Consider the following 144179-nt stretch of genomic DNA (forward strand, 5'->3'; position numbering starts at 1 on the left):
GGATTAGCTAGCTAGGGTTTTAGGGTTAGGGTTAGGGTTAAGGTTAATTAATTAGGGTTTAGGGTCTAGGGTTTAGGGTTTAGGGTTTGGGGTTTGGGGTTTAGTGTTTAATTAGGGTTTAGGGTCTAGGGTTAGGGTTTAGGGTTTAGGGTGTAGTGTTTAGGGTTTAGGGTCTAGGGTTTAGGGTTTAGTGTTTAGGGTGTTTAGGGTGTACGTTTAGGGTATAATTAGGGATTAGGGTTTTAGGGTTTAAGGTTTAGGTATCATCGATCGAGTGCACACACACATTATTACAGGCACATGCGCCTTTGCGCATAAAGTGCATGCGTATATATAAGTGTGTTTTTTGGCCACCAACGATATATATATAGATCGAGAGAGAAAGATTGAAATATATATATTTATCCCCAAGAATATGTTCAGATATATATTGAAATATATGCACAAATGATATGTGCAAGGTATGCCATGCGCGCATGCACACTAATTGTATATATATTATGAGGCAACTTAATCAAATGTGTTTTCATTCGAGAGAACTTGTCAAGATTCAAGTTAATTAATTTAGCAGCACTAATTAGTTGGTCGCCTGCTTGATGCGCAATTTAGTGTCGTTGGCCTATATATATGTACGGTTTAATTAGGGTTTAGGATTTAGGATTAGCTAGCTAGGGTTTTAGGGGTAGGGTTAGGGTTAATTAATTAGGGTTTAGGGTTCAGGGTTTAGGGTTTGGGGTTTGGGGTTTGGGGTTTAGGGTTTAGGGTCTAGGGTTTAGGGTTTAGTGTTTAGGGTGTACGTTTAAGGTATAATTAGGGATCATGGATTAGGGTTTTAGGGTTTAAGGTTTAGGGATCATCGATCGAGCTAGTGCACAGACACATTATTAGAGGCACCCGCGCCTTTGCGCATAAAGTGCATGTGTATATATATAATAAGTGTGTTTCTTGGCCACCAACGATATATATAGATCGAGAGAGAGATTGAAATATATATATATATATATCCCCAAGAATATGTTCAGATATATATTGAGATATATATATGCACGAATGATATGTCCATGGTATGCCATGCGCGCATGCACACTAATTGTATATATATTATGAGGCAACTTAATCAAATGTGTTTTCATTCGAGAGAACTTGTCAAGATTCAAGTTAATTAATTTAGCAGCGCTAATTAGTTGGTCGCCTGCTTGATGCGCAATTTAGTGTCGTTGGCCTATATATATGTAGGGTTTAATTAGGGTTTAGGATTTAGGATTAGCTAGCTAGGGTTTTAGGGGTAGGGTTAGGGTTAAGGTTAATTAATTAGGGTTTAGGGTTTAGGGTTTAGGGTTTAGGGTTTGGGGTTTGGGGTTTGGGGTTTAGGGTTTAGGGTCTAGGGTTTAGGGTTTAGTGTTTAGGGTGTTTAGGGTGTACGTTGAAGGTATAATTAGGGATCATGGATTAGGGTTTTAGGGTTTAAGGTTTAGGGATCATCGATCGAGCTAGTGCACAGACACATTATTAGAGGCACCCGCGCCTTTGCGCATAAAGTGCATGCGTATATATATAATAAGTGTGTTTCTTGGCCACCAACGATATATATAGATCGAGAGAGAGATTGAAATATATATATATCCCCAAGAATATGTTCAGATATATATTCAGATATATATATGCACGAATGATATGTCCATGGTATGCCATGCGCGCATGCGCACTAATTGTATATATATTATGAGGCAACTTAATCAAATGTGTTTTCATTCGAGAGAACTTGTCAAGATTCAAGTTAATTAATTTATCAGCGCTAATTATTTGGTCGCCTGCTTGATGCGCAATTAAGTGTCGTTGGCCTATATATATATGTAGTGTTTAATTAGGGTTTAGGTTTTAGGGTTTAGTGTTTAGGGTTTAGGGTTTAAGGTCTAGGGTTTAGGGTTTAGTGTTTAGGGTGTTTAGGGTGTACGGTTAGGGTATAATTAGGGATTAGGGTTTAAGGTTTAGGGATCATCGATCGAGTGCACACACACATTAATTATTAGAGGCACCCACGCCTTTGCGCATAAAGTGCATGCATATATATATATATAAGTAAGTTTCTTGGCCACCAAAGATATATAGATCTAGAGAGAGATTGAAATATATTTAGGGTTTATGGTTTAGGGTTTAGGGTTCAGGGTCGGTCAAGGGTTGGGGTTTTGGGTTTAGGGTCTAGTGTTTAGGGTTTAGGGTATATGGAGTTTAGGGTTTAGGGTTTAGGGTCTAGGGTTTAGTGTTTAGGGTGTTTAGGGTGTACGTTTAAGGTATAATTAGGGATCATGGATTAGGGTTTTAGGGTTTAAGGTTTAGGGATCATCGATCGAGCTAGTGCACAGACACATTATTAGAGGCACCCGCGCCTTTGCGCATAAAGTGCATGCGTATATATATAATAAGTGTGTTTCTTGGCCACCAACGATATATATAGATCGAGAGAGAGATTGAAATATATATATATATATCCCCAAGAATATGTTCAGATATATATTGAGATATATATATGCACGAATGATATGTCCATGGTATGCCATGCGCGCATGCACACTAATTGTATATATATTATGAGGCAACTTAATCAAATGTGTTTTCATTCGAGAGAACTTGTCAAGATTCAAGTTAATTAATTTATCAGCGCTAATTATTTGGTCGCCTGCTTGATACGCAATTAAGTGTCGTTGGCCTATATATATATGTAGTGTTTAATTAGGGTTTAGGTTTTAGGGTTAGCTAGCTAGGGTTTTAGGGGTAGGGTTAGGGTTAATTAGGGTTTAGGGTTTAGGGTTTAGGGTTTAGTACGTGTTTAGGGTTTAGGGTCTAGGGTTAGGGTTTAGGGTTTAGTGTTTAGGGTTTAGGGTTTAAGGTCTAGGGTTTAGGGTTTAGTGTTTAGGGTGTTTAGGGTGAACGGTTAGGGTATAATTAGGGATTAGGGTTTTAGGGTTTAAGGTTTAGGGATCATCGATCGAGTGCACACACACATTAATTATTAGAGGCACCCACGCGTTTGCGCATAAAGTGCATGCGTATATATATATATAAGTAAGTTTCTTGGCCACCAAAGATATATAGATCTAGAGAGAGATTGAAATATATTTAGGGTTTATGGTTTAGGGTTTAGGGTTCAGGGTCAAGGGTTGGGGTTTAGTGTTTAGGGTCTAGTGTTTAGGGTTTAGGGTATATGGAGTAGTGTTTAGGGTTTAGGGTCTAGGGTTTAGTGTTTAGGGTGTTTAGGGTGTATGTTTAGGGTATAATTAGGGATTAGGGTTTTAGGGTTTAAGGTTTAGGGATCATCGATCGAGTGCACACACACATTATTAGAGGCACCCGCGCCTTTGCGCATAAAGTGCATGCGTATATATATAAGTGTGTTTCTTGTCCACCAACGATATATAGATCGAGAGATAGAGATTGAAATCCCCAAGAATATGTTCAAATATACGCACACACATGAATTATTAGAGGCACCCGCGCCTTTGCGCATAAAGTGCATGCATATGTGTGTTGTTACAGCCACCAACGATAGATCGAGAGAGATAGATAGATTGAAATCCCCAAGAATTAGAGGACCCCTTGCACAAGTGTTGGCCATCTATATATAATATGAATCCCAATAATGTTCATACATGATAGGGCATATGTGTGAAGCAATTTTTTTCGAGAACTTGTAAAGATTCAAATTTATCAGTGCTAATGGAAACTAGTGCACATTAGAGGACCCCCTCTTACACGTGTTGGCCATCTATGTATAGTTTGAATCCAAATAATGTTCATACATGATAGGCTATATGTGAATCAATTTTTTCTTCCAAGAACTTGTCAAGATTCAAATTTATCGGTGCTAATGGAAACTAGTGCGCACTAGACGAGCCCCTTGCGCAAGTGCTGGCCATTACATATAGTTTAAAACTCAAGAATGTTCATACATGATAGGCCATATGTGCAAAGGAATTTTTTTCCCGTGAACTTGTCAAAATTCAATTTTATCGGTGCAAATGGAAACTAGTCCAAAAAATTACATAGAGGTCCAAGAGAACTAGACAATAACTAATAGGACCTGCAACTTTACAAAAAGGACCCCAAAACATATAGAAGAAAATCAATCGAGTCCTTCTGGACCGCACATCAGATCTCTGCTCCGCATCCTTTCCAGCAACTCCATCGCCAGGGACGCACCACTTGGGACGGTGTCGCCGGTAGTCGCCAGGACGAAGGAGAAGAAGGGCCTCAGCAACGACACATTGGCTCTGAGAAGGGCCACTGAAAGGCCAAGATGTTCACGGGCAAGACGGATGACGCCGTCGTATGCCCCGAGCTTGTGAACGTTAGCAGCTTGACTTCCCCATTGACCAGATCTGAAGCACTGACCAAAGCAAGCCTCACCGTTAGCGCCATCACCTTGATGGCACCAGATCGGGGTTTGGCCGGCAAGATCCGCCAGATTCACCGTAGGCCAGATCTGAAGCCGATGACGAGATCCCCGACTCCATTGCGCCATTCTGCTCATCGGAAACACTGGATCTAAGCTTACAACAACATGAACTCCCTCGGATCCAAATTAACTGACTCAACTTTGCTTATCTAAATATGGATGTATCCACACATGTTTTTACTCGAGATACATACACGTCTAAGGAAAGTTGAATCAATTAATTTAGTTCGGAGGGTGTACGATATACAGAGAGAAGTCGGCCTTGTCTCCGGCCGGCGAGGCTGCCGGAGAGAAGGGGGAGAGGGGCCAGGGGAGTGGGAGAGACTCGAGAGAGAAAGAGAAGAGGAAGAAATGAGAGCTCCCTGGGGAAGAACATTATTTTTGTCGTTCTGCTCGTAGCTTGAAACTGAAAATTTCGGCCGCGCGCCAAATCATCCCGCCGCATCCATTCGAAAATCCCGTGACCAGTTTTACCCTTTTAACCCTGGTCCGGAAGCTACAACCCACCGACCATGGAGGGCTCATTCGGTAACAATGAAATATCTTGCCTAGATCCCGAACCCTCCCCACAGGCCCACACCCACCCACCAACCATTCGCCCCATTAGCTCAAAAATACTCTCACACGCCAAAGCTACGACTCTCTACAAGACTAGATCTCGCTTCGCCGCTGGCATACTCCTCCACAGCGTAGCCTTGATCGTGTTGGCTGTCCACCCACCTGATCCGCTCCCCCGCCGCCCTCGCCACCGACGGATCTGCTTCACCGCCGACCTCGCCACCGACGGATCTGCTTCACCGCCGACCTCGCCACTGACGGATCTGCTTCACCGCCGACCTCATCCACAGCGTAGCAATCAACGCCTTTGCTGTCGACGCACCGGATCCTCTCCAACGGAACCGTGTCTACTTCACCGCCCCCCCTCCACAGAAGCCGATCTATACCACCGACTACCTCGGTGCAGCGGCTGTATCAACTTCACCGAATCCCTTGCTAGCCAACCAGATCTGCTTCACTAACGCCCGCTTCTACTGAAACAGGGTCGACTCATCGTCTCCCGCGTTCGCCGCCGCTGGAATGCAAGTTGCCGCCCCCGTCCACCCCGCCGCAGCTTGGTTAGTACGCTGGCCCGTTAGATCGTGGTGTTTCTTTAGCCATGTTTTGTGTAATTATTTGCAGATCTCATATGCCATTAAATTTCTTGATGTGTTACTTCGCATGAAGTTCGTTTAAATATTGTACAGTTCCAAAGCATTATCCGGTCGCCACCATCCTGTTCATTCTACTGACACCTGTGTGCATCCACATATTTATAGGGGACCCATTCATTTGCTGCCAACTGTTTTTGTACTGCATGCTATTCCTTTTATAGTCATGCTATGGGCATTTCCAATCTGGTTGTTCTTATACCACGTCATTAGCTCACCGCTAGCCGCTAGCTGTTTTCTCGTGTCTGCTATTCTTTTACTGCTTTTATAATCATGCTATGTGCATTTCCAATCTGCTTGCTCTTATAGCTCGTCTTTAGCTTATAGCTATTTTTTTCCATGAATGCTCCTGTCGCACAGCTTGTATAGTTATTGATGCGTGCATGTCTGGTCTTTGTATTATCGTAGACTAACTTGTCAATGTTATTTTTCCTAGGGATTGATCATGCGAACCACTTATTAGAATATCCAACATTAACAGCGGGGACGCTAGGGAAGGTTGGAATCTGAGTTCTTGGTTGGTAACTTTGGCAGTTTACTTCCGTTATTATCTATAACCTATATGCATTGTTCCTTATGCAAGAGATAAACACTTGGAACCCTGCCATAGCAATGCCATCCATGCTTTACTATGTTTCTGCCTATTTGATATGCTTGTCTTGGAGCAACTGCGAAGGTGATTTGAACACGACATTTGGTCATTCTTAATGCCAGTTTACTTTATGTGGAAAACCTTGGCATTACCCTACTCTAAATCTGAATGTCTGAAATTCGTATCTCATGCAAAGCAACATCTAGTTGGTTTTAATCTGATATCTGGTAAATATTGGCTTATTCATTTGGCAGCTCAATTTTTTATTATTTGAAACCAGCTGACTTGGTCTTAAATGTGATATCTAAACATAGATTAAGGACAATGGAGCAGGAGGATTAGCATTTCACTTGATGGCTGAACCTAAAATGACAGGCATGTCGACCACGACTAGTGCACGCAAGAGAAGGACCTGCAGCGAGCCAGTATGTTCTGCTACATGCTGTTATCTGATCTCTACATTGCGTAATACATGTTTGAATAGTTAATTGTTGTAACTATTTTTGCAATATTACCGTAATGCGCTTTTAGTGAAGCAGTCATCATTAGAAGATAGTCGCCAAAGCGACCCTGTGCAACATTATGATGTAAGTCTGCTTAGTACAAGTTCCATACATTGTCTTATTTATGCAACTTGTTATTATCTTATATCTACATTGCATAATAAATGTTTGAATAGTTCACTGTTGTAACTATGTTTGCAATATTACTAGAATGCAGTTGTTATGAAGAAGTCCTTAGTAGAAGATAGAGCGCAAAAAAGGTTTCGGCGTGAGCCTATGCAACGATATAATGTAAGTCTGCGCTTAGTACTTGTGACTATCTCATATCGACAATGCTTAATACATGTTTGCATAGTTCATCGTTTAACTCTTTTTGCATTATTATCAGAATGCAGTTCTGATGAAGCAATCTTCATTGGAAGAGAGGCCCACAAAAAGTTCTGATCTTTGTTCTGATGCATCCTCTCATAGCCGTCAACCTAGACCATTCTTTTCATCAAACAGTGAACATCTCAAGGCTGTACTTTATAAAAGACATGGTATTGTTTGCTTTAAGGTCTGTGGGTCGATATGTTGACCAAGAGTACACAAGATTCAATCAAGGCGATTGCCAAATGTCAACATGTTATTGATGATGCTAATAGAAGTCCTCAATGATTCTATGTAATTTTTTTTATTTGGGCACATTAATTGCCTTGTAATTTTTCTAGTTATTTTATTTGTGTATGTAATTGTGTGTATCGTGGCTATCAGATTTTAGGCTCATGTAATTTAATGCAAGTTGACTAGTCAAACAACCAGGGCCCTATAACTGATTGGGCCGGCCCATTAACAGTAGTGTGGGACCCACTTTCATTTTGGGCCGGCTCACTTACTTACTGGGTCGGCCCGTTAACACGAAAGTGGGACCCACCTGTGCTTTTGGCCCGGCCCACTGTCTTGTTGGGCCGACCCACTTGCTACATGACGGACCCCACATACTAAATGGGCCGGCCCTTTAAGAGGAAAGTGGGACCCACCTGCGTTTTTGGCCCGGCCCACCAGCGTGTTGGGCCGGCCCACTTGCTATATGGTGGACCCCACATACTAAATGGGCTGGCCCTTTAACTGGAAAGTGGGACCCACCTGTGCTTTTGGCCCGGCACACTAGCTTGTTGGGCCGGCCCACTTGCTATATGGTGGACCCCACATACTAAATGGGCCAGCCCTTTAACTGGAAAGTGGGACCCACCTATGTTTTTGGCCCGGCCCAATATCTTGTTGGGCCGGCCCACTTGCTATATGGTGGACCCCACATACTAAATGGGCTGGCCCATTAACAGGAAAGTGGGATCCACCTGTGCTTTTGGCCCGGCCCACTGGCTTGGTGGGCCGGCCCATTTGATCTAATGTAGACCCCACGCACTAAATGGGCCGGCCCGATTAGCAGGAAAGTGGGACCCACGTGCTAATTGGGCCGGCCCAATAACTTCTTGGGCCGGCCCACTTGCTTTAAGGTGGACCCCACTTGGTAAATGGGCCGGCCCGATAACATGAAAGTGGGTCCCACATGTTTTGTGGGCCGGCCCTTTTGCCTGTTGACCGGTCAAACGAGTGCATTCGGCCCGGCCCACATGCTTAGTGGGCCGGCCCATTAATCTTTTGACCAGTCAACCTTAGAGGTTAGGCCCGGCCCACGTAACTAATGGACCAGCCAGACTATATAGTTGACCGGTCAAACTAAGTCAGTGGCCCGGCCCGCAAACTTAATGGGCCGGCCCGCTTAAGATGTGGCAGGCCTCGTGTGGGCCTACCATCTACCACGGGGTTTCACGGTTAACGCCGTTAATCGCGCGGTCTACGCCACGTGGCAGTTTGCATGACGTCAGCAGTCAACGGACTCCCGGAAACACTTCTGCAACGGTCCGATTTTCCGTGGCGGAAGGGCACCCAAGCGCGACGGACCGAAAAATACGTGGTAGGACTTTGCCTCACGCAGTTTCGACAACAGAACCCATATCGTCGGGTTAGGCCCATAGGCGACGAAAAATACCCCTTAGCGGACGATTTTGAGACGTTGTCTATCAGAACTTTTCTTGTAGTGAAGGCTGATAGGGCCACCACACAGTAGGGCGGCGCGCCTGGCTCCTTGGCCGCGCCGCCCACACCTGTGGGCCCCCGTGGCCCTCCTCTGGTCCCTCTCGGGTGTTCTGGAAGCTTCGTGGAATTATAAGATGCTGGGCGTTGATTTCGTCCAATTCCGAGAATATTTCCTTACTAGGATTTCTGAAACCAAAAACAGTAGAAAACAGGAACTGACACTTCGGCATCTCGTCAATAGGTTAGTTCCGGAAAACGCATACATATGACATAAAGTGTGAACAAAACATGTAGGTATTGTCATAAAACAAGCATGAAACATCAGAAATTATAGATACGTTGGAGACGTATCAGCATCCCCTGTTATCACCAGAATTTGACCGAGTCAGAGGTGGGCCGCGATCAAGATGGGCTTGAAGATTATACACGGAAGAAATACGTGGATCGGCCTTATATGCAAAGTTGGGCTAGATTGCCCATATATCTGTAATATAGTAGATCGTATCTTAGATAGAGTTTTACCCGTGCACGCCTAAATTAGAAAGTCCCCTGGACTATAAATATATATCTAGGGTTTATGAAATAAACAACAACCAACGTTCAACCAACCAAATCAATCTCGGCGCATCGCCAACTCCTTCGTCTCGAGGGTTTCTCTGGTAGCACCATGCCTAGATCGCATCTTGCGATCTAGGCAGCAGGCTTTATGTTGTTCATGCGTTGCTCAAATGCGAAGCCTTTTTGATGGCGAGCAACGTAGTTATCATAGATGTGTTAGGGTTAGCATAGTTCTTCGCGTAATATGCTATCGTAGTGCAACCCTTGCATATCTAGCCGCCCTTACACCTATCTTAGGTGTAGGGGCGGCACCCCGCTTGATCATTATTTAGTAGATCTGATCCGTTACGGTTGCTCCTTGTTCATCAAGGATTAGTTTAATATCTGCAATAGTTAGGCCTTACAAAGGGTTGGAGGATCCAGCGGCACGTAGGGTGTCGTTTGCTAGTCCTAGACAGGATGTTCCGGGGATCAACCTCGTGTTGGTTTTTAGGCCCTACCTAGGATCGGCTTACGATCACCGTGCGTGGCCGCGAGGCCCAATCGTGAGTAGGATGATCCGATTATGCGGTGAAAACCCTAAATCGTCGTAGATTGAATTAGCTTTATCTTGATTAAGCAGGACCACCATATATTCGTGCACCTCGTACGAATCATGGGTGGATCGGCTCCCTGAGCCGATTCACAGGATAACCTGAGAGCCGATCGAGGCTCGTATTTAATGTTTACATGTATGCCATGCAGGAAACTAAGCGAGGCATCTCCATCACCTTCCTGACCAGGTATAGGTCAGTGTGGCACGCCCTTGCATCAGCATCGGACGTGTGTACCAGAAGGCTTTGCGGGCCGTCGCTCGGAGGGACCTCGGCCAGCCGCAGCCCTAGGTTGTTCCCGGCTCTACGGTGTTGCCCGTCGCTGCCCGCCGGTGGGTTTTGACAGCAACACATTCTGGCACGCCCGGTGGGACAAGCTTCTACATCAACCACATCGCCATCTACATCTGAGATGGCGGACGGCACGCCAGTCACGTACGAGGATCTGACCGACGAGCTCAAGAAGAAGTATGACGAGATCAAAGTCATCCTCGAAGCCGACCTCATCGGCTCTTTCCACAGAACCCGTTCACATGGCATCAGGTGGAAGGGGTTCTCGCCTAATGGTGCACTAGATGGGATAGACCTCTCTGCCCCGTCGGAAGAACGCACCAGGTCCCTGCGGCAGGAGATCAACTACTTGGTGGCTCACTCGCTACACCGCCACTCTGAGAACCTGGTCAACACGTTGGAGTGTGTCGCTCTTCGCGTGATCCAGGAGATCATGAGGCACCAGTACTCGCCGTCAGGACCAGCCCTCGGGACGCATCAAGGAGAGTTACCACTCCAGTCCCGTCCACCGCTGCCATTTGCATTGGCGGCACCAGAAGTGCCGAATTCACCGGCATTCGTCGTCTACAAGATCGGTGGTGACCCTAGTGACTACCAGTTCTTGCTTGAGGCGCCTAAGGAGATCCCTCATGGGTACACGTGCACGTATGTGCCAGATTGCGTAATCGGGCGCTCACAAACCAGGCCACAACATCAGGGACTTCTGGGAAAACAGGAGGGACGTCAGCGACAGATCTTGAGAAGCAGACGTGGCTAACTAAGTACGCCACCCCGACGAACCTCCAGAGCTCAACTCCTGCAGTTGGCTCAGAGCTGGAAAAGCAAACATGGCTGGCTAAGTACGCCACCCCGGCGAATCTTCAGAGTTCAACTCCTGCAGCCAAGACAATGGATCGATCGCACCATGCCGAGAGACCAGTTCGGCATGGTGCCGAAAAGGAGGACAATCGGCTATTCCAAGCCGTACACTCGACGACTACGAGATGATCCCGCTACCACCTAAATATCGGCTCCCCGATTTCTCCAAATTCAGTGGATCAGAAGTTTCCAGCTCCATCGAGCATGTATGCCGATATTTTGCACAACTAGGACCGGCCTCAGTGTCGGATCAACTACGCGTGAGGCTATTCTCACAGTCCCTCACGGGATCGGCTTTCGGATGGTACACCTCGTTGCCACCGTACTCCATCCGGACTTGGAAGCAGCTTGGAAGAGCGATTCCATATGCAGTACCATTCGGAGGCTTCGAGTCCGGCATTGCCGATCTAGCACAATTACGTCGTAAGCGTGGAGAAAGCGTGACAGAATACATCCAAGACTTCAGGAATCTTAGGAACCGATGTTATTCGGTTCGTATAACCGAAAAGGAAGCGATCGAGTTGGCGTAGCGGGCCTCGCAACACCGCTCAAGGACATGGCCTCCCAAGCGTACTATCCCTCATCGGCGCACATGGTTCGAAACTGTCGGCATATGAACAGCGCCACCGGACTCCGTACTCAGACAAATTCAAGCGTGCAGTAGTCCTGGTCGATGCAGAGGAAGACGAAGTTTCTGCGGGAGATCAAGAGGTAGCAGTGGCTGAATGGACTCGGGGGGGAACTCCCGTGTCCTGCAAATGGGTAAAGCCACCAGGCCCGCCCAGGGGGTTTGATTTTGATGTGACCAAGACTGAGCAAATCTTCGACCTCCTGCTCAAGGAGAAGCAGTTGACGATTCCTGAAGGTCTCAAATTCCCCACGGTGCAAGAGCTGAACGGAAAGCCATACTGCAAATGGCATAACTCGCTCTCCCATGCCACCAACGACTGCAGGGTGTGGCGTCAGCACATCCAAGCGGCGATAGAAAAAGGGCGTCTAATTTTCAACCAGTACGCCATGAAGGTCGACACCCAGCCCTTCCCCGCCGTTAACATGGTGGAATGCACTTACCCTGAAGGTTGCCAGCCAGGATCCTCGTTCAGCATCAACATGGTAGGACCTGGGCACCACTCTGGCAAAGATGGAGACGAGGGCAGCTGCTCTCGTAGCAAGGATACAGAGGAGGCCGCTCCACGCGATCGGCTCCGTCATGATGGCAAGCGCTACGTCACAGAGGGAGAAGTGAAGAACATAAGATATCAGTGACCCCTCTCTGATCACCTCCTCAACAAGTATGTGAGTCAGTATGACCAACGCCGACGGTCCAGCTATGATGATGAAAGAGATCGTCTGGCTAGAGAAGCCATAAGACATCGTCGGCACGATCACGATGAGGAGGAGTACGAGCGTCATGCCAAAGGAAAATCAAGGGAGCAAGACGACAACGACAGGCACTGGGACTGCCCCTTCTTCAGACACTGCTGGGATTCAGGAATGAGCCGACTGCCCACAATCGGCAATTGCCCAGAATGCAACCAGAAGAAGAAGGAGGCAGCCAACGTGTCTGTGTTCAGGCGCTTAGGGCCTCTCCCGCCACAAAGCAAACGCGCTGAGTCCCCTCGGTGGGCAGATCTCGAGGATTCAGAAGACGAGGGACAAGAAGAAGAAGACAGGTACCACCGGCCAAGGTGGTGCCCTGATGGACTCAGCCGTTCACAAAAGCGCAGGGTTCAGCGTTTGCGCGGCCTGGAGGAAGCCGAAAGGTTATACTTGCATACGTTAAGGAAGGCACGACCTGATCTGGCTGCGAAAGTTCAGCGAACCCTGGACGAAGAGGGTCGTCCACGGAAAATGGAGTGGCGCCCCATGCAAAGGAAAGCCGATGATGAAACATCAGCTGGCACAAACATGGTGTTCATCCTCCCTTCGGAGTTCAGTGCTCCAGGATTAGACGAGGCACCTGTGGCACAACTTGACTGCGGCCCACGGCCGGTTATCTTTGAGAAGCCACGAGAAAGAAGCTACAGACATCTGAAGGCCTTGTACTTGCGAGGTTATATCGATGGGAGGCCTGTAAATAAGATGCTGGTGGACACCGGAGCGGCAGTCAACATCATGCCGTACTCTATGCTACGTCGGGCCGGGACGCTCTAGCTCAGATCTAATCAAGACCAACGTGACATTGAGCGATTTCAACGGCCAAGCGTCCGACGCACAAGGTGTTCTCGAACGTGGATCCGACCGTAGGAAGGAAAACTATCCCTACAACGTTCTTCATCGTCGATAGCACGAGCACTTATGTCGTTTCCGCTAGGAAGAGATTGGATCCACGCCAACTGCTGCATTCCCTCCACGATGCACCAATGCATAATACAGTGGGATGGAGATGAGGTAGAGGTCGTCCAGGCTGATGACTCAGCTGAAATTTCAACGGCTGGCATGAACGCATGGGAAGCAGCAGGCCAAGAACCCCTCTCAGGTATCAATTTGGACGACTGCGAGCGCATCGATGTGGCGAAGGGAAGGGTTAAGCTGGTTTTATCCACCGGCCTGACCATGTAGCTGAAGCAAAGCGATGAGCAAACGTGACGAGGCTGATCCTTGTGATCGGCCCCAAAAATCTATGAAGGGACATTACAGAACCTTCAGTCAGCGTTTCAATCATTATGGTGGCCGATCCCAGTAATCGGCCAAAATTATCCTCACCACATGTTCTGCTTGTGTTCGTCCTTGATCCTATCGGAGCCGACGTGCGAATTACAGAGCCGATATCTGCCATTCCCTGACAGATTCGGCTCGGGGGGCACCTAAACACGATGAACATGGGAACAGGTGCAGGAGAACATGTGTGCAGTGAAATATTGGGGCCGATAGGAGAAAATCGGCCAGTATAAAAAAAATTCTATACAGCCGATGCAAGGGCATCGACTTTAGAACTAAGAAACAAAGCCGATGCGCAGCCATCGACTCTAGTGCAATTATACGAGGTTTACCGGATCTCCACCAAATCCAGTTCAGCTGTGGGGCCCTCTGCTTCTTCGCGGGGGTAAAACAATGAGAACTTCTTCAGCTGCTTTGAGCCGATCCGGGTTCCTGAACCTTCTTGTCGAGGATTCTCAACCTTTGGTACTAGTCCAGCCGTGTTGACAGAAGGGGTATATCGGCTTTCTAAGGAGGAAAGGTGATCGGCTTTGGTGCATCCTCTCTGACATTCTCGCCTCAAGTAAGGCTCGGGGGGCAGCAGGCCTGGTGGATGCTCTGTTTAAGAGCCGATTGGGGTACCATCGGCTGATCTTTCGTCGCAACCTTCTTCACAAAATGATGAGTGTTAAAAAGACCATTAGGTTTGGTTGGAAGAATTCAAAGGCTTCCCTGAAGATTCTACATTATCAACCAGATTTCAAAATCATCAGTGAAGAATGGAAGGGTAAATTTTAAAGGACCGATACATTGCTATCGGCTCATTACGCATTGGCAAAAGGGACAAATCGGCAAGGTCAGTAGGAGAGGAAATCGGCTAAATTAAGCTCAGAGGAAATCGGCAAAATCAAATTGGGAAAAGTTCTTCATTGATAGGCGAGATTTCTTACATAAAGAGCTGATTGCTCTCAAAAGGAAGTACTAGGGGATACATTGCCCCATCTATGCCATCGGTCCTATACTAGAGGTCCTATCTACGGGCCGTCGCTGCCCTCGTCGTCGCCGTCGTCGCCGCTGTCGGCGCTGCTCCCGGCGGGCTCGTCGTCGCTCCAATGGCCGCCGACCGGGCCCTCATTGTCCTCGTCCTCTTCGTTAGCGTCATCGTCGTCGCTGTCGAAGTCACTGAGGTTGCCCGGCCAGGGACATAACCGCTTGGCCGGCGGCTCGTCGGAGGAGGTGTCGTCCTCCTCCTCCTCCTCTTCTTCCTCCTCCTCCTCCTCAGGAGAGGTGAAGTCGCAGGAGAAGCGATCGTCGTCGCTCTCCTCCTCCGTTTCCCCGTCGGCGAGGAAGCAGAGGTCGCTTTCCCCGTCGGTCAGGGACTTGTCGTCCTCCGACCAGATGGAGAAGTCATGGCTAGACTCCTCCCCGGCCTCAATGGCGCAGCGGGTGTTGGCTGCGTGGACCTCCGCCGGGTTTGGCTCTGGCGTCGGCTCACGGGAGGAAGAGGACTGGGTGGAAAGATCCGATGAAGCAGAGGAGGGGGAAGACATGGTGGCGCAGGAGGGCTTTTGGAGTGCTAATGCGAAGAAGATGCGGAAATAAACCGTGCGGAGCGGTTAAATAAAAGGGGATATAGTGGAAATTCAATGCCACAGCAGTTTCCGAGGAAGTGGTGCCTAAAAGAAAAAAAAACTGCCAGGTCACGCGGAGAAGTTGAGAAGGCAAGGCATCATGATGACGGGTACTGCAGCGGTTCTGCCACGACATGACCCAACGAAGGAAAAAGCAGAGTGATTTTGGAATTACCAATTCCAAAACCAGGGGGGCATGTGTTATCACCAGAATTTGACCGAGTCAGAGGTGGGCCACGATCAAGATGGGCTTGAAGATTATACACGGAAGAAATACGTGGATCGGCCTTATATGCAAAGTTGGGCTAGATTGCCCATATATCTGTAATATAGTAGATCGTATCTTAGATAGAGTTTTACCCGTGCACGCCTAAATTAGAAAGTCCCCTGGACTATAAATATGTATCTAGGGTTTATGAAATAAACAACAACCAACGTTCAACCAACCAAATCAATCTCGGCGCATCGCCAACTCCTTCGTCTCGAGGGTTTCTACCGGTAAGCACCATGCTGCCTAGATCGCATCTTGCGATCTAGGCAGCAGAAGCTTTATGTTGTTCATGCGTTGCTCGTACTGAAGCCTTTTTGATGGCGAGCAACGTAGTTATCATAGATGTGTTAGGGTTAGCATAGTTCTTCGCGTAATATGCTATCGTAGTGCAACCCTTGCATATCTAGCCGCCCTTACACCTATCTTAGGTGTAGGGGCGGCACCCCGCTTGATCATTATTTAGTAGATCTGATCCGTTACGGTTGCTCCTTGTTCATCAAGGATTAGTTTAATATCTGCAATAGTTAGGCCTTACAAAGGGTTGGAGGATCCAGCGGCACGTAGGGTGTCGTTTGCTAGTCCTAGACAGGATGTTCCGGGGATCAACCTCGTGTTGGTTTTTAGGCCCTACCTAGGATCGGCTTACGATCACCGTGCGTGGCCGCGAGGCCCAATCGTGAGTAGGATGATCCGATTATGCGGTGAAAACCCTAAATCGTCGTAGATTGAATTAGCTTTATCTTGATCAAGCAGGACCACCATATATTCGTGCACCTCGTACGAATCATGGGTGGATCGGCTCCCTGAGCCGATTCACAGGATAACCTGAGAGCCGATCGAGGCTCGTATTTAATGTTTACGTGTATGCCATGCAGGAAACTAAGCGAGGCATCTCCATCACCTTCCTGACCAGGTATAGGTCAGGTGGCACGCCCTTGCATCAGCATCGGACGTGTGTACCAGAAGGCTTTGCGGGCCGTCGCTCGGAGGGACCTCGGCCAGCCGCAGCCCTAGGTTGTTCCCGGCTCTACGGTGTTGCCCGTCGCTGCCCGCCGGTGGGTTTTGACAGCAACATCCCCAAGCTTAGTTCCTACTCGTCCTCGAGTAGGTAAACGATAACAAAGATAATTTCTGAAGTGACATGCTACCAACATGATCTTAATCATACTATTGTAAAGCATATGAGATGAATGCAGCAATTCAAAGCAATGATAAAGATAATGATTAAACAACTGAATCATATAGCAAAGACTTTTCATGAATAGTACTTTCAAGACAAGCATCAATAAGTCCTGCATAAGAGTTAACTCATAAAGCAATAAATTCATAGTAAAGGCATTGAAGCAACACAAAGGAAGATTAAGTTTCAGCGGTTGCTTTCAACTTGTAACATGTATATCTCATGGATAGTTGTCAATGCAAAGTAATATGATGAATGCAAACATGCAAGTATGTAAGAATCAATGCACAGTTGACACAAGTGTTTGCTTCTAAGATGGAAGGAAGTGGGTAAACTGACTCAACATAAAAGTAGAAGAAAGGCCCTTCGAAGAGGGAAGCATTGATTGCTATATTTGTGCTAGAGCTTTTATTTTGAAAACAAGAAACAATTTTGTCAACGGTAGTAATAAAGCATATGTATTACGTAAATTATATCCTACAAGTTGCAAGCCTCATGCATAGATTACCAATAGTGCCCGCACCTTGTCCTAATTAGCTCGGATTACCTGGATTATCAACGCAATACATATGTTTTAACCAAGTATCACAAAGGGGTACCTCTATGCCTCCTGTACAAAGGTCTAAGGAGAAAGATCGCATTGGATTTCTCGCTTTTGATTATTCTCAACTTAGACATCCATACCGGGACAACATAGACAACAGATAATGGACTCCTCTTTAATGCATAAGCATTCAACAACAAATAATATTCTCATAAGAGATTGAGGATTGTTGTCCAAAACTGAAACTTCCACCATGGATCATGACTTTAGTTAGCGGCCCAATGTTCTTCTCTAACAATATGCATGCTCAAACCATTCAACTCATGGTAAATCGCCCTTACTTCAGACAAGACGAACATGCATAGCAACTCACATGATATTCAACAAAGGGTAGTTGATGGCGTCCCCGGGAACATGGTTATCGCACAACAAGCAACTTAATAAGAAATAAGATACATAAGTACATATTCAATACCACAATAGTTTTTAGGCTATTTGTCCCATGAGCTATATATTGCAAAGACCAAGGATAGAAATTTAAAGGTAGCACTCAAGCAATTTACTTTGGAATGGCAGAGAAATACCATGTAGTAGGTAGGTATGGTGGACACAAATGGCATAGTTATTGGCTCAAGGATTTGGATGCACGAGAAGTAATCCCTCTCAATACAAGGCTTAGGCTAGCAAGGTTATTTGAAGCAAACACAAGTATGAACCGATACAGCAAAACTCACATAACAACATATTGCAAGCATTATAAGACTCTACACTGTCTTCCTTGTTGCTCAAACCCTTACCAGAAAATATCTAGACCTTAGAGAGACCAATTATGCAAACCAAATTTTAGCAAGCTCTATGTATTTCTTCACTAATAGGTGCAAAGTATATGATGCAAGAGCTTAAACATGATCTATATGAGCACAAAAATTGCCAAGTATCAAATTATTCAAGACATCATACCAATCACCACATGTAGCATTTGCCGTTTCCAACCATATAACAATTAACGAAGCAGTTTCAACCTTCGCCATGAACATTAAAAGCTAAGAACACATGTTCATATGAACCAGCGGAGCGTGTATCTCTCCCACACAAGGATGAACTTATTCAAACAAAACAAAAATAAAAACAAACAAACGCTCCAAGTAAAGTACATAAGATGTGACGGAATAAAAATATAGTTTCACTAGAGGAACCTGATAATGTTGTCGATGAAGAAGGGGATGCCTTGGGCATCCCCAAGCTTAGATGCTTGAGTCTTCTTGAAATATGCAGGGATGAACCACCGGGGCATTCCCAAGCTTAGAGCTTTCACTCTCCTTGATCATATTGTATCATCATCCTCTCTTGATCCTTGAAAACTTCCTCCACACCAAACTCAAAACAACTCATTAGAGGGTTAGTGCATAATCAAAATTCACATGTTCAGAGGTGACATAATCATTCTTAACACTTATGGAAATTGCACAAAGCTACTGAAAGTTAATGGAACAAAGAAATCCATCAAGCATAGCAAAACAGGCAATGTGAAATAAAAGGCAGAATCTGTCAAAACAGAACAGTCCGTAAAGATGAATTTTTACAAGGCACCAGACTTCTCAAATGAAAATGCTCAAATTGAATGAAAGTTGCGTATATCTGAGGATCACTCACGTAAATTGGCAGAATTTTCTGAGTTACCTACAGAGAATTCAACCCAGATTCGTGACAGCAAGAAATCTGTTTCTGCGCAGTAATCCAAATCTAGTATGAACCTTACCATCAAAGACTTTACTTAGTACAACAATGCAATAAAATAAAGATAAGGAGAGGTTGCTACAGTAGTAACAACTTCCAAGACTCAAATATAAAACAAAAGTGCCATAGTAAAATAAACACATGGGTTCTCCCAAGAAGTGCTTTCTTTATAGCCATTAAGATGGGCTCAGTAATTTTAATGATGCACTCGCAAGAAATAAGAGTTGAAGCAAAAGAGAGCATCAAAAAGCAAATTCAAAACAAATTTAAGCCTAACCCACTTCCTATGCATAGGAATCTTGTAGATAAACAAATTCATGAAGCATAATGCAACAAGCATAGGAAGATAAAATAAGTGTAACTTCAAAATTTTCAGCATGTAGAGAGGTGTTTTAGTAACATGAAAATTTCTACAACCATATTTTCCTCTCTCATAAAGATTTTCAGTAGCATCATGAACAAACTCAACAATATAACTATCATATAAAGCATTCTTATCATGGGTCTCATGCATAAAATTATTATTACTCCCAACATAAGCATAGTCATTCTTATTAATTGCAGTGGGAGCAAATTCAACAAAGTAGCTATCATTATTATTCTCATCAAGTGTAGGAGGCATGGTATAATCATAATAAACATTATCCTCCATAGTAGGTGGCACCAAAAGACTACTATCATTATAATCATCATAAATAGGAGGCAAAGTATCATCAAAGTAAATTTTCTCCTCAATGCTTGGGGGACTAAAAATATCATACTCATCAAAACCAGCTTCCCCAAGCTTAGAATTTTCCATATCATTAGCAACAATGGTGTTCAAAGCGTTCATACTAATATGTTCCATAGGTTTTTTAATTTTCGCAGCAAACAATCCATGTCTTAACTCAGGAAATAGTTTTAAAAGCTCACTGTTGCTTTCCATTATGACTAACTAGTGACAAACAAGAAACAAAAAGATGCAATTGCAGGATCTAAAGGAAATAGCTTCGAGCACTTACAACGGCACCAGAAAATAACTCAGTTACCTGGGACCAGAGTGTGAGTGCCTTTTACCTTTCCTCCCCGGCAATGGCGCCAGAAAATAGCTTGATGTCTACTCACGCTTCTTTTCCTGTAGACAATGTTTGGCCTCCAAGAGCAGAGGTTTGTAGAACAGCAGCAAGTTTTCCCTTAACTGGATCACCCAAGGTTTATCGAACTCAGGGAGGAAGAGGTCAAAGATATCCCTCTCAAGCAACCCTGCGATCACAATGCAAGAAGTCTCTTGTGTCCCCAACACACCCAATACACTTGTCAGATGTATATGTGCACTAGTTCGGCGAAGAGATAGTGAAATACAGGTGGTATGAATGAATATGAGTGATACGTCTCCGACGTATCGATAATTTCTTGTGTTCCATGCCACATTATTGATGATATCTACATGTTTTATGCACACTTTATGTCATATTCGTGCATTTTCTGGAACTAACCTATTAACAAGATGCCGAAGAGCCGATTCTTTGTTCTGTTTTTGGTTTCAGAAATCCTAGTAACGAAATATTCTCGGAATTGGACGAAATCAACGCCCAGGGTCCTATTTTGCCACGAAGCTTCCAGAAGACCGAAGAGGAGACGAAGTGGGGCCACGAGGTGGCCACACCCTAGGGCGGCGCGGCCTGGCCCTTGGCCGCGCCGGCCTGTGGTGTGGGCCCCTCGTGCCGCCTCTTGACCTGCCCTTCCACCTACTTAAAGCCTCCATCGCGAAACCCCCAGTACCGAGAGCCACGATACGAAAAACCTTCCAGAGACGCCGCCGCCGCCAATCCCATCTCGGGGGATTCAGGAGATCGCCTCCGGCACCCTGCCGGAGAGGGGAATCATCTCCCGGAGGACTCTACGCCGCCATGGTCGCCTCCGGAGTGACGTGTGAGTAGTCTACCCCTGGACTATGGGTCCATAGCAGTAGCTAGATGGTTGTCTTCTCCCCATTGTGCTTAATTGTCGGATCTTGTGAGCTGCCTAACATGATCAAGATCATCTATCTGTAATTCTATATGTTGCGTTTGTTGGGATCCGATGAATAGAGAATACTATATTATGTTGATTATCAAAGTTATGTCTATGTGTTGTTTATGATCTTGCATGCTCTCCGTTATTAGTAGATGCTTTGGCCAAGTTGATGCTAGTAACTCCAAGAGGGAGTATTTATGCTCGATAGTGGGTTCATGTCTCCGTGAATCTGGAGGAGTGACAAGAACCTCTAAGGTTATGGATGTGCTGTTGCCACTAGGGATAAAACATTGGTGCTATGTTCGAGGATGTAGTCACTGATTACATTACGCGCAATACTTAATGCAATTGTCTGTTGTTAGCAACTTAATACTGGAGGGGGTTCGGATGATAACCTGAAGGTGGACTTTTTAGGCATAGATGCATGCTGGATAGCGGTCTATGTACTTTGTCGTAATGCCCAATTAAATCTCACAATACTCATCATAATATGTATGTGCATGGTCATGCCCTCTTTATTTGTCAATTGCCCAACTGTAATTTGTTCACCCAACATGCTGTTTATCTTATGGGAGAGACACCTCTAGTGAACTGTGGACCCCGGTCCAATTCTCTATCTTGAAATACAATCTCTTGCAATCTTGTTCTACTATTTTACGCAAACAATCATCATCCACACTATACATCTAATCCTTTGTTACAAACAAGCGGTGAGATTGACAACCTCACTGTTTCGTTGGGGCAAAGTACTTTGGTTGTGTTGTGCGGGTTCCACGTTGGCGCCAGAATCTCTGGTGTTGCGCTGCACTACATCCCGCCGCCATCAACCTTCAACGTGCTTCTTGACTCCTACTGGTTCGATTAAACCTTGGTTTCTTACTGAGGGAAACTTGCCGCTGTGCGCATCACACCTTCCTCTTGGGGTTCCCAACGGACGTGTCAACTGCACGCATCAAGCAAATTTCTGGCGCCGTTGTCGGGGAGATCAAGACACGCTGCAAGGGGAGTCTCCACATCCCAATCTCTTTACTTTGTTTTTGTCTTGCTTAGTTTTATTTACTACTTTGTTTGCTGCACTAAATCAAAATACAAAAAAATTAGTTGCTAGTTTTACTTTATTTGCTATCTTGTTTGCTATATCAAAAACACAAAAAAAAAATTAGTTACTTGCATTTACTTTACTTGATTCATCATGTTTCCTTTTAATTTTACCATGAAAGACATACCGGTAGGACGTGGGTCTATAGTTGGGAGAAATAATATAGAAGAATTTTTCAATCATGTTAGTACCGTTGAAGATTTTGAAGATAGACACTTGGTAGAACTTGCTCCTACTTATGAAATTGCTGCTGCTGCTTTAGTTCGCATGTTGGAAACTAAATTTGTTAATCTCAGTCCTATAATCCAACACATGTTTCTTACACTCGGTGATATGGAAGAAGGGGAAAAGAAAGATTTTGTTTTAGAAACCCTTCTTAGAGAATTTGGTGGTATAGCAAGAGAGGCTAGAAAGGTCTTTGCTAAATATGATATGCTTGGTTCTTATACCAATTTTGTTAGTCTCCTTGAAAAGATGGATATGGATAGAATAAAGTACACTAACAATATTAATGATGGTGGGGAGATCAAAGCACCAATACCATGTAAGCTCCTAGCGATAAATGATGCACTAGAAAATAATTATGCTTAGCTTGTTCCTGAAAATTTGTTTGATGAGAGTAGCAAGCCCAAGACTAATGAAAAGGGGGACGCTAAAACTTATGTATCTAATATACTATGCCTGGTTGAGAAAACTCCACACCCCACTGTAGATGCACCATCTCTTGATAATACTTGATACACACTTTCTGCGCCTAGCTGAAAGGCGTTAAAGAAAAGCGCTTATGGGAGACAACCCATGGTTTTTACTACAGTACTTTGTTTTTATTTTGTGTCTTGGAAGTTGTTTACTACTGTAGCAACCTCTAATTATCTTAGTTTAGTGTTTTATTGTGCCAAGTAAAGTCGTTGATAGTAAAGTTCATACTAGATTTGGATTACTGCGCAGAAACAGATTTCTTTGCTGTCACGAATCTGGGCTGTTTTCTCTGTAGGTAACTCAGAAAATTATGCCAATTTACGTGAGTGATCCTCAGATATGTACGCAACTTTCATTCAATTTGAGCATTTTCATTTGAGCAAGTCTGGTGCCTCGATAAAATTCGTCAATACGAACTGTTCTGTTTTGACAGATTCTGCCTTTTATTTCGCATTGCCTCTTTTGCTATGTTGGATGAATTTCTTTGATCCATTAATGTCCAGTAGCTTTATGCAATGTCCAGAAGTGTTAAGAATTATTATGTCACCTCTGAACATGTTAATTTTTATTGTCCACTAATGCTCTAATGAGTTGTTCTAAGTTTGGTGTGGAGGAAGTTTTCAAGGATCAAGAGAGGAGTATGATGCAACATGATCAAGGAGAGTGAAAGCTCTAAGCTTGGGGATGCCCCGGTGGTTCACCCCTGCATATATCAAGAAGACTCAAGCGTCTAAGCTTGGGGATGCCCAAGGCATCCCCTTCTTCATCGACAACATTATCAGGTTCCTCCCCTGAAACTATATTTTTATTCCATCACATCTTATGTGCTTTGCTTGGAGCGTCGGTTTGTTTTTGTTTTTGTTTTGTTTGAATAAAATGGATCCTAGCATTCACTTTGTGGGAGAGAGACACGCTCCGCTGTAGCATATGGACAAGTATGTCCTTAGGCTTTACTCATAGTATTCATGGCGAAGTTTCTTCTTCGTTAAATTGTTATATGGTTGGAATTGGAAAATGATACATGTAGTAAATTACTAAAATGTCTTGGATAATGTGATACTTGGCAATTGTTGTGCTCATGTTTAAGCTCTTGCATCATAAACTTTGCACCCATTAATGAAGAAATACATAGAGCATGCTAAAATTTGGTTTGCATATTTGGTTTCTCTAAGGTCTAGATAATTTCTAGTATTGAGTTTGAACAACAAGGAAGACGGTGTAGAGTCTTATAATGTTTACAATATGTCTTTTATGTGAGTTTTGCTGCACCGGTTCATCCTTGTGTTTGTTTCAAATAAGCCTTGCTAGCCTAAACCTTGTATCGAGAGGGAATACCTCTGATGCATCCAAAATACTTGAGCCAACCACTATGCCATTTGTGTCCACCATACCTACCTACTACATGGTATTTCTCCGCCATTCCAAAGTAAATTGCTTGAGTGCTACCTTTAAATTCCATCATTCGCCTTTGCAATATATAGCTCATGGGACAAATAGCTTAAAAACTATTGTGGTAATGAATATGTACTTATGCACTTTATCTCTTATTAAGTTGCTTGTTGTGCGATAACCATGTTCACTGGGGACGCCATCAACTATTCTTTGTTGAATATCATGTGAGTTGCTATGCATGTTCGTCTTGTCTGAAGTAAGGGAGATCTACCACCTTATGGTTAAGCATGCATATTGTTAGAGAAGAACATTGGGCCGCTAACTAAAGCCATGATCCATGGTGGAAGTTTCAGTTTTGGACAAATATCCTCAATCTCATATGAGAATAATAATTGTTGTTACATGCTTATGCATAAAAGAGGAGTCCATTATCTGTTGTCTATGTTGTCCCGGTATGGATGTCTAAGTTGAGAATAATCAATAGCGAGAAATCCGATGCGAGCTTTCTCCTTAGACCTTTGTACAGGCGGCATAGAGGTACCCCATTGTGACACTTGGTTAAAACATGTGTATTGCGATGATCCGGTAGTCCAAGCTAATTAGGACAAGGTGCGGGCACTATTAGTATACTATGCATGAGGCTTGCAACTTGTAAGATATAATTTACATGATACATATGCTTTATTACTACCGTTGACAAAATAGTTTCATGTTTTCAAAATAAAAGCTCTAGCACAAATATAGCAATCGATGCTTTCCTCTATGGAGGACCATTCTTTTACTTTTATGTTGAGTCAGTTCACCTATTTCTCTCCACCTCAAGAAGCAAACACTTGTGTGAACTGTGCATTGATTCCTACATACTTGCATATTGCACTTATTATATTACTCTATGTTGACAATTATCCATGAGATATACATGTTACAAGTTGAAAGCAACCGCTGAAACTTAATCTTCCTTTGTGTTGCTTCAATGCCTTTACTTTGATTTATTGCTTTATGAGTTAACTCTTATGCAAGACTTATTGATGCTTGTCTTAAAGTACTATTCATGAAAAGTCTTTGCTATATGATTCACTTGTTTACTCATGTCATATACATTGTTTTGATCGCTGCATTCACTACATATGCTTTACAAATAGTATGATCAAGGTTATGATGGCATGTCACTCCAGAAATTATCTTTGTTATCGTTTTACCTGCTCGGGACGAGCAGAACTAAGCTTGGGGATGCTGATACGTCTCCGACGTATCGATAATTTCTTGTGTTCCATGCCACATTATTGATGATATCTACATGTTTTATGCACACTTTATGTCATATTCGTGCATTTTCTGGAACTAACCTATTAACAAGATGCCGAAGAGCCGATTCTTGTTTTATTTGTTTTTGGTTTCAGAAATCCTAGTAACGAAATATTCTCGGAATTGGACGAAATCAACGCCCAGGGTCCTATTTTGCCACGAAGCTTCCAGAAGACCGAAGAGGAGACGAAGTGGGGCCACGAGGTGGCCACACCCTAGGGCGGCGCGGCCTGGCCCTTGGCCGCGCCGGCCTGTGGTGTGGGCCCCTCGTGCCGCCTCTTGACCTGCCCTTCCGCCTACTTAAAGCCTCCATCGCGAAACCCCCAGTACCGAGAGCCACGATACGGAAAACCATCCAGAGACGCCGCTGCCGCCAATCCCATCTCGGGGGATTCAGGAGATCGCCTCCGGCACCCTGCCGGAGAGGGGAATCATCTCCAGGAGGACTCTACGCCGCCATGGTCGCCTCCGGAGTGATGTGTGAGTAGTCTACCCCTGGACTATGGGTCCATAGCAGTAGCTAGATGGTTGTCTTCTCCCCATTGTGCTTAATTGTCGGATCTTGTGAGCTGCCTAACATGATCAAGATCATCTATCTGTAATTCTATATGTTGCGTTTGTTGGGATCCGATGAATAGAGAATACTATATTATGTTGATTATCAAAGTTATGTCTATGTGTTGTTTATGATCTTGCATGCTCTCCGTTATTAGTAGATGCTTTGGCCAAGTTGATGCTAGTAACTCCAAGAGGGAGTATTTATGCTCGATAGTGGGTTCATGTCTCCGTGAATCTGGAGGAGTGACAAGAACCTCTAAGGTTATGGATGTGCTGTTGCCACTAGGGATAAAACATTGGTGCTATGTTCGAGGATGTAGTCACTGATTACATTACGCGCAATACTTAATGCAATTGTCTGTTGTTAGCAACTTAATACGGAGGGGTTCGGATGATAACCTGAAGGTGGACTTTTTAGGCATAGATGCATGCTGGATAGCGGTCTATGTACTTTGTCGTAATGCCCAATTAAATCTCACAATACTCATCATAATATGTATGTGCATGGTCATGCCCTCTTTATTTGTCAATTGCCCAACTGTAATTTGTTCACCCAACATGCTGTTTATCTTATGGGAGAGACACCTCTAGTGAACTGTGGACCCCGGTCCAATTCTCTATACTGAAATACAATCTCTTGCAATCTTGTTCTCTTGTTTTCTGCAAACAATCATCATCCACACTATACATCTAATCCTTTGTTACAAGAAGCGGTGAGATTGACAACCTCACTGTTTCGTTGGGGCAAAGTACTTTGGTTGTGTTGTGCAGGTTCCACGTTGGCGCCGGAATCTCTGGTGTTGCGCCGCACTACATCCCGCCGCCATCAACCTTCAACGTGCTTCTTGACTCCTACTGGTTCGATTAAACCTTGGTTTCTTACTGAGGGAAACTTGCCGCTGTGCGCATCACACCTTCCTCTTGGGGTTCCCAACGGACGTGTCAACCGCACGCATCAATGAGCAGTAGTAACGGCACCAGAAAATAGCTTGCTGCTACAACTGGCGTGTGGTTGATGGTGGTAATATTGCAGGAAGTACATATGCAGTAGAACAGTAAACAAGCGATGATTGCAGTATTTGGGAACAAGGCCTAGGGATCATACTTTCACTAGTGGACACTCTCAACATTGATCACATAATAAAACCACTCTACACTCTCTTGTTGGATGATGAACACCACTAATTGTGTAGGGCTACAAGAGCACCTCAATGCCGGAGTTAACAAGCTCCACAACATTCGATATTCATGTTTAAATAACCTTAGAGTGCATGATAGATCAACACAATTATACCAAGTACTAACATATCATGCACACTGTCACCATCATACTATGAAAGGAGGAATAGATCACATCAATACCATCATAGTAATAGTTAACTTCATAATCTACAAGAGATCACAATCATAAACTACGCCAAGTACTACATGATGCACACACTGTCACCATTACATCATGGTGGAGGAATAGAGTACTTTAATAACATCACTAGAGTAGCACATAGATTAATAGTGATACAAAGCTCATATGAATCTCAATCATGTAAGGCAGCTCATGAGATCATTGTATTGAAGTACATAGGAGAGAGATTAACCACATAGCTACCGGTACAGCCCTTAGCCTCGATGGAGAACTACTCCCTCCTCATGGGAGACGGCAGCGGTGATGAAGATGACGGTGGTGTCGATGGAGATGCCTTCCGGGGGAACTTCCCCGTCCCGGCGGCGTGCCGGAACAGAGACTCCTGTCCCCCAGATCTTGGCTTCGCGATGGCGGCGGCTCTGGAAGGTTTCTCGTACCGTGGCTTTTTCGTGTCGAAGATTTAGGTCAGGGACCTTTAAATAGGCGAAGAGGCGGAGTCGGAAGGCTGACGGGGCCACCACACAGTAGGGCGGCGCGCCTGGCTCCTTGGCTGCGCCGCCCACACGTGTGGGCCCCCTGTGGCCCTCCTCTGGTCCCTCTCGGGTGTTCTGGAAGCTTCGTGGAATTATAAGATGCTGGGCGTTGATTTCGTCCAATTCCGAGAATATTTCCTTACTAGGATTTCTGAAACCAAAAACAGCAGAAAACAGGAACTGGCACTTCGGCATCTCGTCAATAGGTTAGTTCCGGAAAACGCATAAATACGACATAAAGTGTGAACAAAACATGTAGGTATTGTCATAAAACAAGCATGGAACATCAGAAATTATAGATACGTTGGAGACGTATCAACCCCAGAACACCGAAGGAGAGTCGGAGGCGGGCCAGGGGGCCACCACACGCCAGGGCCGCGCGGGCTCCACCCTGGCCGCGCCGGCCTATGGGGAGGAGGCCCCAGGCGCCCTCCTGCGCCGCCTCTTCGCCTATATAAGCCCTTTCGACCTAAAAACGCGATACCAATGGACGAAACTCCGGAAAGACTCCAGGGGCGCCGCCGCCATCGCGAAACTCCAATTCGGGGGACAGAAGTCTCTGTTCCGGCACCCTGCCGGGACGGGGAAGTGCCCCCGGAAGCCATCTCCATCGATGCCACCGCCTCCATCATGCTCCGTGAGTAGTTCCCCCATGGACTACGGGTTCTAGCAGTAGCTAGTTGGTACTCTCTCTCCCATGTACTTCAATACAATGATCTCATGAGCTGCCTTACATGATTGAGATCCATCTGATGTAATCGGTGTTGTGTTTGTTGGGATCCGATGGATGATACATTATGATTAGTCTATCTATAAAGTTTGTGAAGTTATTGTTGCTGCAATGTTGTTGTGTTTAATGCTTGTCACTAGGGCCCGAGTGGCATGATCCTAGATTTAAGCTCTATACTTATTGCTTAGATTGTATCTACAAGTTGTATGCACATGTATATGTCCGGAACCAAAGGCCCCAAAGTGACAGAAATTGGGACAACTGGAGGGGAAGGCGTAGGTATGAGGATCACATGTTTTCACCAAGTGTTAATGCTTTGCTCCGGTGCTCTATTAAAAGGAGTACCTTAATAGCCAGTAGATTCCCTTGAGGCCCTGCCATTTGGTAGGACAAAAGATGTTGTACAAGTTTCTCATTGCGAGCACGTATGACTATATATGGAAAACATGCCTACAGAATTAATAATCTTGATGTTCTGTCTTAATGCTATTTCAATCCCATCAATTGCCCAACTATAATTTGTTCACCCAACACTTGTCACTTGTTTTTGGAGAGTTACCACTAGTGTAGATCGCTGGGAACCCCGGTCCATCTCTCATCATCATATACTCGTTCTATATGTCATTGGAAGTAGTATCAACTATTTTCTGGTGCCATTGCTCCTGTGTTACTGATATTGCTGCCGTGTTACTGTTACTATTGCTCTCATATTACTGCTGCTTTCACATCACCCCTGTTACTAGTGCTTTTCCAGGTGCAGCTGAATTGACAACTCAGTTGTTAAGGCTTATAAGTATTCTTTACCTCCCCTTGTGTCGAATCAATAAATTTTGGTTTTACTTCCCTCGAAGACTGTTGCGATCCCCTACACTTGTGGGTTATCAGTGACCTTGTGAATGTCATCATTAAGTCCTTCGCCCTGTTCACGGAATTCACGTCGCATCTCATTACGAAGAGCTTCATACTCCCTCCAAGAAACAATATTAGCTCCATCCTTCTTTTTCTGGTCAACAATTTTAGCATCACTAGAAGACATGGTTAGTAGGTTAGTGCACTAAAACAAATACTTGTGGTGATACTCTCACAACTCACTCAAAACTGATAAGAAAAGGTAAATCTTACCGCTCTAAAGTGAATTAGTATTGCTTACCACTCGGATTAACAACTAGTGCACCAGTGTAGCGAAGCGAATATCAAGGGTATAAGAACAATCACACGACAAAGCAGGATATATGTGGGGCTGTAGGTAGGCTACCTATTTGCACCAATAACAAGCTCTAACGCTGACCGTAGAACAACCAGTGATACTCACATAATGTGATAAATGTGGCAATGCAACTATATGGATGAATAGGTTGCAATGCTCTCGGGAGACACTAGCAAAACTCAACGAAACAGGCATAACATTTCTCAACTACGGGTGCAGAAAAGTAAACTAGGCCTTCACTTGATCTTACTAGCACTTCACTTTTTTTTTTGATTTTCTTTTTATCACACGGCAGCACTTGTAGCTCTTTTTGCTTCTTTTCATTTTTTTTTGATTTTATGACTCTACTCCTTGTAACATGGCCAAACAGAAATTGCAAAGCACCAAACCCTGATGAGCAGCCTGTCGAGCAGTAAAACTAGTCTCTTGTGGGATAGTTCCTAGTCACGTATATCGAAAGGTTGTGTCTATGGTTGGAAACAAGCAAACTGTACGCTATGTGGACTCAGAGCAACAATAACCGACAACTAGATGATAGCGAAAACACAAATCCTAACAATCTACTAGATGGAAGAAAAGATATGCAAAAAAACCACGAAAAGCAACTAAAACTCGAAATTGATGCAATCTAAGGCTATGGCAAACCCTAACCCTAATATTTTTTGCTTTTTCTGGATAGGAAACACTCACAACTCAACTATATGGTGGATTGTGGATAGCTTGCAGAGGAAACGCTAAAATCTGATACCAAGATGATAATGGGTTGCCCAATATTCTCAGTAAGCACGGTGGTGGTGATGAACACACGATGAACACATCGGAGATAACACGATGAGGAGGTGGAGATAACTTGTATGACACCGACGAAGTCTCTCGATTGATTCCTGTCGCCAATGCTACAACTCTCAACCCTGCAAGATATTCGCAACTCCACATACTTGCGCATGTAGCCGCCGACCACGAAACGGTAAATTGCAATCTTCTAATCCCCAATGGAACAACATATCACACAAACTTTTAGTAGCAAACACCAGGTCGATGCGAATTGATGTATAGATTCAATAGAGTTGCAAAGCAAACAACTATGAACTAGGATTTATCTTAAACGTGGTCTAAGGTTGTTTTGGGGGTGTCCTTGGCACTTATATAGGGGTTCAGGATGACCAGAAGTCAAAAAATACGATTACAAACCGACCCAGATCGGGATCTGGTCGAGACTGACTCGGACACGGCCGGTGTGGGGGCCGGTCGACCGGGCCAGGGGCCGAACGGGCCGGCAGGGACCGGGCCTAGCACCGGGCTAGCACCGGGCGAAAGCGCCAGATTCCCTAGAACGGTGCCCGGTGTGCACCGGCATAGGAGCCGGCAGGTGCCGGATCACCCGGCGTGTGGGCCGGTGGCGCCTGGTGTGGCGCCGGGTTGGCCAACGTGGCGGCCGGTGTCGCCGAGCGTGGCGCCGACCTGGACTTCTTCTTCTTCCTCCTTCGCGCATGCCTCCCGCTCCTCCCTCACGCGTCCATGGGATATCTTCATGTCCAGCACCATGTCCAGCTGTTCTCCTCCTCCTCATGCGATGCTTCCTTTATCCTCGTACATGATCATACACAAGTCAAAGAACTTAGGCAGTATAAAATTCCCATCAATCAAAGTACCATTTAAGAACAAGTTCACCTGTTGCTTTAGTAGCTTCACACGAGCTCTTTTCATATGTTCAATCCTGACTTCATTGAACTTGAGCTTCACAGCAATATCATCTTCATCTTGTAATGACGGAGGTAGTGGTTCGGCAGGGATGTCCTCATCATTCGATCTGGATCCCAAGGTTCGATTCATTCTCCTGCAGCTATGTACCTATGCATACATATATAAATGAAGTACAAATGTGTAGTAAATAAAATAGTGAGCAGCACATCCGTAAATACTATTGCCTCTAAAGCTAAAGCCAGATGTGACAAGAGCAGGACATTCAAATTTGTTTTGATTAAAAATTAAATTTTAACTTTCGATGATGCAACATATGGGTATGTTTTCTAGTACAGTATTAAAAAAATATAGGGATTTGGATGTGGGAAGGGATACCCCCAGCGGCAGATTTACACGTACCCCCGTGCGCGTCTGGCTTCCCCGCACTCCACGTTGACCGGGCTGAAGCTTTGCCCTCGGGCGGCTCGAAGCCCAGGCAAAAAGACCCCACCGGCCAGCGTCCCGTGCCGGCCCTATCTCGTCCCAACTTCCACCCCACCACTCTCACCGCTCCGCCGCATCCTCCTCCTCCTCCCCGCGCGCCTCCCCTGCTCTTCCCGGAACCCTAGCCCCCTCGCCCCGCCGGGCGCGCGGAGGCAACGGATTCGTGCGCCCCCATCCCACCTTCTCGGACCCGGCCGTCGGTCGATCGCCATGTTCGAGGGCCACGTATGTTCTCTATCTCCATCCTCCCATTTCGTTCGAGCCTTCGATTAGGACTGCATGATCGAGCGGTGGTTGTTTGTGTTTGGATTCCATCGGGGGGTTAGCGAATCGCTTGTCGCACAGATCGTTTGCTGGCGATCGCGCTGCTGCTTTGCAGCGGCCGCGTTTGGTACAATTAATTGGTGCGTATCTATGGGGACTTTCTTTCGGCGGGTCAGTCTTGATGGGTTGCATGTGGAGTCCTTGGTGAAAACTGAACGGGACAGAGGTGGGGTGCTTATGTTGCGATAATTTTCTACTTTTGGTCGCTTCATAATTCCGATATATAGGGGAGTTTCGTTGTGCTTATGTTGAACAATCGAATGGATTTTTTTTTTTCAGTTTGCCTGGCTCGTTGCATTTCAAGTTACCGGTGGATAGCTCGTAGCACATGTTTTGTTTACTTTGCTAGCGAATGCTAGAGATCTTCGCCATTCTCCTCAGCAGTGAGAAATGTATCATATATACTTGACTGATCCTACAACAGGGTGGCTACTACATAAGTGGAGTTGGTCACTATTGCTTACATATGCTTAGCCTGTAATATGTTGTCCTGGGTGTCGGTAGTATTGGGTTCTTATTATTTTACTAGTATGCCGGTACATGCACAGCACGTCTAAAATTCAATTCGTCGACGAAATGTTTCCGCATGAATTTTGAAGAAAGAAAATACATGATCCCTTGAGAAATCAAATAAACAAACCTTTCTGTTCTCTATTTTTTGTTTTGTTTTCTATGTGAAACTACTGAGATGAAAATTTTCAAAATAGGTCATTTGAATGCAATATAAATTTATGTTCAGCAACAATATATACCACAAAATAATTTTTCTCGTGGTCACATTTTTCTTGTAAGAAAAAGTTTTGTTGGATGCAAACCTTACGGAATATATACACACTAAAGGATCTTATATCAGATTGTCAAATACATGACGGGGAGGGCAAGTCTTTTACTCTAATCACAAGAGATATAATTAATATAGTGTCAATGTTCCCATATCTTGGGCCAACATAAAGTTTGGCCACAGAAGATCTTGGGAAGCATGCCGGACTGACAAATAACAGCAACTCACCACACCGCACGTCATCTTGTAGATTCTTGTTGCTTCTTCACACTTCGTTTACACCTTCTGCAAGTCTGCAGCACCCTCACCTTTGGCACCTAAAGCAAGGTTTGCGGGCATGGGATGGCAGGACTCAGGAAAATTGAATCCGGGCAAGCGATAACCTCAAAAGGCCTCGATTTGTCTAGAACAAGCTGAGATTATTGCTTGGTACTGTAGAAGCGAATCCCTTCATTCTAGACCGCAGGATAGACCCTTATCAATGGTTGAAGTTGCATCTCATGCTTTAGATTCAAAATTTCAAAACTGGTACACTATATAGGAGTATAGATAAAAAAAATCGCTTTAGGGGCTTCCCCTACCGCATTCCTTTCAAAAAAAAAAAACTGTGTTCTCATCAATCATTTTCTAAGCTTGCACCCATTTGCTGTACAGCATCTTCACTTTTGTAACACTGATATTATGTATGATACAAATATAGTACTAACTCCAGCAGTTCTATGAGATTCTACAGTCAATTCATGTCACGATCCTCAGTTCATGCGTGGGTGATTACAAACAAGGGATACTATTCACTAAGGGTATTGAAAAATGACATACGAGCATTTTCAACTACCTTCTAGACATAGAGTTGTCACATTGATGAATGTCAGGATATCCTGCTGATTCTGCACACTTTCCACAGCTATCTGCAGCACACGTTGCATACGGAATGATGAAGTCCTTATATGATCTAACATTAGATAAAATTGTAACATTCCGAGTGTTTTTTCTGCTCTTTTGACGTGGGAAAATATGCAAAGCAGAACATAAGCACCATAGTTTTGTTCACAAAATTTTATTTTGATCACGGATTTCTAAACCGTAACTAGTTCCTTATTCACAGAGTTTCATCCTTTGTAATAGTACTTGTGCTCTGAGGCATGAAGGAGTTCACATGTTTAATTGCAGGTGCTGTATTTACTTCGCAAATATTTGGGTGAATATGTTGAAGGACTTTCTGTTGAGGCGCTTAGAATAAGTGTCTGGAAAGGTATGCTTATTTCTGACCATGTTCTTTTGTCCCCACCATCATCACCTGCTTGCGTTACAAACTGTATGATCCATGGTGCATGGTATCATGTATGAACAAATGCACAGATGCATGTAGCTTCCTGCTATGGACACCTGACATATATGTTAGGCTCCATTTGGGAGCTCCATTTTATTAAAACCATAGTATTCCAAAAACGAAGTATTTAAGTGCCTGGCAAAGCAATACTGCAGTTATAGAAAATACTTCAGTTTAGAAAAAAATAGGTCAGGCTAAAGTTTTCAGTACGGCAAAAAAAAATGCAGTTTTGGAGAATACTTTAGGCCTAGTTTGGCAACAAAGTTTTTCTAAAACTGAAGTATTACAAAACCATAGTATTTGACTGCCTGGCATAGCAATATTAGTCACTGCGTGGATTTCTCTGTGAATAGGTGATGTTGTTCTTAAAGACTTGAAACTGAAGGCTGAAGCACTCAATTCTCTTCGGCTTCCTGTAACAGTGAAAGCTGGGTTTGTTGGCACCATAACGTTGAAGGTATTTTTGTTTGTTTTTGTATTGTGAAACCGGTTTATTTTTGGCTAACACATCTAACACATCTAAAATTTGTAGATACATTTTTTTACATTACATTACACATCTAACACATCTAATATTTCCTTGAGCATTCGTGGCATAGTATTGTTTTTTACATTACTTTTGGACAAACATTTAAAACTATGACTACGGATGTCATTTTAATTATTTAGATTGGAAAATTGAAAATCCTATGTATAGCTTTATCTCTAATTGTGCTTGTAGAATCTTATTCTTGGTTTTTATACATATATTACAACAGAAATTAGTGGTCAAAGTTACATCTTGAAGACCATGTCAAGGTCCAAAACGTCAATGTTTGGTGATACGGAGGGGGTAGTTGCTTACTGTTTAGCTACTGCTGTAGTCAGCCTTTGTACTATATAGTTGAAATGTGTTCAGGAACTTAGTATTTCTTCGGCATCAAGGCAGAGGCCGAACGGTGGCGACATGCTTTGAACTTAATGGGTGTGCAAACCGATGTGAGAGTCTTCATGTTCCATGTGCTGTGTGCATGTGGTCTGATACTCAGATCTTTGATTGCAACAGTTATTGCTCGATTATGGAGCATTTTCTACTGCCCTTGAGTCCTTGACTTTTCTTTTATTATCTCAAATGTGTTAATTGTTGTTCATGCAAAATGTGATTTCTAATAGGTTCCATGGAAGAGCCTGGGTAAAGAACCAGTTATTGTTCTGATCGACCGTCTATTTGTTCTTGCTCATCCTGCTCCCGATGGGCAGACTCTCAAGGTATTAAGATTGTATTGGCCACAACATCTCTACGCATGTAATTTCCACACCGTTCCTTTATCTGAGTACACATTTGTGGTGGTTCTCCTCTCATTAGGAAGAAGACATAGAAAAACTTTTTGAAGCCAAGCTTCAACAGATTGAGGTTTGCTTTACTTTCCTCTTTGCATCAAACTTGCTAGTTCTCTTCTCCCAACACTCAAGACAATGGTCTTATCAATTATTCACTTATACTTATATAAAGTTTAAAGTTAACAAGGTAGTTCAAGATGAGTTCTTACTTTGCTGTCTCTTGTCGTAGAATGTCTGTGCCTTCTTCCTTCTTCAGTTTTATGTTCACTAGCCTTTTGTGTAGGATATACGTTGCTCTTGGTCTCGCAAAAGGAAGTGCTATAATGAGCACTCAGAGCATCTCCAGTTGGGTCCCCCAAAGCTTCCCCAAACGGCGCTGGATAGAGCGTTTGGGGATGCCTCCGCTTCGTGCCACGTTTGGGGCGCGTCGCTCCCCAACCGCGGCCCCTAAACGTGTCCCCCAAACTTGTTTTTACATTAAAATAACTCTTTTTTTTTGCATTTTCATTTCAATAGAGAGAAGGAACATTACAAACTAATACATAGTTTGAAACATGGTTAAAACATTGCAAAATGAGAAAACCTTGGACTCGCAGATTTCGTGTTCGCTGCCAAGAAAGAACACTCTCAGCCACTCTAGAAAATCCAGCTGGCGCCGAGAGTGCCCGGTTGTTGTATAGAAACCTACACCAGGGGCTTCAATTGGCCGACGGCCATCTTCGCTGCGAAGAAAGAACACTCGCCATGTTCAATCATCGTCCTCTTCATCGTCGTTGTGGTAGTGCCAGCGGCAGGACATGTCGTCGAAAACCTTTACGCTCATCTCCTCGCCGCCTTGGTAGCAGAATGTGAGCACGCAGCCGACTTGGATGTCGTGGGAGAGCGCGAACTTGGTGTGGAGGTACATCTTGCTGCGCCCATCGAAGAGCATGTCCACCGGCCACTGGCAAAAGCCGCAGCTAGCCTCCCACAGCGACAGCGCGGCTGCCGGCGACGAACTCGGCGTGTTAGCCTTGCTAGTTCACAAGTAGTGTGTGGGAAGTAGTCTGTTTGTGTGATTCTGCCATAAGCTTGTGCGTCTTGTATTGCATAGTGGTATTTATAGGATAAAAGCTAGATACAAACATGTAGATTTCTAAAGCCTTCTATAGCTTTCTGCTGCTATCCTTTTATAGCTATCTACTACTAGAGAACTACAAGAATACGGTAGAACATACTAGCACCTATAGTACTACTAGAACTTGCTAGTCCTAGAAAGTACTAGCTTAAATCTAAAGCAAGGATTACTTTTTAGTAGGACTAGGGGTAGTGTAGACCATAGTGGGTCGTGCCAGCTACTCCCTCCGTTCTTTTTTAATTGACTCGGATTTAGTACAAGAGTCAATTAAAAAAGAACGGAGGGAGTACATAGCGAAGAATTCTCTTCACAACCATCATGTGCTCCTCTGTGGGTCTTTCCATGAATCGGCTGACGAACCCAACAACTATTGCCAGGTCTGGCCTGGTGTGGACGAGGTAGCGTAGGCTGCCAACGATCTGTCGGTACTTCGTAGCGTTGACCTCTTTTGCTGTACTTTCATGGCTAAGCTTGAGCCGCTCCTCAATTGGGGTGTGTGCTGGATTGCATCCTTCCATTCTGCCCAGCTGCAGGATGCGCGAGGCATAGTGTGCTTGACATAGGCTGATGCCATTGCCATGCTGCTGGACTTCAATTCCGAGATAAAATGACAACAATCCAAGGTCACTCATCTGGAATTTTGTCTTCATCTCAGCCTTGAAACTCTCAATTGCTCCCTTGGACGAACCTGTGATGATTAGATCATCCACATACTCCAATGAGCAAGATTGTGTCACCCGTGATGCGCCGGTAGATTGCGTGCTCGTGCTCGCTCTACTTGAAACCCATTTCTTTGAGCGTGGAGTCGAGCTTCACATTCCATGCCCGCGGAGCCTGCCGCAAGCCATAGAGGGCCTTGCGTAGCCGTAGGACCTTTTCTTCTTCTCCGATGACCACGAAACCCGGTGGCTGCTTCACATAGACCTCCTCCTTCAGTTCTCCATTGAGAAATGCTGATTTTACACATGGACGGGCCACCGCTCATGGGCAGCCAAAGCAAGCAACAACCGGATTGATTCCATGCGGGCGACAGGAGCAAAGACTTCATCAAAGTCTATGCCGGCTTGCTGGACGAAGCCGCGAGCAACCAACCGTGCCTTGTGTTTGATTACTTTGCCGGCTTCATTTTTCTTCAACTTATAGACCCATTTGAGGCCTATTGGTCGATGCCCGTGTGGCAGATCAACAAGCTGCCATGTGTTGTTTCTCTCCATTGCTTCAATTTCCTCACACATGGCTGCCTGCCATGCCTTGTCGCGCTCAGCTTCTGCAAATGAGCATGGCTCCCCCGTGTTGGCCAAGTGTAGCTTAGAGTCAAGATTGCACGGTGCGAGCCCAGGCACTGGTTTGTCTCCAATCAGGTTTTCGACCTTGTGATAGCGAATTGATGTGTCGAATTGATGTGTCGCCATGCGCAGCATCCAGTCGGTCATCATCATCTGCTGGTGGTGTGACGAAAACCGGGGTTGATGCGGTTGCAGCACTTGTTGCTGGAGCTGATGGAGGTGTTGGTGGGGCGTTGGTTGAGGCACCTTGAGCCTCACGTCTCGAAGACACAAATCCACGTCAAAGATAATGTATAATGTCACGAGCGATGCGAACACGCCTTGTGGCTGGGTCCAGCAGTCTGTATGCTGCCTTTACTGCATCCTCATAGCCAATGAAGACAGCGGGAGAGCTGCGGCCATCAAGCTTGCGTAGGTTCCCATGTTCCTTGACATATGCCAAGCACCCAAAGGTGTGAAAGTAGTGGACAGCCGGCCTGCGGCCATGCCACGCCTTGTAAGGCATCTTTCCCGTGAGGGCTTTGGTGGGAGCTCGGTTTAGGAGGAAGAAAGCAGTGTTGACTGCCTCCCCCCAAAATTCAGCTGGCATACTTCTCTGTTTCAGCAAAGAACGTGCCATTGCCACCACCGTTTGGTTCCGCCTCTAGATGACGCCATTCTGCTGTGGGGCGTATGGCGCGGAGAAGTGGCGCTCGATTTCTTCATCAGCAAAGTAGGCTGCAAAATCCGTTGAGGTGAACTCACCGCCGTTGTTCGTGCGGAACACATGCAGTTTGCGTCTGCTTTGAGCTTTCGCTGCTGCCTGAACTCTTTTGATGGCATTTGCTGCATCATTCTTGGCTGCGAGGAGCATCACCCACATGTAGCGAGTGGCGTCATCCACCAACAACAAGAAGTAGTGCCGGCCTCCAGGTGTCGCCGGCGAAATGGGACCGTAGAGGTCGCTGTGGACAAGCTCAAGTAGCTCCTGTGCATGATACCTTGCTTGCCAAGGGAACGGGCTGCGGCGATGCTTCGTGATGACGCATGTGTCGCGGAATTGCTCCACGTGTTCCAGCCGTGGCAGCCCACGTGCCATGGCGAGGCGTCCCATCTTCTCCAAAGCATCAAAGTTGAGATGCCCAAATCGCTCATGCCAGCGCCAAGCAATATCATTGCGGCGGGCGGAGAGACATATTGGCCGCGCAATCTCAAGATGGAGGAGATAGAGGCGATTCCGGCCACGTGTGACACGAACAAGGAGTTGTCCTTGCTGATCCCATATGCGAAGCACAACTCTCCTGATTAGCACGCATGCGTCGCTCTCGTCAAGCTGACCAATGCTGATGATCGAGTTCTTCAGGCGTGGGATGTAGTAGACGCTGCTGAGAGCCTTGTGTTCACCATTTCTTCCCGCAAAGATGATGGTGCCCATGCCCTTGATTTCCACGACCGAGCCGTCACCGAATTTGACATGATTGTTCGGTCGATTTCAGCACAGGCGTCCCCATGTCCCGTCATATGATTTGTAGCGCCGGTGTCGAGGTACCAGCCCTCGATTCGCTCGTCATCACTGCTCGTCCTAAGGTAAGCTTTTGCATTCGGCTTGTGAAGAGGGACATGCTCTGGAGCTGTAATGGTGCTATCTTGCACCACAATGGCCGGGGCTGGAGCAACATTCTGCAGCAGTTGGAGCTTCACTTTCGTCCACCGGCATGGCTGGAGCGCCTTGCTGCACCACCATGGCAGAGTGGTGCGGACCTGCGCCATGAGGAGTGGAGGCTCGTCCTCATCTTCCTCTGCTTCGGCCAGGTATGCCCTATTTCTCCGGGCGTGGCCGCGACGGCCACAGTTGCGGCATGTGTTATCTCGCGGAACGTCCCTAGCCGCTCCACGATCATCACTGCCTTCTCCAACCTTCTTACGTGGTGGCCGTCGTCGTCGTTGTCCGCTGCCGCGTGCAGGCCTGGAGGAGCTGCCTCCTCGGCGCCCCTTCATCCTCTAGCCATTGCTCCTCGGTGAATAGGAGCTTGCCCTGCTCACGCGCCGGCTCAGGCGACTCGAGACGATCCTCAGCTGCCTTCAGTCGGCCGGTGACTTACTCCAATGGCATATCAGAAGTGTCAAGGAGGGTCTCGATCGCAAGGGCTATCTGCGACAACCTTGGCGGCACAACCCGCAAAAACTTCTCGATGACTTGAGTTTCGTCGATAGGTGCTCCGAGCGTGGCGAGGCTTGTGGCGAGGTTCGTAAGGCGTAGCGCTAAATCATCAACAGACTCCTCATCGCGGAATGAGATCATCTGAAATTCCTTCTTTAGCTGCTGCACCTTGCCCATCCGCACGCGATTTGACCGATGCGCATGGCTCGAATCTTCCTGGTAGTCATCGGCGCCGATCTCAATTGCATCCCAGATGCCCCGAGCCTGCAGCTTCACCTTCATGAGGAGGCTCCATTCGGTGTAGTTCGTCCGCGTCAGCATCAGGTAAGTGCCACCGCCGATGTCCTTCACGACTCGCTCGACCACAACCTCGCGCCTTCCTGCATCACGGTGGCGCGGTCGTCTCGGTGGTGGTGAAGGGGAACGGCGCCCAGCAACACCTCCAACTGGATCCTATCTTCACGAAACGCTCTGATACCAACTGTTATAGTGTGTGGGAAGTAGTATGTTTGTGTGATGCAAGCTTGTGCAGCTTGTATTGCATAGTGGTATTTATAGGATACAAGCTAGATACAACATGTAGATTTCTAAAGCCTCTGCCATCCTTTTATAGCTATCTACTACTATAGTTATCCGGAGTGTTCTACTGGCTAAGACATACATATGAACAGTGCTACAAGAGTACGCTAGAATTTACTAGCACCTATAGTACTACTAGAACTTGCTAGTCCTACTAGATAGTACTAGCTTAAATCTAAAGCAAGGATTACTTTAACACGGCGAACTTGTCCGACAGCCTCTTGATGCCGAGTGGGTCGCCATTGAGGACGACGATGAACTTGAACTCCCACTCCCCGTCGGAAGATGACAACGGCGCAGGTGACGGCGACCTTGGCGATGGCGTTGCTGCTCCAGCACGGCCGCCACGGCCTCAACCTCGACCTCGACCTCGACCAGCCATGGAATGGCCCTCGACTCCTAAGATGGTGGCGGCTAGGATTGAGGCGCTAGGGTTTGTGTGAGGGACGATGCACGAGCACCCCTTTTTATACGCCGGAGGGAGGCGAGGGAGCGGTTGCGCGCATTAACACCAACACGGAGAGCTAGGCGCGACGACACGTGTCGCTGCGCCTCTGTGGTAACTGCACCGTCTCTGTGGCCCAATAACTTCCGTCGCGAGGTAGGCAACGGTTGCGCTTCGTTCGTGTTCGTGTGTCAATGGCGCGTCAGGCCCGCCACTCCCCGCCTCGCTTCTCGCTCTGTCCGGCGCCCGGAGGCCATCCCCGCTCCACAGGGGACGCTTCGGCGCGCCGGACAGCGTATTGGGCCGCGCCGGGCGAAAAGGGCCTTTGGAGCGCGGCGCGCCCCCAAAAGCTTTGGGGGACTCTTTGGGGGACGCGACTGGAGATGCTCTCACCCTCCCCTCGTGGCTCTGGGCCGAGCTGCTGGTGTACTGCCTGCTGCTGTACGTAGCTGCAGCTGAGCAGCTGAGCCTCTGCTGTTAAGCCTGCTGCACGCCACCCCTGCTTTTCATGACCCCTGCTGCTGGCATAGCTGCAACTGAGCCCCGTGCAGCTCATGGCCCCTACTGCTGCCTCCATCGATGGCTACCGTGCTTGACACCCCGGCTGCCCTCCTTTGTCCTCGAGGTGGCTGCTCCCGTTGGTCACCGGTCACCGCGGGAACCTTGTGCTGGACGAAGCCAAGCCTGCCCTTGAGCTGGCTGCTCCGTTGGTCCCCACGGCGACCTTGTGCTGGACGAAGCCAAGCCCGCCCTCGAGCTGGCTGCTCCATTGGTCCCCACGGCGGCCTTGTGTTGGACGACGGTGAGCCTGCCCTCGAGTTGGCTGCTCCCATTGGTCCTGGCGGCGACCTTGTGCTGGACGAAGCCGAGCCTGCCCTCGAGCTGGTTGCTCCCTGGTCCCTGCAGAAACCTTGTGCTGGACGAAGCCGAGCCTGCTGCCTTACCTGACGGAACCACCTCAGCTGGCTTCTTCCTTGTCTTGGCAACATCTGTGCTTACAGAGGACTCAGCTGCTGCAGCACATCATGATACTCCCAAGGCTGCAGCACGTCCTGCTACTCCCTAGTCAGCAGCCCCTTTGTGCCGCTTCACAAGCCTGCCCCACTTGTACGCCTTGCTGGCAACCTTCTTTGTACGCCTTGCCCCACTTTGCCCCCGGCTGAGACTGTCATCTTACCGGATCCCGATGATGGCGTTTGGGAGGACACCCTCGCTGTCTTCAGTGGCGTACGTAGCTGGGTGGCTGGGTGGGCTGTGGCCCACCCTTATTTTTTGGAAAACCATTAATATTTAGTCATTTGGGTAAATTTTTATCACACATGGGCAGGAAAAATTAAAAATTAGGGGGTGTGCCCACCCTACAGATTTCTGTGCGTCCGCCACTGGCTGTCTTCCATGCAGAGTTGGAGACCTACCGGATGGACCTGGCTGCATGATGGTGCTCAGGTTAAGGCCATTGTTGTTACCAGCATGTATGCTGATCTTTTGATGGACATCATGTCCCTTGCCACATCTCAGCTGACGTGGGCTCATCTTTGGCAACAGTACGAGCCTCGCAACGAGGCAATATGCCTTGCCATTCTCGAAGAGCTGCAGTTGCTGCAGCACATGGATGCCGCCATGGACAGCTTCTTTCGCCTGATGTCCACGGCATGACGTCAGCTTGACTCAGGGTGCTGATGTCGATCACACTTGTCGTGTTGTCAGCTCTAACGTGCTCAGACAGAAATGACCCGTCTCTGTTAGTTTTTGACGTGCCTTTCTCCTGAATTCGAAGCTGCCCATTCACAGTTGACGACATGCCTGCCTTGACTGTCACTTTTGGTGGCTTTACCTAAGCTTTGTGCTGAGGAGACTCACCTTTGGGAGGTGGGGGTGGGGGGATGGGGTATTCAATTGCAGTCCACTTCAATTTTAGCTGCTTGAGTCTCTTATCCTACCCTGTTGCTGGTCTCGCTCGTTCCGGTGGCACTTGGTACTCCTTCTGGTATCTACTGTAGCTACTTTCACAGCCCAGAACATGCTTCTAAGATCTGCTAGAAGAAGAAATGGGATCAGGCAAACAGGAAGTAGTGAGGCCAATAGAGTTCTAGTGGCTCTTCTCAGTCTGGCCCTAATCAGACCTCCCCCATTGACAAGGAAATTATTGCATAGTTTCGTTGTTTGGCTGACCTCCTCTTCCTCGGCGTAGGGGTCTGTTGCTAGTGCTTCTGGTTCCAAACCACCACCTCTTCCAGGTATATTATCTCCATGGTTTATGGATTCTGGTGCTTCTACCACCTGCCTCACTTCTCTTAGTCCTCACCTCCCTTCTCCTTGTTGAAATTGACAATATCTATAAGATTTATGCAATCTCCAGTTCAGACAACTAGTTGGTCGTTTTTGACCGATCGACAAGACGAACTGAAACCACGATCTCCAGTTTTGCAGACAACCACTGCCTCCAAAGGTTGGTCAACTCTCATGAGTTATATCCAAAGCTTTCTTTGAAATTCTGGGGTGTTGCATTAGCTACGGAGTACATATTCTTCAGACCAACTACATGCACAATGTTGGACCAACATTTAATTAGACAAATGAGAACGCGGAAGACCTTTTGATTGTTGAAATTGCTAGGAACTACATTTCAGATCTTCCTGTTTCTATTTAAGAATAAAAGACAGGTCGTTTTGAATCAAGTCAATTTCATGTACTCCCTCCGTTTCTAAAAAAGCTTCCAAACTCTGTCTAGATACAGAGGTATATATACGTGTTTTAGCTATAGATTCATCCGTATATACAAAAAGTTGCAAAGTTTTTTAGGAACGGAGGGTGTAATCAACATGGCTAGAGAATGTATCACAACAAATTACATGCTGATAGAGTCTATATAGTTGTGGATGGTGTAAGAATTGCATTCACTCGTGTGATCATTATGTGGAACTATTGATGAATTCTTTTATTTGTTGCTTTTTTTCATGCATCTGTTTCAAAAGTTTACTCTTCCCAAAATTATAGCCTAACCGGCTTCATGTAAGCAATCCAGATTTTGATGAACTTATATGCAGGCTGCAGAGACAGCAACTCTTGAAGCAACCAGTAGGAGCTCGAAAGGAGGACCTGTATGATCTCTTGTGCTGTTACTTTGCCTGCTACTTGATATTACATGAGATATATTCTCTGATAGTGAATAGTATGACAATTGACAATGATAACGCAACATCATGAATTATATTGTCACCCCAACGTTTCATCCGAGTGTACATCAGGACTAGGACTTTATATAGTTGTTTCTGTGGAAGTGTTGCTTGGATTGAAAGCATTTTATGTTAATGGAGTATGTGCTAGTCTGTCAATCACCTGCTGGCAGCAAGACTGCATGACGACTTACCAAATTTGAGATCATGAAACATGCTATTTTAGAGGAAAATAAGTTTTGGTGATTTGTTTGTTTCATTTGCCTCTTGAACATAAAATGTGATTACTTTCATTTATGTGTTCTGTTGGTTCTTGCAGATTTCATACATCTTTGTTGCTTGGTGTTTGATAATTGTCCTTACATCCTGCAGATACCTGGTGGAAACTCATGGCTATACAATTTAATATCTACAATTATTGGAAATCTTAAAGTCACCATCAGTAATGTACACATCAGATATGAAGATTCTGCCAGGTTTGCTAAAATCAATGACAATTATCTTTTTTCTTGTTTTGGATGTATTCTGTTTCCTTAGTGTTTTTTTCTTCTCTCAGCAATTCTGGGCATCCATTTGCGTCTGGTTTCACTTTATCAAAACTTGCTGCTGTTACAGTGGATGAGGATGGTAATGAGACGTTTGATGCAGGCGTAGCACTAGATAAGCTGCGAAAGGTTAGAACAAATACAGATAACAGTTTATCATTGTTAAGTGTTGGGAAGAAATTCAGCTGCACCTCCTCTGTGTTAACAAGTTCTCAACTATGGTGGATATTGCTAGTATCATTATTACGATGCTCGCGGACAATTTTTTGTTGTTTTCAGCGAGTCATCACTGATACTTCTATAGCTAACATGTGGCTGTCATTTTTGCGTGCTTGTTTTGACATACTTTTTTCACACCACAAACAGTTATTAGCTATTTGGTTGTTTGCTTTTGTTTTATTGTCTTAGTAGTCAAGACAATTATACTCTGTGACATTAATTTTTCATTCTATTTTGTCCATCTTTTAGTCGGTTGAACTGCATATGCTAGCCATCTACCATGATTCTGACAGCAGTCCTTGGAAGCTTGCAAAGAAATGGGAGGATCTAAATCCCGCTGAATGGAGTGAGGTTGTTCCTTTTGCTGTTACAACACCACAACCTTTCCTCGGTACCTGTCGCTGCTTCTTATTCCTGATGGCCCTTCACAGGTATTTCAAGATGGCATCGATGACCGTGCTGGCAATTCTATCTGGGCAATGAATCGGAGGTATTTGGTTTCCCCTATAAATGGAATCCTTAAATATAATCGACTTGGACAGCAGGAAAGAGGGGACCCAAACAACCCTTTAGAGAAAGCATCACTTGTCCTAAGTGATGTTTCTTTAACAGTTACTGAGGTATCCTAGATTTTTGCTTCTTTGATCCGTTCAACTACGGTGTTGATAAGTTGCTTATCAGTTGTAATATATTGGTGTTCCAGGCCCAGTATTACGATTGCATTAAACTGTTGGAAACAGTTTCAAGATTCAGGGCACGTGTTGATGTTTCTCACTTACGACCTGTTGTGCCAGTAAAAGAGGATTGTCGTGCTTGGTGGCGTTATGCTATGCTGGCTGATCTGCGACAAAAGAAATTATGGTATCTTTATGTTCAGTTCTACTTTTCCTTGTTTCTTCTCCTTTGATTTGTACTCCCCAGGTGCCTGACTGAGAGGGAAAAGAGTTTATTTTCCTAGTTTTTCTTTGGCATTTCATGAGAGGCTAACGATCTACAGAAGTGAAAGTGGACACACGCTACTGCGAAACCTCTGACACCATTATAGTTTTTTTATGTTTCAAGGAAGAAGAGAAAAATGAGAGCCTAGATCTCTGTTACCTTGAAGTCTGAGAAATAGATTGGATCCTTTACAAATCGTGATGGCTGTGAATTATTACTACTCCCTCCGTTCCAAATTGGTTGACGCAGCCTTCGTCAGATTTGGTCTAGATACATGCTGTGTCAACTAATTTGGAACGGAGGGAATACAAGTGATCAATTCCTCTAATTGTACAAATGGAAAACCTTTGGGATGGCCCGCAAATGAGATATGGACGTATGACTTAACATGATACAAGCATCGCTTGTTATACACAGCAAGTGTCACAGCTTGATTTGTGGGAGCGTAATCTCTAGGGGAGGACTATGTTAGGATCAACAGGGAGCGCTTGGGAGCTGTGGAAGAACAGATGCAGCTAGGGCTTCCAGCCCTAGATGCAGATGTTATGCGTGAGGGCTGGAGGCAGAGAGAGAAGGAATACCCTCTAATTATCTGCCTAATTCAGTCACACACGGCTACATCTGTTCTATTTCTTCCACAGCTGAGCGTCTGCCTTACAAACTGACTCTGACTCCGATCTAATATGAACTGACTATGGGTTCAAAATGGACTGACCTGTCGCTTTCTCATCAGTAGGAATACTACCTAAACTAGGACTCTGACTGCAATAGCAATTCCCCCATCATCAGGAATCCTACTTGCTCATACTTTTGCCTAATCTCCAGGATTTGCAGATGCAGCTCCATCTTGTATTGTCTGGACTAGGCTGTGGCGGGGCCTAGGGTGGCTGTGAAGCTTATGTCTTCCCTCATATAACATAAGCATACGATGTAGTAACCGAAGTTTTGGTTAATATTGACACTCGCCATTATGAGCCCTAACCAGTCACTTCTAGAATATTTTAATGACGTTGCACCAATCTGAATTGGTATGATTAAGTGTGATTATACCATCATGCAAATTATGTTGCATTTTTCTTAACTGTGCACAAACTGGTGGTACATCTTGAACATTGCGCAATACCTCATGTTAATAACGTTATATATTTTGATGCGAATATTTTGTTAATTTTTTTCGCAAAGTTGAATGGTCATTCTGATGCTTGCTCCTCTTTTGTTCCCAGCTATTGGTTCTCATGGGAGAGAACCAGACATCTATGCCAGCTTCGTCGTCGTTATGTTCAACTTTATGCCACCCTATTGCAGCAAGCTCCTTGTGTTGATATTTCTGAGATTCGTCAGATTGAGAAAATTCTGGATTCAAAAGTCGTAATACTTTGGAGGTGTGATATGCAATATCATATTACTTTTATCCCTTAAGTTGTGGTACTCTTTTCTTGGTTGTGATTTGATCTGTACTTTCAGGTTGCTGGGTCATGCTAAGGTTGAAACTGTGAAATCTAAGGAAACATTGCATAAGAAGGGCAGCTCAAAGAGAAGATGGTGGCCTTTTGGACGGTCCGTGAAACATATTGACAACGATATCTGTTCATTTACTATCCATTGCTTTGCTTCTCTTTTGGAGATACTCCCTCAGTTCACTATTTTTTTTTCTTGAGAAAACGCAACGTTGCATTGATAGAAAGAACAGTCTTACAAGCCTAAGACAAGGCCGAAACACCCCGACCACCCAAGACAAGATGACGCCTAACAGCTGCAGGACACACATTACAACAAACGTCACCCAACCACCGTCGGCCTAGATGCCATCCAAACATGTGCACAAGACACGACAGGCCCACCAACCCGAGAAAGGATGGCAGGCCGACAACATTGTGGACTGGCCTCGCACCTTAGGGATGTCCTCGCCTCGTCGAGGCACCCTCAAACCCCCACTAAGCTATCCAGATGACGTGGACCATTCAGTGTGGGGAGGAGGCCCACAAGGGCACGTAAGACTTCCAAAGGAGGCCCTCCAGGGCACGACGGACTTCCACTGACTGCAGAAGCCACAAATCCACCCACGTCTCTCGCGACTTGAGCACTGCTCCACCATGCCTTGCCACATCCCTCGCCTGTAGCAACATATGCCTACCGCCATCAGTCGAGACTCGTCGAGTGCTTCCATGTGTCTGAGAGCAGCAGCAGAATACCATCCGCGGTCCACAATCCATGTCAATCGAGGTAATCATGTTGGCACATGAAAGATATGCCAGATAGAGTCTAGGAATGCGCCGCCGACTCGTGCACCAACCGAAGGCCAGACCTCCAACAACAACGCCTCTAAGAAGGGAGCGGCGTGAATGACACCGCTGTCGACCAATCCCAGCTCAAGGCTACATCTAGGTTTTCACCCGGAGGATCACACCCCAAGGATGGAGGAAATCGGGGCTACTCGAGACGCCACCAAGGAGGAAATGACGCGCGTTGACGCCATTGTCGCCGGCACGGAACAGGTCAGGCAGGGCTTTCACGCGGAGCACCGCGACCATCACTTGCGCACCGGTGGCAACCTTGCGAGGACACATTGGCAAAAAACTTGGATCACCAGCAATCATGACAGCCTAAGAACCCCACTGACTAACCATTCCACCAACAGAGGCCACCATGCGCAGCTCATCAAGATCAGCATGGGACGACCACGAGGACAACTCAAGGAGGAGCTGTCCGGAGGTCAGGGGGCCTGTGCACCTGACAACCCAGATCCATGGTAATGAACCAAGATCTGCGGTAAGGCGCAAGTGCACACAACAACAGCCCTAGGTAGAGATCAGCAAGAGATGCCAGCCGCATGCCATAGGGTGCTGCCGGACAGGGCCGACGCAGCGTTGGCAACCATATCAGGCCGGGTGCCGGCATGCGCCTCCTTCCGGACGCCGACCACCCCCGTACGGCCGGCCAAACCGACCATCACGCACCAAGTAGCACTCCTAGAACCTACCACCCTGTGACCGTGCTGCCGGCAAGGCCATCACCTTTTCAACTCGCTGACTATAGCAGACGGCTTCAAGCTTCAGATACGCCCAGGCAGCTGCGCGGCCACTGTCCAGGGACAGTGGACAGCGCCACGCCGGCGCTGGCTCACTCGGCAACCACCCGCGCGGACTGAATCAGGCGACGGGCTCGTCACCGTGGCGTACCTCCGCTGGGGCTGCACCGCTGCGCTCGAAGTCGAGGATCTGGGGGAAGGAGGGGAGGAGGGAGGAGGCTGTTGGACACCCGGCTGGAGCTAGGCCCAAGGGCTCCAGATCGACCGCCGCCAGACCGCTCTCGCACGAGGAGCCGCCAGGACAGCCGGAGCTGCCGCAATGGCCACCCGTACCATGCTGGCTAGCAGGGCATCTGGGTGCCGTGCCGTGCCGCACCACCCCACGGCTGCGAGGAAGGGCCTGCCGCCGCTGGCCGTCGCACATGCTTTGCCCGTCAGTTGCGAGGCCCCGACGGCTGCGAGGGAGGAGGTTGGGCTGGAGGCCCCCCCCCCCCCCCGAGTCGCTGCTGCGGAGCGACTCGGTTTTTTCCCCCTCGGTTCACTATTATAAGATGTTTTAGGCTTTTTTGAAAATGCATGTATCTAGACGTATTTCAGTGTGTAGGTTCACTCCTTCCAGTCCAAATCTAGTCCACATTGAAATGTCTAAAACATCTTATAATAGTGAATGGAGGGAGTACTAGTTAGTAGTCACTACTAATAATCGAATGTTTTCATGGCATCTCTTACTATTTTGTTTGTGCTGGTTTGCAAGTTTTTATAGTGTTTGCTTTTTTTGAAATATGAATTTTTTCCTATTGATTTATGGTTTGGGCGTGTCCTCTTCATCCGGTTGGTACCATTGAATGAGAAATCTTTTTTCTCTGTCATATCTAAAATATACCTTTTTTTTATTGAAGGAACTCGACTGGGTTACCTTCTGAAGCAGGCAGCCTATTAGAACCACAACTAGATGAGGAGGAGCAGCTAACCAAAGAAGAGTGGCAGGCTATAAATAAATTGCTGAGTTACCAACCGGACGATGATATGTCTTTTCCTGTCAAGAAGGTCCTCCCAAACACAATCCGTTTCTTGGTGGACGTGTCTATAGGCCAAGCTGCAGCAAGGATCATCAATATTGATCAAACAGAGGTTTTGTGTGGTAGATTTGAACAGCTTCAAGTGGTCACCAGGTTGTATCCAAAGAGTACACGATGTGATGTAACTCTGAAATATTGTGGTCTATCGTCCCCTGAAGGTTCTCTTGCTCAGGTCAGTGCATATGAAGCAATTTTAGTTTATGAATTTCTAGATGCGGACAATGGGAGGTGCTGGGCTGCTATCTGTCAGACCAATGCAACCTTGAGTCCTTGACCCTATGCATGATGGTCGTCAACTTGTCATGTTGATCACCGATCTTCTTTGGTTCTTAACTGAACTCATTTACGAATCAGCTTTTGTGTGGTATTGGCTTTTATTAGTGATATAGTTTACTTTGAATGATATTGAATTTCTTATGTTTTATGAACCTTCTTTATTCCATGTCTTGCAGTGACACATTCTTGGTTACTGTTTGCAGAGCGTCATCAGTGTGGGAAAGAGTAATGCTCTAGATATCAGTTTTGTGCGCGAGCCTATTGGCTTGGACTTGGATTGGCAGCTTGTGGCTAAGATATCACCATGCCATGTTACGGTACATCTGAACTTATGCATTCAAGTACTTTTCATAGTAGAGCCACCTCTTGCTTATCGTTCTACCTAGTGGACTTCTGGTAAGGTTGTTAGTAAGCTCTAGATGCCAGTTTTGATAGGCTGCACACAACCCATTTTGGCTTGGCTGCAAATCAAAGGTGTTTAGTTGCAAGCAGTAGGCTGATGTGGTAACCTCTTACATTAGAGTCCTGAGGTTACGCAACACTCATCACTGAATACCAAATAGCAACTAAGGAGTTCAGATAAACAGTTTGTCAAAAGGGGATGGTAATAGGCAGCACCACCCGGACTAGTAGTTACCCAATGACTGATGCACCACAAGTTAAGCAACTATAGCTCGTGATGCATCACAAGTTCATCATTAGAGGGGTTAATATATATACCACCTCCCACAATATTACAGACCAGGGATCAGTTTTAATCAAGTCCTAGCTAATGGAGAGATATCAGACCACCTGCCAACAGATCATGACGATCATCCACAACAGATGAGCAGCAAAGCAGTAGCACTAATCAAAGTGCCTGCATAGACAGGTCCTCAGCCATGCCCTCCTCTCACTTGCTGTCATCTTAGCATAGATACCACCTTCAGCTTTGTTGTTCGCAAGGTAGGCTATAACCTTGATCAGAAAGCGTGGATCGAAGAGTTGGCCAAAATGAACATACTTGGGCGTAGGGATGAAAACGGATCGGATACAGACGGAACTGAGTAATGCCACATTTGTTTTCATATTTTGTTGCGGAAGCAGAAACAAATACAGAAATCCTGGAAACAAATACTATCGGAAACAGACACTAAGCGAATACGAAACAAACACGGAGCGGAAAGTGGATGTTTGTTGGAACTAAGAAACCCCTTGGACTATGCAGAAAAAGTCAACCAAACTATATTTTTTTGTGTTAGTCTCTAAGATGAAATCAAATATGATGATAATATATACTCCCCCTGTCCTAAAAAAGGATGTAGAATTTTTGTCTAAGTTTGAATGTATGTAGACACAATTTAGTGTATGGGTACATCCAAATTTAGACAAATCTGTGACATCCTTTTTGGGTTGCTCATCACACAAGCCACCAAGAAGTTGCTCCAAAAGTCAAAGCCGTAATCTGCAAGGATTGGATGATTGTACTCACGTGCCAGTCTCCAATCGCTTGGGCGACATATGCCTTTTCTGAAGAGAGAAGCTTTTACTTGGACTGCCAACCAGCAACAACTTCTTGAGTCACTTAAGGCCAAGATGTCAGCTGCACCAGTTCTGGCTATGCCTAATTTCTCCAAGCTGTTTGTGTTAGAGGCAGATGCAAGTGGAAAAGGGATTGGCACTGTCCTTATGCAACAAGGGCAACCAATAGCTTTTACGAGCAAAGCTATAGGCCCCAAAGCTGCAGCTCTAACACAAACAGCTACGAAGCACTGATACGGCGAGATGGAAAACGGCGATTTGAAAAAACAGCAATACGGTGATACGCCAAATATATGTATTCCCTGCGGCGGGATTCCCGGCGGCGGCCGGCTGCGGCGGGATTTGGGCCGGCGTCGCATGCGCCTGGAGCTGGCGTCGTCTACGCCTCAAACCCTTGACCGCGAGGCTGCGAATGGAAGGAATAGAGTGGGCGCTCAGGGTTAGGGTTAGTGGTTGGGTCAGACTGGGCTCTCCCGTGTCCCAGGCCGCATCGTCGCTGTCCTCGCGAGGTATCGAAATTATTATTATTATTTTGATTCAGGAAAAAGGGACACGCCACGCATCGGATGCGTTTTCGCGTATCGGAGTATCCGGAACATTTTATATGCAGATACGCGCGAGTTTGCCGTATCGGTGCTTCGTAGATTTTCTTCAAAATTCAATACCACATTTGTATTTGTTTTTTGTAAAACGGATCCGGATATTTACCATATCCATTTTCATAGACGTCCGGATTCGGACATTACCACTTTCACTTTCAATTTTTCGAATACGAATATCGGATAATATGGACTATCCACTACCACCCCTATTCGTAGATTATCAGAACTGACCAACAAAGTTTAAAATACATCCAAGAACAAAAACTGATAGGAAGGTGAACAACACAAGCTCTTGATAAAGTTACTCGGGTATAATTACACAGTTGAGTACAAGAAGGGAAGAGAAAATAGAGTAGCTGATGCTCTATCAAGAGTAAAATATCGTTTATCTGCAATATTTGCTTCTGCAGCAATACCGGCTTGGATTACTGAAACCAGAGCAACCTATGAGTAAGATGATAATTGCAAGAAACTTATTGCTGAGTTAGCTATTATTGACCGTACTTCCCATGAGCATTGTGCCTTACACAAAGGCATCCTCAGATACACAAAGGCATCCTCAGATTCAAGGGTAAAACTGTAGTGGGCTCAGATTTGTGACTAAGAAACAAACTAATAACTGTTTTCAATAAATCCGAAATGGGTGGACACTCTGGTGAAAGGGCCACATTTCACAGATTACAACTTATGTTCCATTGGCCTGGAATGCGACAAACTGTCATGGAATTTATCAAGCAATGTCCCATTTGCCAAATCAACAAACCGGAGCACATTAAGTATCCGGGTAAGCTCCAGCCTCTTCCTGTACCCGTGTTTGCTTGGACACATAGTAGTATGGATTTCGTGGAGGGATTGCCTGTTTCTGATAAGAAGGATCTTCGACAGATTTACAAAATATGGCCACTTCTTGGCTCTTAAGCATCCTATAACTGTCAAGCATGGAGATTTACAGATATAGAATTTTGACAAGCCACCTCTGGCAGGATTTGCTCAAGGCATTAGGAGTAAAAATCCACATGAGTACTGCCGATGACCCTCAATCGGATGGCCAAACCGAGAGAGTGAACCAGTGTCTAGAGAACTACCTTAGGTGCATGGCTTTTGCACAGCCAAAGAAATGACATGCATGGCTCTCCATGGCTGAGCTATAGTACAATACAAGTTTTCACAAAGCCTTGAAAATGTCACCATTTCAGGCTCTATATGGATTTACACCTCAGGTGGCAGAAATGTTCTTAGTGGATGAGAACACTGAAGATGCAGCTACAATGCTGGAAAGGAGGCAACTAGCAAATCAAATAATACGAGATAATCTGCTTCTAGCTCAGGAACGAATGAAACACTATGCAGACAAAAGAATACTGCATTGGGGACTTGGTTTATCTTAAAGTTCGCTTCGTTCCAAATTCTATGGGCCATTCAGGGTCATTGAAAAAGTAGGAGAAACGGCTTACAAACTCCTGCTTCCTGAAGGTTGCAAACTACATCCTACATTCCACATCAGCCAACTTAAGAAGCATCATGGTCCTGTAGCTGTGCCTGAACCTACACTGCCTCTGGTAGATGCTCAAGGGAACATCCACACTGGACCAGCAGCGGTGCTCGAAAGAAAACTCATTCCTAGAAAGCAGGGAGACATAACATCCAGAAAATCTTTCCAAACTTCCAGCCTTGAGGGCAAGCCTGCTGCTCATCTGGAGGAATTGTCTCATTTGTGTCATGTTAAAACCCTAGCCACCTCTGATAGAGGTTGGTCTATTGTAATTGCCCAGACTAAATTCCTCCTTAATCCGGCCCCCTTGAAGTAGTGAATTCCGTGATACTTGTTGCTGTTGTTCTTCTACTTCTTTTAGTTCATAAATTGCTAGGTTTAGCCTATCAGGATCAGGGACAACATATTGTAGATGGGCATCATATAAAGGATTGTATTGCTTGAGTTACTAGTTATTTCTGGAATTCGGCTTCATTGCTGGTAGTTTGCTTGAAAGCCTTGTTTCTGGCAGTTTATTTACCTTCGATTTGTAACCCATCGAATTGGAATTGTTTGTTAGGTTTTGAAGGGGAGTTATGAACGGTTTCTGGAGTTTATTAAACGGAGCAATGCTGTTAGCCCAACAGTAGCAATGGAAACAGCCACCGCTCTGCAAGTGAGTTCGTATGTCTTTATGGCCAAGTCATGGAACCTCTTGTCAATGTTGTTGTAACGTTTGCTTCAACCTATTGAAATGCAGATTAAATTAGAGCAAGTCACACGCAGGGCTCAGGAGCAGCTTCAGATGGTACTTGAAGAGCAGAGCAGGTACATGTGTTCCCATATTGCTGTGCTCAGTCTTAACTGTATCACCTTGTGTACTTTTACTTTATGAGCACCACATGATCTGCCTAAATGTACTGATACAGAAGAAATATCTTTTGCATGAAGTGTTAATGATGAATTCCTACAAATGAACATGCCCGTTTATGTTGCAAATACTTGAAAAAAATGTTAAACATTCCATTCATCTATGTTTATCATATTATGTATGATGATTATTTTCCTGATGTTCTTGTATAATCGTTAATCCAGTGCCATCATGTGTTTATTCTTTTTCTCCATTTCATGTGATATTTCTAGATTTGGACTTGACATCGATTTGGATGCACCAAAAGTTAGGATTCCCTTGACCGGCAATGAGCACTTTGTTCTGGATTTAGGCCATTTTACATTGCGTACAAGAGTAAGTTTGAGCTTCAGGATTTGTGTGTATATCACACGCTTCTGCTGGTTTTGAATAACATTCCGGTTGAATTTTAGGATGGAACTCGGGATGAAGAAAGACAGAGTTTGTATTCACGCTTTTATATTGCTGGGAGGGATATGGCTGCTTTTCTTGTTTGTGATGTAGCTGAAGACAGATATTATGTTCCGGAAAATCTATCCCACAGTGTGCTCTCAGGTCCTACTGCTGATGCAACTCAGTTCTGTTCTCTTCTCGATCCCTGTGGAATGTCAGTGATAATTGACCAGGTAAGTGATGACAGTCCTTTTTCTTGGAGTAGTTACAATGTGATACACCTAATTATTCCCTTTTGTCAAGCATACACTATTCCAGTTATTATCCCTTGACATGACTCGTCCATACTAATCCAATATAAGTCATTCTCTAATTTTTTGTAAAGTTCATAAAAATGTATTCATTGATTGATTCTATAATTGCGTGAAGATCAAAGTTCCACATCCGAGCTATCCATCGACCCGTGTTTCTTTTCAAGTACCCAATCTGGATATTCATTTCTCACCAAAAAGGTACTGCAAAATTGTCGAGCTGCTTGGTGTACTTTACCAGTTGAAGGGAAACAATACTGAAGAATCAAATAGCTATGAAAATGGTAATCTGGTGCCTTGGTATCCTGCTGATCTAGCTGGTGATGCTAGAACTTTGGTTTGGAGGGTATGAAGTTACCCTTTCTGTTTTTACTTGAGTGTTCTACTGCAATGGGTTTATTCACTTAAGTAACATGGTTATGTTTATTTTTTGTTTCAGGGCCTCGGCTATTCCCTAGCTGAGTGGCATTCCTGCCATGTTGTATTATCTGGGATGTATCTGTATATTTTGGAGTCAGAGCTGTCCCAAAATTACCAAAGGTGTTGTAGGTTTGTAAACATCTTTTCCTCATTTATTTTGGGTCAGAGATGTTAAAAAACTTATGATATTAGTTGCTGTTTTCACTATAGTAGTACTTGTTGGCACTAGCAATTACTCTCTTCGTCCCATAATATAATATGTTATTACAACCAATGTTGGTGTAGCAAGTGGAAGGAGATTCTTAGAGAATTTCCCATGGACGTGTAGAGGCAGGCAGGATTTCCTTAGATTTTAGTACAATTCTCCAATTTTGTTGCGGATAAGACAGAAGAATATATTACATGTACCCCTACATTCGCATTACTGCTCAAAATACTACCCGTACATATCTTCAGGACTAGTTTTAACGCTTTTGCTATATACGTGTGTTTTAATATTTGATATTGCAGCATGGCAAGCCGGCAAGTATTTGAGGTGCCATCAACTAGTGTTGGTGGGTCTGTTTACAGTATTGCTGTGTGTTCTAGAGGTGCAGATATGCAGAAGGTAAATTACTTAGACTTTCGCCACTCTTTTGCTTTGTAGACTTTGTTGTTACTAAATATATGATTGTTTGACTGTCATGAGAATTTCTGAAACAAGCATATATTTTCTTGACTGGAAACAGCTTGTAGTTGCAACATAAAAGAGCAAATGTTCAAGACTCTAACAATTCTTGAATGGTCAAATTCAAGTGCCATTTAAGCATGAAAACTTGAGAAAAAGTTACATTACCTTAAACTTAAAGTCATAATGGGTTCAATGTTTAATTCATGATTTATGGTTGCCTTAATACATGATTTATCTTTGCCAAAGTTGATTTATGGCTTATGAATGAAGTGAGAACTTAGTGAAACACCAATGCATATCAGTTTGTTTGTGTCAGAAACATCTGTGGCCTTTCAAGCAAGGAATAGTTTCCTGCAATATGAGTTAAAATTTTGTAATTCTTGATCCTATAACAGGAAAGGGTTCTTTGCAAACACTCTCTAGTGTTCTTAAATGACTTTCTTGCAATTATTTGAAAAAGTAACTTCTACTTTTTTACTTATTTTTTAAATTTTAAGTGGCAGAGGTAGAACTTTTAGATGATTAATATTAGATACTTGATACTTTTAGAGTGCTGGCCTAATGTATTGCTCCTTTCCCAGTTCTCTTCTGATCTGAGCATTATTACATTTGCAGGCACTAGAATCAACCAGCACACTGATAGTTGAATTTCATAATGAAATTGAGAAGGCCAATTGGATGAAAACGCTTGTCCAAGCGACATATCGAGCTTCAGTAGGCCTTTTGTTACTAATAGTATTTGTCATAACCTGATGTCTGTACTTGGTTTATCTTCTGTCATTTCTCATCATCATCCTTGCTTGTTGTAGGCACCTCCTGAGGTGAACATATTCGGAGATCCTATCAGTAGAACTCCAGAAACAAGCACTCCAAGGCTTAGTAGTTTGGGATCAGTGGATCTTCTTGTAAATGGGTCTGTTATTGAAACTAAGCTTTCACTCCACGGAAAGGTAAAACTCTTCATCTTTTTTGCCACCTTGATTGTATTGAGCGTAAAAAACTGGACGGGAGGCCTCATCAGTCACCCTGCTAAACCGGTGACCCAACCCGCACCGCACCGTTCATCAGTTTTGCATGGTGTCACCAGTTTCGCTGGGTTGAAACTGTTGAAACCGTGTCTGCCTCCGTGAGACCGGGCCGTTCCTGATGAGAGGAAAATTTGCTCTTGGTGCGGCTGCTCTTTCTGAAATTCGTCGCTAGCTCACCCACCACTACCGATTCGTCATAGCCACTGGCTACGGGGTGATTGTCCTGCTCCTAGCGCTTGAGCTCGTGGTGGCTACTCTCACTGGCGTCGACCATGTTTATGAGAACAAGAAGAAGATAGGGGGGAGGGGGAGGAGAGGGAGGAAACAAAAGCGCTGGCAAAGTCGTGTCTATGTGTTGCGGGCTTGCAGCTGCTATTATTGACTTTCCTTGTGCCCCACAACCACATATTCATTTTGTTTTACCAGACAACCACAGATTCTGGAAAGCACATACTGTAAACTCAGCTGTTTGTGTTTGCTCCCTATAATTTTTTTTGGTGCACTGATGTAGTTATCATTTATGCCATTCTTTCAGTTGGATAGAAAGAACAAAGATCCGGAAGAGCTTCTAATGTTAGAGCTCCTTGGAAATGGAGGAAAGGTATTTGCTTTGGCCTTACTTAATTTTTCATTGCAAAATAAATGCAAACTAGATGTATTCTACAGTCTCACATAATAACCCCCTAAAGCACAAAGTAGCCCACTTAATCTTTAATCACCTGGTACTATTCAGGAATCCCCCTAAGTGGGATGACAGCATGGTTCCTCCTTCAACTAAGTCGCTTTCAGTCTAACTTAGCAAACCAGTCTAGTCACTTAGGGGGATTCGTGAATGGTATTGGGTAGATGCGGGGTTGAACCAAACTAGATTTTGTTTTTCATAATATACTCCCTTCATCCTACCATACATGTTCAAGGCTAATATGGTAACCAACTGCAACGAGGGAAATGTTGCAACAATTCCCCCCCAAAATTGGACCAATATTGTGAACCGAGAGATTAGCATTCAGCATATTAGACGTGTAAATTTTATATCAGTTACATGCATAAACCTAATTTTTTTATTGCTGTTGACCATCAAGGTGTGCATTTTGTTTTACTTTTTTGTATCCTTGAATAAATATCAGAGTCAGTTTATGTGGATGAGAAATCTGCATTATAAGAATTTTTGATCCATACATTTCTTTTTTGATGTTTGGTCGAATTTCATGGTAGAGATGGATGTTAGAATGTTATCAATTTGTTTCTACCTTTTACATGACTTCTTGGAGGTAATCAGGTACCTACTGGGGAAGAAGCTTATATTATTTGCTGTATTAATCCGGGCTAGATCTGACAGTCTTGACTTGATCCACAAGTAGGATCAACACTAGACTTTCTATCTTTATGAAAGTCTATCTCTAATATTTTACCAGCTTCTTCTCATTATGCTGGCTGAATCTGCTGCTTACAAGAATTTCCACATTAACATTTGGTTGCGGTTTTTTAGTTCATGGGGTTAAATGCACTCTGATGAAATTAATACTCAAGTGAGTGGAACTATTACTTAAACAACTATATTTGCATGTGCTGGTAAAAAATATCTTATTGTTGAAGTTAGAGAACTTAAGTGCACTTAGTACTGTTGCTGTACCCATTTTCTGGAAACATATTGTAGGACTGCCCATTCATTTCATAGAGGAAGCCAAGCTTTGGGCAAGAGCAGGGGCCGGTCTCAGAGTGTGTTTGCCAGGCACTTGGGATGTTTATTAATTCATGTTCTGCGTGAGTTGTACCCAGCCTCTCTAGTCTAGGCTTGTAAATACTCTATCTGCCTTTTCAATGCAACGAGGCACAATGCTTTTGCATTTTCTTGAAACTAAAAAGAAATTTCAGAGAGGAAGATAGCGTGAAAGTTATAAACCTGTTGCAGGTGGCCAGTTGATCCTATCGAGATTAGAAATACCCACGAGTACACTTGCTTTCTGTTCATTTATCTTGGCATACATGATATGTTTATGGTCCATATTCCTGCAAGTTCCCATCTTCATTTTATGCCCTGTTCCAAACATCCGTTGCTTACCCGTTAGTTACTTTTGTAGGTTAATGTTGTTCAATCTTCTCGTGGTCTAAGCGTGAAAACGAAGCTGCACTCGTTGAAGATTAAGGATGAGCTACATGGTCGTCTTTCAATGTCTACAAAGTATTTAGTATGTTCAGTGATTAATGAAGATTTGGACTCAATTCCTAAGAAAAAAGAAGATATAGAATCTGAAGGTTCTTGTACACCTGATGGGGAGGGTCACCAAAAATTGTTCTCTATGGAGGAAGATTCTTTCATGGATGCATTGGCAGATTTTACGCCCGACCAATGTCCTAATCTCCATGATCTTGATACTCCATCAAACTCAACATCTGATGTGAATGATTACACTATATACTTTGATGGGGATCAGCCGAAAATGAAACATACTGAAATTTTTTATGAGGCTCAAGATAACAATGTTACTGATTTTGTTGTCCTTACGTTTTTGAGCAGGACTCCAGACTCTTGTCTTTATGATGGTATAGATTCACAGGTAAGTGAAAAGTATTTTCCGGACTTCACCAAAAGACATTTTTCTGCATGTATCTGTCTTCTTTTTTTGAAGTTCTGTAAGCAGGGATAATCTAAATATGTCTTAATAATACTTTGATTTTCAATTGAAGTTCTTCGAAAAAATAATTGCAGTTTGCTGTTTTACATATTTGAAACCAATTGAATTATGAAGGTTAAGTCGTATTTCAGATAGCAATGGCATTAAATTGGAGATGTTTAGTTCAATACTAGCTATTCAGACACTATCTATCTATCATCACCAGATTGTGTATATATGTGAAACTGGATTACCTTTTCCCCATGGTAAATGCCATCTGTTTACTTTAGAACACTAAAAAAATGCTAGAGATATTTTTTTTTGAGCTGAAAACTGTAGGGGAGGCCCTGGCAGTAAAGTATGCTAGAGATATTTGTTAGGCTTTAAATAGGTAGCTGCTTGGCAATTCTAATAACGGGTTGAGTCTAGGATTTTTTTCTTCTTCCATATCCTGTTTTTTTTTTTAATCCTAGGGTGTCTGTTCCTTCCCTTCTGCTAAAGTTTGTTGTTTACATGTTTTGCTCATTACAGATGAGTATCCGTATGTCTGCACTGGAGTTCTACTGTAACAGACCCACACTTGTTGCTCTTATTGAGTTTGGAGTTGATGTTAGCATGGTTAATTCTCTGCCAAAGAGTGACCCTGACATGGCAGGTGCAGCACAGAGTGCAATACCAGCAGGGAAGGAACACAGTAGTCGCACTGTTGTTAAAGGACTATTAGGTTATGGAAAACGGCGCACTATTTTCAACATTAAAATGGACGTCGATCGGGTATCTATGTTTCTTAATAAGGAAGATGGTTCTCAGCTTGCGATGTTTGTGCAGGAGAAATTTCTGTTTGACCTAAAGGTGAGTTGAAGGTAGTATAAGACGGAAGCAAAATGTTGTTTTATATTCTGTACAGGCATGTGATATAGAATGTTTTGGATGGCTGGTGGTGTTTATGTACAGCTCTTACATTAGGTCAATAACGGAAATATCCCGGATACGACCATCCATGAAAACAGCAACAGGGGACGTGCTTAGATTTTTAACTTGCCTGTTCTATTTCATTTTGCATGCTTCTTTTCTTGTTAGCTTGCTACTCTTTTTTTTTCATGCAATTATCTCTTTTGTTCTTGATTTTTTTTCCTTAACAGGTTCACCCGAGCTCATTTTCTATTGATGGTATGCTGGGGAATATGAGATTTTGTGACATGTCCCTCGGGCCAGATCATCGCTGGGGTTGGCTTTGTGATATACGGAAACCAGGTGTTGAGTCGCTTATAAAGGTATTATTATTGATGTATTTGTCCAGCTGTTATATTGCTCAATGATAAAGGTTAATTCCTGAATGCTGTATCAGATGAGCAGAGTAATAGTCATCTCTTCAGTCTTGAAGTACAATGTTGGCCATACATTATTACATTTTCCATGCAATCAAGTATAGGTATACAGGATATTGTTGATTCTACCATAGTACCATGGTTGCCAGTATATCAAAGTTCGTTGTGTTGTGTTTGCCACCTGGAAATTAGTGTTAGCGTTCCCTCTCTGCTCTCTCAATTCTCTCCTTTGAGTAAAAGGAGAAAATGAGGGACTAGCCTACAGAGGAGAATACACGGTAGTTTCAGGCAACGGATGCCTTCTTCTTCTATTAGCTTTTGTAGCAACGGATGCTACACAATACTGGCAATGAATGCCTACAAACTTAGCTACCTATGCTAGGGGAGCAACCTATGCTCGAACTCCATGCTTACCCCAGCAACCTATACTAAGGTAGCAACCCATGTTGCCCCAGCAACCTATGCTAGGACCCCATGCTTACCCCAGCAACCTATGCTAGGAGAGCAACCTATGGTCTGTTGCCTTGCTTACATGGGAGGGGTGGTACCCCTATTTATACTTGTACATGACCCTTTAGATTGTTGCCATATGGCACAATCCAAATCCTACACCATACTTCTAGAGTACTCTACAAACTCTAGATATTTCATACTACTCCTAAATATCTTACTCTAGAACATTCCTAATTCTAGAGTTCTCCCTACGTACCTTAGATACTCCTAGGCATGCCTACACAACCTATGTGCACTAATTCTAGAGTTCTCCGTACATGCCCTGGATACTTCTAGAACCACATGCATGCCTATCTATTTAGTACACAACCTATGTGCACTGATCACTCACATAAGACAACTCATGTGCCTTGTTCACACACAGAAAGCGCACAATTTGCCTATGTGTGCTATTCACAGTACACCATGACAAGATTACTTTCAGGCTAACAATTAGAGCTATAGTTTCTAGCAGATTATGAAAGCACCTAAGTTTGGATTAAACATGACTAGGGTAGTAGTCTATTTCCTGCATTTTCAGTGAGGTGAAACCCACATGGTAACACTGGCTCGCCAACCAGGACAGATGCTGGACAGAGATCACCTTGAGCGTTGCTGTCTATGACACCAGCCAAGATGCCTCCTTTGCGCCTGAGAGCCAGAAACAAGGCCTCATTTGGTCGTGGACTGTTTGTTCTTGCAGCAGACTGGCACGAGATACTGTCTTGGCTCCGGATGACCTGCAAACCGCTAGAGCGCATAGCATCGCTCGCTGGTTGGTGGTCTCATGCCAAACAGGCCACCCCAAACTCAACTACTGTGTGTTCGAGGGAGCCCGACCTTCGATCTGCATGATAGTTGCTAGGATTAAGGACGAGGTGGCACTGTGGGCCAGAGCAGGTACCCCTGGCCTGATGGTTGTGCTCCCAGTGACATGAGACATTCACTAGTGCATCCTTGTGTCCATCGTAATAAACCTCATAGGAGGATTGTACCTTTAACACTATATTTCCAATCAAGTTAAATGCACAGCTCTTTTGCGCTTTCTCAAAAAAAAAAAAAATGTTAACACAAGAACAACTTTTATCTGCTCACAACTTCTTGCATGAAAACAGCTAATCAAAGCAGACCTCGCCAATGTTGATCAGCCTATGGTAACAAAATAGTCCATGGACTCGGCAGATGAGCTCGTGTCTTCTTGTAGTTCTATAGCTATTTGTAGCGTTGTACAGAAAGTTACAGTACAGTTATGTCCTTATTACTAGGCCGAGTAATCATTAAAGTTATGGTAATAGTTTTCTGTTGTGGCGTATTAGTATCTTGATTGCTTTTTCAATCAGTTGTGCAAATTGAAATGGTAATACTTTTATGATTGCCATACATACTTGAGGTTTTATAATACAATTCTTTCTGGCAGATGAAGCAGTGGAGTAATATTGTTTTCCTTTCTTTTGCAGTTCTCCTTCCAGTCTTACAGTGTTGATGATGACGACTATGAAGGTCATAATTACAGCTTGACTGGGCAACTTTCTGCTGTCCGCATTGTCTTTCTTTATCGTTTTGTTCAGGAGGTATGCATTGTCATTGTAAGTTGGATTATCTGATCATGCATGCTATGTTAAGCACCTTTTGGTTTTGCAGTTTACTTCTTACTTCATGGAGCTTGCTACCCCTCACACTGAAGAAGCAATTAAGTTTATGGACAAAGTTGGAGGTTTTGAGTGGTTGGTTCAGAAATATGAAATGGATGGTTCTTCTGCTATAAAGCTGGATCTTTCACTTGACACACCCATAATCATTGTCCCAAAGAATTCCCAGAGTGAAGAGTATGTCGATGCTTTATTTTCAGTTTATTAATAACTCTTAGGACAGTTGCCGTCGTTATTTAATTAGTTTCTTATGTCCTTTGTAGTATACCAACACTTTATCTTGCCTGTGGAAAATTATGAATTATTGTGGTTCCTACAGGGTATATTCAATATGCACATAATTCACATTTTTGTTATTTTTTTCTACTTGTGGTTTCTAAGTAGACCAGTGAACTTTTGTCAGTATTTTGGCTTGCTTCCCCCACACAATGACATCATTATACTTTCATACCGCTGTAGCTATATACAACTGGATTTGGGACAACTGAAAGTTAGGAATGATTTTAGTTGGCATGGTGGTGATGAGAGTGACCCAGCAGCCGTGCGTCTTGATGTTCTCCATGCTGAGGTATTTATTGGGATGGAATTTTAATAGTGTAATTTCCCTGCCTGGGTTATTTATTCTCCTCCTTCAATAACGTGTAATCAGATAAATGGAATCAACATGGCGGTTGGGGTCAATGGAACTCTCGGAAAGTGTATGATTCGACAGGGTCATGGCATCAATGTAGAGGTGCGGCGTAGTCTGAGGGATGTTTTCCGAAAGGTCCCAATGCTCTCCTTGAAAGTTGAGGTGATTAATCTGTTTTCTTCTACAGTTTGTCTTTCTTCTTGCTCTTTGGCCGCTGTAGTTTCCTACTTAAGAGCTGACATCGTGTTTCTGGCTTGAAATTTTATGTTTTTGAGGGAGGCCACCTTGTCCCAAGCGACCAAACAATGGCAGTGTATGCTGTTTTCCCGCGTTGCATATGCCTTTGCGAATCCCTTCTATATGACTAATACACCTTTCCATGTTGCATTCTTGATTTTTAATGATTTTTATTTGTCACTGTATGCTTGAATGCTGAATGCTGTTTATCAATTCAATTGTGCCCTTCAGTTTTCGTATTTGAAAAGAAGCACTAAAGTTAAAGAATAGATTAGATAAGTGTCCAGAATAGTTTTTTTTGTTACTTTGACTTTAACTGAACATTGCTAAATAAGGTACTGATGGCAGTGATTATTTGCTCAGCTTCATGTCTGCAGATGCATCGAGGGAATATATTTTTCAAACTGTCAACTACCATTGCAATTATAGCTGAAGTTTCCTATATGTTTTTGTAATTGCGAGTTCTATTCTCTGCAGATAGGATTGCTACACGCTGTCATGTCAGATAAAGAATACCATGTCATCACAAGTTGTATTTCGACGAATTTATCAGAGACACCCAACCTTCCCCCCAGTTTCCGTGAAAATGTAAACCGGACAAAAGAATCAATACGCCTACTTGCGGATAAAGTCAACCTCAATAACCATTTATTGCTTTCACGTACTGTCGTCATCATGGTGGTAAATGTTCAGTGTGCATTGCTAGAGCTTCGCAATGGCTCTGAATCACCTCTCGCAGAGCTTGGTGTGAGTATCTCTAACGAGTTATGCAACACATTTTTTTTAGGAATTGATTAATGCGATACTTGGTTACTGGTGCTGCACATATTTCATCTTTTTTTTTGAGGAACTTACAGCAGGATAGACTCCTACTGCTCTTAAATAAAAAAAAAAAAGATATGAGTTACAACATATGTACAGGGGCCTAATTATTAGGACCCCATAGCCAGGCTGACCAAGCTCAAAGAGAAATTAAACTACAATCCCTGCACATATTTCATCTTATTTGTCCGACACAGTTTCTAGCTTCAGCTCGAGCTTTTATGCTACTCCCTCTGATCCATAATAAATGTTGTGCTAAATCATACAACTTTGTACTAAATCAGCAACACTTATTATGGAACAGAGGGGCTATTTATTTTGTTTTTATTCTGATAGCATGTTGGTTACTGTCATACATTTCCTTTTCTGCAGCTGGAAGGTTTATGGGTTTCTTATAGGACAACTTCACTGTTTGAGATGGATCTTTATTTGTCTATACTTAAATTTTCGGTTCGTGATATCCGTCCAGATACAAAGTCGGAGATGCGCTTGATGCTTGGTTGTTATTCAGAGACTTCTAAACTGAGCACACCAGACCCATCTACTGATGTGGGAGTTTCTAACCTCACCATGCTGATACTGGATTATCGATGGCGTTCTTCCTTCCAATCGTTTGTTATACGAGTCCAACAGCCTCGCATACTTGTTGTCCTGGACTTTCTGCTCCCAGTTGTTGAGTTTTTTGTGCCTTCCTTAGGTACAATAACAGGCAGAGATGAAAGTCTCAACCCAAAACTGGATCCTCTTATGACGTCAAATGACATTATACTTTGTGGGCCTGTTTTCTTACAGAGAGAGAATGTTATTCAACTCTCTCCTGAGAGGCAGCTAATAGTTGATGGTTGTGATATTGATGAGTTCACTTATGATGGCTGTGGAGGCACCATATCATTATGTGAAGAGTTTGACAAGAAGGGACAACTATACTCTGGGACTATAATCATTGTTGGGCGGGGTAAAAGGCTAAGATTCAAAAATATTAAAATTGAGGTGCATGCTCTGTGAGCTTGTGCTTCGTTTAATTGTGTTGATTTAGCTTAACTGTTGTATAGTTTGTGTGATGCCCTAATTTTCCGATCACACGATTGCTATGCACACTAACTTAATACTCAATATTTTTTGCATGTGTACAAGAATGGTGCATTACTGAGGAAGTGTGTTTACTTGAACACTGGAAGCAGCTATTCAATCGCTGCTGAAGATGGAGTAGAGGTTTCAGTGATAGAAACTACGTTTAACAACGACGAAGACAATCGTTTCCATACTGAAGAATACAACAAGCAAATCAGTGCTCTTCAGACTGCCGCTGATACACACTCAAACCAAATGTTGAGCTTTACATTTGAAGCACAGGTATCAAACTGACTTTGAAAGTTTATACAAATTCCTTGGCAATCTTGCACTATTATGTCATTGTTCAGTTGGATCCTTCTGTTAGTTAGATGCTACTCCCTTCGATCTACAATAAGTGGTTGTACTAAATCACCGACACTTAATGTGGAGTACTTAAAGTTTTATACTTTTGGAGTGCCCATAAGCTCATCACTATCTTTGTGCATACCTTTAGATTCAGACTCTGGAGCAGTACATATGCCAGTGTCTCTAAAAGATGACGACATACCTGTTTTTATTTTTCAGTTTTGTCTCATTGCTTGCCAAGCTGCATGCTAGGAAGCAGTTCCAATTCTAGATGTTCTAGTCACTATGACATGGTTTCAGTGCCGTGGTTGAGGAGGCTTGCTCATGGCCCATGACATAGCATATCCTTTCCACCTGCTGTTTTTAAGCTCAAGCACATGGCTTGGTGTCTCTTATCCAGGACCCACAGGCACATTGGTAATGTCTGTCAGTTGTTTGACTCATCCATCTAGATCTCGCAAGAGGGAAGATTGCTTGCTCCAGATGAACGACGATGAGTGTGGAAGAAGTTAGCATCGCTACATGGGCCTCGAATTTATGGCTGCCCGCCCATGGGTTTAAAGGCGTCCCTAAGGCGTTGCCTTGGCGACGCTTAGACATCAACCCCCCCCCCCCCCCCCCCCCCACCTTGAAAAATCGACCGCTTTAGGCGCCTAGGCGTCTAAAGCGCCCGCCTAGGCATCGCTTAGGCGTCACAGCGCCCCCAAACCGCTCTAAGACGCCTTAACGGCTTTAAAACCATGTGCCCGCCCCACAGAGTTGGCGGATGTTGAGGCTTCTTCAGGATGTTGCAGGACGCTGGTCAATAAGTATTTGGAATGATGGTGACCATGACACTGCAAATTCATTAATAATTTGAAGTGCCATCTGCACTTAATCTTGTAAATTCTACATTTGCTTCATAAAGTTGGTATAACCTTCCCAATTATCACAATGTTTTTTTCCTTCTCTCACTGTCTGGAATAACAACTTGTATTCCCATGGATCTCCTGGCCAACAATACACATAGGTATGTATGCACAAAACCTCTTAGACAATGGGCTAATACAGACGGTATAAAAGGCCTATATAACATATATGTAATGTAGACGGGCATTGTAGACAGTTGCATATTTGCATTCAGTTTTTTGTTGACCTGTTGAGTTCTGGGTATATGGATTCCAATCTTAAGCTCATTTCGTGTATTGATGGGGCACACTTCCTTTTGATAATGTTCAGGTTGTATCCCCAGAATTTATCTTCTACGACAGTTCAAAGTTATTAATGGATGATTCCTTGCACATTGAGAAGCTTCTTCGTGCCAAGATGGATTTCAGTTTCATGTTTGTCTTCCTCTCTCTAATCCCGCTAAACCATTTGTTTGTTTTTTATTATTGTGGATCTGACAAATTTATCTCCTTACCTATATAACCCTCTTACACGAAAACAGGTATGCTTCAAAAGAAAAAGACATATGGGCTAGATCGGTGGTTAAAGACCTGACAGTAGAAGCTGGTTCTGGTCTTCTTGTTCTTGAGCCAGTAGATTTTTCATGGAAATATACTTCAGTCAGTGAAAAAACGAACATAATACTGACATCTTCTGAAATATGCATCCATCTTTCGCTGAGTGTTGCTTCTCTCATGCTCAAACTGCAAAATCAAACCCTTGCTGCTTTGCAGTTTGGCAATATTAACCCGCTGGTCTCTTGTACTAACTTTAAGCGAGTTTGGACGTCACCGGAAGGTACTTGTTTGTTAGTTCATCTAGTTTTTGTTGGAAGGCACATTATTGTATTTCTGCTGTATTTGTTTTGTTTTTTCGCTCAAGTGGTTACGTACCCAGTTAATCTCATTGATCGATCATATATTGTAGGCTATCTGCCTGGTTACAATCTCACCTTTTGGAGGCCGCAAGCTCCTTCAAATTATGTCATTTTAGGTGATTGTGTGTCCTCAAGGTAAATTTTCTCCTTGTGATCTACCACCTGGTGACTTTATTTTTTATCGTCAAATGTGCGTTGGTGACTTTATTTTTCATCAGTCATGTGTACTACCTTCCGTATCCTACATAAGCATGACAACTGGCGTTGGCGTGTGACTGAACCCAGATACTGGGCTTTACCTGGATTGGTAGTACAGCCAGAATCTTGTCCATCCAGCTTAATTCTTCGCAGATCCTTTATTTGCTGGGGAATGTTGTTCTAATGTATTATACATCATTCCATTGACCTGAAACAGACCAACGGTTTAAAAATTATAGTTTCTGGAAATTGGTGCAAACCAGGCTTAAGAATCTGCTAGGAACTGGCTGGCTACCAAACAATCAATTGGGGACAAAGGAAGTATTGTAGTGACTAGTCTTGTGGCTTTTATCTCCTATTGGAACATAAATATTTGGCAAGGATAATCGAACTTTAGATAGAGTTCACTTTGGGTCTAAGCATGGATAAACAAGAGCAGGCCACTGAAAACTACTCTTGAAACATAAATATTTTGTGTTGGGATATTTTGAGAAACTAACTCACTGTTCTCTATCTTATTTGCCACAGTAGAATTCGTTACCACGTACCCTGGTTTATCGCTGAACTCCTCCTTTTGATATGACGAGTTGAATTCCTCTGAATTTTGGTTATAAATTTTATTGAGATTTGTGTTTAATTAAGAAGTTATTTTTTAAAAACATAAGGCATTATGCCCAGCTTTAAATTAATAACGCCACCAACGGCCAGAGTTACAAGGTGATGAGGAGAACAACAAAGAAAACCAGAAAAATACAGGGCAAACAAGATGTAAGAGCATCCCCACTCGTTGGCGCTCCCCACGCCCAAATCCGGCGAAATTTTCGTCCGGATTGGAGGAAGATTTGGCGTGGGGAGCGCCGAAGTTCCAGCCGCCCCCCCGGCAGGAAACCCCCAACCTCGACCATTTGACATATTTCAAACAAATTTAACATAAAATTTAACAAGTTCGGCGACCAAAAGTACGAAAATTGCTGAAACAAATTCGGCGATAATCAGTACAATGTTTAACAAGTGCTGAAACAAATGAAGCACACAATTTCACAATTTTTCAAACAAATTAAGACAGACTAGTTGGCGTCGGCGTTGGCGTTGCCTCGGAGCCTCCATATGTGCTCCACCAGATCATCTTGCAAAGAATTGATGCATTGTAGAGTCTCGAATCTCCCGGCGCATAGCAAAGAAGGCGGCCCATGATGGAGGCACTGGTGATTAGGCATGCAAGAGGACCCTCTCTCTCATATGGTGCTTCTTGCTCTGCCAGAGGAACCGTATGCTTTCGCTAATTTTCAATAATCATATTGTGTAGGCACACACAAAGCAGCTTCATCACCTCCCACATCCGATCTTTCGACCAAGTCATAGCGGGAAGCCAGGACGGCTTGACAAAAATCTCTGCTGGAGGACACCAAATGCACGCTCGACGTCTTTTCGGCAAGCTTCTTGTTTCTTGACAAACTCGCAAAGTTTGGGGGTGCTAGGGTTGGAGATAGTCTTCACAAATGTTGCCCACTTTGGACTGCAAGGTAGTATCCTTTGTTGTAGTGCCGACCATTGATCACATAGTCCACCGGGGGAGCATGACCCTCAACAAGCTTGGAAAAGACCGGGGAGCAGTTTAGGACGTTGATGTCATTGTTGGATCCAGGCATACCAAAGAAAGAGTGCCAAATCCGAGAGATCATGGGTAGCCACTGCTTCCAAGTATCACGGTGCGGCCTTTTTTGTGACCCTTGTAAATTCCCCGCCACGCAAACGGACAGCTTCTTCCATTGCCAATGCATGCAGTCAATGCTTCCAAGCATCCCTGGAAAACCCCTAGCTTCATTGGTTGCAAGGATCCTCCGAGTGTCTTCGATGCTGGGTGATCTCAAGTAGTAGTCCCCGAACAACTGCTATGACGGCCTGCAGAACCGGTAGAAACAATCAAGGGCGGTGGACTCCGCCATCCGAAGATAGTCATCTGCAGTATCACCGGGAGCTCCATACGCCAAGATCCTCATAGCCACCGTGCACTTCGCGATGACGAAAATCCAACCAAACCAGTGCAATCCGCCTTGCATCCGAAGTAGGGATCAAAGTCTCGGATGGCATACACAATTTGCGAAATAGCTTTCTGCTCATCCCGAAACGACGCCGGAAAACACTCTCACCGTGCAATGGATTGTCGGCGAAGTAGTCGGCGTACAACATGCAAAGAGGCCCTCCATTCGTTTGTCTCGGCTTGCACTTCCGGCGACACGGTGCCGACCCACCACGTCGACCAGTTGCCAGTCCGGCGTACATGCTTGCCAAGCAACCGAGGATCATCATGTGCTCGTCGTCTTGGGCGGCTGCTGCCATCTCTTCTTGCATAAGCTCGACGAACATCTGCTCCTCCTCTTCGTCCGAGTCCATGGCCGGCGAGGCAAATGGACGAACACCTGACGGGCGTGGTCGAGGCAACCCGAGCCGCGAGCGACGAGGAGCCGGCCAAAGTCGGAGAACAGGCCGGCGGAAGAGCAGCCAGATAGACCGTCGTCGAAAGGCGGCGGAATCTGGGCAACAAGCCGGCGGGGTGGTGCCGGCGGCGAGAGAGATACGAGGGGTGGGGGAGATTTTGAGCGACGTGGCGGTGGGGTTCGTGCGTCGAGTCACCGACAGATCGGGCCCTTCGCCGCTTTTCACTCGTCCGGAGTACCCGAGCGCGCCCCGTGGGGCCGGGGATGGCGTGGGCTCGCCGGATGGATGAAGGGCCAAATCCGGACGAAAACGAGGAACCGGGGGCGCGACTGGGCCGAATTTCGCCGTCCGGATGGAAAAAACGTCGCTCGGGGGCCTCGTCGGGGGGACGAGTGGAGATGCTCTAACAACAAACACAGCCTGCATGCCTATGTTTTCATACGCCGAAACAATCTCTGATCAAGGTAGAGCTAGCGAAGCGGAGGAGGAGGGCGCCACACCGACGGACGAAAGCGCCTTCATCTGCTACAAACACGGACGAACTGCATCACGGTACAACCCATCCATCGCCGAAGAGGCCGCCCTCTTGCCGAGGTTCGAGGGCGCCGTACCGTCAGACGATGGAACGCTCACCCTAGAGCTCAAATTGTAGCCGATAGCCAGACAACCGAAGAAGAGGAGATTTCGAGCACACCCCCACGGGGACGACCACCATTCCGTAAGCCACTCAGCCTCATCCCAAGAACCGCGCAACCACCAGTTGACATGGACCAAAGGCTCCAAAGGCAGCGCCTTCAAGAAGGAAGCGGCGCCAGGGCGTCGTCGCTGCCCCGTCCAGCTAACCAGACCGAAGATTTTCACCCAGAGCCAATGGTGGAAGAGCACCATCCTCAATGACGCCTCCAGGGAGGGAATCGACGCACGAGAGCGTCGACGTAACTGGTACTAATATCATCGGGCAGGGCTCACCCGAATAGCGACCCCCGTCCAAGGGAATACGCCAAGATCTGGGTAGGAACACGAGGACTCCTACACCACGAATGCCTCCCATGCAGGCTATCTTGCTGCCCGCACAGCCGAGACCACCTACCAGCACCGCACGGTGGCACCTGCCGCGTCCACAACCCGGAGCCGCTGCTTTGGAAACCATGGAGCCAACCAAACCCGACTCCCTCCGGAGCACAAGCCGCACGCACGCAGCAAGCCAGCCCCGCTGCCGCACGCACGCACCTCCAGTACCCACAGCCACAGCCACTGTCACCATCCCTCCAGGCCGCAGCGAAGCCGGCCCTGTACAGATCTGCGTAGACCGGAGAGATCCACGCCCAAAGAGCAGTTCAGAGGTCCGCCATGGCTGCAGATTGACCCCCTTGTCAGATCTGGCTGCAGGTTGATCCATGGTCAAATCTGGCGGCGTGCCCTCGCCTACCAGCATGGGCCAGCGAGCGGGAGACCCGACTCACGACCAACAGCGGAGGGGTGGCACTAACTGGACCGAGACCTTGCTTGCCGCTGAGAAGCTAGGCGCCGTTCGCTGTGAATGGAGAAGGAGAGGGGAGGGCTGCAGGATGGAGGCTGCAGGAGGCGGAGGGGGCTCGCCGCCGCCACAGGCCGACCGGCGGCTGTGGCGAGGGCGGGCGCAGGGTCAGGCGGCGCTGAGGGGGAAGACCTAATCGTCTCCGAGTCCCCAAGCGAGGACGACGCGGGGGGGAGGGGAGGGGGGGAGAAGTTATTTTTTCATTGGGACATGGTTTGTATTCACAGGTAATGTGGACATTTTTTTTTTTAATTTTGAAGGACATGGAATGCAGAGGTGGGAGGCATGCAAAATAAAATAATTTGTACAACTATATGTAGTGTATGTGACTGCCTCTAATACATGATCAAAAATTTCAAAGGTTGACAGAACATATAATTTTTGAAAGGCAAACAAATAACCTACCATCTGTTGCTAAAAATGGCTGAAATCAAGGACAAAATTGTAACTAATGATGTTTGGTTTTTGGGGGGCCTGTTATGGTTTCTGATTAAACCATTGCTACTTCTACTTCTTTTCTACTATCTATTATTATGTATGAAGTTAGGGTCGTTTTGCAAATTTGCAGAAATAATTAGATGCAAATAATCTCATCTGGTGTATATGTAAACCAGTGCATTTGTGTTTTGGAATTATCTCAGCACACAAGTTAGAAGTGTGGCTATTGATCAACAATGTTTTAATCCAGCAATAAATATGAAATGGTTTCCTATGGGTGTCCAGTGGGCCCACTTGCTCTTACACCGGAGGGGCTTTGAGACAAGGTGAGCCCTTGTCGCTGTCACTGTTCGTGCTAGTCATGAACACTCTGAACAAGGCGTTGGCCAAGGCCATAGAGTGGGGTGTCCTGAAGCGTTTAGCACGCCAGGAGTTGCGGACGATGTCGTGATCTTCTGTCACACGGATAAGGATGAGTTACGCGCGGTGCGCGACATCCTTGAGCTCTTCGGCCATGCATCAGGCTGCGAATGAACTTCATGAAGTGCCCCGATTGCATGCTTGGAGGAGGAGTCTGCTTGGGCGGCTGCGGTCATGGAGTGCCAGCTGTCACCCTACCCCGTCAAAATATCTGGGCATCTCACTCGCCATTAGACGGCTTCCTTGCGACTCATACCAGCCGGTGATTGACCGTATCGCGGACAAGCTACCCACCTGAAAAGCCTCCATGATGCTGAGGGCGGGGCGACTGGCCCACATCAAGTCGGTGTTCGTGGCAATTACACTTCACCAGCTCATAGTGCTATCCCTAAACAAGAAAGCTCGAAAGCAGGCGAACAAGATCTTGCGCATGGGTGGGCAGGAAGGATGCCAAGGGTGGACACTGTCATGTCAACTGGGACAAGGTTGCCAGGCCGTTTTGGTACGGTGGTTTGGGCATCCCAGACCTTGCACGGAAGGCCATCAGCCTCCGTGTCCGTTGGTATGCAGTTCTCCAGGGATGAAAGTCAGGTGTTCCATATCTCCAGCATGATGGCAAGACAGGTGGATTGACGGGAAATCGGTGGAGGATCTAGCGCTGGATCTCTACGCGCTGGTTAGGAGCCGACCACAGAAGCTCCACACGGTGCAGCAGGCGCTGGCTGACCACAGATGGATTACCGACTTTTCAGGGGCATTGGGCCCACTTGCCCTTTGGCAATACATCCAGCTCTGGGTTTGCCTCCGTGGAGTACAGCTCACCGAGGTGTTGGACGAACTGGTGTGGCGCTGGTTATGCGATCCACACCCAGATCCATGCGCAAATAAACTTCGTCGCTGATTATGCTCACGGCGTGGTGCATTTGGAAGCATTGGAACTAGGCCGTTTTCGACAACGCTAGTCCCTCAATATCCTCATGCTGGGACACGGTTAACACGGTTAAAGCGGAAGCAAGATCGTGGGCGAGCGCGGGTGCGAGGGGTCTTGGCCAGCTGCTCCCCTAGTTAGCTTTCAGTCGAGTTGTATGGTGTGGTGTTGGTCCTCTCTTGTACATATAACACAATACTTTTTGCGTTTTCGCGAAAAAATATGAAAAGGTTTGGCCATTGTATTTTTTATTCGTTTCTACATTTATCACTATGGAGAATGATTTTTTATAATTTGACTGCTCAGGAATGTTAATCCATCCGACACTTTTAATGTGGTACCTCTTACATTTTAAAACTTTAGTACTCCCTCTGATCCATAATATGTGTCGGGGTCTTAGTTCAAATTTGTACTACTCCCTTAGTAAAACCACGACACTTATTATGGATCTGAGGGAGTAGAAAAGATGCAATATATTTTCAGTTCTATGAGAAGTAATATGTACATTGTTTCCTCTCAACTCTTTTGTGGAGCAGCTAGCTGATATGTGGTTGCCACCTCTTCCCTTGATTTTCGAAGTTTTTGGAAGATCGGTGGACTTTCAGTTTTTAATTAGGAACTTCTAGAATTTTGTTATCTTTCATCCTGTCCTGCTAAAGCTAATGCGTTGGGTGACTCCACCTCCTCAGGTCTGTGCCTCCTTCTCAGGTCGTGGTTGCTGTAAGCAACACCTATGGCCGTGTGCGGAAACCTCTTGGATTTAGGCTTGTACATACATTACCTGGATCTCTGGAGTTAGCGGATTCAAAGAAGACAACTGAAGAAAATGACTGTTCTATCTGGATTCCTGTGCCGCCACCTGGATACTTAGCTTTAGGATGTGTGGTAAATAGTGGAAGGCAGCCACCTTCAAATCATGTTGTTTACTGCCTTCGTTCTGATCTAGTGACGTCTGCAGCATTTTCAGATTGTATACATACTCTCTTATCTGCTCCTGGGTAATGACATCATCATTCTGCATTATTTGGTCTGCCATTGTTTATTTTGATCATTTGTCCTCCACAAAAGATTTAGTAGCACCTATGTAGGATTAAACTGAAAATACTAACAAAAGTTTTATTTGTTCTTGTATTTATTATCTTATTTCTGCAGAATGCCTTCTGGATTTAGCATCTGGCGTGTGGACAATGTGGTTGCTACGTTCCATGCACACAGTTCTGCAAACCAACCCACCAGAACTGAAGCTCTTGATTTGCATCATGTTCTGCTAAGGAATCCAAACTGCTATATCATTAAAGATCTGAATGCAGATTCTTCTGCTCAGAGCGAGCAGCCAACTGATCAATTAATTCATCGCAAGAGTACTTCCGGATGGGATGCTGTTAGAACTTTTTCAAGGCCAAACAGCTACTGCACATCTACTCCACATTTTGAAAGAATATGGTGGGATAAAGGTGGCGATACAAAGCGGCCATTTTCAATATGGCGGCCATTACCTCGTTTTGGCTTTGCTTCAGTCGGCGACTGTATAACCGAGGGGTAATGGTCTCTTTATTCTGGCAGGTAGATTTTGAAGACGATGCGTTTCTTTGTGATACTTAATTCACATGCCCGTGCTTCTTTCAGGCTTGAACCACCTACTCTTGGCATTCTATTTAAGTGTGACAACAAGATAGTTTCTGAAAGGCCTGTACAGTTCACGAAAGTAGCACAAATTGACAGAAAAGGCGTTGATGAAATATACTTCTGGTATCCAGTGGCGCCTCCTGGATATGCTTCTCTTGGATGTGTTGTAACGAAAACAGATGAAATGCCAACCAAAGATTCCATTTGCTGTCCTAAACTGGGCTCTGTGAACCAGGCAAATATCTCAGAGGACCCTATCTCCAGGTCTTCTAGCTCAAAAGGACCTAACTGCTGGAGCATCTGGAAAGTTGGAAATCAGGTTATCCGTCGCACTTGCATCATTTCTTGTAACATTATTTCAGCTGACGTTTGTAGGAATCTAACACTCTGATGTTTTAGGGATGTACTTTCCTTGCACGATCTGATCTAAAAAAACCATCAGCTCGATTGGCATACAGTATTGCAGATCACGCTAAGCCAAAGGCACCTGACAATATTACTGCCGAGTTGAAGCTGGGATCTTTGTCAATCAGCATCCTTGACAGCTCCTGTGGAATGGTGTGTAGGCATGCTAAATTATGTTTCCTTTTCCAGACATCTTGTTGAAACATTTGTATTCTGTAGTTAAGTTATTTTCAAATATGTAGGTCACACCAATTTTTGACACTACAATTGCGAGTATAAATCTTGCGACGCATGGGCGATTTGAGACAATTAATGCGGTGTTAATTTGTTCAATTGCTGCATCCACATTCAATAGACACTTGGAAGCATGGGAACCCTTGGTTGAGCCATTTGATGGAATATTCAAGTAACCTTTCTATTTACCCGACAAAATTTACGGTTCCCTTACTTTTTTATGACTAAATTGTATTTGTTCCATCCTTATTGAAGGTTGGAAACATATGATACCAGTGAACACCCTCCTTCAAAAGTTGGTAAGAGGATACATGTTGCTGCAACAAGTCCTCTAAATGCCAACCTGAGTTCTGCAAATCTTGATTTACTTATCGAAACTTTACTGTCATGGAGAAGGCAAATTGATATTGAAAAAAGATCGTCAATCAGAAATGAGGTTCCGTTTTATCATGTCAACTACTTGGTTTTTGCTGCTTTCTGTACTCTTCCCGTCACGATTTATATTTTCTGCACCTATTTTGCAGGACAATGTTGATAATTTAAAAATAGCTGATGATTTTTCCTGTTCTGCTTTGGATGAAGATGATATCCAGAGGGTAGTTTTTGAGAACAAATTAGGATGTGATGTTTATCTTAAGAAACTAGAAGATACTGAAAGCACTATTGAGCTGTTACAGCATGATGATCAAATTTCATTGTTAATGCCACCTGCACGGTTTTCTGATAAATTAAATGTATTGTCCAATTCCACGGAAGAAAGATATTATGTTGTCATACAGATCTTCGAGTCAAAGGTTATACTCGTATTCACCCACAAAAGTTTGCACATGCACCTTCTTTAAATGACTGACAGTGTGCTTTGTCTATATTGCAGGGATTGCCTATTGTCGATGATGGCAATGACCATAGCTACTTCTGTGCTTTGCGCTTGCTCATAGGAAGTCATACTTCTGATCAGTACAAGGTGTTCCCACAGAGTGCCAGGACAAGATGCGTAAAACCTGTTAAATCAACAGAGTTAAGGACACATCATGCTAAGTGGAACGAACATTTTATATTTGAAGTTCCAGAACAGGTAATTTTCAATGTGGTAGTTTCAGTGCAGTATTTAAATTTTTTATTTGATGGCTCATTCTTTTTAGACCTGTCCTGCAATAACCCATGGACAGATCTTAGTGTAAATTAATAATTCTTTATTTTTTTAACTTAGCTGCAAATGAACCCAATAACTTTTTTCTGAGAGTATCGAATACTCTTTTTTCCTTCTCCTTGTTTTGCTTTCCTTTTATTTCTGTTGGGTTTCATATCTTGCCTACCCCAACTTGCTTGGGGAAAAGGCTTTGATGTAGTAGTAGTAGTAGAAGTAGTAGTAGTAGTAGTAGTACCCAATAACTTCTTTGTAGACACAGTTGATTTTTTTTTGGCCTACTACATCTCATTCTGTAATATTCTGCATCTTTCTTTTTATATGGGTGTGTTAGTAGTATTGCAGTAATTGTTATCTTATGTACTTTGCAGGCTTCAGCTAATTTAGAGATTGAGGTAACAAATCTGGCATCAAAGGCTGGTAAAGGTAACTTTATAACTAATACTTGTATCGTACTTAACAGTTTTCAATTGTTTTTCTTTATATTTCCTATCAAATACTTGATTTTTTCTGCATTTTGTATTCTTATTTTACTGTATAAGATCAGTAACAAACTGATCAATTTTTCTGCCTTCCAATTTTTGCTGTGCCTATCTCCTTCAAAACTAGCCATTGTTTACTATCTTTTATCTGTAATGAACTGATAAATTCAAGTCTTGCATGTGCTTGAGAAATTTGTCTACCATAGTTGGAATTGTATAAAGATGAGAATAAAAATGCACAGGAGATCCCTAAGTAGCAGCCTCTTTTATCTGTGAATTATTTCTCTGTAATATTAACTTGTTGAGATTGTCTCTTTATATATCAATACTTTGTCTACTAGTGCTTAATTTTTTTTTCGAAATGATCTATGCTATTTTGATTAGTCAAGCTTGTATGGAAGTCCTCTATAAACTAGGTTGTTTCTTAAGCCGTGCTGTTGTAGGAAGTGCAAACATCTCATATGCAAGACATGCCATATTTTCACCTGATAATTGTTGACAAACTGCCATCCATTTTAAATGTCTGGGATTTGGTAACATCCTTCATTTATTTGTAAGGTGAAGTACTTGGCTCTTTATCAATCCCTATTGGGCGGGGCATGACAACATTGAAGCGAGCTTCTTCTATCAGAATCCTTCAGCAAGCTGCTGACGTCAAGCGAGTAATGACATGTCCTCTTACAAGGAAGGTGGTGCTGTTTTCTAGAACTTGCTTAGCTTTCGACAATGTTAAAAGACATGCTGAATTTATATTTAGTCTACTTCTCATTTTGCATTCTGAATTACAGACAACCAAATCGTTATTTGCATTTTGTAGGGCACAGTATTTAACGAGGGAGACAACAAACACTATGGTGCTTTAGTACTTTCAAGTTGTTATATAGAACGATCTACTCAACCAAACTTCCAGAGCTGGAAAGACAGCATAAGCAATGCAGAGGGTGGTTTCTGGGTAGGGCTGACCCCAGATGGTCCATGGGAAAGTTTTACTGCAGTTTTACCACTGTCAGTCATCCCAAAATCACTTAATAATAACCACTTCGCATTTGAGATCACCATGAGGAACGGAAAGAAACATGCTACTTTGAGGGCTCTTGCTATTATTGCTAATGATTCTGACATGAAACTTGAAGTTTCTGTATGCCCTGTAAACAAGATTAGTAGCTCCATGTTAAATACTGGATCAACCAGTTCCACCAACACTGTTGATGAAGTATTTGAAAACCAGTGGTATAGACCCAGTTCAGGGTGGACAAGTAACCACTCAAGTGACCATGGAATTGAATTAGGGCAATGGAGCACAAGGGACTGCTCTTACTCATCCAAGGTAGTTTCTTTCGGGCCTGTTGATGAATGAAATCACCCTTTCCTTTATGTGATGAAATGAACCTGCTTATTATCTTTTCTTTTTAGATTATGCAAAAAGTAACAATTGTAACATACATTGTTATCTTCTAACAAAATATATATGCACTATTATGAAGGCATTCTTTGAGCCTCGTCTTCCACCTGATTGGAAGTGGACTTCACCGTGGAAAATCGAAAAGTCTAGTTTCTTGGATAGTGATGGATGGGCATATTCTGCTGATATTCAAAACTTAAACTGGCCATCTTCCTGGAGATCTTCTAAATCACCACTTGATTGTGTTAGGCGAAGGCGTTGGGTACGTTGGAGGCAGCTATTGCAAGAGCAAAGCGCGGAAATACCTAGGAAAATAATTGCTATTGTCGAGCCTCATTCATCTACGGCATTGCCTTGGACTGCCATGATTAAGGATATGGATCTGTGTTTGCAAGTTCGCCCTTTTTCTGCCAAATCAGATGAATCATACAGTTGGAGTCAGGTTCTTTCACTAGGTTATGACAGCCAACCTAAGCAGCAGCAGCAATCTTCACTCTCTAGACAAAGCACCTTGAAACAATCATCTGTACCCTCGAGGAATTCTGTTCTTCGACTTGCTGAGCTTGAGAAAAAAGATGTGCTTTCGTGCTGCTCCCCTCCTGTTGGTATTAAACAATATTTCTGGCTTAGCATTGGAGTCAATGCTTCCGTTGTTCATACAGACTTGAATATGCCTGTTTATGACTGGCAGTTCTCCTTCAATTCAGTCCTTAGACTTGAAAATAAGCTCCCATATGAAGCTGAGTATTCTATTTGGGAGAAGTCTGCCGAAGGCAACATGGTTGAAAGGCAGCATGGTTTTGTATCATCAGGTGGAAGTGCGTTCATCTATTCAGCAGATATACGAAAATCCATTTATCTCACATTGTTTGTTCAGAATGGCTGGATTTTGGAAAAGGTAATGCCTATGCATTTTCATAGAATAGTTTCAAACCAATTTAGTGAATCACGGTTCATGTCATGAAAAGTTTGCTAGAGTTTTATAGTACATGATCTGATGAGTCAGCTGGAATGCACTTTGTACCGCCCTGCTGTTCCCTGTATCTCATTTGTTCTATTAGATGGCTCAGTTGTTTCTGTGGCCTCTGTTGCATGTTTACGTTACTGGATGGATTAACTTAATTTATCCATTTCTCATTCCTATTAGGATGCTGTATTAATAATGGACTTGCTGTCCCTGGAACACATTTCTTCCTTCTGGATGGTTCAGAAACGAAGCCAGAGGTTTGGAAGCTTTTACACTTTCACGGTGTTTCCTTAATAACAGAGTCAAACACCATGTTGATTTGCCTCACAACATCTTTCAGATGCAGTCCAAAAAATATGTTAACATGGTTATTTATAAGTGATAATTGAATTACAGTTTGATAGAACTATCTTCATTCAGTTTGTTTCTTCGTGGACTACTAGAATCTGAAGTAGCTCAGTTCAGAATACTTGATTTAGCATTTTATATTTGTATGTTAACTGTGATTATAGAGTTGATTCGGTATTATTCTAATACTTTCACTTGCGTACCAAATTAGGAGATTGCGTGTTAGTGTTGAACGTGACCTGGGAGCAAGTGATGCTGCACCAAAGACGCTAAGATTATTTGTTCCATATTGGATAAAAAACAATTCTTCCATTCCACTATCTTATCGTATTGTAGAAGTGGAACCAGCAGAAAACGCAGATGCAGACTCACTTAGCAGGCCAGATTCATTGAGCAGACCAGACTCATTGAGCAGACCAGACTCTTTGAGCAAAGCGGCTAAATCTTCAAAATTTTCCCTCAGATATTCTTCAAAATCTCTTGTCAGAAGAGGCAGCATATCACAGAGAAACTGCCAGATATTAGATATTATTGAAGATTGTGGTACAGACTATGTAATGCTCTCACCACAGGATTATGTGAACCGCTCGACCAATATGCGTGAGTCTCGAGATAACAACTTCAGCCCAGCTCGGGTTGCAATTTGTGTAGCTGTTGGCAGTTGCAAACAGTACAGTATTGGAGTGTCTCTGTTTGAGCTTGAGAACAAGGTATAGGCAGTGTGATATTGCACACGTTTGATAATACTTTCAAGCACGGCTTTGTTGATCAGTGCAATTTATCTGGTGCAGGAGCATGTCGATGTTAAAGCTTTCACTTCTGATGGATCATATTACTGGTTCTCTGTTCAACTGAAGATGGCTTCAGATAGAACTAAGGTTTGAATATTTATGTGTTATCTTCTGGATTTTGAAGTATTTATGTTTATTTCTGTACAGTGGTCATATATTGTCCTGTAGAATTTATTGGGTGGCAAGTTCACTTACCATATTGTTAATTCTGTTTGTTCTGATTTACTATCTCAGTAGGGAATTAGAAACAAAGACCTATTTTAATTACAAGAATGATATTCAGACTCCTTTGATAAGTAATTGCCATAGTTGACTCTCATTCAACTATTGTTTGCCTCGGGCAGCATTGATTAGTGATGTACATGAAATTTTAGTTCGATATATAATGGTAAATATACAAGTTAGGAGCAATAAATAGATATCCTGATGTATGCCTACCAAGTTCCTCTTGAGAAATTCTCGAACAATTCAGTATGCAAAAAGGTTTGTAGGATAAAGCTCATAGTGTTGATTTAAGAATTTGCCAATTTGGTCATATTATATCCGCAGTGTTTATATCTTTTACACCTACACTCCATATCTAGACCCTTGAGCAAAATGCCAAAGGATACCGCCCCGTTGGTCTCGGTTTTTAAAGAATTAGCGAAAAATTTACATTTTTTTGGTCTTTTTCACTAGTCACATGTGTAATTGCATGGAATTCATGTTCGATTGTTCAAATCGTATTTTCTATGTTTTATCGATTCTGTTTTAACATTAAAAGGTTTGTTGTGAGGCAGTGCTGTATATGTACCAGTGTATGTTTTCTCCTCTTGCATAGTATGCCTGTTTATGATTGAAGGAACAATAAAAAAATGTATTTTCCTAATGCAGGTTGTAAATTTTCTTCCACGTGCACTTTTTATCAACAGAGTTGGGACAGGTATTATTTTATCTGAGTATCATACTGAGCTTGAGGAGCATGTATGTCCAACTGATCCTCCAAAGGTGTTCAGATGGCGTTCAGAATTTGGAAACGAACTTTTGAAGGTTATTAACTTTGAATTGTGCCTTTTGCGTACTTTTTATTGGGTTTCTTGACTTCTTTGTTTTGTTTATCTTTTTTCCGTTTTGTATGCTTGCAGTTGCGGATGGAGGGATACAAATGGAGTACACCATTTAGCATTCATGCTAATGGAGTTATGTGTGTGCTCATGAACAGTGATACAGGAAATGATCAAGCTTTTGTTAGGGTAAATGTTAGAAGTGGAACAAAAAGTTCACGGTATGAAGTTGTATTTCAGCTTGCTTGCTGGTCCAGCCCGTACAGGTAAAACTTGTCAAATTCCCATCAACTTTTCTTACAATTAATAATCACATTATAAGTCACGTACACAGGGTAGAGAATCGCTCCATGTTCTTGCCTGTTCGCTTTCGGCAAGTTGGTGGTGATGATTATTCTTGGCGTAGTCTACCTCCGAATTCATCAGCTTCATTCTTTTGGGAGGATCTTGGCCGAAAACATCTGTTGGAGGTATTGGTTGATGGAACTGACGCTACAAGCTCAATGACATATGACATTGATGTCATCATGGATCACCAGCCACTTGCTACTTCAAGTGGGCTTAAGAAAGCCTTGCGCATCACTGTTGTCAAAGAAGGGAAATTGCACGTCACTCAAATTAGTGATTGGCTGCCAGATAATAGAACTCGAGGGCAAACAACTGAGAGGCTATTATCGCCGATCTTTCAGCCATCAGAGGTAGACTGTGGGCAGTCATCTCAAGATCTGGATAGTGAATTTCATGTTACTTTGGAATTGACAGAGCTGGGCATTTCCATAATTGACCATATGCCTGAGGAAGTTCTTTACCTCTCAGTGCAGCAGTTATTACTTGCCTACTCATCTGGAATGGGTTCTGGAATCAATAGGTATAATCTTGGTTGTTTGCTTTGTTACTTTCTCATTGCTGTTTTCCCCCTCTTTCCTTTATGCTCAAATATCCTGAAGTCTTCATTTTTTCAATGGTAGGTTTAAAATGCGAATGCACTGGATTCAAGTGGACAATCAATTGCCTTTTGTTTCAATGCCTGTCCTCTTTTGTCCTCAGAAGACGGACAATCAATTTGACCATGTCCTCAAATTTTCTATGACGATGCAGACCAATAATGCTCTTGATTTTTGTGTTTATCCATATATTGGTATGCAGGTGAGCTCATTTACTCAATGTGGTCTATTACGAATTGGTCTTCAAATTGACAAAGCTATTTCAGTTTAATTTTTCACAGGCCTGTCATAGCTTGTACTGAGTAGAGATTTACTTACGTGTCTAGTACCTATCGGAGTAAATTATTTTGTTTGATCTTGACTGCCGCATTCTGGACAGTTATACTGCTGTACCCTGAGTTTTCACGTAGATATTATGATTTCTTTAAAAAAGATTCAATAACAATTGTGTATGTTTGCAAGTTCCTGAGAGTTGTATTTTTTTTTATTAACATCCATGAACCAAATATTTGGCACCTCCACAAGATGGTTATTAAGTAGATAATATGAAGTAATCTGTATCTTAAAAACCAATTGCGTATGTTTGCAGGTTCCTGAGAATTGTGTTTTTTTTGTTAACATCCATGAACCGATCATTTGGCGCCTCCACGAGATGGTTCAACACCTAAAAATTGATAGGATATCTAGCTCTCAGCCTTCAGCTGTTTCTATTGATCCAATACTGAAAATAGGGTAAGCAATTAACCGCATCTTATTAGTTTTTTTTTTCGTTTTCTTTCCTGCTGTTAGTACTGAACCTTCAGTTACAGGCTTCTGAATATCTCCGAGGTCCGATTTAAAGTTTCAATGGCAATGTCCCCAACCCAAAGGCCAAGAGGAGTTCTTGGGTTCTGGTCATCCTTGATGACTGCACTGGGAAACATGGAGCACATGCCGGTAGGGTTGTGTTAACAAAAATTGTATCTTGGTCTTTCTTACTGCTGATAATTGATTCTTTTATCTCTAGTTTTACGAAGTCGCAACCTTTTTTGCTTCTTTAGTTATTGCTTTCTGTAAGCTGATGTATTTTTTTGTCAAACATTAAGGTTCGTATAGCTCAAAGGTATAGAGAGGAATTGTGCATGCGACAAAGTGCACTAATGAGCTCTGCTATATCTAACATCCAAAAGGATCTTCTTAGCCAGCCTCTTCAACTACTTTCTGGTGTTGATATTCTTGGAAATGCCAGTAGTGCTTTAAGTAACATGAGCAAGGGTATAGCAGCACTATCTATGGACAAGAAATTCATTCAGGGACGGATGAGACAGGTTCATATACGCTTGTTTCTATGTTCATATGCATGTGTGTAATGTGACGCTAGTAGTATGAGTTGTACCTAAACGAATTGGTTTGCTGTTGCTATGCTCTTCTCCAGGATAGCAAAGGAGTGGAAGACTTCGGTGATGTCATACGAGATGGAGGCGGGGCTCTTGCAAAAGGAATCTTCAGAGGTGTCACTGGCATATTAACAAAACCCATCGAGGGTGCAAAATCTTCAGGTGTTGAAGGCTTTGTACAGGGAGTTGGAAAAGGCTTAATTGGTGCAGCTGCTCAGCCAGTGAGTGGAGTCCTCGATCTTCTATCTAAAACTACTGAAGGTGCAAATGCTGTAAAAATGAAAATATCATCAGCTATAATGGCTGAGGAGCAGTTGCTGCGTAGGCGTCTCCCTCGAGCCATTGGTGGTGATAGTTTGATCTATCCTTATGATGAGTATAAAGCAACTGGCCAGGTAATTTGCAGTCTCTCTATACAGGCCTTGATGTACTGAGTCTTGAATAACATCTTCTGGACAATATCTCAAATCTCTTTTTTGGCGCGGTTATGAAGGCTATCTTGCAGTTAGCTGAATCTGGTACATTTCTCGGCCAAGTGGACCTTTTTAAAGTACGAGGCAAGTTTGCATCTACTGATGCTTATGAGGACCATTTCATACTTCCTAAGGGGAAAATTGTTATTGTTACTCACAGAAGAGTGTTATTACTTCAGGTCAGACAAATTTAGACACTAGGTAACCTACGTTTATCAGGTTTTCAGTTTGATTTCATGATATGCTTGGTTTCAGATACCTATGATGACCCAGAGAAAGTTTAATCCTGCAAAGGATCCATGCTCGGTAATCTGGGATGTACTATGGGATGATCTTGTCACAGTGGAGATTACTCAAGGAAAAAAAGATGCTCCTGGATCCTTACCTTCAAAGCTTATTTTATATTTGAAGGCCAAGCCTACAAATTCAAGGGAAGTTGTCCGTTTGATCAAGTGTAATCGTGGGTCCGACCAAGCGACTACCATCTACTCATCAGTTGACAAATCTTATAAAGCGTATGGCCCGAATGCAATAAAGGTACACACAAACATCTAAATGTAAAAAATGCCATACTTGTACATGTAAGCACATGACATGCCTTTCCATAATGTTTAAATACCAAACTCGCTGTAGAATTAATTTAACATTGCCCAATATAATTTAGTTTGACTTGAGGCTGGACTTTGTCAATCTGAATGACTGCTGTCACCTAAACATTCTTCAGGAATTACTGAGATGGAAGGTACCAAGGCCATATGCCCCTCGTAATACTAATCGTCGCACTGTTCAGGATTTATCATTTGCATAGATGATATTGTTCAATGGCACCGTTCAGGATATTGTTCAATTAGATACACTTATGATGTTCCAGAACAAGTGTTCTGTCAATTATAGGACTGCATTTGAGCATGATAAAATCCATACTCGGTAAAGCAAAAGGTATGGACACCTTAAGTGCTATTGTGTTACGCATATTACAGTTTTTTCTAAAAATTATCATGTTCATCAAGATTGTTTGAGTAAATTATATATTGCTAAATGAGTAATCGGCTTTGGCACCATTGCTACTCTATGTGAGCTTGGGATGTTGTGATTTTGAAACTGAAGTTAAAGGGATTTTTCAGCTTGAATTCTGATAAAAAAAATTAGCTCACAACTTCCCTTTTTGTTATTTTTTGTGGTGTAATGTCAGTCTATTCTTCACTAAGCAAGTAAGCCAACTTAATTTGTAGTGCCAATAATGTGATCGACTGATAACTTAATTTGCAAATAATATATGGTCAATTCTATTTTTTCCTTTTTCTCTTTTCTCTCCTTTTTTATATTTATGAGGTTTTTATTTATCTGAGTATTAGTATGAAATTCACTAAATTAGTAGAGGCAACACCATTTTCTCGCTGCTACAGTTCAGATGGAGAAGATTGTATTGTATCTGATTGTCCTGCTGACAGTGCTTGTGCTATTGTATCTGTGCATTAGTTAAATTAAACTTGAAAGTCTCCTCCGCAAAACCGACAATGTGGCTGTAACTTCATTTCTTTCGAGAAATTGTTTGCTTCCATTGGCATTAGCATCCAACAGATGTGTACCACGATTCATATTCCGCTTATATTTTGCAGGCATTGGTAGGCTTGCAGCTTGAGTAGTTGGGAGTGTAGAGAAGGCAACTGCTTATAGGTATGTTAGGACATCAAAATATACCGCTGACGTACATGTACATAGCTTTGTAGGTTTGAGAAACTTCTTAATCAAAATACTATGGCGTAGTTGCTCATAGTATAACAGATTTCTCCTATGTAAATTGTACAAGCTTGTTATAACCAGAAAAAAATCGTTAAAGCTCGCATGTGAGCGCTACCATATGTGCCTTGTATCGTGGCTTTGCCCCTATGCCTTCTGCATGTCATTTTGCTTTACCTTGATTATACTTCATTGATGAGGTGGTGCTATGGTGATTTCATGGTTGGTCATCAAGGCCATACCAGTGCTTGGAGCTTGTCCCTTGCCGCTGTCACCATGGATGGTCTCGGTTGTGTTGCGATGCCGTCTGCGTCTCAAGCATGCTGAGAAGCTGCTGGTGTTGGCGTTGGCCGCACAAGCACTCTGAGAAGCTGTTTCATGCCCTTTGATCCACTAGGCTAGCTCCTTCCTCCATAGCATTTGGGAACGAGAAGCAAGCATTGATAAGGGGTAGCCCGATCTTCTCAGTAAGCAACGGTGGTGATGATGATCACAGGATGATTGCAGCGGAGGTAACTTGAATGAAGTGGATGATAACTTGTACGACGCAACGAGATCTCTCGATGGGTCGCTGTCGCCAATGGCAACAGCTCTCAACCCTGCAAGATATTCGCAACTCCACACATTTGCGCACGTAGCCGTCGACCACGAAGCGGTAAGTTGCAACCGTCTAATTCCCAATGGAAGAGCAGATCACACAAGACTTTCAGATCTACACAATATCAAGCAATATGGTGTAGGGAATTCAATAGTTTTGCAGAGCAAACAACTAAGAACTAGGGTTTATCTTAAACGTTGTCTAAAGCAGCTAGGGGGGCGTCCTGAGCACTTATTTAGGCGTCCGGGACTTCTGGTCGAAAAGATACAAGAATAACCGACCCAGAATAGATTTGGTCGAGACAGACTCGGACACGGCCGGTGCAGGGCCCGGTCGGCCGGGCCTGGGACCGGGCTGGCCGGTTCAAACCGGGCCAGGGACCGGGTTGCAACCGGGCGCTGAAATTGTCGCACGTAACGCTCCCGGTTGGCATCAGCGTGGCGCCCGGTTGGCGCCGGAGGTGGATCCGGCGCCGCCCGGTGGATCGTGCGGTGGACCGGCACGCCGGTGTGGCGGTTTGCCCGACCGGTGTCGGGCCGGCCTGGACTTCGTCTTCTCCTCTCGCGCATGCCTCCCGCTCCTCCCTCGCGCGTCCATGAGATATCTTCATGTGCAGCTCCTTGTCCAGCTCCACGTCCATCTTCACGTCCAGCTGCTCCTCTCCTCCTCGTGCGATGCGTGTCTCCTCTTCATACCGAGTGAAGCTAGTATAAAACGTTAGGCGCGATTTAGGGCAAATCACTTCACCCCACTCCCTTTTTCTTCGTTCTTCTCGCTCGCAAACTTCCCAGCACCCATTTCTCCGAGCTCCAACGATCCTAATGGCGGCGAAGGGGTGGACACGGTCCAAGGTGACCAAGGAGGCCCTGATTCCCTACATCTCCACCGGCGTGATCCCCGAGATGAATCAGGAGAGGTGGAGGATGCCGGTGGTGAGCGAGATGGAGCCAATGCCGCAGACGGGGGAGTTCGTGATCTTCATGAGCTTCCTCGATCGTGGTTTCGCGGTGCCGACCTCGGCCTTCCTACACCAGCTGCTGTTGTTTTACAACATCAAGATCTCTGATCTTGGTCCGCACAGCTTCCAGCAGATCTTGATGTTCGTGGCGTTGTGCAAGTGCTACCTGGGCTGCCCGCCTTACTTCCATTGTGGTTGGCCATCTTCCATGGCAGGGCGGCCCAGATGAGCAAGAGCGACCAGACGCTCGTCCCAGTCGGCGGGATCACATTCCAAGTGAAACCTGGGGAAGCCTTCATCGACATGGCGCTCCTGAAGAAAGCGCAAGCGCAATGGAGAAAGTATTAGTTCTACGTCAAGGAGACAACGCCAAAGGGTGAGGTCGCCATCCCGCAGTACTCGCCCGAGCCGAGTATACCGCGGCGACTAAACGTGTTGTCGCTGCCGTGCGAGCGGGAGGAGGTGGTGAAGGAGATGCGCACCGCGATCCAGTCTCTCAAGGACTCCGGGCTGATGGCAGTTAACCTGTACAACTGCTGGCTCGCCCGGCGACTGGTGCCGATGTGGTGCCGCGCCCACTATTTGTGGGAGTATACGGGGCATAACGACTGCACCCGTGTCACCGCCGCGGAATGGACCGAGGCCGAGCACCGGAGGACACTCTCCAAGATCACCACAACGGCCTTCACTTCATTCGACACAGAGGTGTAGCCTTACTCGACAGACAAGCCCACGCCAGAGGTAAATGCCGACTCGCTTATCGTGTGATGAATGGCGATGTTTTTCCTTTGAGTGTTGTTTCCTCATTTGCTTGAGTGCAGACGTGGCACAAAGTCACCGACCATCTGCCCCCACTCGCCGGGAAGGAACCCCCGGAGATGATCGCCGGCAAGGAGGGTGATGACAAGGAGGAGGACGAGGGCGAGCGCATGGTGTTGGACTCCGAGGCGTTTAGCCAGGAGGCCGCGGGTCGCACCCGCGGGACGAAGAGAGGAGCGAATTCCTCCTCTCAAACATAGCGGGAGGAATGCATTGAAGAGGAGGAGGAGGAGACAACCTCCTGTAACATCCCAGAACTTAGGACAACCGCGGGGCAGATTTAGAAAAGGATTGTGCATTTCATCGCAAAACGGGGGAAATTTTCGCGCTTAATTGCACAAAATCTAAGAGGGATCGAGGTTTCTCTCTCGTTGCTATTAGGGTTAGAGTTATGAGAGTGCTATAAATTTCAACATGATCTCTTTTGAAAGTTAGGTTTTGGAGAGGAGTTTTAATTGGCATTTGAATTTGAATTTCAAACACATGAATATAAGTAAACAATAATGCAAATGAACTCATAACTCAAACCAATATAACAATTATATAACATATTCGATAAATGAATTATAAATATTACCAAGAGCTCATAAGGAAAAATTGAGCTTTATTGATAAACCACACATATTACATTGCCATTACACAATTGATTGATATTACAAACCAGAATTAAGTAAATTAAAATAAATATTACAACATGGATGATTTTCCTAGACTAAGTCTTCTAAAATCTTCATTTGATCTTCTCCATTTTTGATCAATTGAAACCTGCAACATATACAAGGAAAATAACCAGATTTGTCCAGTAACAAGTGGCAAAGCCACTTGGACAGTGAAAATAAGGAGAAAATGGGAACATAAGCTCTGGCTGGGGGATCAAGTCCCAACCAAAGCCAAAGTGAGGCCATAGATCTTTTCTCCATGACACACACAAGGGTGAAACCAGGGGAGGACACCACATGACACAAGCAAGTGTGTGCTGTCGACCAAGCCCAACATCCAGTGATGTTATAAATAGCACGGTAACAAAGTGGATAGGGATGAGCTCATGAGGAACAACAGTTCATCAGCAAGAACACAACAACAGCTTATTCATCTAGTTCATCCATCCAAACCAAACCAAACCAAACCAAGCAGTGAATCATGGTGACATAATTCAATATCATCCATGAACTAGGAGGTGAAGGGCCTATTGATCAAATCAACCAGCAAAGCTCTTCATCAACAAAGCAAACCATCTAGGAGCTGGAGCAAGGTATAACTAATACCTGGAGAGGATCCAAGGATCCAATCCATCGTAAGCATGCTCATACACACACACCTGGTGTGGAGCAGATGCTCCATAGGGGTTAGTCATCACTTGGTATAGACCAAGTGATGCTGGCAAGAGAGAGGCCAGATCAGTGATAGCAAATCTAGTAGATGGACATGCACAAGTAAACTAGAGTACCCAGCTATCCAAAGTATCTAGATAAACCAGTCCTAGTGACCAACTGGATCACCATCTACATGATTCCCAACTGTGGATATTATTATTTTCATAAAAACCAACCAGTTAGCCACTTTACTTTGCAACCAATGACAGTAGCAGGCTACTAAGGTCACAACACAAGTCAATCAAGCAACATAAGCAAGCAAGCCACACATGCAAGCAAGTCATCATTACCTGAAAAGGTTCAGAGATATATTTACTTCCAATTCAACATGGAAGTCAAATAAGCATCATTGAATTCAATTGAATCATTACCAACACATGGTTCATCAATTATAACTAACAGTAAATCACTGCAAAGCAACAACATGACCTGCACAGGTTACTTTAGTGAAGCCAAAGCTTCAGTAAAGCAAACCAGGCTATCATATATTGTTTGCCAGGTAATTACTGCAAGCAAGAGCATCATAATCCATTCACAGAGCATACACAAGTGTTATAGCATGACAGTAACCAGTATCAAAAGGTAGAAACAACACATATGTGTCAATGGTATAAAACCAGTAGCACCATAAGGCACAGATACTAGATGAGCATACACCAGTAAGCATCACAGCTCACCAACTGGTGACAAGCTATTACTGGGAGGATTAACCAATGGCTAATGCTCCAGACAAGTAACAGCAAAGCCTAGTAGTATAACATCATAGGTAACCTGATGCGGGCTAAGCCCGAGGGTGTGCCCAATCTTCACGGTTTGACCCGGGTGAGTGTGATTGCGGAGGGGGATTCGCGGGGAAGTGGATGAACGCGAAGAACACGATACAAACACACACACACACAAATCGGTTATCCTCGTTGGCCCGAACCACCAACTCGATAGAAGTGCGAGAGAAAGACCAAAGGTAGAATCTCTTGCAAAAGATCGACAAATCCAAATAGAATTCCCAAAGAGCAAAAGACCAACTAAGAATAGAGTTGCAAAGCAAGAGATTCTCAATTGATAGAATTACTAGAATGGGAAAAGATCCGGATAAGGAGGGATACAATAGATGGGTAATCTAAGGTGGGGGTTTCCCAAATCCACAAAGGGATAATAGAGGCATAAGCCAATTCATCTAAACATCATCTCTCCCTCATGAAGGTGGGGGTAGGTGTCTATTTATAGGCAAGGGGATGAATGGGTAAGTTACAAGCCAAAAGGGGCTGAGATCTGGCTGAGGCTCGACAGGGCGGAAGTTCCGGTCCCTGAGGGCGGAAGTTCCGGTCGGGGGCGGAAGTTCCGGCCATGAAGGGCGGAAGTTCCGGTCGCAGTTCTTCAGTGCGAGCATCTTCAGTCTTGACAGCATCTGGGCGGAAGTTCCGGCGATGTTGGGCGGAAGTTCCGGCCTGGAGCGTCCAGCGCTTCTTTCTCCTTCTCTTCCATGCTTCCGTGACATCGGCCTTGCGTCCTCGGGTCTCCATGGCATCCTCTCTTCTCCCCGTACTTGTCGTCGAGTTCCTATCATCAAGATATGACGGGGTATGAAGTAGTATATCGTCCCAAATAGGCGATTCGAGGCACGCGTAAAGGAGAAGATTCACCTTAGCGTGCCGTCTTGGCGATGAAGCACATGATGCGGTGAAGACCGAAGGTCGGGCTGCATCATCTCCCCCCACTTGAAAAAGAGTCGTCGACGATAAATCTTCATGAATGTGTAGAGGAGGTAGATGACACCAACGCTTGAATGTCGCTTCACTTGTCAAGAGCCCTATCAATAGCACAAGAAAAGCCAAACAACACTCAAAGCATAGCCAATGTTCCACGGGTTTAGCAAGAGAGCGCAAGTAGAAGGAGGTCACCTTTGCATAATGTCGGTGTGCTCTCATCGATAGATCTTGGGTCGTCGAAGTATGTGGGCGGAACCACTCATTGACGCTCATCCACAAGTCACATGTACCTTCACACAACAAAGACCAAGCAAAGTATATGTGTGCGTGATAGAGGAGCATATCATCAACGACATGTCCATTCATGTTCACAACACCGTTAGCACAACACAAATTGATCAAGAATAATGCATGTGCAAGGTCAATGTGTAAGAACTCCATATGAACATCTTCCAAATGTGGGAACACAAAAACTCCAAATTGTGAGACGACCATGGTGTCCATCTCATGTAGAAATCCATTTTCATTGTTGCACTCAAGGCATCGGAAAGAGAAATTGTTCAACATCCTTGAAGCAATAAGTGGATAATTTGGCCAAAACACATAAGTGGAAGTGTCCAAAATAGCATCAACATGTGTGCACACAAACCATTGGAAAGAGAAATTGGTCATCATATTTGGTGCAACACACAACATATCTTCCAAAAAGTTCACCAAATCAACATTTACACAACCGTGCGTGCCAACAAACCAAATAAAAGAGAAATTGGTCGACTTGTTTGAGGTAACACCAACGGTAAGAATCACGTCATCATGCTTGCAAAAGAACCAAGAGAAAGAGAAATTGTTCGGCATGTTCAATGCAAAGCATGGGAAAGGTATTAGAGCCGGGTTCGATCTTGAACTTACTTGTATTATGCTCTCTAGAGCTCTCTTTGTCAACTCGTGCTCAATCAAGGTTGACATTGGCATTCTTGTACCTACACACACAATAGGCAAAGCAAAGAACGTGTGTGCATGGTATATGAACACATCATCCATCATGATGGTCCATCTCTTTTGCACATCACCATTAGCGTTAAGCAAAGCATCATAATAGATATGGTGAATATGCGGAGTAAACATGGGAACATGCTCAACATGGATATATGCAAAGTCTCCAAAATTTGAGAGAGCTATGGGGGCAATCTCATTTACAAACATATTAACATCATTGCAAACCAAGCATTGGAACGAACAATTTTTCAACATTTTGGTTGCATTAATGGGAGAGTATTGCAAGCATCTAGCACAAAACATGTTCAACATTTTATCATTGTTGTCGACAAACCTAGGGAAAGAGAAATTGTTCATCAAGGTTGTCACAACACAAGCATTAGCATCATCAATTTCATTGCAAGCAATACATGGGAAAGAACAATTGTTCGACATATTGCAAGCAATAGGAGAGAAAGTGAAACTCTCATAGCATGGCATGGACATATAATCATAAGCAACTACTTCCACATGATCAACAATGGTGGTATCACACGTATCACAAGGGAAAGTGAAAGAAGCATATGACATGGCAATAGGATCATCCAACTCATGCATGCACTCACAAATCATCATGTCCACTAGTGGGATCATGGCATCATCAACACCCATATAGGTACCTTTGTAGTCCGACTCATTTGACGTGGGTGTTGTGAAAGTGGTAGGCTCCATGTGGCCTCCATGTTCATCTTCAATCAAGCATGGTGTGATAGCATCATCTTCATGCACCATGTACATTTTCTCCATGATCGGGAACTCGTCCTCCATGGAACCTATTGTAACATGAGAAAACACACTAGAGGTAGAGGTTAAGTTGTTAGAATGTGAAATGGCCTCCATGGACCTATCAACTACCTCTCTTAACTCACTCGGTGTATCACTCATGTCCTCCAAATGGAAGCACTCAAACTCACATATGGGGTGGAAGTCACTCAACTCACTATCATTCTCACTCAAGTGGGCTAAGTGGATCTCATGCTCACATGGGATTGGTACTATATCATCATTCAAGCATATAGGAGTAGGCTCGATTTTCTCATCTCCATGCGCCTCCATTGGTGAAGGGATCATCCCATGCTCACCATTCTCAACTCCATTCGCCTCCTTGGTTGAAGAGAAAATCCCATGCTCAACCTTCTCAACTCCATCGCCTCCCATGTTGACACCATTCGAATGACGCTATGGTGTTGTTGAGAGCTAGGCTCGAATCAACGTCACTCTTGGCTTGGCCTTCTCGTGCTCCATCTTGAAGTGTGGTCTTCATAGTCGTCATCTTGTCCATTTCCTTGCACCATTCTTTGAAGACAATGGTATCTTGAAGTGTCTTGTTGGCGATTTCGGCATCCAATTGGGCGAAGTAGAGCTTGTGGGCTTGTGGTGTGTTGCATTCCCACGTCATGTGCTCGTTGGATGTGCACACATCACAATGGAGATTGGGGCATTCCCAAAGATGACCGTCTTGTTTGCAACGAAAGCATTGGGAGCTACTTGATCTTGTTGGATAACGCATTGTCATGTTGGCATAAAGATGGGTAGATCGTCCTTCATCTTGAAGTGTAGACTCCACGGTCTTCATCTTGGGGCTTGAGCTTCTTGTAGGCGCCATTATGGTGGTGGCGGTAGGAGGGGGAAGCACCATGATATGTGGTTCCTCTTTCTTTGTACTTAGCACCATCTTGCTTGTTGGTGTAGCGCCATGTCTTGCACCATTGGAGATCTTCTCATGTGTAGGCGGTCTTGGAGATGCCATTTTGGTGGTGGCGTTAGGCTTTGTGGACACCATATGGTTGGTGTTGTTGTTCTTTGTAGCCTTGGCCGCTTCATGTCGAGGCTCTCGTCTTCTTGCATCATCACCATGTCTTGGGGGGTGTCGTCGAAGATCCTTGGGAGGTGTTGGTCGATGGCGAACATGAGGTGACTTGTGTCGGCGAAGATCCTTGGGAGGTGTTGGTCGATGGCGAACATGAGGTGACTTGTGTCGGTGACGTTCATGTGGTGATGCATGTCGATGATGGTCATGAGGTGGTGATGGTCGACGACGATCATGAGGCGACATGTGTTGATGACGATCCTCGGCATGCCTAAATGATGGTTCATGTGGCTTGGCACTTTGCTTGTGGCGCCTTCTTGAGCTCGGAGGAGAGTGTCGATGGCGATCATGGTGGGGGCGCTCTTGGTGTTTCATAGGATGAGCTCGACGTAGATGATCATATGCATAAGCACTCTCATGGTTGCGCCGTCTTGGAGGTCCTCTATCTTCATATGTAGTTCCATTGGCCAAGATGGGGAACTTGTAGGCACCGGTCTTGTTCAAGGTGGGGTCGAAGCTAGGCTCCACCATGGTGTCGATGTCGTGCTCGAGGTAGTGCTCGGTGCTATGCTCCATCATGGTGTCGTAGTCGAGGTAGTGCTCCACCATGTCGTCGTAGTCGTAGTCGTGGTCGAGGTGGTTCTCCACCATGTCGTCGTAGTCGTAGTCGTGGTCGAGGTGGTGCTCCACCATGTCGTCGATGTTGTGGTCGAGCTCGGAGTGGTGCTCCATCATGTTGTCCATGCTTGGCGAGTCATGGTCGGTGTAGAGATGCTCGATGTCGGTCATGTCGCCAATGCATGTGGAGCCATTGTCGGTGTCGAGCTCCACATGATCCTCCATATCTTCAGTGCTTGCGGAGCTATCACCCTCATAGTACTCCATTTCGTCCTCCGTAGGCTCATCCTCACTATACATGTTAGTCTCTAGGATTGGTGTATATATGGTGGAAGGAGAACTACCAAAAGGTCAAAACTCGCAAACCAAAATTGAGAAAATGGTTCAAGTTAGAGAATAACCGATATGTACTCACACACACACTCAAAGCACACGCAAAAGGCTAAGAACTCTATATGGTGGTAGGTGAGGAAGTGGATAGCAAACGAAAAGAACCAAAGAAAATGGCTATTGTCAAATGTGGGTAAGATCCAAAGTCAAATGTCAAAGGCGGTGATCTATGTCAAGAACACGGAAACACACACAAGGAAGAACAATGGGGTTAGCGCGACCAAGGAAGTGAGCAAGTAACAAAGATGGTCCTAACGAAAACTATTAGCTCGGTGTCGCGCCAACACAAGAGAGACCGTAGCTTGGTTGCATATGAGAGAAGCAACTAGATTTGCACAAATGCCACTCTTCTCTTTTCTCTCTTAGTGCTCACAAGCTTTGCACTCCTTTGTATCGGTGGACACACACTCTTTTTGTATTTCGTTTTCCTTTTTCTCTTTTTTTTCACTTTTTTTTTCTATGCTTAGAAGCTTTATTTTTCTCTATGTTACACCTTTTCTTCTTTTGTGTATCTTTCTCACCGAGCTTGCTTCGGAGCTTTGCTCAACACAACGCACACACACACCCTCTCACGGTCGTGACACTTGTGCAATGCTTCGCAACACTCGGAAAGCCACTCTCAATGGGATATGTACACAAAGAAAGAAACGGGGCTACAAGGGGTGGGGCAAGTTATACCTATTGATGTTAGGCGGTGTCAAGCACACGAACTTGCGATGGTCGAGGTGGTGTCGATGATGGTGTCGAAGTTGCGCCGGAATCCGGGGTGCCAAAGGTGTCGTCGCGGTGTTGGTGTAGGCGCGGAAGCGAAATAGACAACCAATGCACTCCAAATCGGAAACCGAGGAAATTAAGTCAATGCCCGAAAATTTGGGTCAAAACGAGCGGGCGAAGTGGTAAAAATTTTGGAGTCAAATGGGCTCGGGAAAATTGTCAAAATTTGGAGTCAAGATGGTGGTACTAGCTTAAAATTTGAGGTCAAACGGGTTCCGGAAAGTTGTCAAAAGTTGGGTCAAAGTTGGGTCAAAGCTGGGGTCAAAAGTTGGTGAAAATTTGGGTCAAAAACTGCTCCGGGCGGAACTTCCGGTCAAGTTCCGGCCAAGTTCCGGAAATTCGCAGCGTGTATCCAGGGGTTACTGCGAGCCAAATCGCGCAATTTCCAGAAGTTGGACGGAAGTACCGGTGATTTGGGCCGGAAGTTCCGGCCAGGCAATTTTCTGCGCGGATTTTGCTGTTTGGAAACTGGGGAATCAGCTGGGGCGCGATGTGCTTGCTGTGCTGATGGAGTTTGCTGCTTGTGCGGGCGACGGCGCGTAGCAGATGCGCGAGCGGAAAGGGTGGCGTGGCTTGGGCGGTTGCAGCGCGTGGTGGTGATGCGGCGATAGCGTGGGTCAGGCGATCGATGGCGGGGCGCGTGGGCCAAGGCGGGAGCGAAGGCGAGCTGCAGGTTGGGCGGCGTGGAGCGAGCGCGGCTGCAGGCCTGGAGTGGTGGCCTGGCGACGGGGTCGGATGGGCCTGGCTTGCTGCTGGGCCAAGCAGCGCGGGGCCTGTGCAGGGCGTGCGGGAGCGGCTGGCGCTGGCGGTGGGCGTGCAGCGGCGTGGGTGGTCGAGCGAGGAGCGAGCGCTGCGGCGTGGGGGTAGCGCGGGCGGGAGCTGGTAGCCTGGTGGCGCACTGATGCGTGGAGGTGGCCCGGCGGTTGCTGGGCCGGTGATGCTGCGTGGGGTGGGCCAGGACGGGCGAGCCAGGCGCTGATGGTGGGGCGGCTCGCGCTGCTGTTTGGCGTGGATCCGGTGGAGGCCAGCGAACGGAGGTGATGCGGCAGTTGGTTGCTGAGTGGAGGGCGGCGAGTTGGCCTGGTGACGCTGTGAAGACGAAGATGGGGATAAAAATTGGCTGGAGCGGAAGTTCCGCTGGGTAGGGGCGGTAGTACCGGAAATGGCAAAATTTCTGGATTTGGATCTGCGTGACGAACAGCACGAACACGGGCGGAAACTGCGGGATAAATCGCTGGATTTGAGGGGGAAAACGGTGGAATTTGACGGAGAAAAGTTGGGGAATGATAGATCAACACCAATAATAACAGATCTGTGGACCAAAACCACAAACAACGCAACAAATCCTGAGATCCAAATTCGAGCTATTTTTTGGGGAAAAATTTTGGGGCAATTTTTGGGCGAAAATGGGGGAATCGGAGGGTCAAATCCGTGGCAACCTTTGCTCTGATACCATATGATGCGGGCTAAGCCGAGGTGTGCCCAATCTTCACGGTTTGACCCGGGTGAGTGTGATTGCGGAGGGGGATTCGCGGGGAAGTGGATGAACGCGAAGAACACGATACAAACACACACACACACACACACACACACACACACACACACAAATCGGTTATCCTCGTTGGCCCGAACCACCAACTCGATAGAAATGCGAGAGAAAGACCAAAGGTAGAATCTCTTGCAAAAGATCGACAAATCCAAATAGAATTCCCAAAGAGCAAAAGACCAACTAAGAATAGAGTTGCAAAGCAAGAGATTCTCAATTGATAGAATTACTAGAATGGGAAAAGATCCGGATAAGGAGGGATACAATAGATGGGTAATCTAAGGTGGGGGTTTCCCAAATCCACAAAGGGATAATAGAGGCATAAGCCAATTCATCTAAACATCATCTCTCCCTCATGAAGGTGGGGGTAGGTGTCTATTTATAGGCAAGGGGATGAAGGGGTAAGTTACAAGCCAAAAGGGGCTGAGATCTGGCTGAGGCTCGACAGGGCGGAAGTTCCGGTCCCTGAGGGCGGAAGTTCCGGTCGGGGGCGGAAGTTCCGGCCATGAAGGGCGGAAGTTCCGGTCGCAGTTCTTCAGTGCGAGCATTTTCAGTCTTGACAGCATCTGGGCGGAAGTTCCGGCGATGTTGGGCGGAAGTTCCGGCCTGGAGCGTCCAGCGCTTCTTTCTCCTTCTCTTCCATGCTTCCGTGACATCGGCCTTGCGTCCTCGGGTCTCCATGGCATCCTCTCTTCTCCCCGTACTTGTCGTCGAGTTCCTATCATCAAGATATGACGGGGTATGAAGTAATATATCGTCCCAAATAGGCGATTCGAGGCACGCGTAAATGAGAAGATTCACCTTAGCGTGCCGTCTTGGCGATGAAGCACATGATGCGGTGAAGACCGAAGGTCGGGCTGCATCATAACCAATAGCATCACAAGCTCCAGATGGAACCATGGGAGCAGTTAGAGTCAGTATAACCTAGAAATAAGTGCATACATCAATTATAGCATGCCAGTACAAGGAGCTGGTGTGCATATGAACACCAGATGAACTAACAAGAGTAGGAGTAAGATGGGAGCATGGCAAGCATCAGTAATGCACAGGGCATGGCAATTAGAGCAACAACAGCAGCACCTTGGCGGCACAAACAATGGTTTGGCATGGCCAGTGGCCAGTAATGGGCTGTATCTGGCCAGGACAAGCCAGATAGAGAAGAATTAAACGCAGTTTCACTAGGAAGAGCATTCCTGCATGATCTGTTGATCATCAGGAAGCAGGGGAAGAAGAAGAGCAAGGCAAATTACTGGAGGTGAGCAGAAAGATGAGCAGATAAGGGGATGAGAACCTTACCGTGCGCCTGTGAGCAGAGGCTACGACATGGCGAGGCAGTGCTCACGCGACCGCAGCAGTTGCAAGCCCAGGGAAGTCGTCAGCATTACGCCGACGAACCCATCACCACCACATGCACCAGCAAGCCTGGGGACGACGACACAAATGGAGCCACATCACCACCTGTGCTAGGCCAATCCTCAGGTGGACAGATCGTTGACGGCAACGGCCTCATCGCGTCGGAACCCGCAGATCGACGAGGAACCATCGCAGGCGATTAGGAACCCTAGATGCAGAGGGGTGGAGATCTGGAGAAGGAGGTGACGAGCATCAAATCGACGTGGATAGAAAGGTGGAGCGTCGCGAGAGGAGGCGATTGCGACCAACGGCAAGGTCAGGCATCGCCGGAGCTAGCCGGAGTGTGGCGGCGACTGCGGCGGCGACGGGAGTCGCCAGAGCATCGCGAGAGCTAAGGTTAGGGTTCGCACGCGTGAGAGAGAGAGGGGAATGGACCGACTCGATCGGTCTGGGCCGAACCGGTCTGGTTCAGTCCCTGGTGGGCTGACCAGTGGGCCCATGGGTAATCTAGTCAAGTCACTTTAGGATTTAAACCTTTCATTTTTAAATTTAACTCATCCACTTTAAAATTGCAAATAAATCCAGAATAACTCCAAAAATTCAAGAAAACTAAGAATAATTTATAAAAACTATTCCTTAACTAAAATAAAATATGAAGTAAAATAAACAATACAAATTCAAATTCTGGAAATTCTAAAATGAATTCCAAATTGGAATTTAAGATTTGAAATTTTCCTTTGATATAAAAATCAAGGAAAAATTCCAAATGACTTTAAATATTTAATAAATCAAATGTTTTCAAAAGGGAAAATTCTAATATTCCAAATATTTTCTTTTGAGGTAAATTAAATATTTTCAAAATGAAAATTCTAATATTCCAAATCTTTTCCTTTTGAGGAAAATCCTCATCAAAATAATATCAAAGAGTTATAAATTGTTACTTAAGGAATAAATTTTCCAATAAAGCTTTAATCACACAAATCTTAAGAAATACTTCGGGGAAAGGGATCCAGCCAAAAATAAATCCATCATGCATACATCATTTGGATTTTATAACATTGTCCTTATCGGACAATGATGCTTCCTTTCAGAACCCGAGGTCCTGGTTCCATCCAAACCCTCAAACTGCACTATCTCGCAGTCTCCAGGCAAGTTAACTCTTGCTCGTGCCATATTGATTATTTTCTATCAATTTACTCGCAAAGCAATATACTTATCACTCCTGCATTGAAAATAAAATGTTACTTTTCCAATTAGGAATATGACTATGTGGTTCGCAATGGAACCATGGTATGTGTTGATGGTGGAGGTTCCATTGCAAGGGTTCTACTCATCTAGGACTAATCACCAATGCCGTCTAGTGATTCTAGCGGCGTACATATCGCGTTAACCATAAGATCTATAATGGCTTTGGGGAAGTCAGATGTATCTTTTTTCCTTCTGCATATCAACAGACTTGATAGGGCCTGGTTGGGTGTTGCGAGAACACTGCAGCGGTTGGGAAATCCTTTAAATCCCCATCCTTGAGGATGAATGCGCTCTACAGTCTATGATGGATTGTCCATAGTACATCGTGGGTAAAGCCGTATGATCGGGAGATGTCTACCGGGGATGTGTGGATGGACAAAAGGGTGGGTATGAAGGGTCACAGAGAAAGCAGTGATCTGCTTGGTTCTTATATTGGGCCTCACACCAAGGAAGTGTGGACGGGAAAGTTCGGCCGACTGACAACAAGGATAAGTTCTCTTATGGGAAAAGTAATGCACCTCTGCATAGTGTATTGAATTGTGTCTGTCATTCCCTGTTCCGGGAAGGGAACTACGAATGCGGTAGGAAAGGAACTCCGTGAAGTACTGGTCAACCTGTGAAGACTGTTCAGAATAAAATAAACCTTTTGAAGAAATGTTTGCGAAACATGCATTGACCTGGGATTTTCTGATCAATGGTCGTAGCTAGTGCATCAAACACTTTTTTCTTTTGAACTTGTTGAGTACCTCTGTACTCACTTTCTTTCGACACCCTTGCTAGACTGTGACACCGAAGAGGAGGCCTACAATGGAGCACCAGAAGGGGACTATGAGTTGTTCTACGAGGAGCCAGATCTTTCCGTAGGAGTTGAAGGCGCGGACTATGGGATAGTCTACGGAGCAGATGACATAGAGGCAGAGGAGTAGAGACCTACTGTAGACATATCGGAGCCGAGAAGTGTAGTGACTTAATTAAATAAGTTGCTGAGCTCGTCATGTCTACTTTTTAGTTCGAGTTGCAATGAAACTTAATTAAGATCTTAGGGTGTTCGCATCGGACCTGTGAGAATGCCAAGTGGTTAAGAACCTTGTTTGTAATAATATGTGGAGTGTTATGACCTGCAATGTTTCTGTTGTACCACTCTGGGGGATGTGATATTTGTGAATAAGCTGCTTCATGAATGTCATATCAACGACTTGTATACTACAACATGTAGTGGTATGATGGGTCACCGCACCTCCTGACCAGAGGGGAGGGCAACCGCCGATCCATCCGACGAGCCGCAACCCAAGCGACTCCGCCAGACCATCCTGGAGGGTGGAGTGGCGCTCCAGTGCCCACTTGGGGCCGCGCTCAAGGCGGATGAGCGAGTCCAGCCGGGGGTGAAGGCGATCCCCACCATGAAGTAAGCGTTTAATCATTTAAGCTTTGTTTTGTTTGTTGCCGACGGAAGAAGTCCCCACCTTGATGAGTGCGTTTTGATAGGGCGAAGCAGAAGATACTGAAGAAGGCCCCCAACTTTTGCAACCTTGATTAGTTGTGCAGAATGCAAAAATCAGGGGGAACAAAAACTTTTTAAGTTTTGCTTGTGTTGGTATGTTTTTGATTGAACTGCCTACCTGACTTTGTTTGATGAGTGATGGTTGTTGAATAGTGCTAAGTGAAGTATCTGAACCCACATCTTCAAGTCTCAAGAAAAACCCTTAACTATGGCCGTTCTTGTATTACCTTAACCTCCACTCTTCAACAGTATTTGAACCTCTTTGACAAAACACAAAACTTCTTTGCTTTGTCTTATGACTCAAAATTATATTTCTTATGATCTTTCCAAAACTCTTTCCTTTTAAGTGGCTATGATCACCTCAGATCATAGTATCACAAATACGGTCTTCTAAAATTATTATTGAAACCAAGTATTTGCCAAATGGCTTAATATTAATTTGTGTGACTTCAAAAATTTATAAAATCTTTTATATGTAGTTTTGGTTTCCTAAAAAAAATGGAATGATCTATATGGTATTCTACTTTAACTATGGTTCATTCTACTCCTCTAAAAACCCACTCTCTTTTTGAAGCCTTTCAAAATAAGATTTTCTTACCTAGTTTAAATCTAATAAAGGCCATAGACAACAAAGCTAAATTTTAGGAGTAATTGATCTGTGATCAATTATCCATGGCATTGTCTTTGTCACTAATACATCTCATCGATTTGTCATTTAAATGTCATCACTCTATCTGTGCTTGATCTTGTTAGATGATCATTTGGCCAACAAATGATTAGTCTCCAATTGTATCTCAACCTCTCCAAGCTCATCCAACTCTATGTTAGAAAACATTCTTGACCCAAGCCCTATTTAATTTCTTCTCTATTTTTTAAACTACAAAATTGTTCCTAGTTCTTATTCAACGTTTAAAAAATATTTTCTCAAATAAAACTAGGAAGGGACTGATATGTTATATCGCTTCACTTTTATTTCAAAAATAATGTTTAGAAATATCTTTTTATTCATTCAACTTTCTTTTTATCAAAATGCATGTGAATGGTACTTATGCCATCCCTTGCGTTTTCTTGCATATTTAAAATGTGGGAAAAATCTACTAGGCATAGACATGAGAATAGATCTATTTTCTCGCAAAATATTACTTTGGCCCTTCCAAAAATTTAAAATGCTAGCTCAACCAAAATATATCCAAATTTTGACCAACTCTTATAAAGTGACCCGTGATAGTACATTTAAATTCTAGATTTAAATGTCAACTTCTATACCTTAAGCCACCACTCTGATCCTCCACCTAGCACCATCATTCTCCCTAATCAAAAGTGAGCCAATACCATCTTGATCGTGTTAATAATTAATCTCCACCAACATCTCTATCTCTCCAACACACTTCTAAACTCCATTTTATCCACATAAGGGACAAACCATCGTCAACATCATCACGTAGTTAACCTATTTTGTCGAATTGGACAATGAACTAGCTCACCTATTCATGACAAACTAGCTCACCTATTCATGACGAATTAAAGATGGAACGGGCCAAGCCATGAAATTGCATGTGTATGTGTATCTCCTTTTTCTCTTGGATCATGTTGCGGTCAGAAACCCACCGGCGAGCAGCGACGGGCAACACAGTAGAGCCGGGAGGCTCCCAGGACTGCGGCTGGCCCTGGTCCCTCCGAGCGACGGCCCGCAAAGACTCGGCACGCACGTCCGATGCTGGTGCAAGGGCGTGCCACCTAACATATACCTGGTCAGGAAGGTGATGGATGTGCCTCGCTTAGTTTCCTGCATGGCATACACGTAAACATTAAATACGAGCCTCGATCGGCTCTCAGGTTGTCCTGTGAATCGGCTCAAAGAGCCGATCCACCCATGATTCGCACGAGGTGTACGAATATATGGTGGTCCTGCTTGATCAATATAAAGCTAAAACGATCTACTACGATTTAGGGTTTTCACCACATAATCGGAACATCCTACTCGTGATTGAGCCTGGCGGCCACGCACGGTGATCGTAAACCGACCCTAGACAAGGCCTAAAAACCAACACGAGGTTGATCCCCGGAACATCCTGTCTAGGGCTAGCAAACTACACCCTACGCGCCACTGGATCCTTCAACCCGTTTGTAAGGCCTAACTATGCAGATATTAAACTAATCCTTGAAGAATAAGGAGCAACCATAACGGATCGGATCTACTAAATAATGATCAAGCGGGGTGCCGCCCTTACACCTAAGATAGGTGTAAGGGCGGCTAGACGTCTCAGGGTTGCACGACGATAGCATATGATACGATGAACAATGCTAACCCTAACACGTCTAAGATAACTACGTTGCTCGCCATCAAAAAGGCTTCAGTACGAGCAACGCATGAACAGCGAATAAACGTGTACTGCCTAGATCGTAAGATGCGATCTAGGCAGCATGATGCTTACCCGGAAGAAACCCTCGAGACAAGGGAGTTGGCGATGCGCCTAGATTGGTTTGTGGTGAACGTGATTGTTGTTTATTTCATAAACCCTAGATACATATTTATAGTCCGTAGACTTTCTAACGTGGGAATAATCCCAACCGGGCACGAGCCAAACTCTATCTAATCGATACGTATCCTACTATATTACAGATACACGGGCAAACTAGCCCAAACTTTGCATATAAGGCCGATTCACGTATATTCTTCCATGTATATTCTTCAAGCCCATCTTGATCGCGGCCCACCTCTGATTCGGTCAAATTCTGGTGATAACACATGCCCCCCTGGTTTTGGAATTGATAATTCCAAAATCACTCTGCTTTTCTTCGTCGGGTCATGTCGTGGCAGAGCAGAACCGTCGCAGCATCCTTCATCATGATGCCTTGCCTTCTCAACTTCTCCGCGTGATTTGACCATTGTTTTTTTTTCTTTTTGGGCACCACCTTCTCGGAAACTGCTGTGGCATTGAATCTCCACTATATCCCCTTTATTTAACCGCTCTGAACAGTTCGCCACTTCATCCCCTTGCTCTGTTCTGGCCATCGGCACCCCAAAAATCCCCCATCTCCCGTAGCCATGTCTTCTTCTTCTTCCTCCTCCGCCTCGTCGGATCTTTCTTCCCAGTCCTTCTCCTCTTCATCCTCCTCCATCTCGTCAGTCTTCTCCGACTCTTCCTCATCTCACGAGCCGACGCCGGAGTGGGGCTCGCTGGCGGCGCACGACATCCTCGCCGCATCGGAGTGGGACAAGGAGGACCACGAGCCCTACGTCTGGTCCGAGGACGACAAGTCCTTGACCAGTGGCGACGACGACCTTCAGTTCCTCGCCGATGGGGAGCTGGAAGCGACGAGCGAGGATGACTCGTTCTCGTGGGATGGCTACACTTCCTCCGAAGAGGAGGAAGAAGAAGACGACGACGACTCCCTCGAGGACTACCCGCCGGCGAAGCGCTTCCGCGCCGGATCGGATGATGACGACGACGACGATGACGAGAAGGAGGAGGAGGCTCCCATAGAGGGCTATGGGAGCAGCGACGAGGAGCTCGCCGGCAGCAGCGCCGACGAGAGCTCCGACGACGAGGGCAGCGACGGCCCGTAGAGTAGGGTCTACTAGTATAGGTCTAGTAGTAGTAGCAGATCGGCCGATAGGCCCTTCTTTTGTTCTTCCTCCCCTGAGCAATCGGCTCTTTCCTTGTAAGAAATCCTTTCTTAATGAAGAAATATTCCCCAATTAATTTTGCTTCTTTGTCGATTTTGCCGATTGTCAAACGAAGTCGATGCACAAAGAACCGATGGCAGGGCATCGGCTTATGCCATAAACATGCTTTAAGGCCATAAAAGTTTCCTATTCACGCGGTCAACAGATCCAATTCGTGTCCACGCCATCTCCCGGTCTCAAACGCACAGATTCAGCAAAATCCACGGGAAAAATACCTCAGGTGTCATGAATTCTGGCATGATCTAATCCGCTCCATTGAGTTTTGTTCCTCTAGAGTCGATGGCTACACATCGGCTTTTTCATTATTCTAAAGTCGATGTCCGTACATCGGCTATACTGGTATCCATATTTCTCAAGTCAATGTCTGCGCATCGGCTAAGATTCGTATAAAAAATTTTCACTGGCCGATTTCCAATCGGCCCCCCTTCATACTTCATTTACTGGTCATCCCACATGCTTGGGAAATACTTCTTGAGGTGTTGACCATTGACGGCTACTGGGAACTTAACGCCGTCCAGCTGCTCCAGCATGTATGCATTACCCTTCAAGGCCTGGATGACTTTGTACGGACCGTGCCAATTAGGAGACCATTTGCCATATGCTTTGTCCTTGGTTCCTAATGGCAACACAGCTTCCCACACTAGATCACCAACTTGAAACTCCTTTGGTCTAACCTTCTTATTGTATGCACGAGCTACCCTGGCTTTGTTCTCTTTAATCTTCTCCAACGACCAAAGTCTAAGTTCCGTTGCATCCTCAATAGTGTCACTCATCAAGGCTGCATATTCTTCAGCTGTTAGATCATTCTGAAACGTGACACGTCTTGATCCAGCCGTAATTTCCCAAGGTAATACGGCTTCCTGCCCATAGACGAGCTGGTATGGCGAAGTTTTTATAGCTCCATGGCACGACATGCGGTAGGCCCACAAAGCTTCTGATAACGTTTCATGCCAATCCCTAGGGTTCTCGTCAATTTTCCTCTTGATCAGCTTGATCAGGCTCTGATTGGACGCTTTAGCTTGCCCGTTGGCTTGAGCATAGTATGGAGATGATCGGATCAGCTTAATCCCCATGTCTTCACAGAACTTTCTGAATTCTTTAGAAACAAAGACCGAACCTCCATCGGTCGTGATGGTTTGGGGAATCCCGAACCTATGAATGACGTGTTCTTTCACAAACTTGATCACATCTTCTGATTTCACCTTCTTCATAGGGACGGCCTCCACCCACTTGGTGAAGTAATCTGTAATGACCAAAATCCATTCATGTTTTTTACTCGACGCCGGATGGATTTTGCCGATCATATCCATGCCCCACCCTCAAAACGGCCACGGCTTGATGATAGGGTTCATTGCTGATGCGGGTACCATCTGAATCTTCCCGAACATCTGGCATGCTTGGCACCCCTTGTAGTACTTGAAGCAATCCTCAAGCATGGTGGGCCAATAAAACCCTGATCGCCTAATTAGCCACTTCATCTTATGAGCCGACTGGTGAGTTCCACAGGCGCCTTCATGCACCTCATGTAAGAGCCGATTAGACTCAGTTGGTCCTGTGCACTTGAGTAGTAACCCTTCCAACGTCCTGTAGAACATGTCGTCTCCTATGAGGACATACTTCATGGCCTTGTATCTTATCCGTTTAGGTGCCCCCCGAGCCGAATCTTTTAAGTAATTGAAGATTTCGGCTCTCCAATCATCCTGTTCCAGGAACTGCACCTGAACTTCTGACCCGTCTGATATGTCCTTATAGCCTGACGCCATTTGTGCGAGATCGTTGGCCTCGGTATTTTAGGATCTTGGGACCCAATTAAAGTTGATGTACCGAAACCGTGTCATCAACTCACGGCATTCCATCCAATATGGGAAAAGCGATTCACTCTCGCACTTATATTCATCCGTGAGCTGGTTAATCACCAACTTCGAGTCTCCAAAAAGCTCTACCGCTTCTGCCCCGGCTTCCAGCAGCAACTCCATTCCCTTACGTACTGCCTCATACTCAGCGACATTGTTGGTGCAAGGGGTAGATAGTCTGATGGAGAAGGAGTACATTGCCCCCCGAGGCGACACGAGCAGAATGCCGATGCCACAACCATCGTCACAAGCCGATCCATCGAAGAACATAGCCCATGCACGTATAGATAGTGCTGCTATATTGGTATTGATCCGTTCAGCTATAAGATCGGCCAACGCTTGTCCCTTGACTGCTTTCGCAGGCTGATACCGAAGATCGAACTCCGACAACGCAAACATCCACTTACCAAGTCGGCCTTTCAAAACAGGGGCCGACAGCATGTGCTTGACAACATCTGACTTGCATATGACGATGATCTCTGCCGTCAAAAGGATGTGATGAAGCTTGGTGCAGGTGAAGAACAGGCAAAGGCAAAGCTTCTCGACCTCAGGATACCTTGTCTCCGCGTCCAACATCCTTCTGCTGAGGTAGAAAACGACCTTTTCAACACCCTCATAGAGTTGCACCACCACCGAAGCGATGGACGTGTCAGCTACTGACAAGTAGATATAGAACGGCCTGTCTTGTTGGGGCGGAACTAGCATAGGCGGCGTTGTCAGATACCGCTTAATCTCATCAAACGCCCTCGTCGTTTCGCCCCCTGAAACTCGTCATCAGATTTAATTTTCACCAGTGCTATGAACGGCTCGATTCGTCCTGACAGGTTAGAGATGAATCGTCGGACAAAATTGATCTTGCCGATGAGACGTTGGAGCTCCTTCTTCGTGGTGGGCGGCTGCATGGTACGCACTGCCTCTTGACTTTTCAGGCCGATCTCAATTCCCTGTTCATGAACCAGAAACCCTAGGAACTGACCAGCCGTCACACCAAAAGCACACTTCTTCGGATTCATTCTCAGTCAGAACTTCCGAGTTCGGTCTAGGATGCGTCGCAAATCATCCAAGTGTCCCTCCACGGAGACAGATTTGACTACCACGTCGTCGATGTAGATTTCCACCAACTTGCCGATCAGATCGTGAAACATATAATTCATGGCTCTTTGGTACGTTGCACCAGCATTCTTCAACCCAAAGGTCATGACTACATATTCAAACAAGCCCACTACCCCTGGTACTCTGAATGCGGTCTTGTGTATATCTTCTGGAGCCATGAAGATTTGGTTATAGCCGGCGTTGCCATCCATGAAGCTCAACACCTTGTGGCCAGCAGCTGCATTGATCAACGTTTACGCCATGAGCATCGGATATTCATCTTTTGGAGTGGCTCTGTTGAGATCTCGGAAATCGATGGCCACACGCCATCGGCCGTCCTTCTTTTCTACAGAACGATCATCGGAGATCCATTCAAAGATACCTGCATGGCCTGATGAACCCGGTGGCCAACATCTTCTCGATCTCTTTCTTGACCTCTTCCAGAATTTCGGCCTTCATCTGACGTGCTCGTTGTTGGAACGGCCGAAATCCCTTCTTAAGGGGGAGCCGATGCTCGATGATGCTCCTGTCTAACCCAGGCATTTCTGTGTAATCCCATGCAAATCAATCTGGGTATTCTTTTAACAGAGCTATCATCTGACTCCTAAGATGTGGATCTAACTTCTTGCTGATAAAAGTTGGTCGCGGCTTATCCCCAGGTCCGATGTCGACTTCTTCTAGCTCATCAGCCGATGTAAACCCATACCCTAGCTTTCCGTCACCTGTTAGATCGATACTAAATACAGGGAGAACGTGTGGTAAGGATAATACGGGCCGATTGCTGGAATCGGCCTTCATCTTGATTGTAACCGGGACTTTTTGGAATTGTCGGGGCCGGTCGCGTGGAACGGCTTCCTCCTTGTCCTCGCTATGAGAGCAGCTGCCCTCGTCTCTGTCCTTACCAGGGTGGTGCCCAAGTCCTACCACGTTGATGTTGAACGAGAATCTTGGCTGGCACCTCCCAGGGTATGTGCATTCCACCATGTCAACGTCGTATGCCGGTGAATTCGGCACTTCTGGTGCTGTCAACGTGAATGGCAGCGGTGGACGGGACTGGAGTGGCATCTCTCCTTGGTAAGTCCCGAGAGCTGGTCCTGACGGAGAGTACTGATGCCTCATGATTTCCTGGATCACCCGAAGAGCGACACGCTCCAAAGTGTTCACCAGGCTCTCAGAATGGCGGTGTAGCGAATGAGCTACCATGAAGTTAACCTCCTGACGCAGGGACCTGGTGCGTTCTTCTGACGGGGCGGACAGGTCCACTCCATCGAGCGCGCCTTCAGGTGAGAACCCTTTCCACCTGATGCCATGTGAGCGGGTTCTGTGAAAAGAGCCGATGAGGTCGGCTTCGAGGATAGCTTTGACTTCGTCATACTTCTTCTTGAGCTCCTCGGTCAGATCCTCGTACGTGACTGGAGTGCCGTCCGCCATCTCAGATGTAGATGGCGATGCGGTTGATGTCGCAGATGGTCCCACCGGGCGTGCTAGAATGTGTTGCGGTCAGAAACCCACCGGCGAGCAGCGACGGGCAACACAGTAGAGCCGGGAGGCTCCCAGGACTGCGGCTGGCCCTGGTCCCTCCGAGCGACGGCCCGCAAAGACTTGGCACGCACATCCGATGCTGGTTCAAGGGCGTGCCACCTGACCTATACCTGGTCAGGAAGGTGATGGATGTGCCTCGCTTAGTTTCCTGCATGGCATACACGTAAACATTAAATACGAGCCTCGATCGGCTCTCAGGTTGTCCTGTGAATCGGCTCAAAGAGCCGATCCACCCATGATTCGCACGAGGTGTACGAATATATGGTGGTCCTGCTTGATCAATATAAAGCTAAAACGATCTACTACGATTTAGGGTTTTCACCACATAATCGAAACATCCTACTCGTGATTGAGCCTGGCGGCCACGCACGGTGATCGTAAACCGACCCTAGACAAGGCCTAAAAACCAACACGAGGTTGATCCCCGGAACATCCTGTCTAGGGCTAGCAAACTACACCCTACGCGCCACTGGATCCTTCAACCCGTTTGTAAGGCCTAACTATGCAGATATTAAACTAATCCTTGAAGAACAAGGAGCAACCATAACGGATCGGATCTACTAAATAATGATCAAGCGGGGTGCCGCCCTTACACCTAAGATAGGTGTAAGGGCGGCTAGACGTCTCAGGGTTGCACGACGATAGCATATGATACGATGAACAATGCTAACCCTAACACGTCTAAGATAACTACGTTGCTCGCCATCAAAAAGGCTTCAGTACGAGCAACGCATGAACAGCGAATAAACGTGTACTGCCTAGATCGCAAGATGCGATCTAGGCAGCATGATGCTTACCCGGAAGAAACCCTCGAGACAAGGGAGTTGGCGATGCGCCTAGATTGGTTTGTGGTGAACGTGATTGTTGTTTATTTCATAAACCCTAGATACATATTTATAGTCCGTAGACTTTCTAACGTGGGAATAATCCCAACCGGGCACGAGCCAAACTCTATCTAATCGATACGTATCCTACTATATTACAGATACACGGGCAAACTAGCCCAAACTTTGCATATAAGGCCGATTCACGTATATTCTTCCATGTATATTCTTCAAGCCCATCTTGATCGCGGCCCACCTCTGATTCGGTCAAATTCTGGTGATAACAGATCATCACAATACCCTTGAACTAACCACTCCAGCACCTTTCTCTCTCTTTGGACGACCTCAGCCGTTTCCGGTTGGAGTGAGGGAAGAGAGTATGCCGACCATGGCACGCATGAATGCATGTGATGGAACCCTCTCCTCCCCCTCTCCATCTTACTCCGCATATGACTACACAGAACCCTATCCCTCCTGCATGCACCTCCCCCTCATGTAGGCATCCCTAGGCAGCCCATAGCTCTACCCTTCTCTCTCTGGCACGATTGGCATGCTTTACTTCTTGGATGAGTCCCTCTGACCAAACCAAGGCGCCACTAGCCTCCCCTCACTGTGTCTGGTCGTACTCAAGAAGGACCCTGCCTTTGTCCTCTTCCTGCTAGCCATAATCGACACCGCTCTGGATGCCGACGCTACATCGAGCACCTAGCGTGCGCGCGGTCATCAACTTCTTCCTTGGCTGGACGACCTCCCCTTAGCATGTCCTCTTGCCAGAGGCAGCTCCTCTCCTTTATTGATACCCTAGCTCTACCCAGATCCTCTCCTTGTCCTATTCTCGCTGGATGCTCTCGCCGTGCACCGCCGCCCGACCACGGACGCCACACCGTGGCAGGGCACATGCGAACACCGACCGCGCCTCGTGACCCCCAGCACGCATGCTCTCCCTTACCATGCACACTTCCCTTCAGATAACTGCTCCCAGGCACGAGCCGACCCTCCTCCCGCTTGAGAGCGTGGTCGCCCAAATCGACATGTCCGTGTCGACCATGTTGATACGTCTCCAACGTATCTATAATTTCTGATGTTCCATGCTTGTTTTATGACAATACCTACATGTTTTGTTCACAGTTTATATCGTTTTGATGCATTTTCCGGAACTAACCTATTGACGAGATGCCGAAGTGCCAGTTCCTGTTTTCTGCTGTTTTTGGTTTCAGAAATCTTACACAGGAAATATTCTCGGAATTGGACGAAATCAACGCCCAACATCTTATTTTTCCCGGAAGCTTCTAGAGCACCGAAGAGGGGCCAGAGAGGAGCCAGGGGGGCCCCACACGCCAGGGTGGCCCGGCCAAGGGGTGGGGTGCGCCCCCTAGGGTGTGGCCCCACCAGGGCCCCTCCGAGGCTGCCCTTCCGCCTACTTAAGGTCTCCGTCGCGAAAACCCTAAGGGAATAAGCCACGATATGAGAAAAGTTCCAGAGCCGCCGCCATCGCGAAGCCAAGATTCGGGGGACAGAAGTCTCTGTTCCGGCACGCCACCGGGACGGGGAAGTGCCCTCCGGAAGGCATCTCCATCGACACCACCGCCATCTTCATCACCGCTGTTGTCTCCCATGATGAGGAGGGAGTAGTTCTCCCCCGAGGCTGAGGGCTCTACCGTAGCTATGTGGTTCATCTCTCTCTTTGTGATCTAGTTGAATATCATCTATGTGCTACTCTAGTGATGTTATTAAAGTACTCTATTCCTCCTCCATGATGTAATGTTGACAGTGTGTGCATCATGTAGTACTTGGCATAGGTTATGATTGTAATCTCTTGTAGATTATGAAGTTAACTATTACTATGATAGTATTGATGCGATCTATTCCCCCTTTCATAGTCTGTCGGTGATGGTGTGCATGCTATGTTAGTACTCGGTATAATTGCGTTGGTTTATCATGCTCTCTAAGGTTACTTAAATATGAACATCGAATGTTGTGGAGCTTGTTAACTCCGGCATTGAGGTGCTCTTGTAGCCCTACACAATGAATGGTGTTTGTTATCCAACAAGAGAGTGTAGAGTAGTTTCAGTTATGTGATCAATGTTGAGAGTGTCCACTAGTGAAAGTAGGATCCCTAGGCCTTATTTCTAAGCATCAAATCTCCGTTTATTTACTGTTCCGTTGCATGTTTACTCGCTGCCATATTTATTTCAGATTGTTATTGCCACTCATATACATCCATACCACTTGTATTTCACTATCTCTTCGCCGAACTAGTGCACCTATACATCTGACAAGTGTATTAGGTGTGTTGGGGACACAAGAGACTTCTTGTATCGTGATTGCAGGGTTGCTTGAGAGGGATATCTTTGACCTCTTCCTCCCTGAGTTCGATAAACCTTGGGTGATTCACTTAAGGGAAACTTGCTGTTGTTCTACAAACCTCTGCTCTTGGAGGCCCAACACTGTCTACAGGAAAAGAAGCGTGCGTACACATCACATGTCACCAAGATGGACGGTACGATTCCGCTTTTCCCTCCCTCTCCCTGACTAAATTAAGAGAACCCTAGCCATTCCAATCCCTCTCATCACTTCACACCCTTTTCCTTCTCTCTCAGCAAACACCGAGGGCGGAGCCCTGCTTCGCTTCTTCCCCGGCCGAACGTGAGACCGAGCCAGAGCTCATCGTGGCTGAGGCCGCAGCCGCCTCTTGATGGTGCTCCGGTGATGGCGCCAGACAATCTTGCTGAGCGTTGTTGTGGAAGCGGTTGGGAAACCCCAAGAGGAAGGTGTGATGAGCACAGCAGCAAGTTTTCCCTCAGTAAGAAACCAAGGTTTAATCGAACAGTAGGAGAAAGGTGTGACTTCTGAAGGTGTTGCTAGCTGACTAGTGGTAGGGCACACTACCGGCGTCAGCAACAATGTGGAACCTGCACACAACACAACCAAAGTACTTTGCCCCAACTTATAGTGAGGTTGTCAATCTCACCGGTTTGCTGAACATAAAGGATTAGACGTATCGAGTGGAAAGAGATATTTGCAGTAATTAAAGAGAACATAAATTTACAGTAAGTAAAAGAGTAGGATTGCAGTGGTTGAATTTATCAGTGTAAAGGAAAGGACGAGAGTCCACAGTTCACTAGAGGTGTCTCTCCATAAAGATAATAGCATATTGGGTGAACAAATTCACTAGTAACAATTCGCTAGTCCATAACGATTTTACTTCGTCAGCGAATGTGCAAAATCCGTCATGGAGGCCTCATGTTGACGGTTTGCAGGACTGTGGAGAACCTCGCATCACAGATGGCCAGACTGACGGTTTAGGCATCCCGTCATGAATCCGTGATGACACGCCTAAGCCCGGAGCCTAGCCGGCCCATATCGTCGTGACGCGAAAACTCCGTTATGGTGTCGGTTCCCCCGTTCGGCAACCATTGTGTCAGGTGTGCCAGGCTAATGATTGAGGTGTCTGCAGCGTTTACTACGTGGCCACGTGTCCATATTGCGGGCTGCCACGTGGCACAACTTTCCTGGCCGAATGGACCAGTAATAAGCGCGTAGCTGGCCCAATGAAAGGGTGACATGTGGCACTGCTTTCTCGCAGACCAGACCAGTGATACGTCCAAAACGTATCTACTTTCCCGAACACTTTTGCTATTGTTTTGCCTCTAATTTGTGTATTTTGGATACAACTAACACAGACTAGCGCTGTTTTCAGAAGAACTGCCCTGGTGTCTTATTTTTGTGCAGAAAATCAACTTTCAGGAAAATCCCGGAAATAATTGCAATGGGCCTATTTTTATAGAGGACCCACGGAGCCAGAAGACGTGACGGAGGGGGGCCACGAGGCGCGCACACCACGTGGCGGCGCGGTGGGCCCATGGCCACGCCGCCACATGGGGACGCCACCTCGGCCAGCCCCTGGCGCTCCCCTCTGGACTACTTAAAGCCCTTGACCTAAAAACGCACGGGGGTTCGACCAATTTTCCAGAAGACATCCAGAACTCCGCCGCCATCGAAAACCCTATTTCGGGATCAGAAACCCTGTTCTGGCACCCTGCCAGGACGGGGAATTGGAGGAGATCATAGCCATCGCCACCGACGCCTCTCCATCGACCATCCATGTTTCCCCCATCCATGTGTGAGTAAATCCCCGCTGTAGGCCGAAGGGGATGGTAGGGATTGGATGAGATTATTCATGTAATAGCCATAAGATTGTTAGGGAATGGTGCCTAGTATCCGTTGCTGGTACTTTATGATATTGTTGCAACTTGTTATGCTTAATGCTTGTCACTTAGGGCCCGAGTGCCATGATTTCAGATCTGAACATGTTATTGATTCATGATGATATTCATTGTTTTATGATCTTACCTGCAAGTTGTATACACATATTGATGTCCGGAACCCGAGGCCCCAAAGTGACAGAAATTGGGACAACCGGAGGGGAAGGCTGTGATATGAGGATCACATGTGTTCACGAAGTGTTAATGCTTTGCTCCGGTACTCTATTAAAAGGAGTACCTTAATTACCAGTAGTTTCCCTAGAGGCCCGGCTGCCACCGGCTGGTACGACAAAAGATGTTGTGCAAGTTTCTCATTGCGAGCACGTAAGACTATATACAGAACACATGTCTATGGTTATTTAGTACTTGGATATTGTTTTATTATTATCTGCAAATGCCTTGTCTTTATTATTACATGAGTTATCTTATCCATGCAGCGCCCGTTCATCCATACCTATGCCTACAGTATTTTAATCCTGCTGTTTACTATAATCACTACTGCTGTCTTTATTACACTGCTGCTTATATTTCACTACTTCTACTACTATAAAATTGTTGCTACTGATAAACTATTGCGAGCAAGTCTGTTTGCAGGTGCAGCTGAATTGACAACTTCGCTGTTAAGGCTTACAAATATTTTTTGGCTCCCCTTGTGTCGAATCAATAAATTGGGTTTTACTTCCCTCGAAGACTGTTGCGATCCCCTATACTTGTGGGTCATCAAGACTATTTTCTGGCGCCGTTGCCGGGGAGCATAGCTTTATTTGCAAGTTCACGTGAATTGATATCGTTCGCTGCAAATCCTCCATCATGGGTAAACCTCACGATGCTAAAGTCGACATATTACCATCCACTACAAGAAAAGGTACAACTCTGAGTACCTCTGCTGCTCTTGATTCACCATCTGTGATAAGTCAACTTGTTTCACCACCACAAGCTTCACGTGTTGGTACTTCTGCTAAATCTTAAAATTCCTCTGATAATTTTGATGATGCTTCTATTGTGCTTGATGATAATGGTTCATTAGGTCCTTTTCTAGATGCTACAATTGCTAGGTCTAGACAAATTGAAAATACTGAAATTCCTAATGAAAATACTGTTACACCTGTTAATTCACCTGAGTCTGTTGAACACTCTAGTGATGATCCTGATGAAGATTATGTGGAACTTGATGATGATATTATTGATAAATGTAATGCTACTACTGGTGCAAGTAACATTAAAAAGCTTCTTGCACAACATGTTGTTAGATATAAATTGTCTCCTGATCCTAAATTTGCCACATCTCCTATAAACATTAAGGATAAGGATTATGATTTTTCTCTTGATTTATCTCATATATCTATTGTTGAGAAAACACCTTTTTGTGGTACTGAAAAAGAAAGTGCTGTAGAGCACATGAATGAGCTTTCTACTTTGAGTAGCTTGTTTTCTGATGATATCAAGAAGCGTACTTATTTTGTTGCTAAATTTTTTCCTTTCTCATTAAAGGATGATGCTAAAACTTGGTATAATAGTTTGCCTCCTGATTCTATTGATAGTCCAATTGGTTTTCTTGATGTTTTCTTTCGAAAATATTTTCCTGCTAGTGCTCAACATATTGCTTTGCAGAAAATTTATAGTTTTGACCAGGAAGATGGAGAGAAATTGCCTGAAGCTTGGGCAAGGTTTTGCTCTCTTCTTAGAGCTCGGCCTGGACATGATTTGGAAAAGCATGACTTACTTGATATATTTTATAGTGGATTAACCATTGAGTCTAGGGCATACCTGGATAGTTGTGCTGGTTGTGTTTTCAGGAAAAGAACTCCAGACGAAGCTGAAGAATTAATGGCTAGAATAAGCCAAAATCATGATGATTGGACTACACCTGAACCAACCCCAACACCAATATTGAAGAAGAGGGGTATGATTGAATTAAATGATGAAGATATGAGGGAAGCCAAGAAATCTCTTAAAGAGAAAGGTATTAAATCTGAAGATGTGAAGAATTTACCTCCCATAGAAGATTTATGTAAGATAACTCCCCCTTCATCGACAATTCAGGTACATTCTCTTCAACGCTTTGATAAAGAAGACATTCCTTACTCAAAACCTCCTCATCAATGTTTAGATGAATTTGATAATTATGTTGTTAAGCAAGATAACTTTAATATGAGAGTAGAGAATCATTTAATGGAAAATTCTCAAGCTATTAGTAAATTGCATGATATTGTGGAGAGAACCTCCAATGATCTTAAGATGCTTGTTAAACATTTTCATATGGTTCAAAATCAAATTGATCAACTCACTAAAGTGCAAAATGACTTGTTAAAAAATACTTCTAAAGAAAAACATGCTTATGAAGTAACAACTAGAGGTGGTGTTTCTACTCAGGATCCTCTATATCCAGAGGGGCATCCCAAAAGAGTTGAACAAGATTCTCAACGAACTAAAGAAACTAGTGCTCCTTCTAAGAAAAAGAAGAAGAAACATAAAACTGTTGTAGAATCTTCTGAACCTGTTAATGATCCTAATAGTATTTCTATTTCTGATGCTAAAACTGAAAGTGGTAATGAACATGATAAAGATAATGATAAGAATGATGTTTCTGATAAAGAAGAGGTTGAAGATGAACCTGAAAAGCATGCTAAAAATAAAAAGTACACTAAAGAAGATTTCATTGCTAAGAAACATGGTAATGAAAGAGAACCTTGGGTTCAAAAGCAAATGCCTTTTCCTGTTAAGAAACTAAAATCAAAGGAGGAAGAACACTATAATAAATATTGTGATTGGATGAAACCTTTGTTCTTGCAAATCCCTTTGACTGATGTTATTAAATTGCCTCCTCATTCAAAGTATATGAAAGATACTGTCTCTAACAAAAGGAAAATTCCTAATGAGGAGATTTCCACTATGCTTGCTAATTACTCTTTCAATGGCAAGGTTCCAAAAAAGCTGGGAGACCCAGGTATACCGACTATCCATTGTTCCATCAAGAATAATTATTGTAGAACTACTCTATGTGATTTGGGAGCAGGAGTTAGTGTTATGCCTTTTTCTCTTTACAAGAGACTTTATTTAGATAAGTTGATACCAACTGATATATCTTTGCAAATGGCCGATAAATCTACTATTGTTCCTGTTGGTATATGTGAGGATGTTCCTGTTCAAGTTGCTAATAATTGCTTAATATTAACTGATTTTGTTGTGTTGGAAATGCCTGAAGATGATAATATGTCTATTATTCTTGGAAGACCTTTTCTTAATACTGCAGGGGCTGTTATTGATTGCAATAAAGGAAAAGTTACTTTCAATGTTGATGACAAGGAGCATACTATTTATTTTCCCAAGAAGATTGATAAAGTATATGGAGTTAATACAATTTCTAATTTGAGAACTATCAAAGTGGGAGTTATTGATTGTCCTATATATGAGCCTAAAGAAGGATATCAAAATATTATGATTGGGTCCATATCAATACAATATAAGGTAACATGATTGATTTGAGGTTTATTTCTTCTTATGTCATGTAAAGTTTATTTGGTGGCAAGACTTGATCAACCTTGTTAACAAGTACATTTTAAATGCATGGAAGAGCTAAACAACATTTTTTCTTTCTCCACACTTGTTTTACTTTCTGTAGTACTACTTGTTTTGCAAGATGTTTTAGTTGTTTAAAATTTTGAAAATCTTTTTCTGCCCTGAAACTTATTTTAACACCCAGAAATGTGCATTTTTCGAAGTTTTCAAAAATTTAAAAAATTATACCACTGGTCTTTTTTTTAATTGCAACCTGGGAGTGCCTGGGGCTGACCAGTGGGGCACCCCAGGGCTGCACCCCATGTGCTGGCGCGGCCAGCATGGTGGGCGCGCCGCCCTGTGGTGTGGGCCCCACCTGCCCCCACTCACTCATCCACCTACCACTCCACTCTCTTCCATGGGAAAACACAACACCATTGTTCAAACCCGAGTTTCTTGCTGTTCTTTCTCGAGATTTTCGATCTCCTTGCTTAGCCCATCTTTGCTGCTGAGATTTGGAGCAATTGTTCTCCGGTATGTGACTCCTCCGATTATCCAAATAGAATTTTGTTTAGTTGAGTATATCTTGAGTATTTTGCTGCTGTAGGTGACATGTTAAGTGAGTTTGCATGCTTGTTCTAAGTTGTAAAAATTAGTTTTGATGCATGTTTAGTACTCTATCAAGTTCCTATAGTAGTCTCCCTCATTTATATGTCTCAAAATCAACTTTTATAATGATTGTTGAATTTTTTTAGAAAATGGAGTGGAATAGACACCAACTCAACCAACATGAATTGGAGGTGCATGAAGTTATGAGAGTCCACCGTGAAGAGGGGGTATTCCCCTCCTACTACCCATGCACCGATTTCACGAAGAGTGCAGGAATTTTTCAGGATGTTCAAAATCTAATTTCTAATGCAGGGTTAGAAGATTTTGTTGTTGGTGAACCTTACCAATATGCAAAACTAACCATGTCAGTGGTGCAGGATTTTGAATTCCATTGGTCCCAACCTAACCCCATGGTTCAATATAAAATCTACAATAAAACTATCAACTTGCCCTTTGATGATTTTTGTGCAGCTATTAAAGTGCCACAGTGGGGATCACGTGAGAAGATTAGGGGGCTGCCACCGCAACTCTTGAATCTATATGAGATGATCTGTCAAGGGAGAATCTTCTCGGATGAGAGTGGTAAAATTCATAGTATTCAACTCCCATCTATTCGCTATTTTGCTTACTTTATTACCAAGTGCGTTCTTGCTAGAAAGAATGCAAATAAGTTATCCATCTATGACTTGGTTTTCTTAGCTGCTGCATTGCAACGTGATAGAACTTATAATTTGGGTGCTTTGATAGCTTTTAGGCTTGCTACTAACCGTGATAAAGGAGGAATTTATGGAGGTCTCATTGCCTCTCGTTTGCTACCTATGCATTGTGTAGAACCTCACTCTCTTGATGTTCAGCTCTCTATAGAGAAACTTGATATTGTTTCCATGATAAAACATGACTTTGTTTCTAATTGGTCTAACTTGAATAACCTGTCCTATGAGATAACCTTTTTCAAGAAAAAGTGGAGAGTAATTAAATCTGAAAGGCTAGTTGGATTGGCTGCACCTGCTTTGTTTAACCTTGATTCCAGGAAAAGTTGGTCGGTCACAGAAGATGAACTTGATGCATACATAGAGAGGTGCGGCCATCACGCAGGGGACAGCATGGAGGAGGCCGAGGACCCCCTCGACTTGTCATCTGACGCAGCAAGTTCTTCACATCAGTATTTTGGGCATGTGGAGCCTTCATCCTCTTCTTCTGCACAGGGATCTTATTACGACCATGCCATGTATGATCCACCGGCATGGAACCCTGACCCTCGCTGGGGTTGATCTCCACTTAGGCCAAAAGCCTAAGCTTGGGGGGAGGTACACAGACATCTCACTCATTTACATATCATATCTTGTCGGTACTTTGTATATCCATGTTTTGATTTTCTTTCTTTCTTTTTGTTGCTTGTTGTTTATTTCTGTTTTCCAAAACACGAAAAGACCAAAAATATTTCTGTTGTTTCTCTCTATTTATTTATTTAGTATTTCGTATTAGTTTGCTTAGTTTTTAATTCGGGTTGCTATTCAAATATCCAAAAAGATTTTGCTTTGTTTGCCTGTTTTCTTTTGTTCTTGTTTCCAATTCCAAAACTCCAAAAATATTTGTTTTTCTTCTTCGGTTTTGTAAAGTTTATTATGGGGTTCAGCGGTCTCCGGTGGTTGGAGCTTGGTTTTCATTTCATATTATTCAAGCCACACAAGTGAAAGGCAATAATGACGATCTACGACAACTCGACTGTGGTGAGAGGCTGATATGAACTCTATTTGTTTTCATTTTTGTACATATACTCATCCATGTGAGCATGCTTAGTTGGTTCATGTGAGGTATATGTCATTTAATGAATGTCTAGTAGTTCATGATCTCTCATGTTTAGCTCCAATTTATTAATAATGAGTAGCATGTCATAAATATTTGCTTGTATTGTTTTATTCATAGATAGGTATGACATTGTGGTATCCTCCTCTGAATAATTCATTTGAATTGACTTGGCACATGCTCACGCATGCATATGACTGAAAAACAAAAAAGTCAATTAAGCCTCGATGATTTACTTTGCTTCAGAGTTCTTGTATCACTTTTATGCCTCCGTTAATTTTATTTTGTCAAAAGCATGATTATGACGGTTATTGCTCTCTTGATTGTCGCTTCCTAGTCTATTGCTAGCCTTCACTTGTACTGAGCGGGAATGCTGCTCGTGCTTCCAAATCCCTGAAAACCAAGTTATTCCAAAGTGTCCACCATAAATACCTATGCATGGCATTTCAAACCATTCCAAGTAAATTTTCATGTGCTACCTTTAAAATCTTCAAAGTACTTCTCAATTTGTGTCAATGTTTTATAGCTCATGAGGAAGTATGTGGTGTTTTATCTTTCAATCTTGTCAGTCAGACTTTCACCAATGGACTAGTGGCATATACGTCCGCTTATCCAATAATTTTGCAAATAGAGCTTGCAACGGGGTGCCCAGCCCCAATTAATTACAACTTTCATTAATAATTCTCTTCACATGTTTTGCCCTGATTTATCAGTAAGCAACTTAATTTGTAAATAGACACTCCTCCATGGTATGTGAATGTTGGAAGGCACCCGAGGATTCGATTAGCCATGGCTTGTGTAAGCAAAGGTTGGGAGGAGTGTCATCCATAATGAAACTAAAATACATGTGTAAACAAAAGAGAAGAGGGATGATCTACCTTGCTGGTAGAGATAACGTCCTTCATGGGAGCCGCTCTTGAAAGTCTGGTTGACAAGGTAGTTAGAGTGCCCACTACCATTCGTTGACAACAACAAACACCTCTCAAAACAATTTTACTTCTGTTTAAAAAATGAAAAGCTCTAGCACATGTTAATCCCTGCTTCCCTCTGCGAAGGGTCAATCTTTTACTTTTATGTTGAGTCACCATCCTTTCTTTGAGCACCTTCTTGAGAGCATAATTGTCATTCTTAGTGTAATATGTTTGTCCCAGAATATGGTTAACTGTGGTATAACTTTGATGCTTTTATCTTTGATAATCTTTACTTCTAGTCTTCCCTTGAATTTCAGAGGTGCCTGGGCATTTATGTTTTGCTGTACAAATACGGGCAAGCGAGATACCACTTTATCATATCTTTTTATGAGCATTGCAATCCTGCTGATAGATATGTTTCATGATGCTTATTATATATCTTTTTCATGATTGACATAACTATTAGATGACTTTATTTGCATTTATCTTATTATGAATTTCCTAAGTACTCGTCCATATAATGAGAATATTTACATCATATGAGCAAATGTGTTCGTGAAAGTTCTTTTATCGCACTCAATTATCAACTGGATAGCTTGAGGACAAGCAATAAGCTAAGCTTGGGGGAGTTGATACGTCCAAAACGTATCTACTTTCCCGAACACTTTTGCTATTTTTTTGCCTCTAATTTGTGTATTTTGGATACAACTAACACGGACTAACGCTGTTTTCAGCAGAATTGCCCTGGGGTCTTATTTTTGTGCAGAAAATCAACTTTCAGGAAAATCCCCGGAAATAATTGCAATGGGCCTATTTTTACAGAAGACCCACGGAGCCAGAAGACGTGACGGAGGGGGGCCACGAGGCGCGCACACCACGTGGCGGTGCGGTTGGCCCATGGCCGCGCCGCCACATGGGGACGCCACCTCGGCCAGCCCCCGGCACTCCCCTCTGGACTACTTCAATCCCTTGACCTAAAAACGCACGGGGGTTCGACCAATTTTCCAGAAGACATCCAGAACTCCGCCGCCATCGAAAACCCTATTTCGGGATCAGAAACTTCGTTCTGGCACCCTGCCGGGACGGGGAATTGGAGGAGATCATCGCCATCGCCACCGACGCCTCTCCATCGACCATCCATGTTTCCCCCATCCATGTGTGAGTAAATCCCCGCTGTAGGCTGAAGGGGATGGTAGGGATTGGAAGAGATTGTTCATGTAATAGCCATAAGATTGTTAGGGCATGGTGCCTAGTATCCGTTGTTGGTACTTTTATGATATTGTTGCAACTTGTTATGCTTAATGCTTGTCACTTAGGGCCCGAGTGCCATGATTTCAGATCTGAACATGTTATTGATTCATGATGATATTCATTGCTTTATGAGCTTACCTGCAAGTTGTATACACATATTGCTGTCCGGAACCCGAGGCCCCAAAGTGACAGAAGTTGGGACAACCGGAGGGGAAGGCCGTGATATGAGGATCACATGTGTTCACGGAGTGTTAATGCTTTGTCCGGTACTCTATTAAAAGGAGCACCTTAATTACCAGTAGTTTCCCTAGAGGCCCGGCTGCCACCGGCTGGTAGGACAAAAGATGTTGTGCAAGTTTCTCATTGCGAGCACGTACGACTATATACGAAACACATGCCTATGGTTATTTAGTACTTGGATACTGTTTTATTATTATCTGCAAATGCCTTGTCTTGATTATTACATGAGTTAACTTATCCATGCAGCGCCCATTCATCCATCCCTATGTCTACATTATTTTAATCCTGTTGTTTACTATAATCACTACTGCTGTCTTTATTACACTGTTGCTTATATTTCACTACTGCTACTGCTATAAAACTGTTGCTACTGATAAACTATTGCGAGCAAGTCTGTTTGCAGGTGCAGCTGAATTGACAACTCCGATGTTAAGGCTTACAAATATTTTTTTGGCTCCCCTTGTGTCGAATCAATAAATTGGGTTTTACTTCCCTCGAAGACTGTTGCGATCCCCTATACTTGTGGGTCATCAACCAGTAGCATGCGCGTACCTGGGTAATGAAAAGGCAACACGTGGCCCTAGGACGTGCCTGCAGCTCCCATGAAATTGCGACACATGGCACTAGGACGTGCCCGTAGCGCCAATGAAAGTGTGACACGTGGAAACACGAACCCGGCCCAATTAAAATCTCTTCCATAAGGCCATAGATATTAATACAAAATCAAGCCCAATTAAGATTCCTCGTATTAGGCCCATAAATATTAAATAAAATATGGCCCAATTAATATCACTTACTGGGCCTAAAGATCGTAATGTTAAAAGCGGCCATGCTAATATTATATATACTAGGCCAAAATTCGAAAACCGGCCCAACTATGATTCCTTCTGTCAGGCCCATAAATATTTCAAAAAATGAGGCCCAATTATATCACTTTTTGAGGGCCTAAAGATCATAATGTTAAAAGAGGCCTTACTAATATTACATTTACTGGGCCGACAGATTGTAATGCTAAAAGAGCCCAATTGGCAACCCTCCTATTAGGCCCATAAATATTTATATCATAACCAAATTCGGCCCAACTTGCATGGTAAGCATAATATAGCATCTTGATAGGCTTTTTGTAGCCCATTTAGCTGTAAGGCCCAATAGCTTAAAAACAACCAACAGTAACAACATCAGTTATTTTTGAAACCTAACAATGTAATCTTAGCATGGCTCGTCAATTTGCCCTTGGTTCCGTGCAGTGTAAACGAAATAGAGACCTGTTTTAAAATACAACGGATAATTATTTTAGGGAATTTCATACAACACAGTATATGCAAACAAGTCAAACGCATACAACTACTACCTCTTGACACCATAGGTCAGACAGAGAGATCTATACTATCCCACCTTTGTCTCGACAGAAAGAGTGCTACACTAGCTAAAAGAAAAAAGTTCAAGTGCTACAACAAGATCTGGACAAAAAGAAGATACTGGCATTAAGTACCTTCTCTTAGCTAATATACGGAAAAAAAACAACTATTCCATTTTCTCAACAAAATATATAGATTGGAAAATGCAGATAACGCCACTACTCCTATATTACAACGAAGTAGCTAATATTATAAAGCTACGGTTGTCATGAAAGTTCATGGTTTTTCCCAGGCTTAACCCATTTTCGCAATCTGGGAGCTCTTAATATAGTGCACGTGTTTTGATTCAAACAGAGCATACAAATCTCATTCAGCTCCATGGCGGTAGCAAGAAGTTATGTTACCTTCGAGTCGTCGGATAGTCGGCGACACTGCTGTAGGGTCGACCTCCGCCGCGTCTCCCGCCTTATCCCCATCGCCGCCACGACATACAAGAGGTAGCAGAACAATAGACAAAGAGATGACTGGATGAGTGCCACTGCGCTTATCTACGGCGGATGCGCAGACCATTCAGATGGGAAGAGTGTAAAATGCTTTGCTGATGGTTGCGGTGCTATATATAGTAGTATTACTATAATGCCATTATGAACACTGGTCTCGCTGCCATATGGACTCACCTACCAGCAGGCCCACACTGGTGAGGTTTTGCAGAAACCAGGCATTTCGTTAAGAGGGCTTGTGCTTATGAGAGATGCTTAGATCGGTGCTTATGAGAGATGCTTAGATCGGTCCTTAGATCGGTATACTTGTGCTTAGGCATACTTCTTTTGGGCTTGTGCTTATGAGAGATGCTTCGATCGGTGCTTACGACATGTATGATGGGTTGTGTTTAGAGGGGTGCTTAGAAAATAAACCAAGTTTTTTGCTAAGCACCCCTGCATATTTGTACAAGAGGCACCTCTTCCAAATATCTTGCTTTAATTAACCATCACTGTGGGTATCACGGGATGGGTAAGTACTACTTCCTCATTGCCATAATTAATATATATATATTGTATATAAGTTTTTTTAAAGTCAAATAATATTAACTTTGATGAAGTTTTTTGAGAAAGTAATCTACACCTACCATAAAAAATATAACCTATATGAAAAATATACATAATAAAGAATCTAATTGTATTGATTTGGTATTCTAGAAGTTGATTTTTTTTCCTGCATACTTGGTCAAACTTCTGTAGTACTCCCTCTATTCCATTCTATAGTGCCTATAGTTTTTTTGCACGGAAATTAGCGCAAGAGTATTTTTTACACAAGACCCCCTAGCTGAACGATTTGAGATCAACGTAAAATTTGGGAAATCCATATCTTCCAAACTTACCATAACAAATCCCACAAATCTCTCTTGTTGATTCTCCAAATATGTGCAACCAAGTTCAATTAAGGAAAGTAAAATATTGCTGCCTAATTTTAAGGAATCGTTGGGCCACGCATTAAAAATCTCAATTATTTTTCTCCAATTTTGTATGGATTTTTTCTCACGCATGTTGTGTGGGAGCTGAATGGGGGAGGGGGTAATTGAAAAAAGCCAAGCTACAACCTTATATTCTGAAACAAATTCCAAAAATCTATAGGCACTATAGAAAGGAACGGAGGGAGTATGACTTTTAGATATTACTATATGCACCATTTTGGCAATGAGGAAGTGCTTGCGGAGCTTAACAATAACGCAGGGGGAATATATCATTATTTGTCCGGGGGTGGGGGCGGCAACCTTATATTTTCCAAAAAAAATCATGCAGAATTCTGTGCAATATATAGTGTAAGGAATGTCACACTTGAAGCCACTAATTGAGGATATATATTGTAGGTTGTGAGATAATTAACTTGGGCCCAAATTTTGTATTTTCAATTTTCTTATAAAGTGTGATTGTTCGCTAGTGCTAAACTGGTAGAAGCATCGTCGTAAACCTTTCACGTGGTCCTCGAGTATATATATATATGAAACTCAATTGGGGCACCATGGTGCCCAGGCACCATACATCATGACCGTACAATTACATTGTGGGTGCCAGATTGCATCATAGGTGTATAAAGGAGAGAAAAACACTTTCCAAATATAAATAGGAGAGAGAATGCACTTTCCAATTATCAGAAACAGAGACAAATCTCTTCCCAGTTTGATGTGCAGGTTTCCTTTTATGATTCATGGTGCCCAGGCACCATGGTGCACCAGTTAGTTTACCTATATATATATATAGAGCAAGACTATTCTCGAACCCCCCTTAAGAGTGGTTATAGAATAGCTATTCCAGAACCCCCCTAGGATGTTATATACTAGTTATTCTACAACCCATCTCTAAAGACCTTCTAAACCCGACACAACCACCCAATCCCATCCAACCTTCCGCCGGCCCAACCACCCACCTCCCGCCAACCCCACCCCACCTAGCTACCTCCTGCCAACCCCACCGCCCGTTGACCCCACCCTACCTCTCGTCGACCCTACCCCACCACCACCACCCACCAACCCCGCACCTCCAACTTCCGAAGATCCCACCCACACCACCTCTCGATGACCCCACCCTACCTTACCTCCCACTGACTCCAACCCGCCTACTGTCAAACCCACGCCACATACCACCGAACTCATTTTTGAAAGTTCGCTTCATTTTTTGGAAGTTCGCTTCATTTTTCGGAAGTTCGCTTCATTTTTTTGGGAAGTTCACTTCATTTTTCGGAAGTTCACTTTTCTTTTTTCGGAAGGTCACTTCATTTTTTGGGAAGTTCACATCATTTTCAGAAGTTCACTTTACTTTTTTGGAAGTTCACTTCATTGTTTGGGAAGTTCACTTCATTTTTGGAAGTTAACTTTACTATTTTCGGAAGTTCACTTCATTTTTTTTGGGAAGTTCACTTCATTTTTTGGAAGTTCACTTTACCTTTTTCGGAAGTTCACTCTTTTTGGGAAGTTCACTTCATTTTTCAGAAGTTCACTTTACTTTTTTTGGAAGTTCACTTCATTTTTTTGGGAAGTTCACTTCATTTGTAGAAAGTTCACTTTACTTTTTTCGGAAGTTCACTTTACTTTTTTTTGGAAGTTCACTTTACTTTTCCCGGAAGTTCACTTTTTTTTGGGAAGTTCACTTTATTTTTCAGAAGTTCACTTTACTTTTTTGGGAAGTTAACTTCATTTTCGGGAAGTTCACTTCATTTTTCGGAAGTTCACTTAACTTTTTTTTGGAAGTTCACTTTACTTTTTCCGGAAGTTCACATCATTTTTCGAAAGTCCACATTACGTTTTGTCAAACAAGCTGAAATACTTTTTTTGTCAAAATTCACTTAGGTTAAAACGGTAGTTCACTTTGTACACTACGAGGAAGTTCACTTGGCACCACATAGAAGTTCACCTTTTTGCACACCGATAAAATTACTTCTTGTGGGAATTCACTTTTGTAAAAAATAAAGTTCACTTTGTACCGCGTGGAAGTTCACTTTCAATCTCATGGAAGTTCACTTTAAAATACGTCGTACAACTACATTTTGTTGAAATTCACTTTGGTCGAAATGACAGTTCACTTTGTAACGTCCCGAAGTTCACATTGTACCTCGAGGAAGTTCGTTGTAAACATGCCCGAAAATTACTTTTTGTGAAAACTCAATTTAGTTAAAACGGAAGTTCACTTTTTACCAAATGGAAGTTCAATTGGTATCGCGTGACTTTAAACATGAAGGAAAATTACTTTTTGACGAAACTCACTATGCCCAAAACTGAATTCACCTTGTACCGCACGAAAATCCATTTTGAACGCGCTGGAAGTTCAATTCAAACAAGTTGGAAATTTCCTTTGTAAAAAGTCATTTTGATTAGGGCGGAAGTTCACTTTGAATCGTGTGAGAAGTTTATTTTGAACATGCCCGAAACTTTTATATCGCGACCTGAAGTTCACTAACAGACATCAGGAAGTTCACTTCTACATTTGGGGGTAGTTTAGGTACTTTATTTTCGTAGGCGGAAATCATACGCATAGAAATCATCCTCGTGGCATCTGATTGCACAAATCGACCAGCATCACATGCAATTAGCAATAATATAATTATACTAAATACTCCTTCGCACATCCATGCCACAAAAAACAACCTAGCTCAGCCAATTACAAAATGTTCCCATATCAGTATCATCTCTGATTTTTTCTATTTCCAAAGTAATATTAAACTATTTAGAATTTGGAAAATGTTCATCATGAAAAAGATACCCCTATTTATTAGCTTTCCAACAACCAAACCATTTGCAACATTCGGACAAGCAGTTCGGAAATAATCCTAGAAACATTTTGCAAAAAAAAAAGCTCGGAAAGTGAAATCATGTATTTTCAAAACTGCTCTTAAACCGTGAGGAATTTGGAACAATATTCAACACAAAAAAAGTTGTGCCTAGTCACCTTCTTTCCAACGGCATATCATTTACATGAATTGGAGTTCTAGTTTGAAAACAAAAACAAAAAACTATACTAAAAATTACAAATCTGAAAAAAACTTTGTTTTGTATATTTTAAATTGGTTTTAAATGGTACAGAATTTGGAAAAAGAGTAAACATAAAAAGGTTGTGTAATTTTCATATCTTTCCAATGGTATGTAAAATACATCAATCCGATAAGTGGTTTGGAAAAATTACGCAAACCACTGCACGAAAATATGGAAATCTTCTAAATTACACTTTTGAATATTTGAAATTTATTTTAAACCATAAAGATTTGTGAAAAGTTTAAAGAATCAAAGTTGCAAACTTTCAATACGAATCCAACGGTATATCATATGAATCATTCTGATTAGTGGTTTGAAAATCAATACAAAAACAATCTCCGCGGAAACATGCAATTTTGCTGTCCGTCGGGAAGTTGACATGCACAGAATTGGGAGTTGATACGTCTCCAACGTATCTATAATTTCTTATGTTCCATGCTAGTTTTATGACAATACCTACGTGTTTTATTCAGACTTTATAATGTTTTTATGCATTTTCTGGGACTAACCTATTAACAAGATGCCACAGCGCCAGTTCCTGTTTTCTGCTGTTTTTGATTTCAGAAAAGTTGTTTTACAAATATTCTCGGAATTGGACGAAACAAAAACCCACGGCCCTATTTTCCACGGAGTATTCCAAAAGACCGAAGAGGAGTCGAGGAAGGCCAGCAGGGGGCCCTCCCCATATGGCGGCACGGGGGCCCACTGTCGCGCCGTGACGTGGCGAGGGAGCCCCCTGGCTCCCCTGACGCTGCCACTTCGCCTATTTATTCCTTCGTCCCCGAAAACCCTAGTACCGAGAGCCAAAATACCAGAACAGTTCCAGAGACGCCGCCGTCAACCCTAACTCGGGGGGTTCAGAAGATCTCCTCCGGCACCCTGCCGGAGAGGGGAATCATCACCGGAGGGCTCTACATCACCATGCCCGCCTCCGGATTGATGCGTGAGTAGTTCATCCTTGGACTACGGGTCCATAGCAGTAGCTAGATGGTTGTCTTCTCCTATTGTGCTATCATGTTTAGATCTTGTGAGCTGCCTATCATGATCAAGATCATCTATTTGTAATGCTACATGTTGTGTTTGTTGGGATCCGATGAATATGGAATACTATGTCAAGTTGATTATAGATCTATCTTATATGTGTTGTTTATGATCTTGCATGCTCTCCGTTGCTAGTAGAGGCTCTGGCCAAGTTGATACTTGTAACTCCAAGAGGGGGTATTTATGCTAGATAGTGGGTTCATGTCTCCATTGAATCTGGGGGAGTGACAGCAACCCCTAAGGTTGTGGATGTGCTGTTGCCACTAGGGATAAAACATCAATGCTTTGTCTAAGGATATTTGTATTATTTACATTACGCACAGTACTTAATGCAATTGTCTGTTGCTTGCAACTTAATACTGGAAGGGGTGCAGATGCTAACCCGAAGGTGGACTTTTTAGGCATAGCTGCATGCTGGATGGCGGTCTATGTTCTTTGTCGTAATGCCCTAAGTAAATCTCATAGTAGTCATCATGATATGTATGTGCATTGTTATGTCCTCTCTATTTGTCAATTGCCCAACTGTAATTTTTTTACCCAACATGTTATTTATCTTATTGAAGAGACACCACTAGTGAACTGTGGACCCCGGTCCATTCTTTTACATCTGAAATACAACCTACTGCAATCATTGTTCTCTTTTGTTTTCTGCAAGCAAACATCATTTTCCACACCATACGTTTAATCCTTTGTTTTCAGAAAGCCGGTGAGATTGACAACCTCACTGTTAAGTTGAGGCAAAGTAGTTTGATTGTGTTGTGCAGGTTCCACGTTGGCACCGGAATCCCTGGTGTTGCGCCGCACTACACTCCTTCACCAACAACCTTCACGTGATCTTCATATCCTACTGGTTCGATAACCTTGGTTTCTTACTGAGGGAAAACTCGCTGCTGTACTCATCATACCTTCCTCTTGGGGTTCCCAACGGACGTGTGCTTTACCGTCACAAGCAGGAGTTCACTTCTACATTCGGGGCAGTTGGGGTACTTTGTTTTTCTAGGCGGAAATCATACGCATAGAAATCATCCTCATGGCATCCGGTTGCGCAAATTGACTAGCACCACATGCAATTAGCAATAATATAACTATACTAAATACTCCTTCACATAGCCATCTCACGAGTAAGAAACCTAGTTGAGCCAATTAAAAATGTTCATGTATCGGTTGCATCTTTAATTTCTTATATTTCAAAAATTAAGATTAAATTATTTAGAATTTGAAAAAATATTTAACATGAAAAAGTTGCGCCTATTCATTAGTTTTCAAACGCCATATCATTTGCAGCATTCGGAGAAGCGATTTCAAAATAATCATATAAACATTGTGCGAAAAACAAATAAGCTTGGAAAAACGAAATCATGTATTTTCCAAACTGCTCTTAAACTGTGAATTTTTTGGAAAAATATTTAACATGAAAAAGTTGTGCCTAGTCACCAACTTTCCAACGGTATATCATACACCTAAATCCTAGTTATAGTTTGAAAAAAAGATACAAAAATTTGTATGAAAAATTGGAAATCTGAAAAACTTTTGTTTTGTGTATTTACAATTGGTTTTAAATCATACAGAATTTGGAAAAAAGTTCAACATAAGTATGTTGCGAAATTTTTGTATCTTTCCAATGGTTTATCATATGCATTAATCCGATAAGAGGTTTGTGAAAAATTGCGCAAACAACTACATTCAATTACAGAAATCTACTGAAACGTACTTTGTATATTTGAAATTAATTATAAACTGTACAGAATTCACGAAAAGTTTGAACATATCAAAGATGCGAAATTTCCCTACGAATCCAATGGTATATCGTATGAATCATTCCGAAAAACGGTTTGAAAATCAACCCCAAAACACTATCCGCCGAGACATGCAATTCTGATGTCCATCACGAAGTTCACATGCAGAGAAGGAGGAGTTCACTTGTAGAAAGTGGGAAGTTCACCATGAACATACTAGAAATTTGCTTTTGTCAAACTTCACTTTGTACGCGAAAGTTCACTTTGAACATGTAGAAATTACATTTTAAGCATGACTGAAACTTTTATACCGCGACTGGAAGTTCACTAACAAATATCGGGAAGTTCACTTACATATTCGAGCAGCTCACACACTCTATTTTTCTTGGCGGAAATCACACGCATAGAAACCGTTCGTACGACCACCATTTGCGTAAATCGACCAACTCCACGAACAATTAGCACTAATATAACCCTATTAATAGTCGAACATACCGCAATGTCACACCTAATCAATCTAGATGAGCCAATTTCAAAATGTTCTCGTGTCGGCGTTATCTTCACTTTTATGTATTTCTGAAATTAAACTAATGCCATTTAGAATTTGGAAAGCCAATCAACATGAAATAGATGCGTTAATCAATATCTTTTCAATGCAATATCATTTAGAACATTCAGACAAGTGGTTCGCAAATAAGCCACAAAAAACAGCTCGAAAAACCGAGAAGTTTAAAAAACGTAATCATGTATTTTCAAATTTACTCTTAAACTGTAAAGAATTTAGAAAAGTGTTCTGCATGAAAAAGGTGCGCCTAGTCATCCGCTTTCCAACGATATAACATACGCATTAATCCGATAAACGGTTAGAAAACTGGACCCCATAAACTACACGAAAATAGAGAAATCCGCGAAAACGTTGTTTTGTATATTTAAAATTAGTTTTAAATAATATAGAATTTGGAAAAACAATGAACACGAAAAATTGCGAAATTTTCGTACGAATCCAATGATATATTGTACGCGTCAATCTGATAAGTGGTTTAAAAATCAACATAAAAATACTGTCCACACACAAACATGCAATTCTAGTACTCCGTCGAGAAGTTCACTAGAAAAAACCAGGAAGTTCACAACTGGTTCGAAAATAGCTATTCTCGAACCGGTTCGAGAATAGCAGACCTATGTATATATATATATGTATATATAGGACATATTCATACTACACCTGGGTGTAGTTACACCCACACGTGTTTCTCATAATCTAGATAGTATCTATCATACCGGAAAGTATGTACATGTAGTATGAAGTATATATGACTATTTTGGACGTATATATACTACTTTGTAGGCAGTATGTACATTTTTTACGTAGACTCATTTTTACGTGTACATATGCATGTATTTCACATATATAGTGCAAACTATGGGTTCACTTGCATTTTGTTCACCAAATTTGGTTTAGAGTATCTTAGATATAGGGTATGAATATACTCAAACCGATAAAGTATCATACATACTTCTGTAAGGTACTATATTACATATGGGTGTAACTACACCCAGGAGAAATCGAGGGATGGCCGACATCAGCGATTTATGGGCCGGCAGTGGGAATCGTGCTGGTGATGAGGCGGATTTTGGATCGGGAGCGCGAGGTTAGGGACAAGGCCCGCACATGTGTTTCGTTTTATTTCTAGGTCCATGCCTATATAGGGGTTTCATAATAGTGTCACCCTATATATATATAGGTAAAATAATAGATATATATATACCAGCACTATTCTGCAGCCTGTTGCAGAATAATATTCTGAGCACCGACTTGTACTTTTCTTGACACAAGGTTGTACTTCCCGGATAACAGGGTTCAATTTTTCTATCGAACTTATCTGAACTTCCCGTTTTCTTCAGAGGTACTGATTATACCTTGAGTTTCTCAACCATTTGTCCGAACTATGCAAATGATATACCGTTGGATAGATAATGAAAAACCGCAACTTTTTCATGTTCACACTTTTCACAGATTTTGCATGGTTTAAATTTAATTTTGAAAATACGAAAACGCTTCTATATGGCCAGAAAACGAACTTTTAGTTCGATTTTCGAATCGGTGATCAAAACTGTGCAAATGATATACCATTGGATAGATAATGAAATTGTGCAACTTTTTCATGTTTATGTTTTTTCGAAATTCTCACAGTTTTTGAATAATTTTGAAAATACCAAAATTCGGACGTACTCAAAAAATGAGCGGACAATAATTTGGATGATTTGCTTCAACCGTATGTCGGAATGATGCAAATTATATGGCGCTCGAAAGCTATGGACTAGGCGCAACTTTCTTATTCCAATTGTTTTCTCTAATTCTTTACAGTTTAAGAGAATAACTCGAATTACTGCCCGCCTGTTTTATGTGACGGACACCGAATGATTTCCCTGTAATTTCCATTCAGTATATTTAAACAATGGAAATGATATACAGTTGGAAAGGTGTCAAAATGGTGCATCTTTTTTGTATCTAACATTTTTGCTAAATCCATACAGTTTAAAACTAATTTTATAAGTTTAGAAATCATGTTTCCGGTATGTTTTGTGGGATAACGGTTTGAATTTGATGGATTAGATCCATTTTTTGTTGTAAAATGTTGTAGGTAATGATATTAGACATATACTCTACCATATAAAGCTTTTGGTGACAATGATTGAAGTGGTAGGTGATCAAATCGATGAGATTTAGATATTAGATTTCCTCCCCGTAAAAACAGAGCACTAAACTTCCCTTGACGTGAACTTGTACTTATCGGGAAATGCGGTTGTACTTCTTTGTGCGGTTTCATGAAAGTGTTCAGTAAAACAGAGCTATATATTTCACCACACAAAATGTGCAGCACAACCACGCACTTCTGAACTTCTCACGACATGTCCTTGTACTTCTTGGCCCTCGTGGTTATACTTCCGGAAATGTTTCGATACTACTGTGTTTTACAATAATTAAAAATGTGTTTCAGAATGATAGTTTAAGATTTTCCCTAGCCTCTAGTTAAGATATTTTGCACTTCCTGGATCTTAATATTTGAACTTTCCAACATTGATATGTGAACTTATGTGTGAGTATTTTCTTTATACAATTTGCAGTTCCTGTAATTACTGTTTGAACTTTCTGTAGTCTCCGCCTGTACTTCTCGGAATAACTCCTTGTACTTCCTCACGGATGACGGGATTATTTTGTTTTTCCTACATTTGAATTATGTCAGTTTCTTGTACTTCCTATATTAAGTGGGTATACTGCTGTTGTCCAATGGTTGTACTTCTCTCCGTCAACTATTTGAATTTCCTCTTGGGTGATGGGATTATTTCGTTTTTTACATTTGGATTTTGCCAGTTTTCCTGTACTTTCTATAATAGGTGCTTGCACTGCTCGTGTCGAACGGTTGAACTTCCCGTATAATAGGGTTCAACTTTCTGACGAACTTACCTGAACTTCTTATTTCTTCAAGGCAACTAATTATACATCGAGTTTCTCAACCATTTGTTGGAACTATACAAATGATATACCATTGGATAGATAATGAAAAACCACAACTTTTCCATGTTCACACTTTTCGCAGAATTTGCACGGTTTAAATTTAATTTTGAAAATACGAAAACGCTTCTATATGGTCAGAAAATAAACTTTTCATTTGATTTTCGAATCGCTTACCAAAACTGTGTAAATGATATACCGTTGGATTGATAATGACACTGCTCAACTTTTTCATGTTTTACGTTTTTAAAAAAATTCACAATTTTTGAAATTTTTTGGAAATACCGAAACTCGGACGTACTAAAAAACGAGCGGACAGTAATTTGGATGATTTGTTTCAACCGTTTGTAAGAATGATGCAAATAATATGGCGTTAGAAAGCTATGGAATAGGCACAACTTTCTTATTCCAATTGTTTTCTCTAGTTCCTTACAGTTTAAGAGAATAACTTGAATTACTGTCTGCCCGTTTTATGTGTGGGGCATCGAATGATTTTTTCCCACGATTTTCATGTGGAATATTTAAACAACGGAAATGATATACGGTTGGAAATGTGTAGAAAAGGCATCTTTTTTATGTCTACCATTTTTTTCCAAATATAAACGATTTAAAATTAATTTTACAAGTTTTGAAATCATGTTTTTGGTATATTTTGCGAGATAGCGACTTGAATTTAATGGATTAGATCCATTTATTTGTTGTGAAATGCAGTAAATAATGAAATTAGACACATCGTCTATCATCTAAAGCTTTTGGTGAAAATTATTGTAGTGATCAGCGATTAGATCGATGAGATTGGCACAAAAGATTTCCGCCCCGTAAATACAGCGCAGTGAACTTCCGTTTAGATGAACTTGTACTTTTCATTCAATGCGGTTGTACTTCTTGGCGCGGTTTCACAAAAGTTTTCAGTAGAACGGCTATAATTTTATTGTATGGTGTCCGTTTGAGGTCCACGACCATACAAAATGCTCAGTGCAACCACGCCTTTTGATACTTCTTGCGCAGCTGAACTTCCCGCGACAAGTCCATGTACTTCTTGGCCTTTGTGGTTGTACTTCTCGAAAATGTTTTGATATTAGTGTGTTTTACAAATACTAAACATGTGTGTTTCCAAATGACAATTTTAGATTCTCCCTACACTCTATTTACGAGATTCTGCGCTTCCCGAATCTTAATATTCGAACTTCACAACGTTGCTATGTGAAATTATGTTGCAGTATATTCTTTGAATACTTTTAGTTCCTGTAATTACCGATTGTACTTCCTGTAGTCTCTGCTTGTTCTTCTCGGAATCACAGCTTGTACTTCCTCGCGGATGACGTTATTATTTTGTTTTTTCTACATTTGGATTTTGCCGGTTTCTTGTACTCCCTATATTAAGTTGGTGTACTACTCGTGTCAAATGATTGTACTTCTCATCGTCAATTATTTGAACTTCCTCGTGGATGAAGTTATTATTTTGTTTTTTCTACATTTGGATGTTGCTGATTTTCTTGTACTCCCTATATTAAGCTGGTGTACTGCTCGTGCCGAATGGTTGTACTTCTCAGCATCAAGTATTTGAACTCCTCCCCGGATGGCAGAATTTTTTTCTACATTTTACTTTCACAATAGATTTCCGCCCCGCAAGAACATAGCATTGAACTTCCCTCGACAACAACCTTTACTTCCTGGGAAATAGGGTTGTACTTCTCGGTACGGTTTCAAGAAATTTTTCGTAAAAACCAATAAAATTTTATTTGAACACTTTGTACTTCCTGTAGTTAGTGTTGATACTTCCTATTGTCAACGCTTGTACTTCTCGGAATCCCATCTTGTACTTCCCGCTGATGACTGGACTTTTTTGTTTTTTGTACATTTGGATTTTGTTGGTTTTCTTGTACTTCCTATTTTAAGTGGGTGTACTGCTTCTGTCAAATGGTTGTTGAATGGATCGTAGCGAACAAGAGGGGGGTGAATGGCGCTACGGTAAGTTTTAGTCTTTTTCAAATTTTTAGTGCAACGGAAGGTAAAGGTGAGAACTTTAGCGATAGCGGTGATCCTACAATGATACTTGGACAAGTGCAACAAGCAAAGGAATCAACAAGATAGTAAGAGTAAGGAGTGAGACAACCGGGGGCGCGGAGACGAGGCGAGGTTTGTTTCCCGCAGTTCCTTCCACAATAGGAAGTACGTCTGCGTTGAGGAGGTGCTAGTCTCACACAAGAGACTAGACGGCCACACCACGAAGGAAGGCCTCACCTTCTTCTTCGAGAGAGCTCCACGAAGGTGCTCTCCCTCTTCCACTAAGGCACCGGTCGAGGCGGTGATTCCTTCACAAGGTTGGGGCGAGCTCCACACACAATGATGCTCCCAACACCCTATGGAGCTAGTACATCACCAAGCTAGCCTCCATAGCTGCACATCTCCAATGTCCCACCATAGGAACCCTACCACCAAGATCCACTAAGGAGTAGCTTGTATTGGTGAAATCTCTCTTGGTAGAACTATAGATCGGGGTCTCCTCCACCACTCCTCAAAGTTTGGGCAAGATTGGTTGGATGGTTGGGGAGATCCTCAAGGATTAAGCTCAGCAACGATGGCGGAGAGAGAGAGAGAGGGAAGAGATAAAATCGTGTTGGGGAAGAAGGAGCCCTTAAATAGGCTCCTCCAAATCCAATCGTTATGTCCTGTTTTTGCCTAAGCGGTACTACCGCTTTGGGTAAGCGCTACCACCGCTCTGAGTTCGAATTCCCCAGATCTGGTCTATGTGGACGCAGAGCGGTACTACCGCTCGAGGTACCGCAACAGGGTCCAAACCTTACTGGACTCGAAGAGGTACCGGAGCGGTACCAGAGCGGTACAGCCGTAACTAGTTATGGTACCTGAGCGGTACCGTGGGCGGTACTACCGCTCCAGGTACTGCAGAGGTACCGAAACTCGTATTCTGGGTTAATGTCAGCGCAGAACTCAGAGCGGTACCGTGGGCGGTACCTATAGGGGTAGCGGTACTACCGCTACAGGTACCAGTAGTACCGGCCTGGCTAAAACTGGTTTTCTCCCCTTTTTCTCTCCAGCCATGTCACCTCGCGATACACACACAAAACCAGAAAACCTATCAACTACGCTTCAGTCTTCCTATCTTGACGTGTCCAGCGAGGTCACCGTGCACTTGCAAATCTAACAATGATACTCAAGGCACACGGTGAGATTACTCAAGTGTTGTCATCAAACACACAAAACTTGGGGTTTAAACTTTGCTCTTACAATCTCCCCCTTTTTGGTGTTTGATTACAACACAAGACTTTACAATAACATATGATATTATGATAAGATACTTAGATTTGCAAAAACTCGACGGAGCTCCCCCTACACATGTGCATATCATGAATATGTATTTGAATACAAATACACATGTTCTAGAGACATCACTCCCCCTAGTTTCTACAAACCGAGCACATATGCAACATGGATAAATGACATGTTCAAGTAGCATACGCACAATATGGAGGCAACATAAGATCATGCAAGGAGATTTGGGTGAAGTTATCATACCATAGCCTTGAGAATACCCAAACTCACCATAAGATGCCTCCATAGGGTTGTTGATGTAGCCATAAGAAAGGATAAGCAACTAGAACCAAAAGGCTACAAACAACAAAGGTCCCCATCCACATAGGAACTTCTCCCCCTTTGGCATCGGAACACCAAAAAGGAGGGTAAGGAAACTAGAAGGATGGAGAAAAAGAACATACAACCAAGCTTGCAAAAACCAAAAAGGAAAACATGCTTGATGAGGTTCTCCCAAAAAAAAGTTAGAAAAGAAGAAGGACAAAAAGAAAGGTCACAAAGAAACACAAAGAACCGAAAAACCCCTCAAAGAGGAGGTTGGTGGCCGAAGCCACCATGTAAGAGTGTAGTAGTGTGAGGTCGCGTAGATGTATCTAGGACTCACGGACTACAACTCAACATGAAGCTCATAAGTCACTTAATTGACAAATAGCATATGTTTTGGATTTCTTTATGCATTATGGGAGGAGGGATAGCTCAATAGATTTAAACCGCACTCCCCCTATGTTCATGCGTGCCTTTCATCTAGATATAAAGGTTAGGAGTGGTATGTGCGCACGGCGGTCAAGCAAAGTTCGATGGATCAATGATATTTAGCTCATGCCTCAAATCAATGAAACGCTTCTCATCCAAGGGCTTCGTGAAGATGTCCGCCAATTGCTCCTTGGTGCCGATGTAGGATAGTACAATATCTCCGCGAGCAATGTGATCCCGGATGAAGTGGTTCCGTATCTCAATGTGCTTTGTCTTGCCATGGACAACCGGATTGTAGGAGATCCTGATTGCGCTCTCATTATCACATAAAAGAGGCATCTTGCTATACTCGAGTCCATAATCCCGCAAGGTTTGCCTCATCCACAAGATTTGAGCACAACTACTCGCCGCGGCAATATACTCGGCTTCCGCGGTGGAGACGGAGACACAATTTTGCTTCTTCGAGGACCAACACACCAAAGATCTTCCAAGAAAGTGACAAGCTCCGGATGTAGACTTCCTATCAACCTTGTCGCCCGCCCAATCGGAGTCGGTGAATGCTGGCGCAAAGTTGACGTGGGAGTTAGAGATCCCTGTGATGTAACTTTTCTTCAGGTTCCCGGCAACGGCGCCAGAAATTTAGCTTGATGACGCGTAAAGCACACGCTCGTTGGGAACCCCAAGTGGAAGGTGTGATGCGTACAACAGCAAGTTTCCCTCAGTAAGAAACCAAGGTTTATCGAACCAGTAGGAGTCAAGAAGCACGTTGAAGGTTGATGGCGGCGAGATGTAGTGCGGCGCAACACCAGGGATTCCGGCGCCAACGTGGAACCTGCACAACACAACCAAAGTACTTTGCCCCAACGAAACAGTGAGGTTGTCAATCTCACCGGCTTGCTGTAACAAAGGATTAACCGTATTGTGTGGAAGATGATTGTTTGCAGAAAACAGTAGAACAAGTATTGCAGTAGATTGTATTTCAGTAAAGAGAATTGGACCGGGGTCCACAGTTCACTAGAGGTGTCTCTCCCATAAGACGAACAGCATGTTGGGTGAACAAATTACAGTTGGGCAATTGACAAATAAAGAGAGCATGACCATGCACATACATATCATGATGAGTATAGTGAGATTTAATTGGGCATTACGACAAAGTACATAGACCGCCATCCAACTGCATCTATGCCTAAAAAGTCCACCTTCAGGTTATCATCCGAACCCCCTCCAGTATTAAGTTGCTAACAACAGACAATTGCATTAAGTATTGCGCGTAATGTAACTAGTGACTACATCCTTGAACATAGCACTAATGTTTTATCCCTAGTGGCAACATCACATCCATAACCTTAGAGGTTCTTGTCACCCTCCGCATTCACGGAGACATGAACCCACTATCGAGCATAAATACTCCCTCTTGGAGTTACTAGCATCAACTTGGCCAGAGCATCTACTAATAACAAGAGAGCATGCAAGATCATAAACAACACATAGATATAACTTTGATAATCAACATAACAAGTATTCTCTATTCATCGGATCCCAACAAACGCAACATATAGAATTACAGATAGATGATCTTGATCATGTTAGGCAGCTCACAAGATCCAACAATGATAGCACAATGGGGAGAAGACAACCATCTAGCTACTGCTATGGACCCATAGTCCAGGGGTAGACTACTCACACATCACACCGGAGGCGACCATGGCGGCGTAGAGTCCTCCGGGAGATGATTCCCCTCTCGGCAGGGTGCCGGAGGCGATCTCCGGATCCCCCGAGATGGGATCGGCGTTGGCGGCGTCTCTCGGAAGGTTTTCCGTATCGTGGCTCTCGTGCACCGGGGGTTTCGTCACGGAGGCTTTAAGTAGGCGGAAGGGCAAGTCAGAGGGGGCACAGGGGCCCCACACCACGTGCCGGCGCGGCCAAGGGGGGCCGCGCCGCCCTAGGGTTTGGGCACCCCGTGGCCCCACTTCGCTTCGTCCTTCGGACTTCCGGAAGCTTCGTGGAAAAATAGGCCCCTGGGCTTTGATTTCGTCCAATTCCGAGAATATTTCCTTACTAGGATTTCTGAAACCAAAAACAGCAGAAACAAAGAATCGGCACTTCGGCATCTTGTTAATAGGTTAGTTCCAGAAAATGCACGAATATGACATAAAGTGTGCATAAAACATGTAGATAACATCAATAATGTGGCATGGATCATAAGAAATTATCGATACGTCGGAGACGTATCAGCATCCCCAAGCTTAGTTCTCGTCGTCCCGAGCAGTAAAACGATAACACGATAATTTCTGGAGTGACATGCCATCATAACCTTGATCATACTATTTGTAAAGCATATGTAGTGAATGCAGCGATCAAAACAATGTATATGACATGAGTAAACAAGTGAATCATAAAGCAAAGACTTTTCATGAATAGCACTTCAAGACAAGCATCAATAAGTCTTGCATAAGAGTTAACTCATAAAGCAATAATTCAAAGTAAAGGTATTGAAGCAACACAAAAAGAAGATTGAGTTTCAGCGGTTGCTTTCAACTTATAGCATGTATATCTCATGGATATTGTCAACATAGAGTAATATAATAAGTGCAATAAGCAAGTATGTAGGAATCAA

The 144179-nt window shown here is 43.9% G+C and overlaps 1 protein-coding gene across 3 annotated transcripts; it reads left to right on the forward strand.

Moving 5' to 3' along the window:
- Positions 1-32226: 32226 nt before the first annotated feature.
- Positions 32227-88171, forward strand: LOC127323163 (uncharacterized). Of its 3 annotated transcripts, none has more exons than XM_051351350.1 (66): positions 32227-32431; positions 34482-34563; positions 34995-35098; positions 35794-35889; positions 35987-36034; positions 44576-44629; positions 45077-45180; positions 45261-45378; positions 45718-45819; positions 45900-46088; positions 46172-46329; positions 47631-47789; positions 47872-47964; positions 50335-50686; positions 50994-51107; positions 54965-55060; positions 55145-55212; positions 55528-55630; positions 55708-55920; positions 56117-56344; positions 56438-56547; positions 56929-57025; positions 57704-57802; positions 57898-58038; positions 58652-58717; positions 60198-60674; positions 61263-61583; positions 61874-62005; positions 64009-64122; positions 64193-64377; positions 64660-64768; positions 64850-64993; positions 65546-65815; positions 66263-66880; positions 67025-67243; positions 68528-68631; positions 68739-69034; positions 69164-69248; positions 75763-76071; positions 76226-76612; positions 76700-77018; positions 77099-77257; positions 77347-77510; positions 77594-77774; positions 77863-78132; positions 78213-78413; positions 78857-78911; positions 79526-79656; positions 79785-80294; positions 80452-81267; positions 81517-81593; positions 81896-82394; positions 82476-82562; positions 83349-83504; positions 83600-83784; positions 83853-84386; positions 84487-84664; positions 85052-85194; positions 85272-85398; positions 85548-85769; positions 85877-86233; positions 86332-86490; positions 86567-86848; positions 87036-87176; positions 87226-87250; positions 87931-88171. In XM_051351350.1, the coding sequence occupies exons 1-64, from the start codon at positions 32417-32419 to the stop codon at positions 87117-87119; spliced, it is 12675 nt and encodes a 4224-aa protein (XP_051207310.1). In that variant the 5' UTR covers positions 32227-32416; the 3' UTR covers positions 87120-87176; positions 87226-87250; positions 87931-88171. The 3 variants fall into 3 exon arrangements, with proteins under 3 accessions (XP_051207310.1, XP_051207311.1, XP_071678721.1); XM_051351351.1 differs by having other exon boundaries at positions 56438-56538; XM_071822620.1 differs by lacking the exon at positions 75763-76071.
- The last annotated feature ends 56008 nt before the right edge of the window (positions 88172-144179 follow it).

This window comes from Lolium perenne, chromosome 6 (genome assembly GCF_019359855.2).
Source record: "Lolium perenne isolate Kyuss_39 chromosome 6, Kyuss_2.0, whole genome shotgun sequence".
Lineage (NCBI taxonomy): Eukaryota > Viridiplantae > Streptophyta > Magnoliopsida > Poales > Poaceae > Lolium > Lolium perenne.

Bases quoted from the DNA above. Each gene is read 5' to 3' on its own strand.
- LOC127323163 (XM_051351350.1), top strand. The intron at 61,584-61,873 runs GTGAGTTGAAGG...TTTCCTTAACAG, and splicing joins AATTTCTGTTTGACCTAAAG to GTTCACCCGAGCTCATTTTC. The intron at 86,234-86,331 runs GTAATTTGCAGT...GCGGTTATGAAG, and splicing joins AGTATAAAGCAACTGGCCAG to GCTATCTTGCAGTTAGCTGA.